General features: G+C 37.5%; 1 protein-coding gene across 1 annotated transcript; it reads right to left on the reverse strand.

Moving 5' to 3' along the window:
- Positions 1-6,743: 6,743 nt before the first annotated feature.
- Positions 6,744-78,069, reverse strand: EXOC3L4 (exocyst complex component 3 like 4). The gene is made up of 14 exons (XM_051973690.1): positions 77,863-78,069; positions 52,707-53,074; positions 48,166-48,552; positions 45,497-46,120; positions 45,321-45,379; positions 41,766-41,921; positions 33,014-33,136; positions 29,921-30,021; positions 27,248-27,343; positions 20,246-20,360; positions 14,341-14,460; positions 14,072-14,224; positions 13,620-13,741; positions 6,744-8,046 (listed from the first exon to the last, which is right to left on the reverse strand). The coding sequence occupies exons 2-14, from the start codon at positions 53,038-53,040 to the stop codon at positions 7,869-7,871; spliced, it is 2,568 nt and encodes an 855-aa protein (XP_051829650.1). The 5' UTR covers positions 53,041-53,074; positions 77,863-78,069; the 3' UTR covers positions 6,744-7,868.
- Between the last annotated feature and the right edge of the window lie 50,386 nt (positions 78,070-128,455).

The following is a 128,455-nucleotide window of genomic DNA, read 5'->3' on the forward strand; positions in this document are numbered from 1 at the left end:
GCAGAATTATCTTAATGATGATTATACCTTTAATCCTATATATTTTCAGTGTTTTTCTGTAATGAGAATATTTTTCTCCCATATTTTCCTATATCCTATTAGCAAAATAAGTTGCTATGACAAAACATAATCTTTAAGAGATCGACTAGTTTAATTCCTATATTGTACAGATGAGAAAATGAGGCCTGGAAAGAAATGATTTGTCCCAGACTTATACACAGCAGAAGACACAGTGGGTGAAGTGCCAGTGAATGCACTTATCCATCTTCAGCCCTTCCCTCTTCTTGCTAAGTCCCTATCTCTGTGTCTCTGTTTTCTCAGCCCTTACCTCTCCACTTTTTTCCAGGAGGTCCTCAGTGACTCTTGAAGTTTAATGTGATTAATGGCTCTGATGACCCATTGGGATTGGGGGTGGGGATAGAGAGAATCTGGGCCTTCCTTCACTAAAAAAGTTCCAGGAGGGACATCTGCATCCAGAGAGAGGACTTTGGGAACTGAATGTGAATCACAACATAGTATTTTCTCCCTTTTTTGTTGTGTTATTGTTTGCTTGCTTGTTTTTTTTTTTTCCTCATTTTTTTCCCCTTTTGATCTGATTTTTCTTGTGCAGCATGATAAATGTGGAAATACGTTCAGAAGAATTGCACATGTTGAATCTATTTTGAATTACTTGCTGTCTAGGGGGAAGGGGAGAAAGAGATAGAGAAAGAAAAGTTGGGAACACAGGGTTTGCAGGAATGAATGTTGAAAAATATCTTTATACGTATTTTGAGAAATAAAAAGCTATTAGAAAAAAGAAGTAAGAGAAGGATCCATAATCTAGGCATAAAGAGCGAGATTATAAATAAATTAGAGGAACATAGGATAGTTTATCTCTCAGACTTGTGGAGGAGAAAGAAATTTGTGACCAAAGATGAACTAGAGACCATTACTGATCACAAAATAGAAAATTTTGATTACATCAAATTAAAAAGCCTTTGTACAAATAAAACTAATGCAAACAAGATTAGAAGGGAAGCAACAAACTGGGAAAACATCTTCACAGTTAAAGGTTCTGATAAAGGCCTCATTTCCAAAATATATAGAGAACTGACTCAAATTTATAAGAAATCAAGCCATTCTCCAATTGATAAATGGTCAAAGGATATGAACAGACAATTTTCAGAGGATGAAATTGAAACTATTACCACTCATATGAAAGAGTGTTCTAAATCATTATTGATCAGAGAAATGCAAATTAAGACAACTCTGAGATACCATTATACACGTGTCAGATTGGCTAAGATGACAGGAAAAAATAATGATGAATGTTGGAGGGGATGCGGGAAAACTGGGACACTAATGCATTGTTGGTGGAGTTGTGAACGAATCCAACCATTCTGGAGAGCAATCTGGAATTATGCCCAAAAAGTTATCAAACTGTGCATACCCTTTGATCCAGCAGTGTTTCTATTGGACTTATATCCCAAAGAAATACTAAAGGAGGGAAAGGGACCTGTATGTGCCAAAATGTTTGTGGCAGCCCTGTTTGTAGTGGCTAGAAACTGGAAATTGAATGGATGCCCATCAATTGGAGAGTGGTTGGGTAAATTGTGGTATATGAATGTTATGGAATATTATTGTTCTGTAAGGAATGACCAGCAGGATGAATACAGAGAGGACTGGCGAGACTTACATGAACTGATGCTGAGTGAAATGAGCAGAACCAGGAGATCATTATACACTTCGACAACGATATTGTATGAGGACATATTTTGATGGAAGTGGATTTCTTTGACAAAGAGACCTAACTGAGTTTCAATTGATAAATGACGGACAAAAGCAGCTACACCCAAAGAAAGAACACTGGGAAATGAATGTGAACTATCTGCATTTTTGTTTTTCTTCCCAGGTTATTTATACCTTCTGAATCCAATTCTCCCTGTGCAACAGGAGAACTATTCGGTTCTGCAAACATATATTGTATCTAGGATATACTGCAACATATCTAACATATATAGGACTGCTTGCCATCTAGGGGAGGGAGTGGAGGGAGGGAGGGAAAAAATCGGAACAGAAGTGAGTGCAAGGGATAATGTTGTAAAAAAATTACCCTGGCATGGATTCTGTCAATATAAAGTAATTATTAAATAAAAATTAAAAAAAAAAAAAAAAGAAGAAGCTCCGGGAATTTGGTTTCCCTTCCCCTTGACCCCAATTTCCCGACCAAGTCTCCAGGTAAATCACATCATAGCTGGAAGAAACTCTGAGACTTTGAATTCAGAGAGCTTGGGGGGCAGATGGGGAATGGGTGTTTGAATGAGAGGAGGAAGGGGACTGGTGATTCCTGAACTACGTGATATTATCAAAGGATTCCTCACTTCCCCCACCCGCTGGCCCCCAAATATCTCTGACAGAAGGGGCTGGGCCAGATACACAAGGCTGGGGTGGTGCCCTGCCCCTTCCTGCGATTCTCAAATACAGAGGGCACAGGGGCCCCTTGGTTTAATAGCAGGATGTAGCTCAGCTCTAGTTCCCGAAAACCCCTCTCCCCTTTTCCCAGATTTGGGACCTTGGTCATGGGGAAGTCAGCTGTGAGGAAGGGCCCAGCTTCCCCACCGGAGTGAAGGTGTGTGGGTTTCTTTGTATGCCAGCCGGAAGTGCTTTCCTTTGCCCATGCAAATGGAGCTTATTTCCCTATAACAGAGCCCAGGGCTGTAGGGAGTGGCTGGTGGGGAAGCCCACAAAACCAAGCCCTGCTTTGCAATGCTGTTTCCTCAAGAGCCGGGAAGATTGGAGGGACAAGAGAGAAAAGGCCAGGGAGTAATAATAGCTGGAGCTTATATAACTTAATGGTTTGCTGAACATTTTATATACATAATCTTGTTTAGTATTTAAGAGTAAGGAGCCAGGTGCTCTCTCTTCTCTCAGCCACTCATCCTTAGGAGAAAGTCTTACTAGATTCCCCTTTTGCTGTAGCTTTTAGGGACTGTGATCTAACCCTCTTGGGGATGGAGAGAACAGCAGCTCTCCAGCCCTGGGACAACAGACCCTGGCACTTTTCCCAGTTTGCCTACCTCCAGACTCAGTTCCAGGTTAAACAGTCTGGGACCTTGCAGCATTTTTTCTTTTTTTTGAAAGATTCTCTATTCTTTCCCAATCAGGTTTTCTCCCCGCCTCCAAATCAGGGAAATAATAGTAGTTACTGGAATATGGAGTACAAGTATATAATTAACTGGGAAAAGCAGGCTGAAGGCAGATTGTGAAGAGCTATAGTTAAATGCCAAACATGATTTTTATTTTATCCTAGGGACAGTAGGGAGTCATTGAAGTTTCTTGAGATGAGGAAGAATAGAAGCAAATCTGTGCTTTAGAAAGATCAGTTTGGGGGTAATGAGGTGGCACAGTGGATAGAGCATTGTTTCCTATATATTAAGAGAATGAATGAAGCATTTAATTAAGTACTTACTATGTACTTAGTACTATGTAAGTACTATGTACTAAATGCTGAGGATCCAAATAGATAAGCAAGGCTGTCCCTGCTGTGATTGTATTTATATATATTCTAATACATTCAATGTCCTATCACCCAGCATGTTTGCAAAAACTTTGCAAAAATGTGCTTAGAATTTATCTATTTTTACCTTTGCTGTGTAGAAGGCTTAGTTTCTTTCAAAATTCAATTTAAGTGGGAGTAGCATATTGGAAGCCTCTCAAGATTCCCCTAATTGCCAATGTCGATCACCCTAAAACAACTTTGTATGCATTTTGTATATACCATATATTTTTTTAGCCACATATATGTTCTTCACTTCTTCTCCTACTCTACCCCATCAAAAGGAAACTCATTGTGGTTTTTGTCACTATATCCCCAGTATTAGCAGTATAATATCATTACTAAGTGCTTATTGAACTGACTAATCTAAGTGAGAGGAGATAAGTCTTGGACTAAGGTGGCAGCTGTGTGAATGGAGAGGAAGGGACTGATTTGAGATTTGTGAAGGTAGAAATGTGGAGCTGACAATCAACAAGAGAGAGTTATGATGGAGAGTGAAGCATGAATGATGACTCCAAGGTTGCAGATCTGATGACTAGAAGGATGAAGGTGCTTATGACAGAAAGGAGAAAGTTTGGAAGAAGTATATAAATTTAGGGGAAAATAATTAATTCACTTTGGGATATGGGTCATCCATTTGGGGATGCCTAACTGACAGTTGGAAGTACAGAATTTGAGTACAGGAGAGAACTGAAAGTTAGAAATATAAATTTAGCAGTTATTTGAATAAAGATGATAACTGAACCTCTAAGTTGATGTGAAAGAGAAACAAGGAGGTCCCTCACAGGTCTTAGCTACAATTAAGGGACAGAATATGAAGGAGCCTCCTTTGTACTCTATATTCCAGTAACTACTCTCAGATGGATTGATCAGAAAGATAGAGGAAGACTAGAAGACAGTGATGTCCCAGAACCTGGGGATGAAAGAGGCTCTAGGAAAGATGGTCAACAGTGTGAAAAGATGAAAGGTCTAGAAGAATTATAAAGAACAGTTGCGGGCTTGTTCAGTGACTATAAAGAGAAAAGTTTCATTTAAATGTGAGGTTAGCTGGAAAATCCTCCATGAACTCAAGCAAAGTGAAATGTATTATGTTCTGGGATGATCAGCTATGAATAACTTTTCTATTTTCAGCATTGCAATGATCCACAATTATTCTGAAGGATTTATGATGAAAAATCATATCCATACCCAGAGAAATAACTGATTGTATCTGAATACAGATTGAAGGATATTCTTTTTTTTAACTTTATTTTTCTTGAGGGTTTTTTGGGAGGTGGGAAGGAGATCTATGTTTTCTTTTTACAACATCACTTATATGAAAATGTTTTGCATAACTTCACGTGTGCTTTCTTATTGGCAGCAGGGTAGGGATAAGTGAGAGAATCTGGAACTCAAAAGATTTTTTTTTAATGGCATTTTATTTTTCCAAATACATGCAAACATAGTTTTGAATATTCATTTTCACAAAACTTTGTGTTCCAGATTTTTTTTCTTCTCCTCAACCTCCTCTCCCTTCCCAAGACAGCAAGCAATTTGATATAGGTTAAATGTGTGCAATTCTTCTAAACGTATTTCCAGATTTATCATGCTGAGCAAAACAAAAATAAAAACACACACAAAAAAACAGATCAAAAGAAAAAAAAACCATAAGAAAGGGAAAAAAGACCCCAAACAAGCAAACAACAACAACAACAACAACAAAAAGGTGAAAAATACTATACTTTGATCTACATTCAGTCTTAATAGTTCTCTTTCTGAATGTGGATGACACTTCCCAACCCAAGTCTACTGGAATTGCCTTGAATCATCTCACTGTTGAAAAAAGTTGAGTCCATCACAGTTGATCATCACATCTTGTTACTGTGTACCATGTTCTTTTGGTTCTGCTCACTTCATTTAGCATCAGTTCCTGTAAGTTTTTCTAGCTTTTCTGAAATCAGCTTATTCATCATTTCTTATAGAAGAAGAATATTCCATTACATTCATATACTAATTTATTCAACCATCTTCCAAGTGAGGGACAATTTCCATGGAACTCAAAGTTTAAAAAAAAAATGTAAGAAATTGTTTTACATGTAAGCAGAGGAAAATAAAATAAAATAAAATAAATAAATGTGAAGTTAGAAGCCCAATTACAAAGGGAGAAGTGAGAAAGTGAAGCAGAGCATTGATGGTTTTTTCCAGGTGTTTGTCTGTGAATAGGGTGGGAGGAAAAGGAGGAGGAAATGTAAAGTGATACTTGGAAAGTAAGACAGGCTCAAATGCAGGTGTTTAAAGGATGAAAGCAATGTGAGGATGGGGTAGGCAGCAGAGAAGGAGATTTAAAATTAAAGAGAAATGGTGGTCAGGGACAAACTCCTGGAAGAGATTGAGAGGTGGAGATAGGGGTAAAGCGATGGCCACAAGTAGGACAGCTGCTCTTGGCCAAGAAAAAGTTAATGTCTTTCTCAGAGATGTAAACAAAACTGACGAAAAAAGGGATTTGAAGTATAGAATTAAGTAGAACTAGGAGTTTGAGGTAGATTACCTCTATTTCCTCTTTAGAATATGAGAGTTGGAGCAAAGAGGTGAAGGTATCTTAAAGAAAGAGTTTGAAACAGATTCCGTGGAGCAGACAAAAGTAGAGGTTAGAGCCCTGTCAAGATTGATCAACTAGTGTTAATTTGTAGTGGACTTAGAAATATAATGTGACTTTCCCCACCTGTTTATGAACAGGTGCAGAGAAGGCAAGATGGTGGGGATAACCCAGAGTGGGCTTTGGAAAGGCACAGGCAAAGATGGGAAAAGGGAGCAGGGAATTAAGGATAGACATTCCTAGTGTGTTACTGAACTTGTTGATTATTGCAGGGTCAAGATTTTGAAGGAAGGACTATGATCCAGAATAGGAGTAATACACTTGAAAAGTGGGTAAGATGAGAGATATGAATAGACAATAGGATTAAGAAGAATAACAGGTTTTAAGAAAAGTGAGATAGAGATTAAGAAAGATTTTAGTCTAAGAGAGGAATATTAAAATTCTGAACCATGGAGATTTAACATTCATGGATGTTAGAGAAATTGAGGGCATTACAACAGTCTCTGTGTGCCTGAGTGGGAAGGAAGCTTGAGAGAGTAGTGTTGGAAGAAGAACTTGAACTTAGGTCTTTCCTAATTCCAAAGCAGGCTCTTATCATCCTGCTGCCTTTCTAGTCACCATTTTTTCAAAGAATTCTTATATAATACAATTTTATTTTAAAAATAAATATAGAACATTGAGCATGTGAAGTTGTTCTCCCTGTCATAACTGGGAAGAATTCTCTGCTTCCGAGAGGGAATGGATGATTCAGGCATTCATATCATATCCTACCCCACCTCCCAATTCAAGAGTCCCAAGATGACTGGGCGGACCCACAGGCATCCTAGGACTGGGGCCTTCTTTCCAGTCCTTCCTGTCAGGGCTCTGCTTACATGCAAAGGAAGGAATCCCTTGGTCTCAACCCTAATTTCACCAGTCAGGATTAAACTTCCCATAATGGATCACACATAACACATAATGATACTATTTAGGAAATATTGGATGTTATAGCTTCTGATGGCATCTTACTCCCCTACTAGACTATGAACTTCATGAAGTCAAGGACATTTTAGCTAAAAAAGTTTAGTCTTTTCTATCTCCCTCAGTGCTCTAATGAGCACTCTAATGAGTACACAGTATGGTTTAATAAATGTTGAATTAATTATGTATATAATTATCTATGTTTATATCTAATTCAGAACTAGACTGAGAGGATCCCCAAAGATGGGGTCATGATCTTATTTAAACTTTCAATCTCCTGGGGTCTCCATTCTTCTTCCATATAGTCGGCACTTGAAAAATGTTTATTCTATTGTATTTTGTCTTCTTAGAATTCCGCTATTTGTATTTCCTATATCTGGGTTGAGTATTGACCTCCCCTGGCTCCTATTTAAAGGAAAGAATTCCTTTTTTGGAGAAGAGGCATAAACAGAATTTCCCACTCGAGAGAGAATATGTTTATCTCCTATTTCTTAGAAATGAGCGGAATCAGCTGCTTAGGAGCAGGAGAGGAAAATCTGGGAACCAGTTGGACATCCATCTAGAGGAAGCAGAGGGGGATGTTGCAGTGGAGAGAAGGAAAGTCAAGAAAGGTTGCCGAACTAACACCTTCCTTTTATTCTTGGGGGGAGTGACACCTGTACTTTCTGGAATCCCTCTGTGCCTTTCCCCAGTATTTGGGATCCTTAGCTCCATGAAGAACCCACTCCAAGGGAGTCCTTCATCCTTTCACCCTTAAGAATTCATGGGCCCTGCTTTTCCTCTTCTCCAAGCTAATTTCTAAATGCAGGTGAGAAGCACTTCCACGGATGCAGGTACATCTATCGCCTCAAAGAGTCCCTGGTCTGAGAACGGATTGGGGGGCTTCTTCAGCAGGGTCTGAGCATGACGAAGAAAGAGCTGGTTTTGTCTTCTACCCAGGTTCCGAAGGGCTAAAATGGCAGCCACATGCTCCTGCCTGCAGAGAAGGGAACATTAGATGTGAGTCAGAAGATCATGGAAGGAACTTTTAAAATTTCCTAGTCTTTCATTTTACTGATCTCCCTTAATGCTAATGCTTTTCATCTAAAATTAGATTCCCTCTATCTCTAGCTTCCTTTTGTCTTCTCCCATTTGATTATAAGCTTCTTGAAAACAAGGACTTTACTTCTTTTTCTTATTTGTACCTCCCCCCCCCCCCAGTGCTTAGTACAGTGCCTGACACATAGTAGGAGCTTAATAACTATTGAATTGAATTATCTCTAATTCATGCTGTCTATAGCTTGCTTCTACAAAGTTGTTTGCTATGTAAGCAATAGTAAAATTTACTAATATCAAGTTTGCAAATGATACAGAGCTAGGAGGAAAAAAGGATCTATTAAATGCCTACTATGTGCCTGACAGACAAGTAAATGGTGCAGTGGATAAAGCGTTGGACTTGAAGTTAGGAAGACATCTTCCTGAGTTTAAATCTGACCTAAGATACTTAACTGTATCTGGACAACTTACTTAATCCTTTTTGCCTCAGTTTCCTTATCAGTCAAATGAGCTGGAGAAGGAAATTGCAAATTATTTTTCTTTGCTAAGAAAAAGCCAAATGGGTTCATGAAGAGTCAGATGTGACTGAAAATCACCTAAAATGTGCTTGACATTTTACAAATACTATGACACTTGATCTGCCAAGAACCATGGAAAGTAGATACTATTGTCAATCCTATTTTCCTGTGGAAACTGAGGCAGACAGAGGTTTAAGTGAGCTGTCAGGGTCAGAGCATCTGAAGCTACATTTGAACTCAGGTCTTCATGATTCTAGCTTCAATGTTCTATATACTGTGTCATTTAGCTGCTTCCCATTTAAATTGAAATCCTGGGAGGTATAGTTAGTGCAAGCAAAAAGCCTTGTATTAATGCTTATTGTTGGCATGTCCAATGCTTTGGGACCTCATGAACCATAATATCCATGGTGTTTTCTTGGTAAACACACAAGGATGCTTTGACATTTCCTTCCCCAAAGGATTAGTACAAAATTTAAAACAAATTTTAAAATTCAACTCCAGATGCAAAAATGCCTTCGCAATTTAGAAGGAGAAGCAAATCTAATAAGATGTGGCCTCCCTAAAATCATGCAAGCTCTCTACTGGGTTTTGGAGTATCTGTTGCACAAATATAGGAGGGGGAAGATGTGGTCATAAGAAAAGCATTTGTGGTTTGAATGGTCTGCATGCTAAATATGAATCAGCCGTAAGGCATGGTGTTCCGAAGAGCTACACTTTCAGATTGCATTAGCAGAAATGTCTTTTATAGTAGGGCTTCTTAAAACTTTTCCCTTCTGATCCTTTTTTGCCCGAGGAACTTTTAGATGCCCCAATGTATATAAATATTTAAAACAAGTATACAAATAAAACATTTACTGATAATAAATCAAATTTCATGACCCCACATTCCAGTTCTGAAACTCCATATATATGTTCACAAACCATAATTTAAGAAGTTGGGCTTTAGAGAAGAAACTGTGGCTTTTTGGGTAAAGAGCCAGGCTCCCAGTTAGAATATGTGGGTTCAGGTTCTGCTCTTAACACATTCTGACTCTATGAGGATGCACAGCTTACTAAACATGTCAGGACCCCAGTTGATGTCAACTATAAATTGCAGACTTGTAAAGATAGAGGAAGTTTCCTGAGGGACCATTCCCTCAGGAGAAAGATTTGGAGGGAGAGAATACACAAGCATATACATACATACATACATACATATATACATATATGTATGTGTATATATATATGTGTGTGTTACATATATATGTGTATGTGTGTGTGTATTATAATATATATGTAATATATATTGTAAGTGTTTATGAAGTACTTGACTTAGAAATAGTGTGTCATTTGACACAATGATGAAATCCGTTATCTGGACCAATAAGAATAAGGGATATGAGAGTCCTACTAAACTCTGCTCTGGTCAAAACCCATCTGGAGTCTCATATGAAGTTTTGTACATCACATTTTAGAAAGTATATTGTGGCAAGCTAGATTGAATCTAAAGGAAGACAACCAAGATAATCTGGAGAGTAATTGAAGTGGTTTAGCTTGGAGAAGAGAAGGTTTAAGAGTAATATGGTCATTTTCTTTAAGTATCAGTCAGCTAAGGACAGAATGCTTGGGCCTAAAGTCAAGAACACTCATCTTCCTGAATTCAACTCTGGCCTTAGATACCTACCAGCCGTGTGACCCTGGACAAGTCACTTACCCCATCTATCTCATCTGTAAAATTAGTTGGAGCAGGCAATGCAAACCACACAGTACCTTTGCCTAGAAAACCCAAATGAGGACACAAAGAGCTGAATTTAAACCGAATTCTTTAGACTACAGAGTTAGCTGGGCAACTCAGTGGACAGAGCACTAGGTCTGGTCAGGAAGATTTTGTATCTGTCTGATTCTGGGCAAGCTACTTAATCTCTCAGCCTCAGTTTCCTTATCTATAAATTGGGGTTAATAATAACCTACATTATAGAATTGTTGGGAGGAGCAAATAAAATCATATTTGTAAACTGCTTAGTCCTGTGCCTGGTACATTATAGGTGCTTAATAAATGCTTCCTTCCTTTCTAATACTTTGCAAACTATTTTATTCACTGAAATTCTGGGAGGTATAGTTAGTGCAAACAAAAGGCCTTGTATTAATGCTTGTTGTTGTCATGTCATGTCCAATGCTTTGGGACCTCATGGACCATATTGTCCATGGTGTTTTCTTGGCAAAGACATAGGGATGTTTTGCCATTTCCTTCCCCAATGGATTCGTAGAAGCTATTATTAAATAAAGAGAAAACTATTATGTGGAAACAGAAATACATTTGTTCATATGGGCTCCAGAGGGGAAAACTAGAAACAAGGACGGGAAGGAGGAATTACAAGGCAGGTTTTGCTCAATACAGGGGAAAATGTTCTAATTAATCAGAGCTGGGGAACAGTGACTAATCTATCACAGTAGATAGTGAGCTCCCTATTATTGGAGCTATTGATATGGAGGTTGATGACTTCCCAATAGGAAGGCTATAAAAGGGATTTCTGTGGAGGTGAGGCTGAACTGGTTGTATTTACTCAGAAGTCCCTCCCTGGGTTCTTTTTAAGAGCTCTGGGTTCTATTAAGCATAAAGATGTTTATTCCCATGGGCACTTCAGGCTGGAATTATACCTCTAGAGTAGCAGAGGGAGGAGATTTGAGAAAGCTCAAAATGACTTCCTCTCACAAACCAGGAACAGGCCAAATGCCCAGGAGCACCCTGAATATCCTGTGGAAATCTTATAATCATAGAATTGAAAAAGATCTTCAAAATCTATCTAGTAAACACCTCCATCTTCATTCTTCAGAAACTGAGGCTGAGAGAGAAAACATGATTAGCCTAAGGTAACAAAGTGAGGGAATGGCAGAATCAGGAGTCCTAGCTCCCAGGCCAGGACCTCCTATTGACTTTGTCCCTCTGGATGGAGCAGTATCCAACCTATAAGCAAAGGAATGAGGGACATAGAAGAGGAAGAATGATATAGAGATGAGACTCCTGGCTATATAATCAGAAGACCCAAATTCCAGGTCTTGATGTGCTAACAATAATTACTGTTACCATATATATAGTACTTTTTGCAGTTTGTACAATGCTTTTTTCCCAAGATATTTTTATAATAACCTTATATTTTTCAAAATATATGCAAAGATGCTTTTCAATATTCACCCTTGAAAAACCTTGTGTCCCATATGTCTCCCTCCTTCTCCCCTCCCCTAGACAGCAAGTAATCCAATATAGATTAAACATGTGCAATTCTTCTAAATGTAATTCCACATTTATCATGCTGAACAAGATAAAAAAAAGAGAGAAAATAAAAACCAAGTAAGTAAATAACAAAAAGTAAGAATACTATCGTGATCTACATTCAGTCCCCATAGTCCTCTCTCTGAATGTCTGTACAATGCTTATTATTATAATTATCTCATTGGGGCAACTAGATAGCGCAGTAGAATCAGGAGGACCTGAATTCAAATCCAGTCTCAGACATTTAACACTAGTTGTGTGACCCTGAGCGAGTCACTTAACCCCAATTGCCTCACCCCCCCTTCCCCCAAATGAACAAAATAACAAATATTATCTCATTTTATTCTTGGGAATTAGGTCCTATTATCAATCTATTTTAGAAATGGGGAAACTGAATCAGACAATGATTAAGTGGTGAGTTAAGAGTTCAGAGTAATGTAGCTACAAGACCATGGGCATGTCTCCTGTGCTTCGTCTCCCTGTCTATAAAATGAGAGAGAAGGCCTAGAGAGGATTGCTGAGATTTCTTACAAGCTTAACCTTCTGTGCTTGAGTATAGTTGATTAAGAAGCATCCTTGGTTCTAAGGGCAGAGACTCTCCCTTTGATCAGAGACTGATTCCCCCCCCAGACTGGCCACTCCCTCAAGGAATGAAAGCTTCTTCATTCCTCTTCTCCAACAACTCCCAAGAACGACCAGGAGCTACCTAAAGCTAGATCACTTCACTGCCTTCAGATTAGGGGGCTGTCAGGGGACAGAAGATCTATGGGAAGGAGGGCAAGAAGGACTTCCTGAAAGCAATAATGTGCCTGCTTTTTTGGGACTGTTAAACTGAAATATGACTTTTTTTTTCTTTTTCTGAGATGAGGAGAGGTTCCACCCTATCTCTGGACCAGAAGTTGCCTCCCTTCTTCGAACAAAGAGGTGCCAATCTGGGAGATGTATGTCTCTCCAGGGAAAGTCCCATGGCCATGCTGGGACTGGATCACTCCCTGATAATGAACTGTCCAAAGTTCAAGGGGAAGCACACTAGATTTCAGCTCCCATCATCCTGTTCTGATTTTGTTTACCCACTATGCTTCAAGCTCTCTCTGTATGTGAGGCTGCAAAGGAGGGAGTATGGGGTGGAAGTCAAGAGCTCTGATTTAGACAACAACATCATTCTAGGACTTGGAATTGGAAAGAACTATAAAGATTGGTTTTTTTTAATTTACAGATGAGGAGACTGAGATTTGGAGAGGGAAAGGAACTTTTCCAAAGTTACAAAGCCAGAATGCAGAATTCAAACCTAGACCTTCATTGCACATGTTTAACTTATATTGGATTATTTTCTGTCTAGGGGAAGGGAAAGCAGGGCAGGGAGGGAGAAAAACTTGGAGCATAGGGTTTTGCAAAGGTGAATATTGAAAACTACCTTTGCATGTGTTTTGAAAAATAAAAAGCTACTATTATTAAAAAAAGAACTCTAGATTTTCTAGGGGTCTTTCCCTTACTTAATGTTGCATTTAGATCTGCTACTAAGTTCCATTTTCTGGACTTCACTTCCCTTGGCTGGAAAAATGAAGATAAATGCATCTGCCTTGCTCTGGCAGGACTGGTGTGAGGACCAAGGATGGTAAAGAGGGCTGGGATGGAGGTGATCAGCATGCGGGGGTGAAAGAAGCTTGTGTCCAAAGACAGGCCAGTTCAGGGGTCTCACTAGCTGTGATGACCCTGAGGAACATCCAGATGCAGGATAGTACTGACCTGATGTCCGGGTAACCCCTGATGAGGGCTTCAATATGTTTTTTAATGTCCTCTTTGTGGGTCTCTTTCAGGATGTCTGAGATGCAGGGGATTGCCAAATCCAGCCAAGAAGCTTCCGAGCCCTGGGAAGACAAGGAAACAGGTATAAGAAAAAGGGGTGATGCCTTTTTGCTTGAAGTCAGAAAAATTCATCTTTCTGAATTCAAATCTGGTCTCAGATGCTTATTAGCTGTGTGACCCTGGGCAAATCCCTTAACTCTGTTTGCCTCAGTTTCCTCATCTGTCAAATGAACTAAAGAAAGAAATGGCAAATCACACCAGGATTTCTGTCAAGAAAACTCCAAATGGGGTCATGGTTGGACATGACTGAAAACGAGTGAAATACAGCAAATTCTGACCACAGTGCCAAGTACACCGCATTAGCAGCCGAAGGAGATAGCTTTGGGTAGTACCAGAAATTGAAAGGTGCAGCCAATGGCATCCGATTCCTGGCTCATCTTGGAGGCACTGGCCACTCGGTCTGCTCCTCGAAGCCGCTCTCGTGGCTTCAGCACATGGGCCACGTATTCCCGAATCACATAGCAGTGCATTTCCTGCAGACACTCCTGGGGGAGGAGTAGAAGAGTGGAGGTCAGCCTCAAGGCTCCTTCCGAGCTTTTTCCTTCTGAGTCCCCTCCCCCATGCCCTCTATGTCCCTCCCCAGGACCATCCCCAGGACCACCTGACTGTGGGGTTGAGCCAGGTACTTCAGGTGCTTGGCAAAGTGGACCACCTTCTCCATGATCGGCTGTAGCTTGTCGGTAGTCAACCAAGCCTTGTTGCCCACATCCTTGAATAGGACCTGTGAGGGCAGAGAGCGAACCCATTTATACTCTTGTTCTCCAGCCTACAGGATCATTTGATCTGACTCTTCCAATACACTATGACACCTTTCTTCCCTCCCTTCCCACCCCTACATTCTAGGGCCTGAAGAGGCTCTCCCCACACCTCTCCTAATCCAAATCCTCCATAGCTTTCAGGACCTAAGGCACCTCATTCCTTCCAGGAAGCTCTCTTAGATCCTGCATCCTACTCCTGCTCTCCAAACCTTCTTTGTCATACAATATATGCCCTTTGTATATTCCCCAAAACCAAACCTTCGTTTCCTGAACAGACTCTATCTAGCTCATGTTCTCATAGCTGAGCTCCACCTTCCCCATGTTGGATCTACCTCTTTCTTCTTCACCTTCCCTACAGGTGGGGCCAGAGCCACAATCAAGATTTTTATAAAGGATTTTTGACTGGAAGAAGGCTGAACTTTCTGATGCTATTCACAATATCAAGGCCAAGTTACAAACTTTGATTTTTTTTTGGCCAGAAAGGAATTGGAAGTTGAACAGATGTCATCTGGCTCCAATGATTCAGAAGGAGTCTACGCCACATCTTGTTTTGAGACTTCAGTTAGTGCCAAAGAAGAGAAAGAAGTTTACACCATTTTTAAAGAATAAGCATAGAGAAAGAAGGCAAAGTTTGCTGTGCTCAAGTGCCATAAGGTTGGTGAGAACTACAAGACTTGCCGTCATCTGTAAAATAAGCTGAAGAAGGGAAGGGCTCCCACTCCACTATCTTTGTCAAGAAAATACAACCCAAGCAAAATAGCTATAATTCCACCTTTCTCATCCTGAATAATCCTGCCTGATTAAATTTTAGGGACTTCACATTCTTTTGCTACTAGTTCATGTTCCTTGGCCCTGATGTGAAAGCTTCCTTGACAGACCTTTTGCCTGAAAACCCTAAGTAAACCTAGGCTTTGTGCAGCTCTGAACCTTCCACTGTAGGATAGATCTCAATTTTCATATGGGCTCCCAGCCAAAGAACACTGCCCAATAAGTAGGCGTGGCAGGCTTTATGTTATTTTATCCCTGACTATTCATCTGTTCATACCCACTTAAAGCTTTTACATGTCTATCAACAAACCATTCTAAACCATGCTAGTGTAGCCCCATGCCAATCATTAGAATTCAACTTCCTTCTTAATTTGCATGATAAGTAACAGTGCCTGCTATAGGAAGTTAGGAGGGAATTTGGTAGAGAAGATAATAATCTCAATTTTGTATAGATTGAATTTGAGGTACCAACAGGAAGTCCAGATATGCAGCAGTTAGAGATGTAGAACTAGAATTCATGAGAAAGTTTATTGCTGAATATATAGATCTAGGATTTATCTGCATAGAGATTATTATTGAACCTATGGAAGCTAATGAAGGTGAGAAAAAGAGAATGAGAGGAAAAAGAGAGAGAGATAAAGAGAAGATGAAGAGAAAAGAGAAAGGTAGATAAGAGGGAAGACAGAGGGAGGAGGAAGGAAGGCAGGGAGGAAGAGAGAGGGAGAGAGAGAAAAAGAAAGAGGGAGAGGGAGAGCAAGAGAGAGAGTGAGAGAAAGAGAGAGAGAAAGAGAGAGAAAGGGGAAGAGGTAAATGGGGGGAGAGAGAGAGAAAATGATTATAGAGGGAGGGGAAAAAGGAAAGAGTACCTAGGTCCTAAGCCCTAGGGAATACCAATATTTAGAAGACAAGAGATGGATAAATAATCAGCAGAGGAGACTTGAGAAGGTGCAGTTAGGATAGCCAAAAGAAGAATTTAAGTTAAAGAGGTTGGGGTGGGGTGGAGAGAAGGCCTGGATGAACTGATCACTAGAAATCTCATGATGCTCTTTAACTCAACCTGGAATCCCAGTTTCCTTAGCCCCCTCTCTCTTTTGATTGGAGGACAGAAGAATATTAAACTCTTCTCAAAGCTTTCCTTTATAGAGGGCAAAAACCTAAACTTTGTAACTTACTCTGCTTTCCCTGTACAGTTCTGCTTGGTATGAACTCCTTGGAACATAATGCTTTGACTGCAGGAATCCCTGGGCTTCCCTTTCCCCTCAAGTTTTCTAACTTCCTTTTGTGCTTTGTCTTCCTCTATTCAGCTGTGCTCTTTGATTGGTAGGGACTGTCTTTATTTATATCCCCAGTGCTTAGATCAGTGCTCATAGTAGGAGCTTAATAATAGTTTCAAAAGCTACAGAGAATTCAATGAGGAAAAGAATTGAGAAAAAGTTCTTAAATTTAGCAATTAAGATACCTCTGGTCACTTTGGAGAGAATAGATAGCAAAACCATGTTGTATGGAATTGTTGAATGGATGATGTCAAAATAGCAAGTATAAGCAACTCTAGGAACTTGGCAGTCAAAAGGAAGGAGAAATGTGAGACAGAGGCTTGTGAGGATGGTAGGGTCAAGCAAAGGGTTTTTAAGGATAGGTGAGACTTAAATATTTTTGTAGATAGCAGGGAAGCAACCTTTCATGAAGAGAAAGAAAGAGAAAATGATGAATGCAGGGAGCTCCCAAAGGAGGGGATAAGATAAAAGGCATGTGAGAAGTGACTATTTCTTTCTGGTATTAATAATTATTCAATCAGAATCAAGGTTTTTTTTTTTTTTTTTTTTTTTTTTTCCCCTTTTCTACTTCCTCATGCAGAAACCAGCCAGCATGGGAGATCTCTCTCTTAAAGATTTACCTAAATTATCTAATCAGACAGTAAAATAAAGTCTAAGTTTGGACTAATAAAATACATTCTTGCTCATTGTGTTTGCTCAGACAAGTCTGGGAAAATGTGGATCCTCCCTTTTGTCAGACAGGTAATATGAAAATTGATGAATCTCTCTAACCAAGACTCAGGTGGTGCAAGTCATGTACCCTAAAACCCTCATTGGAATATAACTCAGCCTCTAGTAATATTTACTTTCTCATTGTTAACCAATCAGAATTTGTCACCTTCAGAGCACATACTCTTTGAAGGGCATATAAACTGTGATCTCACCTCCATGAAGAGTCTTTGGACTAAGAAATATGGTCAAATGACCATCCTTTTATTACTAAATATGTTTATTATTGTTATAATAATAAACATTATTAATAAAATAATTACATTATCTGGAAACTGTCTCTCTCGGAATTTTTTAAATAATCATAGACACCAAGAAGGGAGTTAGTTTTGGCAAGAAGAGAAATTTGCCTCATTCTCAGAGACTTTGGGCAAGTGGAAGAGGATAAATGGAGGTAAAGACACATTTTGGAGCATGGAGAATGGAAGAAAACAGTGCTCACAATGGATTACCTCAACCTTGTCTGCCAAGTAGGAAACAAAATCATATATTGAGGGTAGAGGTCCTAGGAGTATATTTGGAAACTTGAAGAGAGAGAACTTTTGGGAACAGATTTTGTAGCTATGTGATAAAGGATTGCCACTCAGCAGTGAGGGCCCACTTCACATAATAGACAAGTGTATACTGTCTCACATAATGCATCCATCCTCTGACACACTGTTTCCTCTTATACTATCTCTTCTCCCATGTACACTCCTTTGGATACCACTTCTTGTCACATGGCCTGGGCAACTTCTCCTTTTGCCTCTTACAAAAGGGCTTTTTGTAAATAGAAATGAGAGGAAAATGAAAAACTTTCCCATATTCTCCTCCATCTTTCTCAGAAAGTCCCTGCCACTTGTCATGGTCCTCCACCCCTGCCTTTATTGAAGATTAGTATGGACTCTGGCAGGTCAGCAATTGCATGCATTCCTGGTCATTCCATAGCTGAGTCTACCTGTGTGTCCTAAAAATGATTGTCTGCCTCTGATTATATTCCTTGACTTCCTTCAAGAGACCAAACTGGAATATGTTTGTGGAAGGTGTCTGTGTATATGGACAGAGGATAGGATAGTTATAAACACAAACACACACACACACACACAGACACACACCAAAATTAGGACAAAATTGGGACTAGGTGGTACAGTGGATGAATGCATCGGCTCTGGAGTCCAGAAGACCAGATTTGAATCTGGTCTCAGACCCTTATTAGCTGTAACCTTGAGCAAGTCAGCCCAAATTGCTTCCAAAAACAAAACAACAACAATGAAAATTGGGGGGAGAAACACCCTGGACAACAAGAAAACTGATTTCAGTCACACATTTGACTCTTCAATAGGTACTTTCAAAAATTAGTTATTTGAATTTAGCATATTCTATTGCACCCAGCAACAAGAAGATTATGTGATGATCAACTGGGATGGCCTTGGCCCTTTTCAATAATGAGGTGATTCAAGGCAATTCCAATGGACTTGTGATGGAGAGAGCCATTCACATACACACAGAGAGAACTATGGAACTGAATGCAGATAAAAGCATAGTATTTTCAAATCTTTTTTGTTTTTATTGTGTTTTTTTCTTGGGTTTTTTCCCCCTTTTGATTTGATTTTTCTTACACATTTGAAATATGGAAATACATTTAGAAGAGTTGCACATTTTTAGCCTATATTAAATTACTTGCTGTCTTTGGGATGTGGGAGAGAAGAAGGTAGAAATATTTGGAACACGAGGTTTGCAAGGGTGAATATTAAAAACTATCTTTGCATGTATTTGGAAAAATAAAAAGCTATTATTGTTATTTAAAAATAAATATCAATGAATCAAAAAACAAAAAAAAAGAACTTAGCATGTTCTTTTTCTCTCCAACAACAACTATTTCTATGATACGTTAAGGTTTTTGTTGTTGCTCAGTCATTTCAGTTCTCTCCAAATCTTTGTGATCCCATTTAGGGTTTGGCAAAGATACTGGAATAGTTTGCCAATTCCTTCTCCAGCTCATTTTTAAAATGAGGAAACTGAGACAAATAATTAGGTGATTTGCCCAATATGACCATACAGCCAGTATGAGGGCAGATCTCCTACACCTTTGGAGGAGCCTGTGCATGGATGTAGAATAGCAGAAAGCCCCAATCATTCTATCCTGTGGTCAGAACAGTGTCTGAGGGAAAAAAAATTTACTCAAGACTTTTCTGATTGTGTTCTATTCTTTAAAGCTCAACTCTGGGGCAGCTAGATGGCACAGTGGATAGAACACCACCCCTGAAACCAGGAGGACCTGAGTTCAAATCTAAGCCTTAAGAGTTATTAGCTGTGTGACTCTGGGCAAGTCACTTAATCCCAATTATTTTGCCAAAACCAAACAGACAAACCACCACCACCACCACCAAAAAATAAAACTCAACTCAATCCCCTTCTCCTCCAGGACTCTCCCCAGTGACCTTCTTCTCCTCTCCATTTTTTCACTTTGCTTTGCTGTAGCTCCTACTGAACCCATGAAACATTGGAGAGTCAGTTCCCTTTTCTTGAGTAGGAGATTTGGCCCTTCCAAGTTGAGAGCTTCCTGATGGCAGAGCCTAGGTCACCCCTTCCTTTCTTTCCCAACTTTAGACTCCCTGAGAGCAAGGTCTAGTTATCCTTTTTCTCTTTCTCAGATTTTGGGTTCCCTGAAGACAGAATCTGAATTTGTTCCCTTTCTGTCTTCCTTAAACAAAGCATATTCTAGATATCAAACACTTAACCTTTGGAACCCACAACAGTCTACCAAATTAAAGTACAATTGGGAAATATTTAACAAAATAAATAAAAAATAATATAATAGGACATAAATAAAGGTAATATGTGGTTTTCTAAGTCAATATGTAGCCTAAAATCATGTTTATATATTGTTTTAGTAACCTATTTCCATATGATACCACTGGAGCAGATGAGTCTAGAAATTTAAAACCAAAGGCCTTACCTGTGTTTCTCGATACAAATGGACCAACATTTGCTTTTTGAAGCTGTTAATCACCTCAGACAGAGTTGTTGCCACAGTCTTAAAGCTGCTCGTGAATTTGATAGGTAGATTGGTCCTGGAGAGAAAAAGCCAGGAGCAGGTAAGCTTCCTAGAACTGGTCAGGGCTCAGGACTCTGGAAAGGGGAGAGGGCCTCTATGTCCATTCAGTGAGAGACTCCTCTGTATTTTGTGGTCTGTGATTGCCACCCCTTTTATCCTCTGGAAACAATGGTCTAAGAGTACAGCAAGCCTCACTGAATATTAGACTTTGAGACTACTGGGTTCTAGATTTAGGGCTGAAAGGGATTTCAGAAGATGGTTAGTCAAATTTCTCCATTTTACATGAATTTCTTCTCATCTTCTCATAACTGCTCAGAAAACTGATTTCAAATCAAATCAAATGGTCACAAGACCATTGTTAAGTAGCAGAATTTAGATGTAAACCCAGTTCTCTTATTTCAAATGTAACAACACTCTTTTTACTTCCCCATGTTGCTTCTTTTAATTATTCAAATCCTATGGAGGCAAAAGAATGCAGTGAAATGCACATTAATTTTCTAATCATAGTTCTTCTATATATTAGCTTCTTTGATATTGGGCAAGTTGAGCCCCCTGCTTTGAGACTCCACTTTATCTAAGACAACTTTTGCTGCTTCTCTCATAGGGTTGTTGAGGGAAATGCTATGTTTGGGGAAACTGAGGCCCACAGAAGAGAACTGACTTGCTAACAGTTATAAAGAGAATGATAACAGCTGGAATTAGAATCCAAATTTGCTGCTTTGAAGGCCTAGGCTCTCAGTCTTACCTGGGCTGCCTCCAAGTAATCTTGTTAATTGTCATTGTTACAAGTCTAGGAATGGAGCCCTGAAGGGATGGGAGGTGAATCTTGTGGTCAGTTTTGATGGGGAGAGGAAGAAAAGACCTGCATTTAGAGAAGCTATCTGGGCAAGGGCTATAGTGGGTACCATTTGAACTCTGAAATGGTGTACCACAGACAGGGAACTTCCTCCCCACCTCCCCTCAAATATAGGGTCCTGGATCTCCCAGCAAGAAATTGGCTCCAAGGCTCCCTAATCTTCCCCTGCTCTGAGAAGGGCAATGCTAGTTTCATGTCCATCTGTTGCCTGCCGACAAGGGAGGGCCCCGGGCTGGAAAATCCCAGAATTGTAGGGTTGGCTCAGCTTTTAGTTGTTTTGGGATGTGCCTGGGAAGCATTTGAGAGAAAGACCAAAAGGGCAGCTGCTAGCTGGAGGAGGAGGAGGAGAGTCTGGCATGGCCCACTCTGGGGATGATTTGGGCACCACACCATAGAGTGTAGAATGTCAGAGCTGGAAGGAGATGGGAAGCTATCTTATCCAACTTCCTCATTTTGCCAAGGAGGAAAACAAGATTCACAGGGAGAGAGAACTAGGCCAACATAACGCAGAGAGTCACTGGCCAATAAAGTAAATATGAACAAGATTAGATGGGGCAAAATGAAATGAGAAGCAGAGAGGCTCATTCCTTCGATCAATCAGTCAAGTAAGAAGCATTTATTAAGCATCTGCTGTGCTCCAGCTGCTGTACGAGGTATTAACAATGAAATGACAAAACAAAATAGTCCCTTCCTTCAAGAAACATGAGATACGTCCAGGTCTAGGTGTGTATAAAAAACAAACTTAAGATAACCCAGGCATCTACAGCTAGGAAGAGCAGAGGAATGCCTTCCACAGAAGGAAGATGGAGCTGAATCTTAAGGAGTCTAAGGGTTCTGAGAGGTGGAGATGAAGACAGATAATATTCCAAGCTTGGGTGACAGGCAAGGGCACAGAGATGGGAGATGGAGCAGGCTAGAGTAGGTACTAGAGTAAGTAAACGGGTAGGGTGTGTACATCTGGAAAGGAAAGAAAGGGCTATATTGGGAAGAACTTTAAAAGCCTAGCAGGATTCCTTATTTTGTTCTAAAGTAATATAGGGGGTGATGTAGTCAGACCCAAGTTTTAAGAAAATCATTTTGGCAGTAGAGTGAAAAATGGATTGAAAGGAGAAGAGATTTGAATCAGGAAGATTTGAGTTGAAATTTGGTTTCAGATCCTAACTGTGGGCAAGTCACTTAATCTAAGAAAGAAAGAAAAAGCAAGGAAGGAAGGAAGGAAAAAAGGAAGGAAGGAAGGAAGGAAGGAAGGAAGGAAGGAAGGAAGGAAGGAAGGAAGGAAGGAAGGAAAGAAAAAGGGAAGAAAGGAAGGAAGGAAGGAAGGAAAGAAGAAAGAAAGAAAGAAAGGAAGGAAGGAAGGAAGGAAGGAAGGAAGGAAGGAAGGAAGGAAGGAAAGAAGGAATTTGAAGCAGAAAACCAATTAGGAGGCCAATCCTTTAGTCTGCTTGAGAGGTGATGAGGGCCTGTACTAGAATGGTAGCTGTATGATTAGACAAGTTGTATCAATAAAAATAAAACTGGACAACTGAATGGATATCCTTTGTAATGTAGTATAAAGAGCAAAGAATGGTGATGACGCAAGTAATAGTGATATTTCAGAAGCGTGTACATCCTAGATGAAAGAAAGGTCTCTTTTGGATCTGTTTAAGATGTGTAGGAGATATCCACTTTACAAACTCCAATAGGTAACTCATTATGTTGGACTAGAATTCAAGAGAGAGAAATTGAGAGTGGGATCATTTTAAAAACATAATAATTAAACCTATGGAAAAGAATGAGAGATTGAGACAGAAAAAATAGAAAGAAAGAAGAGGATACAGGAAAAATACCTGGAGCATATCCCAAAGTTAGTGGATGTGGCGTGAGTATTAGAAACAGAAACTTGAGAAAGCATTTCTTGGGGACTTCCTGTGTTCAAGAATCATGGGACCAAAAAATTACAGAATTAGTATTAGATGATGACACCTAATCCAAATCCTTCATTATAACCGAGGAAACAGGTTCAAGATCACAGAAGTACTGAATAGAAGAGACAATAATTGAACTCAGACCCCAATGTCCAGTCTGAACAGAGCTCCTAAGGACTCTGTCCTCTTGCCAGTGTCCTTCTGTATCTAGGTAACCACTACCTAGTTTTGCTACTTGGGCAGCCACCATGCCCTATGCCCCTTGATCTTATATAATATGGTATGAGATATGTAACCCTAGACAAGTCACTTAATTTTGTTTGCCTCAATGCCTCATCTATAAAATGAGTTGGAAAAGGGAATGGCAAACCATTCCAGTATCTTTGCCAAAAAAACCCCAAATGGGTCCATGAAGGTTTGGAAATGACTGAAATGACTGACAACAACAACAAAATGTAATTTCTAAATCCTATGCTTTTGAATGCCTTAATCTAAAATGATCAGCCTGCTTTGCTTATCCTCTTGACCACTACAGAATTTCTGTACTTTGTGCATCGCTACACTGTTGAGCACTGGTTTGGTTACCTCCAATTCCCAAATTTATTCCCATCTTTATATACACATCACCACCCCCTCATTCGGTTTCTTTTTACCTAATTTTGTCAAAGCTTTCTAGATAGCCTCTCCTACCCCTCTGCTACTTCTCCTTCCTCCTTCCAAAGACTGCTGAAATAAAATCCATAATGCCTAGCTCTGAGTTAGATCATCTTTCTGCTTTGCATCTACTTTGCATAGGTAACCAAGCCCGGATCATTTCCTCATCGGTGGAGTTTTATGCAATTGGTTCTGGTCTGAATCCCAGGTTACATCCATTTTATGTGTATATATTGTATATGGATGTGTTTTATGTTTACATGTTGTCTCTCCGTTAGAATGGAAGCTCCTTGAAGGCAGGGAATGGTTCACTTTTTCTCTGTGACTCAGTGACTGACACTTATCAGGTGCATAATTAATGCTTGTTGTCTAATGTTGCTTCCTGATCCCAACCTTTAGCGGCTCCCCATTTCCACTCTTATTCCATATAATACAAACCTCTTAGCCTGGTATTTAAGGCTTCTCTAGCCTGACTTCTGCTTCTTTTCCAAGTTTATCTCATCCTATTCAATACATCTCTATGTCTCATTAAGCACTGTTTCTTCATTCTCATACCTTTTGCTCATTTCCATCTTTTTGTTTTTAAGCTACTCCTCTTACCTAGAATGTCATTCTTCCCTTAGATAAGGGGACAGTAGTCCCTTTAAGGTTAAGTTCCTGTAACCTCCTTCAGGAAACCAGCCCCGATTATGCCAGTAAATAATGACTCTTCTTGAATCTCTCTGTCCCCTATAATACCCCACACTGGCCTGGATTGATTGTGCCCTATCCCATACCCTTCTCCTCTAACTAGACTCTATGCTTTCCAAATCCAGGACTGAGTCTGTTTTTCTTGTCTACTCCGGATTGTGATCTTTCTGAGGGAAGGATCCAGAATGGTGTCCTTCTATAATCCCCCACTGTCTAAGACTAGGAACATGGGGATTTAAAGACCTCCTGTTTGGAGATTAATTCTTAGTATTTGGGCTAGGCCAGTGATTCTCAGTGGCCTTCTGCCATCTTGAGGTCTGGACTTGTATTGCAAGTAGGGGAAAGTGATTCCCAGAAGTCAAGAAATTGAGACTAAAGGAGGACTTTTGGAAGCTGCTTTTTTTTTTTTTTTTTTTGGGGGGGGGAGGAATAAGGAGGAAAGGAGGACAGAAGTGGGACATATGAAATATTTATGAAATCCCTAAGCAACAGCCCTGATGGTATCTCTATAGGAGGTGGGGATGTAAAGGAATTCTTATTTAAGTTCTAAAGTGGAAAAAAGATATTCTTAGAACATCCACTTCATTTTAGAAATCAGGAAACTGAATTCCAGTGAAGTAGTACCTGTAAGTAGTAATTGTAGAGCTGGCAATGAAACCCAGGTCTTCTGACTTCGAATCCCCTAGAGGGATGGATAAAATCTAGTCCCTTAAACTCACAAGCTAGTAGGCAAGTGAGAATTGGGAATAGAATTCAAAACTTTACCAAAAGAGGGGGTCAGCAAGGAGAAATTGGAAAAAGTATCAGATGGAGAGTGAAGAAGTCTGGGTTTAAGTTCTAACTTTGCTCCTGACTCATTTTATGACCCTGAACCTATTACTTCCTCTTTCCAGGTCTCAGTTTCCTGATCTGTTAAAAGGGAATTAAAAATCTTTACATGTGAAGATACAATACTCCTTATAAGGAGTATTGTGGAGAGAATATTTAAAAACTGTTAAGTGCCATAGAAATGGGATCTGTTGGCAGAGTAATTACCAAAAGGGTTAAAGAATCCCAAGAAAAATCAAAAGGCATCTTTCTTTCCCTTGCCACAAAGTTGGAGACATGGGGATTTGGACAATTTACTTTTTTTTTGTGAGCTGCTTTTTCTGGACCTCAGTTTCCTCGTACCTAAGTTGAGATCACTGACTTAGATTTTCAAGTTCTTTCTATCTCTAAATTCTATGGTTCTTGTTCCTTCCCAAGCACTGATGTGGTACAGGTTCAGAACATGAGCCAGACAGGATTTGAGAGATCATCTGAGCTAATGCGCTCTCATTCTACAGATCTGAAAATGGAGGCAGGAAGATAGGAAGGGAGTTAGCCATCATCACAAAGCTAGCAAATAGCAGTCAGGATTTAAACCTACATCTATTGACGTCAAATCAAGTGCTTTTCTAAGACAATACATCCTCTTTCATGGGATGAATTCCTCAAACAGGGATAAAGATAGAACATGAGTGAGCTTTCTGGTAGAGCTTGGAGGCCAATCTTTAATGATTTCAAGATGGTGAATGATTCTAGCTTCTAAGAGCTAACTACTTTCTAGGGGACTTCGTGGTAAATATGAGTGGGAAGAACTATCTACCTTCTCTGTCATTTCATTCATGTCATTGGGTGGCTGAGCTGTCAATTAAGTATTACCCACATCTGGTATTGCGGTTAGAACTGACTGGGTCTTTCTTATCTCCCTTATGTGGAGCACCTGCCTATGAGCTTCCATATAGAAGGGCCCTGCTCTTCCTCTGCCTCTGCCTTTAAATTTAATATCTTTCATGCACAGTTGTGTGAAAAAGACATGACACTTCCATTTCTTTGCTCAACATACTGCAAGGTACGTGCTACAAGTAGCATTAACTTCATATTATAGATGATGTTTAAATAGATAAAGATCCTTGTCCAAAGTCACCGAGTGAATAATTGTCAGGGCTGAGGAAAATAGAATCAAAGATTCTTTTCCACTGAATTACACTGATGAGGGAATAAATAAAAAGCAAGGAAGGAGAGAGGGTAGAAGAGGGAGAGACGAGCATAAAGCTGAATCTTCATCCTCTATTCTCTCTATTTTTACATCCATTCTTCATACTTGTGTCAAAATAAATTTCCTATTACATAGAGCAAGTCATATTTCTGCTAAAAAAAATCTTTGCTGGCTCTCTACTGAATGTCAATATAGACTCTTCCTCCAGATATTGGAGGCACCATCTGGTGTAAGCCTGCTTTTCCAACTTTATCTCCTATTACTTCCCTCTACCTATTGCACCCCAAACAAAAGCATCATTTCTGTTCCCCAGACGTGATCAGCCCTCTTCTGCCTCCAAGCTTCTGGTTACACTCTCCCCCGAGTGTGGAATGCCCTATCATTTCTCTCTGTGTCTGTCGAGTTCCTAATTTGCAATTTCTTTCCTACTTTAAAACCCCATTCAAACATTACCTCCTCCAGGAAGCCTTCCCCATAGCATTTATCTCCAGTCCTTCCAGAGACTGCCTTCTCTCCAATATATTTAACAGGAAGTTCAGATAACTATGTCCTTATCTTTCTATCAGATTATAAACTTGATGAAGGCAGGGACCATGCTATGCCTAAACCCCCATTGTTGAGGATAATGCTCTAAACAAAAGAGTTGCTGGATAAACTTTTGTTGAGTGGAAGATGACTTAGGAAGGATTTGGGCCTTATCCAGAGACTGACCTAACTGACTACTTGTATCCCTTCCTCCCCAACCACTAGAGTGTCTTCCCCTACAAATTGAAGCCTACTTTAGCTCCTGGAAGGCATTGATGTAGGCACACAGGTAGGGCAGGTGCAGGGTCTGATCTTTGACAGAGTCCGAGTCCAGGAACTTCTTTTCAAACCTGCACAGGGAGAGAGGCAAGGAGGGGAAAAAATCCTGACGGCTTAGTCCAAATTAGGAAACAATTTAGATTTAGAACCCAAGTGAGAGACCATGTAACCCAACTACCTCATGTTATAGAGGAGGAAACTGAGACAGAGAGGAGGGGCCCTACAGATAATGTCAGAGCCAGTATTCACCTGTGGGTCTCAACTCCAAACCCAAACTCCCTAATATGATATGTTATGATATGGCACAATATAATATAAACGTCTAGGGGCATTGGTAAAATAAAATATATGTATAATAGCTTCATAAAATAATCAAAATTATCCAGAACTCACTGGGACACTAAAAGTGTTAGGATGATTTGAACAGTGGTAGTAATCACTGCTCCAGGGCTTTGGAGAACAGTTCCAGGTGGTAGAGAGTTCTCATGGGATCTTCAAAGTTTTTAAATAGGGGGCCAGTTCACTGTCCCTCAGACTGTTAGAGGGCCGGACTATAATAAAAATAAAAATTTTGTTTTGTGGGCCTTTAAATAAAGAAACTTCATAGCCCTGAGTGAGGGGGATAATCGTCCTCAGCTACTGCATCTGGCCGCAGGCCCGTAGATTAAGGACCTCTGCTATGTGATGCTTGAGAAGTAGGAACTAAGACTTAAAGGGGCAGTATTGTTGTCTCCACCCTCACTATGGAAGAGAGATGGCGATGGAAGGGAGAGCAAAGGCTGCCCCAGCTATAACCCACATCCTCACCTTCCAGCGTGGGGGTAGGGACATAAATTGTGCAGAGAGTCACCCAGGGCTGAGATGAGACAGTTGTCTGTGGGTGCCCAAAACAAAGCTGGAAGTTCTTTTCCTCTCCCCTTCCCAGGTTGATTGAGTTACCTATTCTAAGACTCAGTTCTATTCTTTCAGATATGTTTACATAACTTTGTAATTAGAACTAACTGATCAGCTTGGAGCAGTGTCTGATTCATCGGCTTTGTTATTACAAAGTAGATCAAAGAGAAACAGGGGCAATGAGGCAGGATGTGCAGATAAAGGAGTCTGCAAGATCTGAATTTTATACATTATACAGAAATTATTCTTTTAATAAAGCATAATCAAAATATCTGGACAGCTAGGAGGCACAGTAGAAAGAGTGCTGGACCTGGAGTCAAAAAGATTTAATCTTGATGAGTTCAAATCAGGTCTCACACCTACTAGCAAGTCACTTAACTCTGTTTGCCTCAGTTTTCTCATCTGTTAAATAAGCTGGAATAGAAAATGGAAAATGACATCAATATCTTTGCCAAGAAAGCCCCAAAATGGGGTTACAAAGAGTCAGACACAACTGAAAAATGACTGAACAACAATTAAAATCATATCTAAAATAAATAAATACATACATATAAATAAATGAAAATAGAAGGGGGAAATGGCATTCTGTTAGACTTGTCCATCTAGGGGAGCTAGAGCTAAATGAGGGAGAACCTTAAGGATTTTTATATTTTATACACTTCTTAAAACAGAATTTAAAAAAGAAAACCAAAAAGCATGAAAATGATTTCTTTTTTTCTCTTATGTGGAAATAGGAGTTAAAAGCAGTTATTGCTTGATTGGTAGAAGAGAGGAAAGTGTTGGGCTCTCTGCCATTTGTCTGCCATTTGTCTGCCATGCGCCTATTCAAGGACTTCCACTCTGCTGGGGAGAACTGGGGCTGGTAAGTAGAGGTGATAACCAGGTGGAAGCAGGAGGGGACAGACTAGGACAGATGGACAATTTCTACATTCTAGAGGTGGGAGTTGGACAAGAGAAGAGGGACAGGCATGTGCCTTGCCCTTCCACAGGTAAATTTTTCCATGTTAATGTTTGCCACACAGAAAAAAAAAAAAATAGGCTCTGGCTCTGTGTGACCCTGAATGAGCTTTGTCCCTTTTCTAGGTCTCAGTTTCCTTCTCTTCAAACTGGGGAAATCATAATTCCTTTCCTCTTAGCATTGGTAATTCTCACACCAACCCTGAAAGGAAAGGGATTTATTTAGAAATAACAGGGAACTTCAAGCCAAAATAGTCCAATGCCTTCATTTAATAGGGAGAGAAAAGAGAAGCCTTTTGTCCTAAATCAACAAGTGGGGAGTAACAGAGGTGAGATTCCGACCCAGATTCTTTGATATTTAAAATCCAGGTTGATTTCCAAGGATCTGAAGAAAATATAAGTATGATGGGTTATAATAATTATTTTAATCTTTAATAGGTGAAGAAGAAGAAGAAGAAATTGACCCAACCTTCCCCCAGCCAATCCCACTGTGGGTCTCCCTTAGACCCTTCCTTAAATTCCAGGAAAAAGGAGGACTCTATGGGATGTGGGGATGGGGTGGAGAGTAATTCTCACTGTGAAATTTGGTTTCAAGCACTCATGTCTAACCAAGCTTGAAGCAATTCCTTGGGTTACAGATAGCAAAATTGAGCTTTGAGTTCCCAAACTTCTGTGGTTTCCCACCTACTCCCTCTGACTCCCCTCCCAGGGAAAAGTAGGAGTCCTGGCTTTAGATAGTCTTAGGCCAAATCCTCTGGGGAGTAAAGGGCCCAATCTTTGGGGGATGTAAGACTGACCTGGGGATGAATTCATTCAATGACTTCTCCAAGATCTGTAACGTGGTAGCCTTCAGCCCCAAGGAGATGTTCTCTGCTGTCTTCACATGCTCCTCAACCAGCTGGGAAGGAGGCCAAGGGAGTAATGCAACAGCTGTACGTGATGAAGGCCCCAGTTGATGACCTTCATATTTCCTCCCCCTTCAATCTATCTTTTATGATCCGCTACATTAATTCTCCTTATATATGGGTCTGGTGACATCACACGCCTCTCCAAAGTCTTTTCTGGTTCCCTATCACTTACAGAATAAAATTCAATTTCTTAGTTTTCCCGTGTCACTACAATCTGGAGTCTTTCTACCTTTCCTGACTTATCTTCCTCCTACACATTCTAGATCTAACGCAACTGACCTTCTTTGTCTTTTACAACATGGCCTATACTCTCACTCCTCAGTGCCTCCATCTTTTTCACTTGTTTAATCTTTTACATGAACTCATTCATCACTTAAAGTTAAATTCTAATGCTATCTCTTCCAAGAAGAGCATCCTTGATTCCCTTCTCTACCCAACTCCCTTCTCTACTTACCTTTCCATTTTAAACTCTAATCCCATTCCTCCAAGAACAATCTTGTGCTCAGATTTCACTTTGAATTCTACTTTATATTTTGCTAATTATACAATTTGGGGCAGTTAGATAGATGGTTCAGTGGCTAGTGATCTGGGAGTTAGGAGGACTCATTTTCCTGAGTTCAAGTCTGCCCTTAGATACTTAATAACTGTGTGACCCTGGACAAATCAGTTAACTCTGTTTACCTCAGTTTCTTCATTTATAAAATGAGCTGGGGAAGGAAATGGCAAACCATTCTAGTATTCTTGCCAAGAAAACTCCAAATGGAGTCACAAAGAGTCAGACATTACTGTAAAATGACTCAGCATCTCAACAAAATGTATTTACTACATAATACTGTGTATTATAGTTAAATCTATATTTAAATCTTATTCTTCTTCTAGACTGTAATGATGGGAGAGACTGGGTTATTGAAACTTTGAATCTTCCTCCACAGCAAGAATTTTGCTCTGCATACAGATGAGGGACTTAATAAAGGTTGATGATGGTAAATAAATTGAATTCCTGATTACTTAACAAGCACCCCCTCCCCAGTAGAGACAAATTGGTTGCCAAAGCTATGTCCTTTTCTCAAATTCCTGCTGTCTCTGATGACCCTCAATCATATCTCAGAGACTAGTCTAATTCTTATTTCCCCCAAAGACTCTGGGATTGTGTGACTTAATGTAGGTAACTAAGATTTCCTGCCTCTGGAGGCAAGAACATGGTGCTCCTCATCCTGAAACCATCCTGAAAGAGAAATTTTGATTTCTCTTAGATTCTCACTGTGCCAGTATAGACTACTAATAATAGCTGGTATCTATGGAACACAATTTAATGTTTGTAAAGCCCTATATAGATATTATCATATTTGTTCCCCTTGACAACCATGCAGAATTGTTATTATTTTGCCCCCCTTTTACAAATGAGAAAATTGAGGATGAGAGAGAATAAATGACTTGTCCAGGGTCATACAGTCAATATTTGAAGCAGTATTTGAACTCAGGGCTTCCTGATTCCAAACTCTGTGCTCTCTCCATTAGCCATCCAGGCACAACAAGATGATATAAAAAGACCTTGCCATTGGAAGGGACACAGAAAACCATATATGTAAAAACTGAACTTAAGTTTGAAGATATTCAGCCAGAATAATTCTTCATTTCTCTATTATTTCTACCTATAATATGGGCATGTGGAATGACAGACATTTACAAATATAGAATAATCTCTGTTATTGAAGTGACCTGGCTCAAGTTTGGTGTGTTCTTTTAGCCAGCACATGTTCTACTGGCCTCTGACATTCAGTTTCATGTATAATTGATAGGCTGCAATTTTTTGATGGAAAAAAATAAGAATAAATAAATTATAAGAGTTTAAAATACCACTTATTTGCCAGGAAAATTGGTGTTTCTGTGAGCTGACAATAAATGAGAGAGAGTGAGAGAGAGAGAGAGAGAGAGAGAGAAAGAGAGAGAGAGAGAGAGAGGAAGGGAGGGAGGGAAGGAGGAATGGAGGGAGGAATAGAGGGAAGAGAGAGAAGAAGAAGAAGGAGGAGGAGGAGGAGGAGGAGGAGGAGGAGGAGGAGAAGGAGAAGAAGAAGGGGTTGGGAAGAAGGAACAAAGAAAGGAAGAAAGAGAAAAAGAAAGGAAGGAAGGAAGGAGGGAGGGAAACAGGGAGGGAAGAAAGAAGGGAAAGAAAGGAGAGAGAAGGGGGAAAAAAACGGACAGACTTGACTTAAGAGTCAGAAGACCTATGTTCAAGTTCTTATTCAGTCCCTCACTGAGACCTTTTTTAATTTCACAGCATGCAAGGGCGCATGTATACACACACACACACACACACACACACACACACACACACACACACACCATTTGCTCCCTCCTCCTCCCAGTCAGTAGAAATGCCAAATCTATTTTCTTTACCTTATCTGTTCCCATGCAACTATAACAATAGCTAGCACTTATATAGCATTTCAAGGTTTGCAAAATGTTGTACATATATTATCTCATTTTATCCTCACAACAATTGGGAGACAGTATGAGAATATAGACATCATTGTCTCATTTTACAGATCAGGAAATGGAGGCACAAAGAGGTTATCACAGAATATTATAATCCTGTGAGTTAAAAGCGGCTCCTAGATCAGTTCAGTTAAACTTTCTTTGGTTTGTCCTGCTCCAGATCCACTCCAAGTTTTCAATGTTTTCCCTAAAAGTGGTTTCCAGAACTAAACTCCAGATGGAGCCTGACCAGGGAGGAGGACATGAAGAATCATCGAACTTCTCATTCTCAACACTCCTTGATCTGGCTCCACTACCTTCCCAAATTATTTCTCATTTACTGGGGTGACTTTAAGCAAATCATTTAACTTTTCTGAGTTCCTCATTTGTAAAATGAACATAATAATATTTGCATTCTCACTTTGTATTGTTGTGAGGAATGAGGCTTGGAAACCTTAAAGTGCTACAGAAATAAAAACTGTTATCAATTCTATTATTATTATCCACCGTGTGAATGTCGATGGAGATGGAGGAGTGATAGAGATCCAGAAGCAGACTGGGGCTCTTCCTTTCTGACCACTGGTCCAGTTCCAGCTTTAGAATGCCATCAAAGCAGCTGTTGATCCTGGTCTAAAAAGGAAAAGAGAAAGAGAAAGAAATTCTCTCATTCTTTTTCTTTATTTGTAGTCTTTCTGTTGCTTGATTTCCCTCCCTTCTCTTTCTGGCTCTTTCTCGACTTTCTTTCTGTGTATCTCTCCCCTCCTCTCCTCTATCTGTCTGTTTGTCTGTCTGTCTGTCTCTCTCTGTGTCTGCCTCTCTATGAGTCTCTTCCCTCCTTCTCTTCTCCCTTCCTTCCCTATTTCCCTTCCTATTTCCCCCTTTTTCTACCCCATAGTGCTTTGTATCTCTAAATTCTTTGACCCAGTTGACTTTTCCTTCCCTGAATTTATCTGTTTCCCCCAAGAATAGAATTTAATTTTGTGAGTGCAGAGAGATTTATGAGAGTCTGTTTCAGCTACAGGTCATGTTTAGACAGTACCAGTTCTCCTGAGTGAGAGAACAGACCCACATGCCTGGACATAGCTATGTCAGATTGAAGGTTTTCTGTGTACACAACTCTTTGTCCTTCCCCACATGGTTCCAAAATTAAAGGAACCAGCCCTTCCTTGTACCTTTCTCGTGACTAATCCAAACTCTTACTGGAGAGGAATCTCTTGTATAACATTCCTTAGAGGGGGTTATACAGCCTCTGGGACTCTAGGAGGTGAACCTAGAGTCAGGAAGACTTCTCTTCATGAGTTCAAATCCTGCTTCAGACATTTTACTAGCTATGTATATATATATATATATATATATATATATATATATATATATATATATATATATATATATATTTAACATGGCCAATACAGGAATCTATATTCCTACTTATGTGCCTATTTATGCACATTCATTCAAGGATTTGCATTGAATAAAACTATTCTCCAGATCAGGATAAATTGGAGGGACTTTAAGAAGGCCTGGTGTGGGTGGAAGCTCAGCCTGCCTCAGTATCTGGGATGGTCAGTGGGAGGGTTTCAGTCATGGTGAGATCAGCTGCCAAGACCCCTGGTCCTGGCTCAGTGGTGGAGCAGATTAGTGCGGCAAACTCAGGTCCCAGCATAGAGGGCAGGGCCCCAGTCCTGGAGACTGGGCAACAGTGTCAGGGACTGGGTAGGAATTCCCCATCCTGTGAGCAAGACATCAAACACAGGGAACCCTGTGCTCAAAGCTAGGGCTCAGAGCTGCACAAGAAACTGAGCTTCCTATGCCCAAGAGCAGAGCTCGACTTAAAAGTCACATAATAGGAGAAAAGAAGGAAAGAAGGAAAGATAATGAGTAGGAAGCAGAGAAGAATCTTAACCAACTCAAAGGAGGATGGGATGTCCACACAGGAAGCCTCAAAGGATGATATGAGTTGGTCTTGGGTCAAAGGAGCCTTCTTGGAACCACTCATAAAGGATAAAGGGTCAAATAGGAGAGGTGGAAGAAGGGAGATGAGGGGTGTTCATGAGAGAGCCAACAGCTTGGAAAAGGAAGAACAAAGATTGATTAAATAAAACAACTCCTTAAAAATATAATTGATCAATGCAAAAAAAAAATCCACTGAAGAAAACAACACCTTGAAATGGAGAGTCAATCAAATGAAAGGGGAGATGGATGGGCCAGCTAAAGAAAATCATACATTAAACAATGAATCATGCAAATAGAAGCTAATAACTTCATGAGATGTCAAGAATCAGTCAAACTAAAAAGAATGAAAAAATCGAAGAAAATGTGGAATACCTCATTGGAAAAACAACTGATCTGTAGAATAGATCCAGGAGAGACAATTTAAAAATTATTGCTGTGTCTGAAGGCCACTACTAAGAAAGGAGCCTGGATAGCATTCTTCAGGAGATCATCAAGGAAAACTGCCCTGATATACTAGAATCAGAGGGCAAAGTAGACATTGAGAGAATCCATGGATCACCTCTAGAGGGAAATGTCCACAAAGAAAACCTCAAGAGGCACTGTTGCAGGACTCCAGAACTATAATCTCAGGGGAAAAGTGCTGGAGGCTGCCAGAAAAGAACAGTTCTAATGTTGAGGAGCCACAGTCAGGATTTGGCAATTTTTACAATGAAGGTTTGGAAGGGGAGCACTGGAATACCATATTCCTGAAGGCAAGGGACTGGGACTGCAATCAGGGATACTCAGGGAGACTGCATCTCATCTTTCAGGGAAGGAGATGAATCTTCAATGAAGGGGTGAACTTCAAATCATTTCTATTGTGGTGCTGGTGCCTAAACCAGGAGGAGCCAAGGAAGAGATAGACCAGTCTTCCTAATGAATACTGATGCAAAAATTTTAAATAAAATATTATCAGGGAGATTGCAACAATTTATCAGCAGGGTGGTGCATTATATGACCAAAGTGGCTATGTACCAGGAGTGCAGGGCTGATTGATTAACTGTGGGGAATTGAGAGAATCCATGGATCACCTCTAGAGGGAGATGTCCACAAAGAAAACCTCAAGAGGCATGATTGTCCATGTCAATAGGAAAACTAACAGAAATTATATGATAATCTCAATAGATGCAGATAAAGCTTTTGATAAAATATAGCACCCATTCCTATTAAAAACACTGGAAAACATAGGAATAAATGGAGTTTGCCTTAAAATGATAAGCAGCATCTATCTAAAACCATCAGCAAGCATTATTTGTAATGGAAAGAAGCTAAAAGCATTCCCAATAAGACCAAGGTGAAACAAGGATGCCCATTATCACCACTATTATTCAATTTTGTACTAGAAATGTTGGCTTTAGTAATAAAAAGAAATTAAAGGAATTAGAGTGGGCAATGAAAAGATATAAACTATCACCCTTTGCATATGACGTGATGATATACTTAGAGAGTCCTAGAGAATCAACCAAAAATCTACTTAAAACAATTAACAACATTAGCAAAGTTGAAGGATATGAAATAAATGCACACAAATCACCAACATTTCTATATGGTGCTAATAAAGACGTAGCAAGAGATAGAGAATTTAAATTAACTGAATTTAAATTAACACATTTAAATTAACTGTAGAGAAAATAAAATATTTGGATGTCTACCTGCCAAGACAAACCCAGGAACTATATGAACACAATTACAAAACACAAATAAAGTCAGATCTAAACAAGTAGAAACTATCAATTGCTCATGGGTAGGCCAAACTAATATAATAAAAATGGTTATTCTACCTAAATTGGTCTACTTGTTCAGAGCCATACCAATGAAACTACCAAATAATTGTTTCATAAAGCTATATAATAGCTTTGTTATTATTAAAAATAATTTAAAAATTAATATGGAAAAAGAAAAGGCCAAGAATATCAAAGGAATTAATGAAAAAATATAATTGTTCTATTAAAAATAATGAACAGACTGATTTTAGAAAGGCCTGGAAAGATTTACTTGAACTGATGTTGAGTGAATCAAGCAGAACCAGGAAAATAATTATACACAGAAACATCAAGTTTGTGCAATGATCAACTATAACAGATTTAGTTCTTCTCAATGGCTCAGTGATCCAGGCAATTCCAATAAACTTTGGATGGAAAATTCTATCCATATTTAGAAGGAGAACTATGGAGACTGAATATAAATCAACACATGCTATATTCATTTTTTAAAATTCTGAGTTGTGTGTGTGTTTTTTTTTTTTTTCTTTTTGTTCTGATTCTCTTTCCCAGCATGATTTATATGAAAATATATTTAAAAAAATAAACGTACATGTATAACAAAAAAATGTTGTTTTACATATAACTAGGGACAATTTTTAAGAATTATTATGAGATGGGGAGAGGGAAAGAAGGAGAGAGGTACAGTTTGGTAGATGCAATGGTACTTTTCAGATACCTGAAAAGTAAAAAGTTGAACCTGATGAGGTATTTGTAACTTGAGATCCATGAACTTGTTTTTTAAAAAAATATTTTGGTGAGGAATTTAGAGTGCAGATTGAGACATATACTTTGGACATAAGAATTTAGTTGTTCTTAATTATTCCCATTTGCAAAAGGGGTTTTATTTTTCTTGTTTCTCTATGAAAGAAGGGAGAGGAGGTAGTAGGAAGAAAAGGAGAATATTTGTTTGAAAATAAATTTTAATTAAAATATTTTGTTAATTATATTTCCCAAAAAAAAAAAAAAAAGAAAGAAGTTTGGAGAATCACTTCTAGCTGCTAAGATGGTGGTGTAAGCAATGAATCACTGTAATCTTCCCATGTTCATCTGCAGCCAAACATAAAATAGCTCCCCAAGGCAGGTGCAGCAAAAATCAGCAGGAATAGATGAAACAAAGCTCAGGAAGCTTGAAATATCTGCAGGAGGGGTCCCTCTTTCACACAGGTTAAGAACAGGAAAGAGAGAGGGTTATAATCCAAGATAGGAAGCTCCCCCATTAGCCAGTATTAAGCAGAAGATCCTGAACCCCAGGGTGGTAGAACAGATGAAGGCCAACATCAGAAACCCCCATGTATTGGCAAAACCAAGGGAGCTTGCAAGGGAGCTCTAGCAGCAGGGAATTACCACATACTCCTTCACAGCTTCAGATAATTAGACACTTTCCATAGGACAGACCTCTACTATGGCTCAACACAGGCAGGACTAGAGAGCATTTTCCAAGAAATTACCAAGGAAAACTGTCCTGATATTATGGAACCAAATGGAAAAATAAGCATTGAAAGAATCTACTACCAATAAACTCAAGAAAGATATCGCAAAATAAAAACTTCAAAGAGCAGCCAAATTCCAGAGCTATCATGTCACAGAAAAAATATTCCAAGTGGCCAAAACAACATCTTACTAAAAAGTAAACTTTCTATGGTCAAATTCATTTTTGTTGATTTTTTTTGCTCATCTCTTTTTATCTATGTCTCTCTTTTCATAGACAATGAAGCAATATCAATACTAAAGAAATATGCACTAAGTGGTATAGATCCGAATTCTGAAAAGAGAAGTTTTACAGAAGGAAATAGTCAACAAAACTATATTAATGGGGGACTTCAACTTCCCCCTCTCAGAACTTAATAAATCCAACCAAAATCTGAACATGAAAGAAACTAAGTAGGTAAATAGAATATTAAAACTCAAGCTTTTGGGATAAGAACTCACTATTTGACAAAAACTTCTGGGAAAACTGGAAAACAATAAAAGACAAACTAGGTATGGACCAACATACCAACACACCATATATCAAGATAAATTTTAAATGGGTGCATAGGCACTATAAGCAAATTAGAAGAGCAAGGAATAGTCTACCTGTCAGATCTATGTGAGGGGGGAAAAGTTCACAACCAAACAAGAGATAAAGAATATTATAAAATGCAAAATAGACCATTAAATCAAAAAGCTTTTGTACAAACAAAAACAATGCAACCAAAAATGAGAAGGAAAACAGAAAGCTGGTAAACAATCTTTCTGATAAAGGCCTCATTTCTCAAATATATAGAGAATTCAGTCAAATTTATAAGAAAATAATCCTTTCCCAAATGATAAGTGCTCAAAGAATATGAACAGGCATTTTTTCAAATGAAGAAATCAAAGGCATTTTTTCAAATGAAGAAATCAAAGTTATATATAAGTATCTATGAATAAGTGCTCTAAATCACTTTTGATTAGAGAAATGCAAATTAAAACAACTCTAAAATACCACCTCATACCAAATTGGCCGATATTACAAAAAAGGAAAGCAATAAATGTTGAAGAGGATGTGGGAAAATTAAGACACTAATGCACTGTGGTGGAGTTGTCAACTGATCCAACCATTCTGCAGAGCAATTTGAAACTACTATGCCTAAAGGCGATTGCCCCTTGTATATCATTTGATCCAGCAATATCACTACCAGATCTGTATTCCAAAGAGATAACAAAAAAAAGCAAAAAAGACCTACATTTACAAAACTATTTATAGAAGTCCTTTTTGTGGTAGCAAAATATTAGAAATTGAGGGAATGCCTATCAATTGGAGAATCACTGAATAAGCTGTGGCATATGAATGAAAGAGAATACTATTTTGTAATAAATTATAAACAGGCAGATTTTAGGAGTATCTGGAAAGACTTGTATGAACTAATAAAGAGTGAAATGAGCAGAATCAGGAGAATGGTGTACACAGTATCAGCAACATTGTGTGATGATCAACTATAATTGATCCACACCTTCTCAGCAGTACAATAATCCAAGATATGTACAAATGACTCAAGAAGGAAAATGCTATCCAGAATCAGATAAAGAACTAATGAGCTTGGAATGCAGATTGTAGCATATTTTTTTCACTTTAATCTTTCTTTTTTTTTCTTTTGATCTGTTTCTTCTACAACTATGACTAATAAGGAAATATGTTCAACATGAAAGTACATGTATAAATTATGTAAAACTGCTTATTATCTTCAGAAAAGGGGAGGGGATGAAGGGAGGAAAAAATTTTGGAACTTAAAATTTTGTAAAAATGAATGCTAAAATTCTTCTTGACATGTAATTGGGGGAAAATAAGATACTACCATTGAAAAGACATAAACTAAATAGTATGAGTGGGGGGAAATATTTGCATCAAACATATTTGATAAAAGTTTGACAGTCAAAATTATAGGGTATTGATTAAGAGCCAAGTAGTCAAACATGGTCTTCAAAAGCAGATAAGTAAACTATCAGCAACTATGTGAAACACTTTTCAAAATAACTAATAAATAAATTGACCTAACAAATTGACCAGAATGTGAAAAAATGGAAAAATTCAATGTGATGAAGGTTATGGATAGGTAGGAATATTAATTAGTTTCTGATAGAACTATAAATCAATCAGATCAACCTGAAAAACAATTTGGAATTATATTTTTAAAATTACTGAATTGTTTTTCTCCTTTCATGTGGTAGACACATTACTAGGTTTATACTGCAGAGGTCAATATATAAAAAAGAAGAAAATCCAGGTTAAAAACATCAGAAATTTATTATTCTAAATTTTTGAAGGCAATATGCACATTCTTTTCTATTAACAGATAGTAAACTACATAAATGTAACATGGCATATCATTAGCCACAATCATTTTAGTAGGTGATTTTACATAACTTTTTTTTTAAATGAGAAGATACTATGGGGAGAAGCTTGTCATTTTTGGTGAAATAACTGATCTCAAACAAATATATCAATTTCTGAAAGAAAAAAAAGAAGATAAATGTGAGAAAATTCAGATAGCATAATAGATAGAGCATCAGCCCTGAAGTCAGGAGTACCTGAGTTCAAATCTGGTTTCTGACACTTAACACTTCCTGGCTGTGTGACCCTGGGAAAGTCACTGAATCCCAATTGCCTCAGCAAAAATAAATAAATATATATATGTAATTCTACTGGAAACTTTATACCTCAGAACACAACATACCACAAACAACAGCAAAAAGGATATAGAAGCCCTCTGTTGGGGTAGTTGCCAATTATGGATAGAAGGCCAGGGCAAACAAGGGAGGATCTTCTATGGGTGATTCTTGGGATACAGAAAGTTATGGAATCACAGTATCACAGATTTAGAAATAGAGGAAATACAACATCCAATCTCTTCATTTTTTTATATAAGGAAACAATCCCAGAGAAGTTGTATGATTTGCTCCATCTTGGCCCTCCTAAGGGTAGAACTAGCCATAGCTGTGAAATGTTGTACACATTGCATTTATAGTGACAATTGTCCTGTTGGTTAAGTTTTACTCCCATATTTGTCAATTAAAACAGAAAATTCTATGCAGCATGGTGCCATATTGAGGAATGATTATAATTTAAGAAAAAAATAGAGATGAAAGTTAATTAGAGGAAAAAAAGAGCCTGGTGAAAAAGATTACTGCTGGTATAATTAATCTCAATATAGCCCATTCCTGTGATTGTTTACTGTCAAGAGATTCTTCATCATATCTCATCTAAATTTCTTTGTAGGATGATGGCTTTTGGAGCTGGAAGGGAATTTTAAGGTTATCTAATCCAGGTCCACATGTTTTGGAAAAGAAAACTGATAAAATCAACTACATGGCTCAGTGCACCAGCCCTAAAATCAGGAGAACCTGAATTCAAATCCATCCTCAGACACTTACTAGCTGTGTCACTTAACCCTGATTACCTCATCAAAAACAAACAAACAAAAAACCCATAAAATAAAATCCCAAAAGCTGAGGCCCCGAGATTGGCGATGGTGAAGCTGGGACTTGAACTGATATACTCTGCCTCCAAGTACACTTCTCTTTCTTCTACACCACTCAGTTTAAGTTTGTCCTGACAGCTCTGAAATGGCACCATCATCATCTGACCAAGGAGCTCCATATCAAAATTCATACAGAAACAAATATTTTTAACTGATCACAATGATATAATTTTCATACAGTACCTTCATGTGCCTTGTGCTATCCCTCAAGTGCTCACATTTGCAAACTCTGACTTCAACACACTGCCCAAGATCACAGCGAACACCCTCTAAAAAGTGGTACCATTTGGGAACTTCCTATTCTCACTAATTATTTTCTTCCTATCTAAATGTTAAACTCATTTGTTTCTACCTAAGGAGATAAATGCTGTCAGTGCACTCTCAGTCTCATCAACCTGGGCAGAGTCCTGCTGACCCACCCATCACACAGTTCACAGCCACATAGGAGCTGGCTGTCCATACCTTCCCCCACCAGCCACGGGTGGTCCAGGCTTTGAATCTTACCTCCAGTAACTTGGTGTAGTCATTTTCTAGTTTTTCCCACACCTCAGGAGACAGCGGATTTGGCATTGTTGTCATATCTTCGTCCAGGTCCAGGAAGTCCAGGAAGTCCTTGCTAAGACACACAGAGATGGTCATAACCTTGATCTTGCCCATCACCTACAAATGCACACTTCAGTGTTTATGAACTCTGAAATTCCCTTATTTGATCACAATCTGTTGTCAGTCCACTTCCTCCCATCCTGCCTTACAACCCCAAACTCCACTTTCTTCATTCTCACCATTGCCTCCAATTCCTCCATCCTTAAGTTCTTTTCTAGATCATTAGCCTTGCATTGCCTATACTCTGCTCCCTTCTTCCCCATCTTGACCCTTTATGCTGACACTCTATGCTTTTTTCTTCTCTTGAATTCCTTGCCCCCTTATCTTATGGAAGGTCTTCCTATCTTAAACCTTAGCCTACTTGATTACATCCAACAATTCTGCCTTTGCTTTGATATGCTACTTAATAAAACCATGTTGACTGGATTCCTTACAAATTTATGTTACACAATTTCAACTGAGCATTCACTACATCAAAATAACTTTTTATATCTCCTTAATTGACTCACTATCTCACCCAACACTGGCTTTTGCAACAATCTCTTCATTGTCAAATCTAATGACCTTTCTTCATCTTTTTTAACCTCTATAGTCTTTACATTGGATAGAACACTGAGCTTGGAATCAGGGTGATCTTAATTCACAGATGATCCTTACTAGTTGGACAAGTCATTTAACCTCTGTTTACCTCAGTTTTCTTATCTGTAAAATGGGTAGAATAATCACAGCTACCTCCAAGAGTTGTCATAAGGATCAAATGAGATAATTTTAAAGCAGCTGGCATAATGTCTGGCACATAGAAAGTGCTACATAAATGTTAGCTTTGTTATTCTCTTCTATCTTAACTCTCCTCCTACCCATCTGATCATTTCTTCTCAGTCTCTTTTGCTGGATCTTCATCCAGGTCACAGTGGCTAATGGTGGATATCCTCTAGGATTCCAGTCTGGGTCTTTTTTCCTCATTCCTATATACCATTTTGCTTAGTGATCTTGTAATCTCTTATGGATTCAATATCATCTCTGTGCTAATGTTTCTTAGATTTACTTATCAGCCCTAAATTCTTCCCAAAATTCTAGACTGGCATCTCTAGTTTCCTATTTGATTTCTCAAACTGGATGCCTTGTAGACATCTTAAACTCAACGTGTCTTGAACTCAGCTCATTATCTTTCCCCTGCAACCTTTCCCTTTTATATTTCTTCTTCTTCTTTTTCTTCTTCTTCTTCTTCTTCTTCTTCTTCTTCTTCTTCTTCTTCTTCTTCTTCTTCTTCTTCTTCTTCTTCTTCTTCTTCTTCTTCTTCTTCCTTTCAATACTTCCCCACTTTTAATCTATTGCTAAATCCTGTCAATTTTACTTTCTTAACATCTATTATGTACGCCCAATTCTCTCCCCTGACATTGCCCATCACTCTGGTGTCATCATCTCATCTCTGGATTATTTCAATAGCCTAGTTGCTCTCCTTGCCTTGATTCTCTCCACACTCCAATCCATCCTCCACTCAGCTACAAAATTGTTTCCTAAAGCTCAGGTCCAATCATGTAACTCCTTGTTCTGTGAATCCCAATAGTTCCCTATCACCTCCAGAATAAAAAATAAAATTTTTGTTTGGCATTCAAAGTCCTTGATAATGTGGACTTCTCCTACCATTCCAGTCTTCATTCACCTTATTCACCTTTACATACATTGCAGTTCAGTTACACAGGCTTCCTTGCTTTTCCTCAAATAAAATACTCCAGATTCAGGTTACATGCATTTTCATTGGCTGTCTCTTCTGCCTGGAATTTCTCCCTTCTCATCTCTCTACCTGTCTTCAAGTTCCAGATAAAATCCCCCATTTTATAAGAAATCTTTCCTAATTTCTCAATTGCTATAACTTTCCCTCTGAAAATATTTCTAATTTGTCTTGTATCTATCTTGCTTGTTCCTAGGACTCAGATGGCTCTGGAGGAGAAAATGACTTTGCACAGTTTTCCCTCATCTAAATCCAACTCACTTGCATGTCATGGTTTCACTTCCTTATCAAGAATTAAGGACACACAACAATAACAAATATTGGCCTCTGACACTAGCTGTGTGATGCTGGGCAGTCACTTCACCCTGTTTGCCTCTATTTCCTCATCTGTAAAATGAGGTAGTGAAGGAAATGGAAAACTACTCCAGTGTATTTGCCAAGGAAACAGAGAGCACTATGGGAGAAAACCCACAATCCCATTCTCTCAGAAGAGTCATATATAAACCAATGAAGAGGGATTCAAAAGAATATATATTCCACTTGGCTGGCTGGTGGTGGAAGAGAGTTCAGCTGGATTGGAGAGGAGCACTCTGGTGGAGAGCCAGAAGCCCTCTCTCGGAGGCAAGGCAGATTCAACTTGGAGCTGGATTGAAGGCTGAAGAAAGCAGAGGCAGAAGCAAAGGACAAAACTGCAAGAGCTCTTGGAACCAAGCAGAGAGATAGACCTCTAAGCTAACCGGGCTATATTAGAGACAATAAAAGATCTGAACTTTTATCACCTGGCTTCATTTGGGGTAATTATTGATCTAAACTGATACTAAAACTGCCTCCAAGAAAACCTCCCCCGAGAAACCTCCCCTCTCACCCAGAGAGAACTTATTCTACTTATTTTAAAAGAAGAAGATCACCACACCAAACTATCCTAAACTCCTAAATATTCTAAAGAACCTCTGATGATATTTGGGCTTATTTTGGAGACCCAACCTGTTTGCACCCTCACATGGGAAAGAAATATGGATTCATTTTGGTCATATCCATCTCTTCCTGATGCCATTTAGGGTTTTCTTAGCAAAGATACTGGAGGCCATTTCCTTCTCCAGCTCATTTGACAGATGAGGAAACTGAGGCAAACAGGGTTAGGTGACTTGCCCAGGGTCAGAGAGCTAGTAAGTACTTGAAGCTGGATGTAATATGAATCTTCCTGACTCCAGACCCAACACTCCAGCCACTGCACCATCTAGTTGCCCCAAGGTGGCAAGGAGGAGCATATTATTGGCTGACGGACAAAGGATCACGTGGACTGGTGTGGTTGATGGGGCTGAGTTAGTGAATGTTATTTACTTAACTCATTTCTAACATTCTGATTGAAATTCTTACATGATATTCTTTGGTGAATCAACCAGCCTCTGATCAATTTTCCTACTAGGATGGGGCTCCAAGATCTAACTAGATAGTCTACACAAATAAGTCATATTAATACAATGAGTTATACCTTTTGAATAGCTCCAATTTGTTCTGTCTACAGCTGTTTGAATGTTGTCTTCCCCATTATACCGTGAGTTCCTTGAAAGCAGATGCTGTATTTTTTGTCTTTCTTTGCCTAGCACACAGTAGGATCTTAAGTGTTTGCTGATTGCCTTGCCTTGACTCCCTTAGGATACAGGAGGCAACATGGTACAATGGAAAGAATCCTGGAAGAACCTGACTTTGAATCTCCCACACACCTCTTGGACACATACTATTTCTATGACTTTGGGCATGTCGTGGGTCTCAATTTCCTTACCTATGAAATAAGGAGGTTGGACTCAATGACCTCGGAAGTGAATCCTATATCCCTCCCAGCCCACCTGCTCCATGATTCCTCCTCCATCTCATCCCGAGCCCAGAGGGACTCACCCGCAGTAGACATTGGCTACCCAGTCCATGATCACATAAAGCTGCTCAAAGCTGTGAGCCTCCTGCAGGAGCTCCTGAAGCCAGCCAGACACGACTTCGTGGAAGGCATCCTTGTAGGTCTTCCACACTGGGAAGTCTTTGGGGTAGCAGTGATGCACGTCCCTCCAGATCTTCTTCAGATCCTGCTTGACCACCCTGCCCACGTCCGCAAGGAGGCTGGCCTGGCTCGATTCCCCAGTGCCCTGACCCACCTTCCCCACTCGGTCCCGGGCACTCTTCTTCACTGTCTCCTCCCACCGGTGTCTCCACTTCCGAGGATCTCTCAGGAAGTCAGTGTGGGGCAGGTCTGGGTGAAGCTCCTCCTCCTTCTCAACCAGCTGCCCCACACACTTCAGAGCCTCCGAGTCCACCCCCGGCTGGCTCAGAGTCTCCTCCACAATGTTCCCGATCTCGGCCACCATCAAGTCATAATGAAGACAGATGTCCATGGCCTGGCGAACATAGGCAGTGGGATCGTCCTTGAACCTCCCCAAGCAATGGTCCTCTACAAGGCTGGCCTCCTGCTGACTCAGCTGGGAAAAGGCTTTCAGCAGCTGCCGTTCAGCAATGAGCTCAGAGACGGACTTTTCTGTCCAAAGACAAGAGTGAATGGTAAGTATCTGGGGGTAAGGAACTCGGCCCTGGCCTAGAATCTGTAAGACAGGTGACTCTTCCTGAGAACGTGGCTTTCCCTTTGAGAGCCTCAGTTTCCTCCTCTATAAAATGGGTATAATCATGAATTTGTTGTAAGGATCAAAGCAATTAAAAAAAACCACATTTTTTAAAAGTCGTGTCTGTAATTTACCATTTCTTTCTTTCAGCTCATTTTACAGATGAGGAAACTGAGGCAAGTGGGAAGTGACTTGCCCAGAGTCACACAGCTAGTAAGTATCTGAGAATGGATTCAAATCCATTGAAGATGAATCTTCCTGATTCCAGACCTGGCACTTGATGTTCTATGTTACCACCTAGCAACCCAAACAAAACCAAAGAAGGTAATAGACTAGAAATCATATTATAAACTGTAAGGCCCTTAGTAAATTATAAAGTGTTTTGTAAACATTAAAATATATTTTAATCTATACAGTTCAATTGAAAAGTGCTTTGTAAGCCTCAAGGTGTTGTTAAAAAAAAAAGTTAATTCATTAGACTGTAAGCTCCTTGAGAATAAGGGCTGTCTTTCTTTTCTTACCTATATTCCCAATACTTAGCACAGCATCTAAGCACTTAATATATACTAATTTAATTGAATTGAAGCTTTATTATATAGTAAATATACCTACTATATGCAGGTATGAAAGTAGCCCAGGGGAATACAAAGATACATGACAAGTTGCTACTCTCAAGAGAAGTTACCTGGGAAGGGTATGACATTTATATAGGTATGTGTAATATAAGATGGACATTGACAGGAACAGCAAGTGTTCTGGGAAAATCTGAGGAGACAGAGCAGTTTGAGCTAGAAGGAATCAGGAAGGCCTGCACAGAAGTTGTGTCAATTGAGGTACATGCAGGAATGATGGATGACCTGCCTGAAGCCAGGGAAATTTTTTAAAATAACATATTGAGTTTGGGGAAAACAAAACAAAACAAAACACTAGTAGTTTGGTTTGGGGGAGCTGAGAGTATGTGAAAGAAATCTGAGACAGAAACAAGGCTGGAACTCAATTAGAATGAGCCAGATTGTGATGAGCCTTGAATGCCAGGCTAAGGAATTTATCCTTATTTATCCCTATTTATACTCTATTTATAGGGATCATCTAAAGGTTTCTGTGAAGAGACATAGCCTGCTTCATGAAACCTATACATTAGGAATATGAATTAAAGAGGGGAGAAACCAGAGGCAGAGAGACAAGTAGGGGTATTCAAGGAATAGTCTAACAAAGAGGCAATGAGGGTCTACATAAAGTGGGAGCCTTGAGGCAGAGGCAATGAAAACATTTGCTCAGTTGTAAAAGCATAAATAAATCTTTCAAGAATTCATAAACTGTTAAGTTTGATGAAATGCAGCTTCTGGAGGAGACTGCAATAATTTTAAGATCTCCAGACCTTAGGGTGCTTCTGTTCTAACAATCTGTCAGTGATTCTAAATCTTCTGGCTTTGGAATCTGTGATCCTGAGGCCCTCTGATCTAAGAATGTTATTGTTTTGTCAATGATTGTAAAAGTCTTCTGGTCTAAAAATATAATATTTCTTCCCTAAAGTTTAGGGAAGATACATTAGTGATCCTGAGACTAATCTTAGAATGCTATTTCTTAGACAATGTTGTCTGTCAAAGATTCTTAAAGTCTTCTGGCTTTAGGATAATCCTAGATCTGCTGGTCAGTAATAATCAAATTCCTGAGATCACTCCTCAGTTCTATCTCTAGACCATAAAATTAGCATATAAATGACATGAACTGGATAAATTTGTCTCCTTGCTCCAGGCTCTTTGCTAAAATCTGCTTCAATTGGTGTTACAATTACAAAAAACCTTCATCCCTTGACTTGGATATGAGTCCAAGCCTGTAAATTATTTTGAAACATCTTGCCAATACGGGTCTATGACCCCAACCTTTTGGAGTCCCTTCCCAATCTCACCAAGACTATAGATGAGGGATTGCTCTTCTGATAAGTGGTTGCTATTCCCCTTACCTTCTTCTATTTCCATTGTGATCTCTGAGGGTTCTTCTTCAGGGGACCCAAGGGATCTCTTTGGTATCCTTGGAGCTCGGCTGGTCCCTTCCTCCTCATTTTTCCTGAAAGACTTGAGAAAGCGTGAGCTCTTTCGCAGAAAGCCACTTTCCTCAGCTGCCTGGCCCTCAGCGCTACTTTCCCTCTTGCTCTTCCTTAAAATAGTCCTCTTGAAGTTGGACAGCCCAAGACCAACATCCTCCTCCTTCCCAGTACAGGAGTTAATGGAGTCGACACTAAGCTTCCTTCCAGTCTGGCTCTGGGTGGGAGAGCAAGGCTTGCTAGAGTTTCTTTGTTTCTCTTGCTGGGGGTCCTTTGTTTTTTCTGACTTGGTCTTGCTGGAGGAATCTGAGGACAGAGAGAAAAGCGCCCCAATGAGAGTCCACAAGGCAGCAGGATTCTGGATCCCCAAGTTATGGTACATAGGCTTTTGAGCTTGAAACGACTTGAAACGATCATAAGAACTAGAAAGAATCTTAGAGGCCTTGAGTCTAACCTTCTCATTTTATAGATGAAGGAGGTTAAATAAATCATAAAATATTTTGCAAACTGGATGCAAAATGTTTTATAAATGGTAAAATACTTCGTAGTATGTAAAGCAGATTTATCTTTGAAATACTATTTAAATTATAAAATGCTATAAACAAGTTAACATGCCATAGTTATGACTTGTCAGCTCTAAAAGCCTTGCTCAGGCCAGACCTAACTGCTGGCCTCCCTTACCTGTTTCAGACTCCTCCTCCAGAGGCAGTTCCAGAGACACCTGCTGTGCCGTTATCTGCGGTTCACAAGGATGGTTTCTGAGATAGCCTGGTCGAGGGTCACTGTTTGAGTCCTGATTGATTCCCATGGAATGTGAATAGCAGTCATTTCTGCCTTGGCCAGAAACCCAGATTCATTCACTCATTTATTTAGATTTTTTTTGGATTAGGTGAAAGAGGAGAGTCTTTGTCTCAGTGGCTACCTAGCCTAATCACTGAATCGATGAGCCTGAGTCAAACTGAGACTTGTTGAAGCATAATATTTGAGCTTAGCTGAAAAAGGCCAAGGTCTCCCATTACATCCAGGGCCATCTCCAGTCATCTCTATCTATATCTGGCCACGGAACCCAGATGGCTTTGGAGGGTAAATTGAGGCAGATGACCTTGCCCAGCCTTCCCTCACTCAAATCCAATTCACTTGCATGTCATGGTATCGCCTCCCTGATGTTATGGTCCTCTTCTAGCACAAAAGACAAACAATAACCTCTGTGAGGGTCACACAGCTAATGATATCTGAAGCAGGATTTTAATCTAGGGCTTTCTAATTAAGTCTAGCCTTCACTCCACAAAACAGGGAAGGAAACTGGCATTTATAAAGCACTTACTATTTTCCAGAACTGTGTTAAGTGCTTTAGAGTATCTCATTTAACTCTTTAATAACCCTGCACAGTAAACAGTATTATTATCCCCATTTCACAGTTGAAGAAACTGAGGCAGACAAATTAAATGACTTGCTCAGGGTCACAGCTAGGAAGTGCTTGAAGTCAAATTTAAACTTGAGTCTTTCTGACTCCAGGTCCAGCTATCTAGCAGCTATATCACCTGCCTGCCTCTCTATCAGTCCCATAACTAGTCCAAAACCATGTTGATTCTCACCATCTTTCCATAGCTAGTTCCCAAATAAAACTTAGTACAATGAAAGAAAAACTCACTTATCCAACATTGAGAAAGAAATGATTATTAATATCCAATTATGAGGAGATCCAGGCTTTTTCCCTGACCTATTTTCTTGTTCAAAATCCCTTTTGAAAGACATTTGCTCACCTGTGCCAAAAATTTGCTGCACCTAGACCATGGCATCTAGGTGAATTGATTACTACCTGCCCATTGTGTTTTACTCAGGCAAGCCTGAGAAAATGTGGATTCTTCCTTTTGTCAGAAAGATGATACAGATATAGGTAATCTTCTTTGACTAAAAGTGTGAGATCAAAGTCATGTGCTCCAGACCCTCATTAGAAGAGATCTACCCTTGTGGCAGCCCTCTTTGTAATTTCAAGAAACTGGAAACTGAATGGATGCCCATCAATTGGAGAATGGTTGAATAACTTGTGGTATATGAATAATATGGAATATTATTGTTCTGTAAAAAATGACCAACAGGATGATTTCAGAAAGGCCTGGAAAGATTTATATGAATTGATGCTGAGTGAAATGAGCAGGACCAGGAGATCATTATATATGGCAACAAGATCAATTCTGATGGATGTGGCTCTTATCAACACTGAGATGATTCAAACCAGTTCCACTTATTCAGTGATGAAGAGAACCAGCTACACCCAGAGAGATAACCATGGGAACAGTGTGGAACACAACATAGCATTTTCACTCTCTCTGTTATTATTTGCTTGCATTTTGTTTTCTTTCTCAGTTTTTCTTTTTCTTCCTTCTTGATCTGATTTTTCTTGTGCAGCAAGATAACCAATATATGGAAAAAAAGAAGTCCATTTTTATTCTCTCACTAATTGTTAATCAATCAGAATTGATTTCTACCCTTAGGAATACCCATTTTTCCAAGAGCATATAAGCATTGAGTATGTTCCATGAGGAGTCATTGGTCTAAGAGAGAGCACCAAATGACCAACCTTTTATTAATAATATGCTAGCATTATTAATAAAATGATTATTACCCAGAATTCTCAAACTTGTATACATCACATATATTAAGGTTTACAAAACCCCTTTCTCATAGCAACCCTATGAAGTGAATTATGGTAGTCCTCTGGACCTTTTCTGTGATGGGTTATCTCTGTTCAAGAAACTTCTTTCCACCTTGTCTCACACTGCCCTGCCCCTTCTTCTCCACTGCACCACCATATTTGAAAACTCCCTTGCCAGAAATCCCCAGTTTATTAAGTAGCTGATACCTACCTGTCCATGACATTAGTGATGGGGAGTCAGGGAGACCTTGGCCCTCTTCCACATCATCTCAGGAATGACTGAACCTAGACATGGTCACCTCAAATTGGAGGTTTCACATCTCTTGAATCCAACCCCTTCTCCACTCATATTGCTACCATCCCTAGTCCTATCCCTGATTATCTCTTAATAACCTTCTCATTAATCTCCCTACTTCCAGGGTTTCCTTTCTCTAATCCATCCTTCAAACAGCTGTCAAAATTATCTTCTTGAAAAATGCCACGGTCATCCAGAGAGAGAAAGAACTATGGAGACTGAATATGGATTGAAGGATAGTATTTTCACCTTTTTTGTTTCTTTCTTTCTCATGGTTTTTTCCCTCTAGGTCTGATTTTTCTTGCACAACATGACAAATATGGAACTATGTTTAAAAGAATTACACTTATTTAATTTGTAATAGATGAGTTGCTATCTACCTCATTCCTAAGAATAGCATTTATATTGAATAATTTTGAGTTGAAGGAGGGGGAACCAATCCAACTATGGGTTTAGGACTATTCTCCCTGCCCCAAGCACATTGTAATGGCCTCAGTCTGTTCCAGAATAATATGATTTGTTCAGAAAATCAGTGTGAGGAACTCTCCATCTGTCCCTGTCTTTAATACACTATCTGTAATCATCTAATGAAAACCTTAGCTACCGATACCAATGGCACCTAAGGCTTAGTAATCTTTTTCTTTTTCTGTTCTTTACTTCCTAATGGATATCTTTGAAAAGTCCTGACTTTGGACAAGTCATATAATTTCTAAGGGCTCAAGGCAATGTAGTCTCTAAGATAAACAGAAAAGATGCTGACCTGTACTGACAGAAGGAATTTCCTAGTCTAAGAATTCCCTAGATTAGTGAAATCAGAAGTCCTGTTATATTCCTATACTGTCTCACTTAAGCTAATTAGAACAAAGTGGCTTTTTTTTTTTCCTCCAAAAGCCCTTAATGGGGAAAATTTCAAGGGCAATGACATGCCCTCACTAAGAGGAGAGTATTAAGGGAATCCAATGACATAATAGATCAGAAAACATTTTACAACCTATAAAATGCTTTATACATTGTAAATAATTTATAAATTCCAAATCCCATTGTAAACATTTAAGAACAAAATATAAATGATATCTTTTAAAATGGAAAATGATCCATAAATTGTGAAATATCTCAAACTGCAAACAGTAAAGTGTTTTATAAAGCTGTGAAACCCAGTAAATTGTACAAAGCAGGGTAACTGGTAAAAGTTGTGCAAACTATAAAGTATTTACAAACAATGAATTGCTTGGTAAACTATAAAACACTTTATAAGTGGCAAAGCGTGTTCAAAACCATAAGTATTTAATAAGCTAAAAATCTTTTGTAAAAACATTCATAAATTATAAAATGATTTCTATGTAAAATTCTATAAAAGATAAAGCACTTTATAGTATATAAAGATTTATTTTTGAAGTGCCTTATAAACTGTAAAATGTTATGCAGATATGTAATGTGCGTATAATTTCATGATTTGAACTTGTCAGCTCTCAAAGCCCTGTTCATGTCAGACTTAATTGCTGCCCTCACCTGCTTCAGACTCCTCCTCCAGAGGCTCCCTTTCAGGGGATACCTGTTGAGATGATGTCTTAGATTTGTCTGCTTCTTTCTCCTCCACCTTTTGGAAGGAGTTAAGGAATGAATTTAAGCTCCCACGGATGGGCTTCTTCTCCACCACGTGGTCACCAGATACCACTTTGTTCTTCCATGAGAAGGTTTTCTTGAAGCTTCCAATTCTCAGAGAGCCATTTTTTTCCTTTTTGGGACTCAAGCTGGAAGAGTCATCAATCTCTGGCCCGTCGCTTTGGGTCAGAGAGTCTTTGTGGGGGGAACTCGTCTGCTGCTGCTGCTTCTGGTCCTTCATGCTTGATAGAGATGTTCTGGAGCCTCAAAGGAGTCTGAGAACAAAGAGAAGAGCCCAAAAGATACCCATTCATTATTTCCCAATTAATCTAGCCATGGCTAATAACTCAACCTCTTCTCAATTATTTGGATGTCATAGAATACTAGCATTTAGGGAGCTAATCTCCGGATACTCTTATCCTGAGGATTTCTTTTCTAAAAAGTATTGCCTCCAGAGTAGTAGATTGTAAGCTTCTTAAAATAAGAGACATTTGGTTTTCTTCTTCATATCCCCATCATCTAGGACAGACCCTTAATAAATATTTGTCATTAAATTTCTCATGCCACATTTTAGGAAGGTTGTTGACAAACAGAGAATATGCAGAAAAAGGGGGAAATGGTTTTAAAAATGTGTTAAAATGTAAAAATAAACAAACCAATATTAAGAATCATCTCCTATAAGAATAGTTTAAAGAACCCAGATCCAGAGATACCTATAAAATTACAAAGCAAGTTATTGGTAGGAAGAGTCAGGATTGGCAGGCAGATATCCTGGCTCCCAGAGACACATTTTTTTAAAATTATGCTATAATACTTACTCTTGACACCCTCACACAGGAACCCAAAGGAAGGAGAAAGCCTCTTCCTCCTCCCATGTGGTTTTTCCATTCCCAAAGTCATCTTCTCCCTTTATGCTCCCAATAAACAGCTTCCTCTGGGAGGCTGGACATACAAGTAGGTTTTCTGCCTCAGATACTATGATTGCTCCTGCCCAATCCCTAATAGGCCAGTTTCTTGTGCAACCCTGAGACAAGGACAAAATTTCAGGGAGAAAAGCATTGGAGAAGACGGAGGAAAATTATGGGCTTCTTAGGAAGAAATTTTGGTAACTCCCCTCTATATCTTCCTGCCACAAATTTCAGGGAAGGTGGGCAGAGTCATTTCTCCCAATGAGAAACTGGATTTTAAGGTTCTACAGAGGGCTATACCCTGAGATGAAGGGTGAGTTCAGGTGCCAGGTTGGCATGAGTGGGTGCTCTGGGCAAGGGGCAGGGAATAAGGCCCTAGCTTACCGGGAAGAGGCAGAGAAGTCCCAGACTTAGGAGGGAGATCATCAACCAGTCTATAAGTAGAATACCAGAAAGATTTCCTGTATAAAGTAACCCAGCACAAGGCATGGCTTATCTGAGTTGGGCATGAGGGGAAGGAAAAAGGAAAGGAGGGAAGAACAGAGTTGTGTGCTAGCTATGTCTATATTTAACATGAATGTAGATGGCCCCAGCTTAAATATTTGGGGATAGGAAAGCCATGGGCAAAGGGAAATATATTCTTTCTCTTTGTTCCCAGGGTGTGGGTAGCCCCCAAAATGAGGAGTTACAACTCTGGCTCAGTGAGTAGGACCCCAATATAACAGGTAAGAGATGGTCTGTCTATATTCTATCCTTTGTCAAACCTCCATTCCCCTATCCATATGACATTGAAAAAATCGCTTCACTTCTTTTGATCCTAGTTTCTCCACCTGTAAAATGAGGAGACTGAATTAGGTCTGGGGTTCTTAATCTATTTTGTGTCATGGACCTCTTTGGCAAGATTGCCTTTGGTGAAGCCTTTGGACCCCTTCTAAAAATATTATTTTTAAACTCACAAAATAAAATACATAAGATTACAAAGAAAACCAATTATATTGGAATACATTTGTTAAAAATATATTTTAAAACATGTTTTTTAAAAAGGGAGGCCATTAGAGTTAAGTGACTTGGTCTAGAGGGGACAAAGAAGGAACAAACTCAATCTTAAGGATAATTTGGGAAAGATTGAAGAGACAGCCTGAGCTTTCCCAAAAAGAAACTTAGAGCCTGACCAAGACAAGGATTGTTAAAGGTTAGAATTTCCAGGGACTGCTTAGGTTTAGGTATCCTACTTCCTGACCATAACCTGTGGGAGGGAAGATGGATCTAAGTATTCTCTTTCTAGGAGATAAGGTAATCCTGAAGTCTCCTTTCTGACTAGAGAGGAGGGGAAAGAGGGAAAAATGCAGGCAAGAATTCCAGAGTCTCTTTCTTATTCTCCCCGTGGTTTCCTGCCCTTCTCACGACTGATATCAGTTCCATGGTTTAGTAATATTATGCATAGTCATGGCTTGGGACCAAAGATTACACCAAAAGCTTCAGGGAACTGATCAAGTTACTCAGACTCCTCCTGCCTTCTCCTGCCTCAAACTAGCAACAATCCTCAAAACTTGCGGATAAGAAACTAGATTGAAGTTAGAGCTACTTACTCTTTTTATTAATTATTTTTAATTTAATTTAATTTAAAATTAATTATTTATTGGCAAATTATTGTGTCTTTCTGGGCCTTAGCTTTCTTATCTATAAAATGAGGGGTTTGAACTATATGATATAATAATAAATTGCTAATTTTATAAAATACCTGCTCTGTGCCAGACACTGTGATAAGTGCTTTACAATTATTATCTTATTTGATCCTTCCAACAATGTTGGAAGATAGGTGCTCCTACATTACTTTGGATCTCCACTTTGCAGATGCGGAAACTGAGGCAAACAGTTTAACTGCTTTGTCCAGACAATTAGTGTCAGAAGCTGTATTTGAACTCAGATCTTCCTGATTCCAGATATGGTGTTCTGTCTCCTGCGCCACAAAATGTAACACTTTTTCCAGTACTAAGTGGGTCTAAGAATTAGAAAGGGCCTATAGATTGTCTAGTGCAGGGATACTTAGCATTCTTTTGCATCATGCACCCCTTTGGTAGTCCGGTCAAGTTAGTGGACGCCTTCTCAAGGAACCACTATGGTCCTTTTTTTTTTTTTTTTTGCTTTTTTTTTGGAGAGGCAATTGGAGTTAAGTGACTTGTCCAGGGTCACCACACAACTAAAAAATATTTAATGTCTGAGTCTAGTTTTGAATTCAGATCCTCCTGACTCCAGGGCTGATGCTCTATCCACTGCCCATCTAGCTGCCCTTGGTCTTTTTAAATAAATGAAGGTACTTGTAAATTTCAAATAGAGATTAGTTTTTTAAAATGGAATTTTTTTCCCTATCTGGCTATCCTCGGACCAAACAGGCATCCATGAGTCCCAAGTTAAGAATTCTTGATGTAGTGAAACCCCTTCATTTTGTATATGGGAAACCAGCTGCCCAGAGAAAGAGGTTATTTGCCCAAGTCCAGCTTGACAACCACTCCATTTTAGATCTCACTGCATCTTCTCTATCCTTCCCAACATCTCCCCCTACTCTCCCAGGTAAGCTTGGAAAGGGAAGAATCCTGGCTCTCCTCACACATGTCCTTCTTCCTCCTCTTCCCTTCTCTGGTCCTCTGTTAATATTCCAAGGACAAAAACCCACAGGTTTGTAGCAGCAAGCATCAGTGTCAGGGCCCCATATGGGGAGGAGTCCCAGCCAAAAAGCTTTTTCCCTGACCTCATGTGCTCTTCTTCTCCATGTTTTCCCCTACATATTTCCTAGCCAGACACATTACCCACATGTTTTCTCTCCCAATCTAGTGACATGGAAGTCTAGAGCTTCCCCTGTACCCCTGTGGGTATGGGAGAATTTTCCCTTGTCATTTATTTTGTAATACTATTTAATTTTTGCTTTTAACTAGTGTGTCCTCTGGACTAGGAAGGTCTAGCAAGGAAGCATGGGGAGGGGAGCTCATAAACCATATTTCTAAGTAGAGGCCGAGCCTTCCAAAGCCTAGTTTGTGCTGGGGATAGCTCTCAAGAGGCTCACAATTTGAGGAAGTCAGAATAAAGACAGCAGGCTATGTTTACGCAGTATTTTAAAGTTTAAAGTGGTTTTTTTTCACCAACCCCATGAGATAAGAAGTACAAACATTCCTATCAGTTTGCAAGTAAGAAATCTGAGGATTTTTCAGAGAGAAGGACTGATTTGCCCAAGGTCACAGAGTATCAGCTACTAGGCCCAGACCCATATATTCTGCCTCCTAATCCTTAAATAGGAATTTTCCTCCTTGCCCTATGCTTGTTATATGAAGTCCCAGAATTTCAAAGCCTGAAGGAACCTAACTGGGCATCTAGTCTTTACAATACCCCTTTACAATAGCCTCCACAAATCATAACCCAGCTCCTGTTTGAAGACCTCTAGTTTTGGGAAACTCATTTACCTTTCAGGCCAGTCCATTATCCTTTTGGACATTTGTAATTATTTCCTCACATTAAGCTAAAATTTACATCGTTTTTTGATTCTCCCCACCTCACCCCCTACTTTTGACCCCCAACTATTATTTCTAGTTATTTCTGGAAGCCAATTTGAATAAATTGCATCCTTCTTCCATATAGCAGCCCTTCATTATATGCAAAGGACATAAATTTAGAGTGGGGAGGGATATTAGGAAGCCATTGAGTCATCTCTTTATTTTACAAATGAAGAAATTGAGGTCCACAAAGATACAACGACTCTTCTAAGGTCATACAGTGAGTAAGCATTTGATGTCCCCTTAAATCTTGTCTTCTGCAGACTAAACATTCCTGGATCCAGTCCTCACATCTAGCCTAATCTCCAGGGCTTGCCCTGTTCTCGTTAGCCTCCACCAAACATACTCATATTTATCAAAGTCCTTCCTAAATGACCGCACATAGAATTCAATACAATATTCCAGATGTGATCTGACCATGTCAGAGTACAGGGGATATCAGTATCCTCCATCTGGGCACTCTGCTTTCTTAATGCAATCTAGGATCATGTTAGCTTTCTTGGCTGTCTTGCCTGGATTGCTCCTGTTATTGTTCAGTCATGTCTGACTCTTCTTGACCCCATTTGGGGTTTTCTTGGCAAAGATCCTGGAGTAGTTTGCCATTTCCTTTCCAGAGATTAAGGGACTTACTCAGGATCACACAGCTAGTAAGTATCTGAAGGCTGATTTTGAAATCAGGTCTTCCTGACTCCGGGCCCAACATTCTATTCACTACATCATCTAGTTGCCCTTCAGTTACTATTATCTCATGGAAAATGAATGCAACATATCAGTGACATGAAACACCTAATCTCTTTACCTTTTTCCTATAAATTTATCTTCTTACTCCTGGTTCTTTGCTGAATTCTTTTGGAACTTAGCCCACTTCAATTGATGTTATAATTATAATGGACTTTGCCCGAGCCTGCAAGTTCTTTTGAGATACCTCGTGACACCGGTCTGGAATCCCAACCTTCTGGGGATCTCCTTTGAACCTCAACACTAGGACTGAGTACTATTTGACTTTCTTTGTATCGCCAGTCCTTTAGCACAAGGTAGGCACCTAATAAATGTTTATTGCCTGATTAAAAAAAAAAAAGAAAGAAAATGAGTGCAACAGAGTGACTAAGACAACAGCAGCAGCAACAACACACATCTCTCAGTTAGGGACCTCCATCCTTTACATATGGGATCTTACAACCAGAAGTGGAAAACTCAGAGGCTGGTAGGATTTAGAGTTAGAGTTTTAAAGAACTTTTAGCCCAAATACCTCATTTTACAGAAGAGGAAAGTGAGACTCAGAGAGGGGAAAGAAGTCTGTATCCAAAGTTACAAAGACAGCTAGGTGTGATCCTTAGTGTGACTCAGCAAGTCACTTAATCCTGTTTGCCTCAGTTTCCCCATCTGTAAAATGAAATGGAGACGAAATAGCAAACCATTGCAGTATCTTTGCCAAGAAAACCCTAAACGGGATCACAAAGAGTCTGACACAAGCAAAAAAAAAAAAAAAAAATCTACGATCATGCAGAAAATAAGCCACAGATCCAGGAATCAAATCCTAGTCTTTTCACTCCAAATCCATTGATCTTTCCCCCTATACCTGACAGCCTCTCTGAACCACCATTCCTTTGTCTCTACAAAAATGGGAGAATCTGGCCAAATTTAAGGACAGCCCATTTACTACCAGAGAGTGCTTGAGGCCCAGTTCAATTGATACCATCTCCAAGCAACTGACCAGATCCATCCCCAATTGGAAGTGATCTCCGTGATGTCTACATTTCTCTTACCATGTTCTAGTTGAGTTTTTTTTTTTTATGATACAACAAATATTTATTAATCTTCTAGTCTATTCACAATCCTGTCTGGTGCCGGTTAAGATAAGCTATCATTCTTGTTCTCATGGAGTTCAAAGTCTAGTAGAATGGGAAGGGGATAGGAAACCAGAGAGGCAACTGCGCAGCTAGCTATGCTATGCAATGGTGGAGTGAACAGAGCACTGTTTTGGAGTTAGGAAGGTCTGGGTTCAAATCCTGCTTCTAACAAAAGCTATATCACAGCAGGCAAGTCCCTCAGTCTCCTTGATCCTCAGTTTCATCATCTAAAAATAAGAATAAAAATACTTATAATATCTACCTTGTAAGAGATGTGGGGCTTAAAAAATAAAAATAATACATAATCAACATGATATAGTGCTTACTATATGCCAGGGCATGTGATAAGTCCGTTACATTTATTATCTCATTTGATCTTCACAACAAACTATGAGGTAGGAGCTACTATTATCTTCATTTAACAGATCCTGGGAAATTGAGACAGAGATGAACTGACTAGACCAGAATCACACAGATAGTAATTTGAACTCAATTCTTCCTGATTCCAGGTCCACCTAACTGTTAAGAGATTATGCTTAAGCAAACTTTATAAGGACTTCATAAATGTCACATATTATTGCCTAATCATTTGATAAATGCAGTTTCAAAACAAAGTGCTTTGTGAGATCCATGTATATATCTTATTTACTCTCCTAGACTGAACTCTCTAAAGACAGAAACCAGATGTCATTTACCCAACTCCTAGAAGAGCAATTCCTTTTCCATAATTGGTAGAATTTATTTTACACTTTTTTTCTTACATCCAATATATGTATATTTCTTTTTTTAAAAATAGCTTTTAAAAAAATTTATACTTTTTAAAAATAAAAAAAAACCCAGTATGAAATGGAGACTCAAATGTTCAATGTACAATTATTTTTTGTGCTCTTCTCTATGCTTGAAAATGATATCATTTTAAATATTTAAGTTAGAAAAATTAAAATAAGTTAATAAAAATTAAAGATAATAAACCAGTCAAAAGCTTATTAGGAAAAATGAAATAAAGGATAGTCATTTATTCTTCCTGGGACTCTGTAATATAAGAGAGTTGGAACAGATCAGAGGTTCTTAATCTTTTTTGTGGCATTGGACCGCTTTGCAGTTTGGTAAAGTATATAGACCTTTTCTTAAGATAGTGCTTTTAAATGTATATAGTAAAATACATAGAAGACCAATTATATTAAAACAAAAATATCAAAATATTTGACTTTTTTAAGAAAGCAAATCCATAGACCACAGTTTAAGATACCTCAATCACCCTAGATTGGAAGGATAAGATCCTTCCACCTGGAGATTCTCTCTTCTACCTTTCTCCTCTTCCCACCCAAATGCACATACAGAAACAGCTTTGATATTTTATGTCCAATATTCTCTCCTAAATTCCTTCCAACTCTAGTGTCCCTCCCATTCTCAGCACCCCCTGTTCAAGACAAAGGCTAGGGCTACACAGATACTCTTTGCAATCACCCTACCTTGAGTGACAAAGTAGCTGCTCCTGCAAGGGCTCCTCCCTGGCTCAGGACATAGCTGAGACTGAACTTATTTCATTCTGGACAAGAGAGGAAAGGTCAGACTGGCCCAAGAGGAGGTGTTATCACCTTTGGACTCAGCAGGGGCCAGAGGCCACAAGTACTTTTTGGGATAAGAGGGCAGAATCTTAGATCTGAACTGGAAGGATCATAATATCATTGCAATTAGAGCTGAAAGTGATCTTAGCTCACAGACTGGAAGAACTAGATAGCAACTGAGAGACTATTTAGTTAGGGTTACCAACTTGGAGTATATCTGAGGGATAGGTGTTGGAGAATACAAAAAACTTGATAGGGTAATACGGGAAATTTTTAATAAATAAACATATGATTCTATATATACATGTGTATGTATGTATATACAGATATATGCTCTATATTTGACATTTTAATCAACATTCCAAAAGTAGTAGTGAAAAAATTTGGAATGGAGAGAAAACAGTGAGGGGGAAGGGTCACCATGTTTTCCCTTTTCGGGAGGAAAAGGATATCCGAAAACGGATGAAGGAAAATTCTTACTGAACAAGACCAAATGAATGAGGTTTGGATACAAAAATCCTTTGCATAATGAGCTAGAAAAAAATCAGTAACAACAACAGCATTTAATCTCTGCAATATCTTGAAACTCCAAACTGATTTCCCATCATTAAAATTACGAAATTTTTGATGTATCCTTAGAGAATCATGCCCCACATCTTATGAAATGTGCTCAAGGCTTTAATTTCATTGAAAATAACTTAATTCTGTGAATCTGGATTCTCAGTCTTGTTCTCATTCAAAGAGAAGGCAGGAAACAAAATGGACGCTGAACATAATTTGCTGGTATCTCTTTCAAAAGTCACACACAACTAACATTTATACAATGTTTAAAGTTTTGGTTGAGTTTTCTAGAGATGAGGAAACAGATTGCAGGAATTTAAGTGACTTTGCTCAAGGTCATATAGTAAGAATATCTGAGGCAAAATTTAAATTCAGGTCTTCTTAATTTCAAGTCAAGCATCTAACCACTGAACCATGTAGATAATTGAGAATAATATAGAATCTCATTTCACTTATTTTTTAAAAAACTATTCTATTTACAAAGAAATGTAAAAACATTTTTACAATGTTATGATACCTAAAAAAGTTATGTGCCAAAGTTTTCTTTATGAAAAATTAATCTATTTAGCTTCTAATATGCCTATGTATAAGTTCTAGAATTTATTTTATATTGAATAGAAAATGTGTGAAAATTTATTGAAAGCCAAGGAGTATGGGACCAAAAAAGGTTAGGATCATTTTTTTCCAGAGGAAGGTAACTGAGATATAGAGAAGGAACACAGCTGGTTTAGTGTCTGAGTCCCACTATGTGTCCAGACCTGCACTAGCTCAAATGTGGAGAGATAGGAAAATGGAAACCTGGACTCTTTTTTTCTTGATCTAAGCATAGTGTAAGAGACAAGGGATACAAAGGAAACAGTAATAGAAAGAATCAGATATTTAAAAAATGTTAACTAAAAGGCTTGCTGGTTTATTCATTGTGGGTGGGACTAAGGGAGAGAGCCTAAAATACAAAAATTTCATAAAGAAATGTAAAAAAAATTTGTTTCAAATGTAACTGGGTTAAAATATTAGATAAGTAAAATTTAAAAATACTTGTGAGAGAACAGAAGGAAGTTCAGGAAGAGAAGAACATGGCAGTTTTATTGTATTGTGATAAGTTTAAAATATACTTTAAAAACTCTATGTAATAGAATCCTAATAGATAATTCATAGATAATTCTTTTCTGTTCTCTATATATTGAAATATTCATGCCTGTAAAGTTCATGATTTTGAAAAAATATATATGTTTTTAAAAGAAGTAGCGCTGGATTTGGAGTCAGAAGACATGGTTTGAATTGTGGCTGTATTTCTCGCTGCTACCTATGTGACTTCAAGTAAGTTACTTAATATTTGGGGGCAGTTTCTTCATCCATAAAATAAACTATGTGGTAGGAATAATATCTAAACATTCTTCCTTCTTACCCATTCCATCCTCACTCCCTTATTGTCTATGCAAGTTAGGTTAATTTTTCTTTAAAAGATATTGAGAGCATCTTCAAGGATTAATTAGCTCAGAATATTTGAAGACTTGGGCCATTGGTATCACTATACTTATCACCTGAGTGCAATACAGTCACAAGAAACTGCAGTCAATCTCTCTGATGCTTGGCTGGCAGACCATCACGGGCAACTCAAAACAAAGGGGAGTTAATTCAGCTGAATCCACTTATGTTATCCTCGTTGAATAACTGTCCCTTGCTATAGCTAAATAGCTTTCTTTTCATTTACTATTGAATGACTTGCAGGTGTTTTATTTAATTCCATCATCAAACCTAAATAAACAGGAGACTAAGCTGAGTTGGGTTTAGCTCAAAAGAGATTAGATAATCTTGGATCTCCTCCAGCTCCAAATCTATGATCCTATTAGATGATCTCTGAAGTCTTTAATTCTAATAAGAGAAAAAGACAGCTCTTGGGCAATTAAGTTTTTAGCTGTGGGGTTTCAATAATCACAACTACAAAAGTTCTGAGACAAGAGAGATCCCTGGGAGGTTGAAACAGTCAGAGACAGCTTCCTGAAAAAAAAAGGGGATGCAATAAGGTTCTAACAGGGAATTAAGAATTGGGAAGAGAGTAAGAAAAAGTATTCCCTGTTAAGGAAATGGCTTGAAAGAGCCTAAGAAACCTCGCCAGTATCTTTGCTAAGAAAATCCCAAAATGAGATCACAAAGAATCGAGCATTGTTGAAATGACTGAACAACAATAACTTTATGTAGCTGTTGTATCAAATGAGATAACATATAAAAAGTGCTTTGCAAACACTGAAATGCTATATGATGGTATTATTATTATTACTACACAACAGGCTTTCAAACACTTTAAGACATCTATTATATTCCTCTAATTCTTTCTCTCCCCTAAGCTAAATATTCCTTATTTCCTTCAACTAATTTTTTAAAATTTTATTTTCTTTTATTTTCTGTCTACATTCTTTGCCTCCCACTTCTTTCTCCATTGAGAAAGGAAGAAAAATAAAACCCCTGTTACAAATACATATAATCAAGCAAAACAAATTCCTGCATTAACTCTGGTCTAAAGATCCATGCCCTTGGTATGATCTTCAAGCTCTTTGCCTTTCTGCCCTCCCTCTTTTGGACATTCTGATGTCTTCCTTTAAGTGTGAAGTATACAACTGAATATAAAACTGCCAAGAGATAGAAGATAAGAGAATGTGCACATCATGTGTCTCTTGATGCTGCCAGTCCAAAGATAGGTCAATTTTTTTTTTTTGCTGTTCTTTCAAGTCATTAATTCATGTTAAATTGACTAAGACTCCTAGCCTTTTTTTTTAAAATAAATTTTATTGACATCTCATTTTTTATATCACTATCATTTAAAGGTATACTACTCCTACTTGCCAGCCTCCCTCAACCTGCAATAATAAACTTTGTTCCCTTCTAACAACAACAACAAAAAATTAAATAGAAAGAAGTAGTGATTGAATCTGAAAGAGCATACACAATTCTGACCTAGTTATCTCTTTGGCTTCCCTACTGTTAAGAATGAGATATCTGTTTCATTCATTATCTGTTCTCCATGATGATTTTTCCCACCTAACTCAAAGTTCCTTTGAGTGCTATTTTTACTTACATGTTGTAGTTGTATTATTAATATTTTAAAATAGTGAGCAGGTTGTTTTCAGAAAAACCTGGAGGGACTTACATGAACCGATACAGAGTGAAATAAGCAGATATATTTCTTTTGAATCTGTTTATTTCACTCTTAATCAGTAATCCCTTGCTTTTTCAAACAAATTGTTCCCTCACCACACCTCCTCTATCTCATTGATCCATCAGCTGATTTTCTGGAAATCCGTGTAGGTATTTGCATTTGTTCTTGTCAGATTTAATTTCTTTAGTTAAATACATTATTCTTACCTGTTGAGATTCCTTTTGAATCCTGAAGCTAAGGAGGCATGGTGGATAGAACACTGGTCCTGAAGTCAGTAGGATCTGAGTTCATAATCTAGCCTTGGACATTTACTAACTATATAGCTCTGAGTAAGTCACTTAAACTCAGTTTTCTCAACTGTAAAATGAGAGTAACAAAAACACCTACTTCCCAGGATTCTTGTGAGGGTTAAATAAGACATTTAGTATAGTGTCTGACACATAGTAGGTACTTTAAAATGTTCTTTTTCTCTCCCTCTCAGTTTTATATCTTTTGTTAATCTGTTAAATGTAACCCATGATATCTGTGCCTACAGCCAAGTTATTGGTAAAAAGTGATAAACAACTTGACAGATCTAGAACCCTCTAATGGAAGCCCCTTTTGACATTGACATAACTATACTCTTAGGGTCCATTTCTCTGGCCATCCCTTAATCTAGCTAAAGCAAAGGCTAGGAGGCCAAAAGGAGTTTTGACTTCCAAATTCTGTCCCTTCCTGCCTCCTTTCTCCCCTTTCCTGAGACGGTAAGCAGTTTGATATAGATTATACATGTACAATCATGTAAAACATTAAAACATTTCTATCTTAGTCATTTTGTGAAAGAAAATTCAAGAAAAAGAGAGAGAGAGGAGGAGAGAGAGACACAAAGACAGACAGAGACAGAGGCAAAGAGAAGAGAGAGGCAGAGAGATAGACAGAGAGAGACACAGGGACAGAGAGAGACAGAGACAGACAGAGATACACACAGAGACAGAGACACAGAAAAAGACACAGAGACAGAGACACATAGACAGAGACAGGGACAGAGACAGAGATAGAAAAGAGAGACAGAGACAGAGATAAAATCAAAGAGATACAGAAACACAGAGACAGAGAAACAGAGAAAAGAAAATGAAAATAGTATGCTGGAGCTGTAGTCAGACTTTATCAATTCTTTTTTTTTTTTTTTTTTGGAGGTGGATAGCATATTTCATCGTGAATGCTTTGAGACTGTCCTTTTGTATTGCTGAGAATAGCTAAGTCATTCTCAGTTGATCATTACATAATATTGCTGTTACAATGTACAATGTGCTCATGGTTTTGCTTACTTCAATCTATATCAATTCATATAAATCTCTCCAGTTTTTTCCAAAACCATCCTGCACCATTTTTTAAAATATCACAATATTATTCCTTTCCAATCAAATACCACAACTTGTTCAACCATTCCCCAATTGATGAGCAATCTCTCAATTTTTTAATTCTCTGCTGCCACAAAAAATGCTGCCATATATATATATATATATATATATATATGTCAATTTTTCCTTTTTCTTTGATTTCATTGATTACAGACCCAGTAGAGGTATTGCTAGATATGCAAAGGGTATGCACAGTTTTATGGCCCTTTGAACACAGTTCTAAATTGCTCTTCAGAATGGTTGGATAAGCTCACAAATCTAGCAACAGTGCATTTGCGTCCCAGTTTTCCCACTTCTCTTGACGCTTATCAGTTTTCTTTTCTGTCAAATTAGCAATCTGATAAGTACCTACATTTTCAAAGAAACCTTTTAGCTCTAAATCCTATGATAAATATCTACATTTTCAAAGAAATGTTTTAGTTCTAAATCCTATGATCCCATAAATCCCATACTCTCTGTATTCATCTGTGACCTCCCTTTCTCCCAAATGCCATCCTCCTGCACTGAGACTTTTACTGTTGGCAGGAGAGTGAAGGGCAGACTATGTCCCATGTCTTGTGTCTCAAAGCAGGAAAAGAACTTGTAGCTGGAACTCATTTTTAAAAAACCTTTGAGGGTAAGGAGTTATTGATCCTGCCCCTCCCCTATACCTGTGTAGCTGGGGGTTTCTAAAAGTCCAGTATAGTCAGTCCAGATCTAGCCCTGGCGGCAGCTCTGATTAATAATGATAAATGCTTTCTATTAATATGCACCACCTTAAGGGGCAGGGCTGTTGTTGAAAGGGGAGAGAATGCCATCAGCCCAACCCTGCAACTGTTAGTATCCTGAACTTTGTTCCAAACCCACAAAATTGTTGACTTAGGAATAATGGAAAGTCCCGAGCACTTCAGAGCAGGCCTCAGCCCTTTTAAGCAAGAATATTACAGCAGACTGGTCTCTCTCTGTCTCTAGTCTTTCCCTTCTCCAATTAATTTAACCCAATACTTTCTAATAAGCTTTTATTAAATGCCTATTATGTGTGGGGCATTATACTAAGCCCTGAAGATCCAGGGACAAGACAAATAGTGCCTGTTGTTAAGGAACTTACATTCTATTGGGGGGGTGGAATGTGTAAAATATATATAAATATGAATGAGGAGGCGAGAAGGAGAGGAATTGAGGAGAAAGAAAACACTAATGAGAAAAGGGATCAGAAAGGTTTCCCAAAGTAGGGGGAAGAGGAGCTGAATCTTGAAGGAGCATAGAGATTCTCAGAGGTGGAAGCAAATAGAAAATGGAGGTGGCCAATGGAAGGCTGAATTCCAGGAAAAAAGTCATTTTGACTCAAGTCATGGAGGATCTCATGGGGAGTAATATGAAATAGATCTACAAAGGGAGGCTGGAGGTATAAAGTAAAGAGTTTGAGAAGAGGATTAGTGACAATATGTGATTATTCAATCATGTCTTTATGATCCCATTTGTGGTTCAAACACAAATCAAGACATCACTTATGATATCATTGGTCCTCTTCAAAAATGCAGGATGAATTATCATTCACAAGATTATCACAAGAAGTGATAAGATCAGATCTATACTTTAGTAAGCTTATTTTGGTTACTCTGTGAAAGAGCAGAAGAGTTTATTAGAGGAAAGCCTAAAAGTTGAGAATCCAGTTAGCTATCTGTGTCAATACTCAAACTGAGAAATAATGAGTGCCTGAGCTGAGGTGGGGACCTATATAAGTATTTAGGAAATACATGTTAGAGATGTTTTGGAGGCAGTATTAACAAGAGTAGGCAACTCTTGTTTGGTAGTTTGGTAGTAAAGGGACAGGATAGAAACTGGAAGGAAGGTATTAACCTTAAAGAAATAGGGAAGTACTGTATAATGAGAAGAGGGTATGGAAGGGAATGAATTTCATTTTGGACATTTTAAATTTGATGGGCTTCTAGGATATTCAAGTTGGAGATGTCCAATAGGCAATTGATGTAGGGCTGGAGCTCAGGAGAAAGACCACATGAAAGACTATATAGGTAAAGTCACCAAGAGTAGGAATATAGGGAAAGAGCAGAAAAGAGCCCATAATAGCTCCTTGAGGCACAGGGATTAGGAGAGCAGACATGAAGTAGATTTGGCAAAGGAAAATAAATCAGCTGCCTGTACTATCTTTATGAAGCCTAACATATCAATCTTCATTAGCTTCTTGTTGCTTTTAAGCTAAAATCCAAAGCTAGCTTCACCTTAGCTGTCACTGCCTCCCCATCAAACATCACCTCACCCTTCTAGTCACCCAGCTCATGCTTCTTTCTCTGGTTTCTTTGATTCTTTAGCCAGACTGACCAAAGTACTGATCCTAAGCAGTCTGGCCTGATTAGCAATCAACAATCTAGAATTGAGTGCTAATTGAAAAGTGACATTTACCTAGCTGTGGGATTGTGGAGAAAAATCATCTTGATTTGAGATGGAGTTTCCTTGACTATAAAATGATGATAATAATTACACATCCTACCTATAAGAGCTAAACTTCAAACCTAAGAAGAAAATGTCTTATTAACCTTAGATTAATATGGAAATGGCATTTATTGCTATTATTTGTCGTAATTAGCCCCTTCTTCCTGGGATCCTTTCCTATACCCCTCCTTTTCCACTATCTGAATTCTAGTTGTCTTTTAGTCCTAGCTCAGAGGTTATCTCTTCCTAGAAACCATAGTTTATCCTCTTAGCCAGAAAGTAGATCCTCCTTCTAAGATCTTCTAAGACAGAAGAAACTTGCCCTCAGAAATTCAGACTTTGGAGCCCTCATACCTCTCACTAGGAAAAGAACTTCCTAGGCTCCTATCTCACTCTATCCCATACTGGGTATTACTCCTTGGCTCCATCTGGACTCTCCTTAAATCTTCTTTGTTAGGCTTGTTTCACTTCCTTACTATAGAAATAACCTACTGCTCTCCCTCTTCCCCTCTCCCTACCTGGCCCCTCTCCCAACTTGGGAGTTTCTGAACTCATCAGTTTCTGAAGTACAATTATAATTTCTCCAAAGATGCCTTACATCTAAATATCTAGCTCTATTCTACTTCCAAAGCCTTAGGCCCTCATGATTTAGAACTAGATTTAGTTCTGTAGGCATCTCAAATTCAACATATCCAAAATTTCTATTTTAATTCCCTAAATCCACCCTTCTTTCTAATTTCTCTCCTTCTCTTGAGGACTTCCTTATCCTTTTATTTGCCCAAGTTCACAACTTCAGAATAATCCTCATCTTCTCACTCTCATCACTCATTTTGTTCAGTCACTAGCCATATCATGTCATTAGTATTTCCAGAACATCTCTCACTTCCATCTCCTTTTCTCCACTCAAACAATCACCTCCTTAAGCTTAGGTTTTCATCACCTCTTCTCTGGACTTTTGCAATAACATCTTTTTTTCTGTCCAATCCATCCTCCAAACAGTTGCCAAATTAATATGTAAAGTACTTCACAAGCCTTGAAGTATTATAAAATGTTATATTTTATATATAATATACATAATTATATATATACATATATATATAATATTATTAATTTTGTCTCCAAAACTTGGGTCTGGCCATGTCAATTTCCTGCTTAAGAAATACTAGTGGTATTTAATAGTCTCTAGGATTCAGTTCAAGCCACTTTGCTTGACATTTAGATATTTTCCCAATCTTTGGGAAGGCAAGACTGCTTTTCCAGTCTTGTTATATATTTATTCACCTTCACACATTCTTCAGTTCTGCCAGACTTAGCTTGAATTTCCTCACACTTGACATTCTATCTTCCATTTCTGTGTATGCATTACACACACACACACACACACACACACACACACACACACAAACATGAGTGGACATTTTATTTCCCCAAAGAAGTATGATCTCCTCTAAAGAAGATATTTTCTTTTTCTCTTGCAGCCTTGTTGTTTAGTATAGTGCATGGAATATGAGAGGTGCTTAATTGTTGATTGGTTAACATCTCTGAGCTTTGGGACTATGGTTTCATCTTCCCTGTTTCTCTTATAATGTGACATAATATAGGACCATACATACAGTAGGTGCTCAGGAGATACATCTGCTTTCCTGCTAGACATCATGATTTACTGACGACCAATGGACCAATTCACAGAATGAAAAGAGTTTGATGGTTTCCTCTATCTTGGCCATAGCATAGCTTACCCTAGCACAGGTGCACTGTAGGTGCTCAAGGAAGATTTATGCTTGTCAGATGGACATAATGATACGGTGACAGACTGACAGATTGATAGACTGACTATTAGAGTGATAGGCTGATGGATTGAAAATTAATAGATTGATAGATTGATGCTGACAGACTGATGAATTGATCATACCAAAAGCAGGAAGCTCATGGCAGCTCTTAAAGCAGAGATAGGCAAATGGCCTTGGATCAAGTCTCATCATTAGTGAAGCAGGGGGATCTCTCTTTTCCCCATTACTTCCCAGAGGCCTCTCTAGTAATTGTTCTTCTATTTTCTTCCTTCCCCCCTTTTCCAGGCTGTCTTAGGCCTGCCAGTGACCCTTCCTAGTTTTTCCAGAGTCTCTAGGGAGGTTAGATTAAGTCTGAAGGGGAGGGTCTGAGCTTATAGTTTCTGAGGAAACTTGTTTGTGGTAGGAGTGGATGGGGAGTGTGGAATTTATGAGAGGAGTCTGGGAGAGAGGCCATGGTCCTGGGGAGAGAAGGGTTGATATATGGTAAGATCTAAGACAAAGCTGAGTTGGAGCGTTGTGTGTGTGTGTGTGTGTGTGTGTGTGTGTGTGTGTGTGTGTGTGTGTGTAGTTTAACACCAAAAGGGGACTGGGTGGAAATTCCCAATGCTATGTGAACTGTTGTGGGCTGGCAGCCAGGCCCATGCTGTTGGACATGAGATCATAAACCAGTGGCAAGACTTGGCCCCGAGACAGCATTCACCTGGATCTCTTCTTTCTGCTTTATCTTTGGCTTTGGGGATGAGGTGAGGCTTTGAGGCCTTGAAAGATCCCAGCCCTATTTCTCCTTCCTCCTCTCCCCCATCTCATTCTTCTTTTACTTCCATTTGAGTGGAAAATGGTACCAGAGGAAAAGAATCAGGAGATTGAGATTCTCTGTCTTCTTTCTCCTCCTTCTCCTCTTGCTCCTTCTCTTCCACTTCCTCCTCTTTTTCATTCTCCTTCTCTTTCACCTCTTCCTCTTCTTCATCCTCCTTCCTTTCCTTCTTCTCCTCCTCCTTCTTCTTCCTCTCCTCCTTCTTTTCCTCCTCTTCCTCCTTCCCCTTCTTCCTCTTCTTTCTTCTTTTTAAACAAGGAGCTTATGTTATCAGAGTTATAGCAATCACTTAAACTACCAATTAAAAATAGCATTTATTGCATTTTTATGATAAAACTATCTGAGTTTTCAAAGAATTTTTTGTTTTTGTTTCTTTTTTCATATATTCCCATATGAATCATAGTGGGAGCAAAAAATCAAAACAAAAGGGACAAACTCCAATAAAGAAGAAAAAAGAAGGGAAAAAAAGGTAAAAATTGTGTGCTTTGATCCTCATTCAGCCTTTATAGTGCTCTCTTTGGATGCAGATGTAATTTCCCATCCAAAGTTTTTTGGAATTGCCTTAGATCACTGAATTGCTGAGAAGAGCTAAGTCTATCATACTTGATCATAGTCTTGCTGTTGCTGTGCACAATGTTCTTTTGGTTCTTCTCATTTCATACAGCTTCAGTTCATTTAAGTCTTTCCAGGCTTTTCTGAAATCATCCTGCTCATTGTTTCTTATAAAACAATAATATTCCATTATTTTCATAATACTTATTCAGCCATTCCCCAATTGATGGACAACTACTCATTTTCCAGTTCTTTGACTTGGCTGTTTCTTAGCTTTATGATCCTGAACCAAATGTTTAATCTCTCCTGGCTTGTTTCCTCTAATATAAAATGAGGATAATATCTTCATAACTTGCCTCACACACTGTTGTATATAAACTGGTTTTTAAAACTCAAAATAATAAATTTAGGAGCTGCTATGTTCTTAGAAAATCTAAGACCCATCTGGATTTCCTCTTAGGGACAGCCAGATAGTACAGTGAATAAAGCACCTGGAGCACCTGACCTCTGAAAGACGAGTTCAAATCCCACTTCAAATATATATTAGCTGTGTGATCCTGGGCAAGTCACTTTGCCTTAGTTTCCTCATCTATAAAATGGGAATCCTAATAGTTCTTAACTCTCAGAATTGTAAGAATCAAATCTTCAAAATCAAAAAATCAAATTTGGATAATAATTATAAAGTGATTAACACTATGCCTGCCCAGAACGTAGTGAGCTAACATATTAAATATTAACTATTGTTATTTTACTATTAGTATGGAGTTTGGGTTTTTTTTTTCCTTTGGATCTCCAGTAGTTTGTACATTGTCTGGCAAATTAAATAAATACTTAATAAATGCTTGCTAATTGACTGACAAGTTAAAAAAGAGTAAAAAGACTTGAGCTAGAAATAGGATTTCTTCATTAACTTGCTGAGTATAAGGTTTGTAGGATAGGTCTTTTTAAATCTAAGAGAGAACTGTGATAACTGAATACCTCTTTTCTTCTTGTTTTATCTCTTTTATGCAAAATGCAGCAAAAAGGAGCACTGAGAATAGGGTTCTATTCAGTCTTAAAGATTTTAAGGAAAGTATTCTCTGAGAAGAATCCATCCCACATCCTCACATTCTCTCTGATCATGTCAGAGGTATTGTTCTGGAACCAGTGCATACCTATTATTAATTTTTCTTGACGTGAACACACACCTCAGAAACCAGCAAATGTTACAAATTAGGACTTGATTTATTGTTTCTAAACTTAAGAAAGTTATGAAGAAAATGTTAATAACTAAAAGCAGAAAGAGTTCCTGAGAAAGTCTCATGGTAGCCAAATAGCCAGAGAATAGGATCCTTGGGAGCCTTGGAGAATGACTGGAGGCAACAACACAATAACCAGTAATTAGCAAATGACAATAGCACTTGGATCCAGACAACTTCTGGCCTAAAGGCTTTACGGCTTCCTAACACCAGTTGAGAACCTCAGAGCTTCAAATAGTAGAACAAAAATCCAGGTGACCCAGAGAGAGAGAGACCACACAGTGCCAACCACTTCACCTACAAGTGCAGAAGGAGACAGAGAGCCTGGCCCTGAAATAAAACTTCAATTTATGAATCAAAGTGGAAGATACAGGTAAATCAAAGAAAACACTGAAAAGTATCAAAATTATTGCAGATTCAAATCCATTAGTGTAAACTATAATAGCTATAAGCAGAGAGTCAAATTAAAAATGGGTTGTCCACAGGAATGATATAAATATCTCAAAAAAATAAAAAGATAAAAAATGAAATGAAAATTCTGAAGAAAAGAACCAAAAAGAAACTGAATCACTTAGAAGAGAAAGTGATAAGAATTCCCCCAAATTAGAATAAACCAATCATAAATCAATAGTTCCATAAATAGTAAAAAAAATTCAAACAAAATAAAAAGATTGAAAAAGTAGAAGATGGTGAGATATCTGATATATAAAAAAAAAATTGACCTGGAAAATAGATATTTAACAATCAATAGATTTTCACAAACAAATTAATACAGTCAAAATTAGAAGGAAAACAGGAAATGGGAAATATTTTACAAGTTTCTTTACTAAAGGTCTTATTTTCTAATATATAAATTGAGCTAAATTTATAAAAAATATATGTTATTTGTCAATTGATAAGGAGTCAAAAGATATGAATAAGGTAGTGTTCAGAAGAAAAAAATCAAAGCTATAAAATAGTCATGTAAAAAAATGTTCTAACATTACTGCTCAGAGAAATACAAATGAAAATAACTCTGCAGTACCATCTCACACTACCAGATGGATAACATGACAGAAAAGAAAAACAATAAATGCTAGAGTGGATGCAGAAAAATTGGGACAATGATTCATTGTTGGTGAAGCTATAGACTAGTCTCTGTATTCTGAAAAACAATTTGAAATTATGTCCAAAGGGGTATAAAACTGCATAACTTTTAACTCAGCAATACCACTATTAGGTCTATATCCTGAATAGATCAAAGATAGAAGAAAAAGACATATGTGCATAAAAATATTTATGGCAGGTCTTACAGAATTGGAAATGAGGGGATGTCCATCAATTGGGGAATGGCTGAACAAGTTGTGGTATATGTTTGTAATGGAACTCTATTATGCTATAAAGATAATGAGCAGATTGATTTCAGAAAAATCTGGAATGACTAATATGAATTGATGCAAAGTGAAGCGAGCAGAACCAGGAGATTACTGTATACAAAAATAGCAATATTGTAACAATGATCTACTGTGAAAGACTTAACTACTCTGATCAAGACAACTATCAAAAACAATTCCAAATTTCCTATAGTGAAAAATGCTCTGTCTAGAGAGAGGATTGGTGAACTATGAGTGCAGACTGAAATATACTTTAAGAAAAAAACACTTTCTATTGGTTTTGTGCATGTGTTTTCTTTTGCAATATGGATAGTGTGTAAATATGTTTTGTATGACTTCACATGTAATCACATAATAATTTACACATAAGTGATCTCATATTTACACATAATCAATGCTTTTATTGCTTATCTTCTCAAGGAATGGTAAAGAGAAGGAAGAGAACTTGGAACTCAAAAAATTTTTTAAATGAATACAATTCTTTTATGTGTAAATGAGAAATAATGAAAAAATAAAAATATGATTTAAAAAGTAATTGGATTCCTTTAAAACTATGTCTATTTCCCAAAATTCTTGGATACTATATTTCAAGAAATGAATGCTATCCAGAACTATTAGAACTAAAAGATAAAAAGGAGAGAGAAAATACCTGTCACCTCCTGAAAGAACTTCCAAAAGGAACAGTCCCAGGAATGATATTAGGTAAAATTTAGAACTCTCACGTCAAAGAAAAAGTACTACAAGAATCCAGAAAGAAGTAATCCAAGTACCAAGGCCTTACAATCAATATCACATAAGACCTATCAGTTTCTGCCATAAAGGAGCAAAGAGATTAGACTACAATACTCTGAAAGACAAAAAGACAGAGGCTTATAATCAAGGAAAAAACTTTCTTTATAAAACTAAGTATAATCCAATGAGAGAAAGGAGGGAAATGGATCTTTAACATAATAGAGGAGTTTCAAGCATTTCTGATAACCAAAGTTAAGCAGGAATCATGAGAAATTAGAAAAGCCTAGAAAGATAAATTTGTATGAAAAATTAAAAGGAGTTGTATGATGTTGTAGTGCTGATATTTTAATAAGGAAAGAAGAAATAAGTTTCTCTTTGGAATTTTAATGTCTTCAAAGTGTATTAAAGTAATTGAATAAGAAAAAGAGAGGACTTATGGGTGGATTTGGTTATGTTAGGAGGCATTGAAGAGGGAAAATAGAAAGGAATGCATAAAGAAGAATATGCCATGTAGAAAGGGAAAAAAGAAGGGACTGTCACTTAGGATTTCTTATAATTGGGCTGAAGGAGAAGAAACATATATAACCATGGTAGAAGGGGTAAAGGAAGTTGGCATCAGATGAATTTTGCTTTTATCTCAATAGACAATGGAGCATTCAATGCAACTATATACACACATGCTAAGAATTTAATGTAGAAATAGGTTAGACTCACTAGGGGGAAAAAAAAGGGATAAAGTGAAGAGAGAAAATGACAACCAAGAGGAACAATCATGAGCAAAATGCACTTTCTAATGTTAAAGGGGAGAGTAAAAGGAGAGAAGAGAAAAGAATTAGAATCTGAAGAGGTATTTTAGAGTTATTCTTGGCCATACGAGGAATAGCTGAGCAAATCTAAGGAATGGTTGAATGAATTGTATACAATAAATTCTCAAAGAGAAAACTTCAGAGAATATTGGGTAGTGTGATTCACACAAAGAAGCAAACAAAATCAGGAGAACAATTTGGATAAGGACAGTAATGTTATTTTAAAAGATAATTTTGAAAAATTTAAGAACTTTATCAAAATAGTGACCAACAATGTCTTAAGAGGATCTATGATAAAGTATGTTATCCATGTACTAAGATAGTGATGATGGAAACCAGATGCAGAGACATGAATTTTTGGACATAGATTCTATATGAATTCATTTTTCTTTGATTGTGCTTACTTGTTAAAAAGTTTTTGTTTTTCTTTCATTTAATGTAAGGAAGAGAGGCTAAATTTAAGATAAAAAATTAGTAATAATGTAATTTTCTACCACCACCACCAAAAAAGAGATCCATTAAAAATCTTCTTAAAAATTCACAGAACAGAAGGCAATTTGGAAGAAAGCATAGATAAGTAAGACAATTTTGAAAGCAGCTTATTTTATATATGTGTGTGTGTATATATATATATATATATATTTTTTTTTTAAAAGCAAGCTGTGTGAAATAGATTCACTATTATACTGAGAGTTCTCATTTTTCTATGTGAATGGAAATGTTTTTTCATGTTTACATTCAGAATAATTTTATATTAATATTAATAGCTAAGTAGAGGCTGTATGGTTTAGTAAATGGCATAGTAGACCAGGAGTCAAGAAGACCCCAAGTTTAAACCCCACAAGTTAACACTTATTAATGTAGAATCCTGAGCAAATCATTTTACTTGTCTATTCTCAATTACCTCATCTTTAAAATAAAAATTGGACTCACTAGTCTCTAAAATCCTTTTCAGCTTAAAAAAATACTTTTCTTACAACAACCTTGCGAAGCAGGTAATACAAAAATTATTATTATTTTATAGATGAAGAAATGGAGCCTAGGGAATAGAAAGGGAAAGTTTCTCATCATAGAAAATTAGTGAGTGTTTTTAACTTCCAAATCAGACTTTTTCCCTTCCAGAATATTGTCCTACCTCTCCATGAAGATCATATCCTCCAGGAAGATTCCTTGTCCATTCCTATACTCAGTGACCACCGATGTCTCCTAAACTCCTATAGAGCTGATTTAGGCATTTCATAAGCTCATATATTTAGAACTGGAACATAACCACTTAGACATCATCAGGTTTCATTTTATAGATAAAGAAATGGAGGCACAGAAAGGGTAAGTTACATAAGTATTAAGTATCTAAAATTGGATTTGAACTTAGTCTTCTTGATTATTGACTGAGAAACTGGGTGCCACAGTGGATAGAGTACTGAGTCTAAGACTCATTTTCTTAAATTCAAATCTGGACAATTACCAGCTGTGTAACCTCGGGCAAATCACTTAAATCCTATTTGCCTCAGTTTCCTCATCGGTAAAATGAGCTGAAGAAAGAAAAAGCAAGCCACTCCAGTATCTTTGCCAAGAAAACCCCAAATGGGATCACAAATCAGATACAACTGGTTTGAACTTCTGGATTCCAAGTCCCTTGTTTTATACACTACTCCACATTGAATACCTCAGTGCACTATATCTAATATGACTTGTAAGTAAGTCTCCCCACCAAGATCAACAAAAGACATTAACTGAGCTCCTGCTTTGTTCAGGTCCCTGTAGTCACTGTTTGGGATACAGAGACAGAAACTACATAGATATTACTCTCAGAAAGCAGATAATCAAATTGGGTAAATACCACATTTACATAGTTAAATAAAATGCAACATGTAATGTGACTAGGGCAAAGGAAAGGTCCAGATAAAATTGTCTAGAAAGAAGAGAGGAAAGAAAAGAGGGAGGAATCAGGTAATATTTCCTGGAAGAGGGGGCACCTAAACCAAATTTCTTGTCTGCTTCCTTTAGAAACAGATTCCTGAATCTGTCATTCAAGGTTCCCACTAACTTTCAGGGATGATTTACAAAAACATAGATTCCCAAGCCTAGGAGGAACTTTAGAAATAATCTAGTCCAAATCTTTCCAGACATATAAAATAAATCATCCGACATTTATTAAGCACCTTAACCCTCCTTGTCCTACCTCCTACACCCATTCACATGAATGTGATTGCCAGCGCCTGGTGATAGCAGTTCAGGCTGGCTACCAGCTCTGTGATGGAAACAAGGAAAATAACTGACAAATCTCTAGATGCCAAAGAGATGCCTTCTCCACTTTCATTCCCTCACACACTCACACCTACCTAGAAGAATTATAATGTACCTATGAGCTCTAGAAAGTCGGACTGGAACAGCTGTTCATCTTCTTGGCCCTATGTGGTTTGGCAGCCAGCCCTGAGATGAGAAGTCTTCAATGACCAGTAACTGGAATTGTTCTCCTTCTTTCCTGCCCTTCCTTTCTGTGTCTGCTTCCTCCTCCTCCTCTCTCTAGCTCTTTTTGTTTGTTTCTACCTCTTTCAGTCTATTTCTGTTTCTCCAGATGCTTTCACTTTCCAAAGTGAAAGTAAACAGAGGAAATGCTGCAATTTCTTTGCCCTTTGTCTTAGCTTATTCCAAGGGGGGATTTTTAATTCCTAAAAGTAAGAATCAAATTATCCTTGGAAAAATTTGGAGTTACAAGATCTTAGATTTAAAGTTATAAAGACCAAGTATTCCTCTCCCACAATTTTACAGATGAGGAAACTGAGACTCTAGGACTCATTTAAGTGACTTGCAAAGATCAGAATGAACAAGTGAATGAAAAAGCATTTGTTTGTTCGGTTGCATTTGACTCTTCATGACCTTTTTTGGGGTTTTATTGAAAAATATGTTGGAGTTGTTTGCCAATTCCTTTTCTAGCTCATTTTACAGATGAGGAAACTAAAGCAAAAAGTTAAGTGATTTGTCCAGGATCACATAGCTAGTAGGTGTCCAAGTTTGGATTTGAAATCAGAAAGATGGGTTTATCCTCTATTACGGCCCCACGGGCCAGATGCAGCAACTGAGGACAATTATTCCCCTCACCCAGGGTTAGGAAGTTTCTTTATTTAAAAGCCCACAAAACAAAGTTTTTGTTTTTCCTATAGTCCGGCCCTCCAACAGTCTGAGGGACAGTGAACTGGCCCCCTATTTAAAAAGTTTGAGGACCCCTGCACTATGCTATCTAGCTGTGCAGAAAATAGTTTAGGAATCATCTATTATAAAGCATTCATATAGCAAGCATTTAAAGAGTTAAAAAAATATCAAAATGTTGGAGTTTGGAGTATTCTCAGAAGCTGAGATCTAGGGTTTTTTTGTTGTTGTTGTTTGTTTTTGTTGTTGTTGTTGTTTTTTTACTTCCCTTGCTCACTACTAGAATCCCCTAACAGGATGGATTATTTCCTTTTTTTTTTTTTTTTTTTTTTTTTTTTTAAGATTTTACAGTTTCATGTAAAAACAATTTTTAACATTCATTTCTTTAAAATTTTGAGTTCCAAACTGGAAAATAGTAGGCAGAAACTAGGCATTGATCAACATTTAACACTCCATACCAACATAAATGTTTGTGGCATCCCTTTTTGTAGTGGCAAAGGAATTGGAAATTGAGTGGATGCCTACCTGTTGGGGAATGGCTCTCAATAAGTGGCTGAATGGGGAATGGATGAAACAGCAAATCATAGACACAATCATTTCATCCAAGAGAATAACAATAATGAGGCAACAAAGCAAAATTTGTGGAATACAGCCAAAGTGGTTGTAAGGGAAAATTTAATATCTCTATATGCTTATTATATAAAATAGAGAGAGAGAAGATTAATGAATTGGGCTTGCAACTAAAAAACTAGAAAAAGAACAAATTAAAAACTCTCAATTAAATACCAGATTTGAAATTCTGAAAATAAAAGGGGAGATTAATAAAACTGAAAAATCAGAATATTATTGAATTAATACATAAAACTAAGAGTTGGTTTTATGAAAAAACCAACAAAATAGTTAAACCTTTAGTTAATTTGATTAGAAAAAGGAAAGAAGAAAATCAAATTGTGTGTCTCAAAAATGAAATAATAGAACTTTCCACCAATGAAGAGGAAATTAGGGCAATAATTAAGAGTTATTTTGCCCAACTATATGCCAATAAATTGGATAATCTAAATGAAATGTAGGAATATCTACAAAAATATAAATTGCTAAAACCTACTAGAAACAATTCACAAGTTTAACAAAGTTGCAGGATACAAAATAAATCCACATAAATCATCAGTATTTTTATATATTACCAACAAAGTCCAGCAACAAGAGATTCAAAGAGAAATTCCATTTAAAATAACTGTTGATAGTATAAAATATTTTGGAATCTATCCGCCAAGGGAAAGTCAGGAACCATAGGAAAACAACTACAAAACACTTTCCAGACAAATAAAGTCAGATCTAATCAGTTGGAAAAATATAAAGTGCTCATGGTAGGCTGAGCGAATATAATAAAAATGGCAATACTACCTAAATTAATATTTAGTGTCATACCAATCGAACTCCCAAGAAATTATTTTACAGAACTAGAAAAAATAGTAACAAAATTCATCTGGAAGAACAAAAGATCAAGAATTTCAAGAGAATTAATTTAAAAATGCTAATGAAGATGGCCTAGCTATGCCAGAGCTAAAATTATATTACTTTTATACTTTAGTAGCAGTCATCAAAAGCATTTGGTACTGGCTAAGAAATACTACTGCCAATCAATGGAATAGGTTAGGATCACATGGGAAAGTAAGCAATAACTATAGCAATCTAGTGTTTGACATACCCAAAGACCCCAGTGTGAAGACCAAGTTAGCACCCTGGATATCTTAGAATCAGCTGGAGTCAAGATAAGCAAAAGTCAGTTTTTAGGGGTAGAAGTGAATCGGATGGACACAGGATCTCCATGACCTCTCCTCTTCGTCTCCCACCCAAAAGTGACTCTGGCTAGTCTTACTCTACCCCTAGTCCCTCCTACAATTTGCTGTACACATCAATTATCAAGCCAACCCAGGATAGTGGGAAGGACCATTTTCCAAGCATATGCTAATAGAGTATTGTCCAATCGGTAATTAGCCTTAAGTGCTCGGTTGTCCTACCTCAGTGCATCAACTCAAGAATTTCAGCCCTTTACATCTCCCGCTTTCTTTTGTTTTAGAACACAGGTGGTCATGCCATCCCTGACCTCTCAGGAAAGAAGGTGAAAACACCAAAAAGGAGGTGATCATGCCCCCTATGACATCTCATGAAGGGAGATGAAAAGTACCAAAGGGAAGTGGGAGTTGTTAGTGGGTTTCTGGGCTGAAGGGTCTTATTAGAAACAGGTATGCACAAACCCATCAGCATGGGAGGTAAATAGCACATAGAAATAACGCAGAGGCTATTAGTGATGACTCTCCCCACAGCCAGTGCAGGCTCAATGTGGTGTAATAGACATGAATTATACATGCAAGCAGTGATATAACAAACAATATGAATCAACGTGGTGTTGTAAAAGATTTCCAGAAGTCCTAGAAGGAGGGTATGTAAACAACAGTCAAACACATGCCTCTTTCAGCAGCCAAGAGATAGTCCAAAACCAATCTATTGTCCATTGCTTCATGTGTCAGGGAACCCAATGATCCCTGGAAGTTTTTGAAGTCCTACAACAGTCTTTTTATGTGTTAAGTAATCCAATGATTCCTGCAGATTTTGAAGTCCTGCAACTGTCTTATCATTTCTCAGAAAATCCAATGATTCCTGAGGGTTTTCAAGTCCTACAGCAGTCTTATCATGTCTCAGAGAATCCAATGATTCTTGAGGGTTTTGAAGTCCTACAACAATCTTTTCATGTTTCAGGGATTCCAATGATTCCTATGGGTTTTGAAGTCCAACAATTTTTGATGTCCATGTGAATAAGAAATGCCTTCTTATTACTAAGTTCATTTCAAACCATTTCAAGTATGTGACTCCCTCCATGGGAACCTAGCTTTTCTTTAACCCTATGAGACAGGAAATATGCCATATGTGTTTGGCTCCACTTCCACAATCCCAGGAACTAGCCACTCCGTGGGACACAATGGATGTCTGTGAGGGTTGGCCCCCTCCCTGACATCTACATTAATCAAGTCATATCTTGGAAGCCCATCTAGCATTTCCTTCTCCTATACATAGCTTTCTATATGTAAGCAAGTTGGCTCTGTGCCTACTTTGTTTTCAAGCACTATAAATTCAGGCCAGTTTTAATTGTAGTTGGAACCTCACCCACCTGGGATCTCTCCCCATTCAGAAATCAACAGCTGTTCACTCAAGGTTTCCCCAGCCTGCTGCAACTTAAGAATTAGAACTTAGAGACGGTGCTCCTTTGGACGGGTAATGATATTTGCTTGGGTTTCTATTTTAATCATATTTCTCCTTTTTCTTTGTCTTTTATGTATTATTTACTGTGTTGGTTGTTATTGTAGGCAATCTATTCCGTGTATTGTATAATTAAATTTTACTTTCACTTAAACTGAGTCAGAAAGCGTCATTTATAGGAGTGAATCCGAACCTTTCCTAAATTCACCTAACATCATGAGTCAAACACCATAACTGCCATGCTCTTTCAGTGGTAGGCACAGTCAGCAATGGAACCACCCGATGTTTCTTCGGTCTTCTCCTTCGTTTCAAGGGTCTGCTCCATCTCTCTCCAATGGACAAGGTGAATAAAGCTCATTGGCACCCATCTGATTCCTTCTCCATCTGTGGAGATACAAGCAAACCCTCTCCCCCAAGCAGTTAACCTATCTGGTCCCTTCCATTACCACTTTCTGGATCTCTCTGCATCACCTGGCGATTATCTAAGGATAGTGGAACTGCTCGCATTGGACACTGCCCTTCCGGTGGTTTATAAAACCTGTCTGCTGGAGCCAGTGCATCTTTGTCAAAAATCAAGAAGTTAATAGTATAAAGAACTAGATTTAGAAGTTCTCTAGGGTTACCAGTGGCTCCCCCTTTCTTTTGTTTTTGGAGGAGCATCTTAATGTCTCTGTTCCTCCTCTCTACTATTGCCTGTCCTTAAGGATGAAAAGGTATTAAAAGAATTAAAAGGTGTATAAAATCTTATATTGTGCACAAAAGTGTACAAAATATTTAGAAGTATATGCAGGTCCATTATCTATTTTTTTTTTGCTTGTGGCACACCCATAATTGCAAATGCTTATATAAGGAATTCAGTGACCACTCAGGCTATCTCTTTTGCTGCTGGTATTGCAAAAGTGAATCCTGAAAAGGTGTCTACCACAACATGGATAAAAGACAGATGACCAAAAGATTTATAATGGGTCACATCTATTTGCCAAATTTCATTGGGTCTCAATCTACAAGGGTTTTTCCCTGGAGATAGTGTAGGAGTGTGGAAAGCAAGAGAAGCCGTCCAGGCTTTTACTATGCTCCTAGCTTCTTCTCTCGTTATTCTAAATTGTAAATGTAAAGCTCGAGCAGCTGATATTTAGAATGAGATTCTTGGGCTTCCTAAAATAAAGGATTATTGGCCAATATGGTTAGAAGGCTATATGCCTTTGAATTACCATCAAAAATAGGACCTGGAAGTCCACTATGAGAGTGGACATGCAAGATATAAATCTTACCTGGATGCTTTCTCACTTGCTCTTGAAGTTCCTTAACGAGCTGATATATATTAGAAGTTACAAATTTTATTTGGGCTGTGGCAATTCTTTGTACCACACCTCCTGAATAGGCCGAATCAGATATTATATTTATATCTCCTGGAAAATAAGTAAGAGCTAGAACGATTGCATACAATTCATTCTGATGAGTGGACTGAAAAGGAGTTCTGATTACTCTCTTTATAGTTAAGTCACGAGAGTATACAGCACAAATATTATGTTTGGATGTATCTGTAAAGATAGTTGGTCCTTTAAGAGGAACTTTAGAAACCTTTTCTTCAAGAATCCATGGCCAATTATGTAAAAGTTTGGTTATCTTTAATGGAGACCCATGTGTAAGATTTAGAGCCATGGCTAATAAAATTTGCTACTCTGGGATGATTTCACAGCATACATTAATTTGTGTATTAGTATAAAAGGTGTATATCTTGTCAGGTCTTATCCCAGATATTTGTACTGCTCGCTTAATGGCCTTTAATAAAATTCTAGCCACAAGCACTGGGTAAGGAGTAAGGCTTTGTTCTGGTTGTGCTGGGAGGTTCACCCACTCTATCACATTGTCTCCTTTATGAAGGACTGCTGTGTGTGCCTCTCGAGTAGCAAAAACTAATATTTCCAAGGGTTTTTGAGTGACTCTTTCAACCACATTGGATAAAGTCAATTCAACTTCTCTCAAAGTCTCTTGAGCTTCTTTTGTAAGCTGGCGTGGTGAGTTTAAAGCACTGTCTCCCTTTAAAATGTCATAGAATGGTTGTAATTGATAGATAGTCAAGCCTAACACTGGACACATTCATTGAATATCTCCTATCAATTTCTGAAAGTCATTTAAGGTGTTTAGCTTCTTTGTTCTGTAAGCACCTTAGAGTATACTTCATATCCTAAATACTGAAAAGGAGCATGTCTTTGAATTTTTTCTGGAGCTACGTGCAATTTGTAGTTCCTTAGTGTTTCCATGATCTTTTGTAGACATGCTTCTAACATTTATTCCTCAGGTGCACATCCCAATATATCATCCATGTAATGTAATAACATTACTTTTGGAAATGCTTTTCTTACTGGAGTAAGAGCAGCAGCAACATACATTTGACACATAGTAGGGCTGTTTTTCATTCCCTGTGGCAAAACTGTCCATTCATATCTTTTATAAGGCTCAGCTAAGTTAACGCTGGGCACTGAAAAGGCAAATCTTTTCATAGCCTCCTTACTTAGAGGGATAGAATAGAAACAATCCTTAATGTCTATAACCCAAAGAGACCATTCTCTAGGCAATTGAGTAGGAGATGGAAGTCCAGGCTGAAGAGTTCTCATAGTTTCCATCTGTTCATTTACCTTTCTTAAATCAGTCAACATCCTCCATTTTCCAGATTTCTATCTTACAACAAATACTGGGGAATTCCAAGGACTTAGAGAAGGTTGTAAGTGTCCTTGGTCAAGTGGCTCCTGTACTATATCTAATAAGGCCTGAATTTTATCGCTACCTAAGGACCACTTTTCTATCCACACTGGTGTATCAGTTTTCCATTGGATAGGAACAGGTAAAAATGTTGGCAGGCCTTCAACAGCAGTCCTGCCTAAAAAACTCCTTTTTTATCCTACTCCTTTTTAATCCTAATTGTTGTAAAATGTCTCTTCTTCACAGATTGATGGGGATTTTTTCAACTATAAAAGCAGTAAAAACTCCTGTTTCACCTTCAAATATCCATCTCAAAGGGGTAGTCCTAACTTCAGCTGCTATTGATCCTCCTACGCCAGACATGTGGGTGTCTGCCTTAACCTCCAGCCAGTGACTGGGCCAGTTGGCTCCTCTAAGGATTATACGATCTGCATCTGTGTCTACCAATCCTTCTAATGGTATGCCATTTATATAGATAGTGAGTATAGGTTGTTCAGCTGTCACAGCTGTTATCTAGAATATTTCTGGATTCTGTTGCTTGGAGTCAGAATCTGGGCGACTATCACCAAATTGCCTCTTAGGACTCCTCTTAGGAGTTTGTATCAGTAAACCTGATGCTACTACTTCTCCTGGGTGATAAGTCATACATTGTCTACCTCTATTAGTGGGATATTATCTACACATTCCCCAGTTTCCCACATCAGTGTGTAGATGGACACTGTTTTGTAAGTACTCTCAGGAGGTAAAATGGTCAAGCCTACTGTGCCTGGAGGCAAGGGATCCATAGGCTGGAGAGGAACAGATTTCACCTCTCCATAGGGTGTCTCAGTTGTCCCAGTGGCATACAACTCTATTCTCCCCAATTGCAATCCCTTTCTCCCATCAGGTTGCTTCCTGGCTGATTGGTCATGTCTGGGTATTGAACTTCTAGGCACTCTCTGGGTGTAGCATCGGCTGCCATCATGCCCCAAGTATTTTTGTCTTGGGCCCTGAGGCTGGGACCCTCATCCTGTTTCCCTGAATCAATCTACATTCTGATGCCCAATGGAAGCCTTTGTTGCATTTTGGACATGGGGTTTGGGATCTTGTTCTCCCATTCTGTTTTCTCACTCTATCTCTACGCCAACATTGAGCTTTCAGATGCCCTACTTTACCACATTGAAAGCATTGACAAGTCTCTCTGGAAGTCCCTTGCCAAAAGGGAAATGTCTTCCCATGTTTGGATCTTGGGAAGTCTGCATCATAGCCTGGCTATAAAAGGTATTTGTGACCACTGTGGCACAGCATCTTGTGAATTCCTCTAAAGGAGCATCCTTGTGTAGTCCTAGTATAATTCTTCTATAAACCTCATTAGCATTTTCTTTAGCAAGTTATCTTATCATAGTGTCTATTACTGCATTTTCACCATTAGTTTGTATGACAGCTTGTGATGACCGCATTAGCACCCTGGATACCTTAGAATCAGCCGGAGTCAGGATATGCAAAAGTCCTTGGTCTTTATTCTTGGTCTTTAAAGGTAGAAGTGAATTGGATGGACACAGAATCTCCACGACCTCCTTCTTCCTCATCTACCAACAAAGTGACCCTGGCTTGTCTTACTCCATCCCCTACTCCCTCCTACAATTCTCTGTATACACCAATTATCGAGCCAGCACAGGATAGTAGTAAGGGCCATTTTCCAAGCATATGCTTATAGAGTATTGTCCAATTGGTAATTAGCCTTAAGTGCACAGTTGTCCAACCTCAGTGCATAGACTCAAGAGTTTCAGCTCTTTACAATAGCTGTCTGCAAACATCCCACAAAATCAGCAAAGGGTTCATTTGGCCCTTGTGCAATTTTTATGAAGGCTTCATCCTTGTCATTTTTACTAGGGAGAAAACCCCATGCTTTGATAGCAGCAGCAGCAATTTGCTCATATGCTGCTATGGGGTAATTAATCTGTACTGAAATTTCTGCATGAGAACTTATACCTGTTAGTTGGTCATAAGTGATTGGAGGATTAACTCCATTATGACTATTTTGTTGGGCTTGTATCCTACAGAGTTCACTATATTCAGAAAGCCACAACAAGTTTTGTCCAGGTTCTAAACTTGTCCTTGCTATTTATTTCCAGTCCCTATGGGTTAAAATTTCATAAGCCAAATTCTGTAATAACATCTTAACATAAGCTGATGTAGCCCCATAAAGAGATCTTAAAGAAAGGAAAAGGGCCCACATGTGCAAAAATGTTTGTGGCAGCCCTTTTTGTAGTGGCAAGAAACTGGAAACTGAGTGGATGCCCATCAATCGGAGAATGGCTGAGTAAGTTATGGTATATGAATGTAATGGAACACTATTGTTCTGTAAGAAGTGACCAGCAGGATGATTTCAGAGAGGCTTGGAGAGACTTACATGAACTGATGCAAAGTGAAATAAGCAGAACCAGGAGATCATTGTACAAACAATATCAATATTATATGACGATCAAGTCTGAGGAATGTGACTCTTCCAGCAATGACATGATTGATTCTAGTTCCAATGATTTTGTGATGAAGAGAGCCATCTACACTCAGAGAGAGGGCAGTGGGAACTGAATGTGGATCACAACATAACATGTTGTTCACTTGCATTTTGTTTTCTTATTTATTTCCATTCTTTTTTGTTAAGGACCATGTCTAAGTGAAGGGGCGGGTCAGTTCTCCGAAAGCCTCCATAGCTATGGATCATAACACTTGAAGGAGTTGCAAATAGCACTTATAGCAGGTGTTGAAGCTTGTGAGATATCATGGAGGCAAACTTTCAAATGCAGAAGAGCACAATAGTCAGAATAGACATTTAAGTCTCTCATCAGTCTCCTGGCTCAGCCCTTTGGAATTAGCAAAGGGTTCATTTGGACCTTGCACTATTTTTGTGAAGGCTTCCCTTCTATTTTGTCTTCCTGGGAAGGTGCCCCATGCTTTTATAGCAGCAGAAGCAATTTGTTCATATGCTGTCAAGGTTAATTAATCTGCACTAAAGTGTCTGTATAAGGACCTATACCTGCTAGTTGATCAAAGCTGACTGGTATATTAACTCCAGTTTGCCTATTTCATTGGGCTTGTATTCTACAGAGTTCACTATACTCCGAAAACCACAACAAGTTTTGTCCAGGTTCTAAACATGTCCTTGCTATAGATTTCCAATCACTAGGGGTTAAAATATCATAATCCAAATTCTCTAATACCATCTTAACATAAGATGATGTAGACCCATAAAGAGTGCAAGTGTTTTGCAGATCTTTGATAATTTCCAGATTAAAAGGAGTGTATCGTCTTCTTTCTTGACCTGAAGAGTCAAATTTTTTAATCACAGGGTATGCTACTATTCTCAAATCAGATATATTTTGTCCTTCCTCTTTAACTTTAACTAATGCCTTTTGTAATCATGTCATAGGGGGTGGACAAAGCTGCTTCATAGATGGTGCTGATGGTGTCACTGACCCTCCTCCTTCTTCTCCTCCTCCTCCTCCTCTGCGCATAAAGGTGAAATTGAGAGAGGATGGTGAGGAGATGGAGAATGCCCTAAGAGCATCTCCTCAGGTGTAGGCTGAAGTGAAAATGAGCTGTGAAAGTGAGAAGCACCATACTCTTTAAGCTTATCAGCATTGTCCTTAAGATATTTCTTTTCCCCTTCTCCTGCCTTTCAGCTGCTTTGTCAGTATCATCCCCCTCCTGCTCTTTCTCCTCATACTTTCTTGTCTGGCTATTCTCATTAAATTTTTTTCTTTTTTTAAGAACTTATGGGATTCTTTAAAGCCAATTGTATTATATTGTACATAAGGAATATTTCTTCAGGAATTAAGTCAGGACCCATAACTTTGTAATATTCAATTAGTAACTCCTTCAAATATTATGATCCACATAACAGCCTGTGGAGGCTTTTGGAGAATTCACCTGACACACTTTTTGATCTGATTTTTCTTATGCAACACAAGAATTATATAAATATGTTTACACATATTGGATTGAACATGTATTTTAACATGTATAAAATATATATATTGGATTGCTTGCCATTTAAGGGAGGGGATGGGGGGAAGGAGGGAAAAATCTGAAACCACAAGGGTCAATGTTGAAAAATTATCCATGCATATATTTTGAAAATAAAAAACTTTAAATAAAAAATAAAGAGAAAGAGAATAATAAAATCCTAATTTAGAGTAAAACAATATTACACACAAATAGAAGAAAATATGGACTTAATTCTCATAACTTTAAAAATGAATGGATTAAACAGTTCAATAAAATGGAAGAGAGTCATAAATTGGATAAGAAAACAAAACTCTACAATCTGTTCACAAGAAATTCACTTACAGAATACAGATATACATACACAGAATAAAAATGGAAAGTTGGAAAAAAATTGCTATGCATCAATTAATCCAAAAAAGCAGGTGTTCCAATAATGTCATTAGGCAAAGTAGAAACAAAAATTCACAACAAAAAGAGATAAACAAGGAAACTACATTATCTTGAAAGGAACCATGGAAAATGAGCCAATATCAATATTAAATATATTCTCCAAGTGCCTTAATATATAAATTCATAAAGGAAAAATAAACTGAATTTCAAGAAGACATAGGAATCTTTCAAGAAGTAGGAGATTTTAATATTTCATTTTCAGTTTTGGACAAATCTAAAGAAAGATAAAGGGGAAAATGAAGAATTAAAGATATTGCTGGTGAAGCTACAGCTCAAAGAATTATGACATCATCTAAATGCTACTGCTACGGAATATATATATATTTCATAGTATAATGTGAAACTTTTATTAAAAAAATAACTAATGTCCTAGGACACAATGATTTTTCAAATAAATATTAAAAGGCAGAAATATTAAACCTATCTTTTACAGATCACAATGCAATAAAAATAATAATCAGTGCAGGAAACACAAATAAAAGACACAAATTAGAATGGAGATTTAATGCTGAATTCATGAATAATGAGTGGGTCAAAGAACACATCATAGAAACATTTCATAATGATATAAATAAAATTCTAATAATGAAATATACCAAAATTCCTGTGATGTGGCTAAAGGAATCTTTGGAGAAAATAACGTCCTCAAAAATATACATTATATACATTAACAAAGTAGAAAAGCTGAATATACATCTAAAAAATTAGAAATAGAGCAAATAAACAAACCCAGAGTAACCAGAAGGGAGGTGAAATTGCAAATCAGAGAAATAAATTGAACACAAAAAAGACTACAAATTAGATAAACACAACTAAAAACTGCTTCTTTGAAAAGATTAACAATGCTAAACTTTTAGCCAACTCAAAAAGGGCAAGAAATTCAATCAAGAAAATATCAAATGAATAATCTATAATCACATCAATATCAAGAATTATCAGACAAATCTAATTCATGTAGTTATATGCTAAGACAACTGAAAACTTAAAAGAGAACAATTTCTTTAAAAATATAAAATGCCCAAACTAACAGAAGATCAAATAGAGTTCTTAAAAAAAATCCAGTTTCTGAATAGGAAATAGAATTAACTATAAAGAAACTACCAAATAGAGAAGAAACATTTCTGGCCTTAACGAATTCATAGGAAAATGCTATCAAATTTTTAAAGAATAGGGATAAAATATTACATAATTTTTTCTCAAAAATTGAGAAAGAAAGAACTTTTCAGATGCTTTATGAGAAAAATAGTTCAAATAATCACACCAGGGAAAGATTAAAAAAAATAGAAGAATTATAAATCAATGTCATCAATGAATGCCAATTTAAAAATTTTAAGTAACATAATAAAACAAAAGAAATCAGTTCATCTACAATATCATTCATCAAGCTGCATTATACCATGAATGCAGAGATGACATAACAAATCATATTAAAAATAAATATATATATAATATAAAAAATAAAAACATCTAAAATTATATAATTATTTTAAAAGATACGAAAAACATCTTTGACAAAATACAACACACAGTTATACTAAAAGTCTAAAAGTATAGTCATGAAAGTGCCTTTTTAAATATTATTAAAATATTTATCCAAAACTAAAAGAAAGTATCATATGCAGATTTTCCAATAAATACAGGAGTAAGGCAAGAATGCCCTCTCATCCTGTTGTGTTTATCCAATCATTGATAATAATAAAATCCCAATATACCTCAAAATATTTATATTAGTACTTTTTGTAGGGACAAAGAATTGAAAACCAAGTGGATGACCATTGAATGAGGACTGACTAAAAAAAAGTTGATACATGTATGTAATTGAATTTTACTATATTGTAAGAAATTAAGAATGTGTTAAATACAGAAAAATATGGAAAGATTTGTATGATGTGATGAGAAAGGAAGGAAGATCAAGAAGATATAAGAAAATAATACAGATAAGAACATAATTATTACAACAATGTAAATGCAAAGAACAGCTACCACAAAATAAAAAATATATTTTGCAAAATTATAAAGAATAAGCATGTCTCCAAAGAAGAGCTTTGACAATATGATCCAACCTCATTTTTTTTGCATAATTATATATATTTCCCATCTTTCTGATGTATTATTGGTTTTCTTGGTATTTTTCCAATTCTTTCTCTTTTTCTCTTCTCTTTAAAAATATTCTTTGGTATGTGGGATAACTTTCTGGGAAAGGAAAAATGAGAAATACTGGAAGAAGTTCCAAAGATGCAAAAAAAATAATAAAATTTATGTAAGAAAAAAAGAAAAAAGAAAGTGAACACTACAGAATTACAATGTGCAAGCATGGCCCCTAAGGAGAGATATGAAAAAACTCTGCATCCCACTCCTTTGCAGAGATGAGAGGTCTCTAAGTATAAACTATTGCATATAGCTTCAAATTTATTTGATGTCTTGGTAACCTTTGCTGGGTTTTTCTCTTCTTTTCTTTTTTCCTCTATTTTTAATAGTATTTTCCTCAATACATGTCAAGAACTTCTTTTAGCATTCATTTTGACAAAATCTTGAATTCCAAATTTTCTTTCCTCTTCCTCATTCTTCCAAAGATACAGGCAGTTGCAGCACCATATTTCCATATTAGTCACAGTTGTGAAAGAATAAATAGATCAAAATGGTTTTAAACACAAGAAAGAATAAAGTAAAAGAGAAAAATGCTTCAATGTGCAGAGTCCATCAATTCTTTATGTGAATATAAATAGCATTTTCTTTTGTGAGTCCTTTATACTTGTTTTAGATCACTGTGTTGCTAGAAGAACAGCCATTCATAGTTGATCATCACACAATGTTGCTGACACTATGTACAATGTTTTCCTGGTTCTGTTCATTTCACATTGCATCAGTTCATACAATCTTTCTTGCATATTCTGAAATCTTCCTGTTCCTCATTTCTTATGCACAATATTATTCCATTACAATCATATTTTCCATATATCCCAGACATCTGTTCAGTCATTCCAATGGATAAGAATTTCCTTAATTTCCAATATTTTGCCACCAGAAAAAAAGATTGCTATAAGTATTTTTGCACATTTAGGTCCTTTTCCTTTTTTTTTTTTTCTTTTAAGTCTTTTTGAGATACAGGCCTAATTTTTGTTTTTCTTCCCGGGTTATTTATACCTTCTGAATCCAATTCTCCCTGTGCAACAAGAGAACTGTTCGGTTCTGCACACATTTATTGCTGGATATACTGTAACCTATTTAACATGTATAGGACTGCTTGCTATCTGGGGGAGGGGGTGGAGGGAAGGAGGGGAAAAACCAGAACAGAAGTGAGTGCAAGGGATAATGTTGTAAAAAATTACCCTGGCATGAGTTCTGTCAATAAAAAGTTATTTAAAAAAATAAAATAAATAAATAAGAGATACAGGCCTAGTAGTGATGTTGCTGGAACAAAGAGTATGCAGAATTTGATTGATCTTTGAGCATAGTTCTATACTGTTCTCCAGAAGAGTTAGATCAGTTCACAACTCCACCAACAATTTATCAGTATTCTTTTTTATTCTCTTTAAAACTATTCTTTAGAATCTCTCTGGAAGGGAGCAAAGGGGAAGTTTATTGAGAGAAATTTAGGTAACACTAAAACAAAATGTATCAATAAAACTTCACTTTTTTTTTTTTTTTTTGGCTGAGGCAATGGAGTTAAGTGACTTGTCCAAGGTCACACAGTTAGGAAGTGTTAAGTGTCTGAGGCCAGATTTGAACGCAGGTGCTCCTGACTTCAGGGCTGGTGTGCTAGCCACTGCACCACCTAACTGCCCCAAAACTTCTCTCTCTCTCTTTTTTTTTTAAAGACGAAGGTGGGAAGAAAGGTAGTGGAAGTGTCAAAGTAATAATCAGTGTAGAAGAGGGAAAATGGTGGGAATAATCTTGCCAAAGCACATTGTTCAAAATAAAAGTCATTTTATCAAACAGATATCTGATAAAAGAACAAGAAAAATCTCTCCCCTCCAATAGTTACATAAAGTTCACTCTTCCATAACCACACCATCTTGCATAGGAGGGCACATGACCAGGGAACACATTTGACCTGGGAAGACATAGAGAGGGCACACATATAAGGAAATCATGAGACCAGGGTACACTGTGAAAGGCATATATTTAGGGGGCATGTATGGCCCAGTACATTATATCTCCTATTTCTGACAGTGCAGAGATGCTTATGTTTTCTGGTGATATTAACAAAATATTTTCCACTATTCTGTGATAATCTCTATGGTGTCTGCTGAGCACATCATCCCTGCTCGGCAACATATCTCTATGATAAACATCCCATCTCCATACAGTTTTCTGCATATTGCTGTATTATCCCTAAGAGGCATGGCTGCCAAGGTGTTTTCTCTGTTACCATCCACTAAACTTCAGGTTTTTGGGGTCTGCAGCTGGCTGCCATTTATTGATCAATCAAAAACTCAATCAACAAGCATTTATTAGCTGCTCCTGGGTATCAAAAGTTCTAGGTGTTAGGGATAGAAAGGAAAAAATGAAACAATCCTGCTCTCAGAGAATTTACAATCTGGCTAAGGCAGACATAATGTATGTGTGTGTGTGTGTGTGTGTGTGTGTGTGTGTGTGTGTGTGTATGTAGTATAGGAATTAGGGATGATAATGATACCCCATATGTATCCTAGATAGGGCTATGGTATACTAGTATATTAGTTGACCATTACACCAAATCCTTACTCCTCAGCCTGCTACTTGACATATTACCTTATTGTCATCATGAGCAATTAAAATATACTCTGATATTTCCTCATAAATTAATAGAAATGTATAATATTTCATCAATCAGCTAATTAATTCTGAGCCTCTAATCAAATTTATAAAATAAATTGGAAAAACTTTTTTCTACAAATTTTCTTTCTTGTCTTCCAAATCCTCTATTCTCATAGCTTTAATAAATATCAATTCACAAACTATACAATTCATTAACAAAAAGAAAGACATTTCAATATGTTCACTATTATTAACAATTAGAAAGCTCCTAGGCTATTTGACATCTAACCTTCAACTAGAACTGTTGACTTTTCAATTCTAGAAATAATCCTATGATTCAGTTCTCTCAGGATGTCACAAAAAACATTAGAAACTAGTGATTCTTAGAAATGGTGGTGGAAAGGACAGTGAATTCTACATACAGGGAACAGTTAATGGAAAAGTTGTATTAGAAAGAGCACAGAGCTCATTATACATGAAAAATAGGGACAAATTCTGAGCATCAGAATATATAGCTGCAGGTGTTCAGGGAAAGCAGATATCTATGCAGATTGGTGTAGTTAGACTTACTGGTTGGGGTGCTCTGAAAACTGGGTGGAAGCTGGACCTTGAAGGATAGAAAATATTAGGAAAGGGAAGAGTACAGATTAGATAAGGAGAATGACTTAGAAGTTCTGAATTTGAAATGAACCTCACCCATAAATGAGAGAGAAGGGAATATTGGGCCTTTTGTTATCCAGATTTCTCATAAAGGTCAGACCTTGCTGTGTCCTAGGATTCCTGCCAGGGTGAGCCAAGCAGGAAAACCAGGGAAAAACCAAAAAAGATTTTTTTAAAAAGTACCAAATATGAATACCTCACTATATACTCTTTTGATTCTATACTCCTCTGTCTCCTCCATCACTTTGTTTTTACTGTCTCCTGAACGTTTCTACTTCTTCTTTGAAATGCCTATGATCCATTAAGACCTAAGTTAGGCACCAGTTCTTCCAGATGCCTCTTCTGATATGCAGTTATCTTTTCCACGTTGTGGGAGCTAAGTGCATGGGACACCCACAATTTTTTACACAAAATTTTTGGCCCTATCTTCATACCACAGAAGCCATTAAAGTTATTATGGTATTAAAAGATAAAACAATACTATACATATGCATTCTTAAGTTTCTAGCTTTTTCTGTGTCATTTACTGGCCTTCACATGTTATCTCCAACTTTCAAAAAACTCCCCCAAAATTCCCATTTAATTTCTTACGTTGATCTGCAATATATCAAAACTGTGATAAGAAAAATCTCAATGTAGAAGGGATAACTGTAAAAAGAAATTATCCCTTCTTTTCCAAACTTCCTCTATACTATTTGGATGGTTTTATGTTGTCAATACCCTCACAAAGCAGCCATCTCCACATTCCACACCAGCCATGTGGACCCTCCCTGCTCTCCAGTCTTACCAAGACAAGGACCTGTTTGCTCCTGAACCTCTCATCAACCCAAGGCAGCAGCCAACATCCCTGGGTTATTCTGGAGCTTAGAGAAGTATTTGGAGCCACACCTAGATGGAGGAGAAACCTTAGAAAGCATATAGTCTAACACCCTCAGTTTATATATCGATGCCTAGAAAAATGAAATACTTATCAGTGGAAAAGCCAGGATGAAAGTATGTTATCTGACACCATATTCAATGATCTTTCCCCAACACAAGTTGCCATTTCCCTCAAATCTATCTTGGTTAACATTAGAAGTGCTTTAGAAACAAAAAAATTTTTTTTAATAAACAGTTCTTTAGTATCTTTCTCAACGCCAGTTTGCTCATTTGTGAAATGTAGATGATAATACTGCCTGTTTTATAAGTCAAATGAATAATATATAAAGTACTTTGTAAATCTTAGTGTGCCATATAAATGCTACCTATTATTAATAAGTATTGGTAGCTAAGTGATATAGTGGGTAAAATGGAGTCAAGAAGAATCATCTTTTTGAGTTCAAATCTGGCCTTAGACAGTTACTGATTGTGTGATCCTGGGCAAGTCACTTTACCCTGTTTGCCTCAGTTTCCTCATTTGTAAAATAAATTGCAAAAGAAATGGCAAACTGCCCTAGTATCTTTGCCAAGAAAGTCCCAAATGGTGTCACAAAGAATTGGACACAAGTAAAAAGATTGAAGAACATTATTACTAAGTAGCAACTGGGTACATCAGGAGCTGTGTTAAGCACTTGTGATACAAGAGCAAAAGAGAAACGGTCCCTGTTCTCAAATACCTTATATTCTGCCAAGAGCGACATCATATACATAAACAACTATATATAAAATATTCTAAAAAGAAATTAGGTAACTATGTCCTCCATATGTCAGATAGTCATGGGTCATGTATCTTTAGGGAAGAATGGGAATCTCAATTTTTTTACACTATGTTTTTTAATACATTATGCTATTTGCTTCCATTTTATGGGAGAGTTCATCCCATTCACATTACCAGTTATGATTACCATCTCTGCATTTCCTTTCATCCTATTTTCTCCCTTGTATATACTTTTGTTCTTTCTTTCTACTTGTCCTTAGTTGCATTTTTAACCTAATTTACCTCCTACCTTATCCTTCTTACCCCTCCCCTTTTAGTAATGTTTTTTAACCCAGTCCACCCATACTTTATCTTCTATCAACCCTTTCCCCCCTCCTCTTACCTTTTTCCTAGTGTATCTGCCCTCCCTTCTATCCTGTTAGTCCCTTTTCTTTTCTTTTCGCCTCCTAATTCTCATCCAAATTTCTATAACCAATTGAATGATTAAATTAGTCCCTCTTAAAGCCAAAACTGATGAGATCAAGCTTCAGATAATGCTCATTGTCTAAAGAGTTCTTTTGTACCTCTTCATGTAAACTGATTGTCTCATTATACCTCCCTTTTTCTCTTTTTTCAATACAGACCTTTTTCCACCCCTTAATGTCTTCTTCTTTGATATCATCACATCAGAGACCAGAATGGGAATCTCATAATACTAAGAGGTTAACCATCTTATAATAAAAATTACCTTTTAATCAGAGGAGGAAAAGGAAAGAATTAGGGATGACATCAAGGGGGTTTGAGATAAAAAGAAGGAAAAAAGATGGAAATCATCTAAATTTTCTCAGGAAAATAAAAGATGAAATTCTTAGCTGAGAGGGTGGGGAAAGAACAGATGCAGAAGGCTTGAAGATGTTTGAAATAACTTCTAAGGGAATTGAGATAGGCAATCAATAACAAAGGAGTTAAAGGGGTTGGCTTGATTCAGGGAAGGCCCAACTAAAGTTGAATACCATGGATTTATAACTTAGAATAGATATGTGACTTCTTTCAGATCCATTCGGTAGTATTTTGTATAGAAGTAAAGAAGGACAAATCTGAAATTTGTTAAGAAATAAGAATTGGTAGGATAAGGGGGTGAGAGGTTTGAGAATAGAGGATAGTGTAAAGTTGAATTTTCTAACTGTAGTATTAATATTGGAAGGGGAAGAAAGTGAAATTAGAACAGGATAATTGCCTGAGAAAATACTGAGAGCTAAAAGGACTGCAAGTTAGAATGAGGAGGAAGAATTGACTTAGGAGGTATATTGGGGATGGAATAATAGGACATTATACTCAAATAGAACCATATCAGATTTCTTTATTAAGAACACCACTAATAGATAATGGTGAAATCCAGGGTATAATTACTTCTGTGTGAAGCTGAAAAAGAAAGAAATGAGCCATTTTTATTAAGACTGTGGAAATGTTAAGTTAGGGAGTTTAAAGGAGCTGGCCTATGACTATTGAAGTCCCTTAGAAAAAGAGAATAAGTAGGGGAATCTTGAGAAAAGAGGGAGAATGTCCTGGGGTTTAGTATACAAAAATCATGATGATCCAGATTGTGTGGAAAACTTGAATAAGAACTTCATATAAGAACAGGTTGCTGAATGATGGAAGTAAATAAAGAATTTCAAGATGGCAGTGAACAGCCAAGAAATATTCCAACCTTTCCTCCAAGAACAGCATATTGGGAATGTGAATGAAGATATGGCCAGTGCTTTTGAGAATGGCCACAGACACCATTGTTTGTAGGAAATAGAAAGAAGATGAAGCTGGTGTGTTTTCTATATTGGAAATATCAAATATGCATATTGAGGGCATATGTAGTCCACAACCCTCCTGAATCAGATTGAAAATGAGAAATATTTAACAAAATAAATAAAAAATACAATAAAACATATTGTTACATTTTAAAACCAAGCCAATATGCAGCCTGTAGGTACTGAATAATTTCTATTTGAGTTTGACACCCCTGTTCTAGATTTGTTTGGAGAAGTTATTGAGAAGGGGGAGAAAACTCACTATATTAACTTCTGCTACTTCTCCATCTTGGCTTTTTTCCTTCTGGACCGCTTTCCTTCCCACTGTTTGTTAAATAAAAGAATCTAAAGGGCACAATGGAAGATGTGGGCAGGGTTAAAGTGATGGTTGGGGCATAGGTGGGTAGGGTCCAGAAGGATGGGGTTGAGAGAATAATAGAATAGCAGTTCTTTTCACTAGGCTCTCCAACTTTTGAAGCCAGGCTCCAAAATATATTGGACTCCTTCAGACCCTTGAGATTACCATTTCTCTGTCAAGAAATAGGTAGCATGTTTCAGCATAGAATCTCTGGAGGTATTGATAAGAGTTTGCAAATTATATTCTACAATGGACCATAACTTTACTATCAATTGTCTGAAAAGTACAAAGAATACCATGTTCACATAGACTATTTGTACCCGACATGTGGTAGAACACTCTGAGCTTGTATTGGGCTGATCAACCACAGTGGGACACACTGTAACTTGCTCTAACAGTCTAAGAGTTCTCTGCAAGAACCAAAGACAACTATCAACTAACCAACAAAGAATACTTGCTTTTAGGGTTGGTTTGTTGACTATTAAAAGTGCTTTACTTTTCCCTAACAATTTGTTCTTAGTCTTTTCTAACAAGTTATTTCTCATGCATTGTTTAACCTAACAAAAGATTCTTTGAAAAAGATAACAACAGAAATGACTTGGCTGGGCAATCGTCTGATTATTATGATTATCAAACATATGCTGTCCAAGAGTTTTTTCCACTAACAAGAAAGTCAAGTAAAAGGAAGATTTCCTATAAATGATGATGTCCTACAAGTGATTCTATTTGTGGATGTCATGATGCTAATTACATGAAACTCCAGACCACTTTAGGGCCTCCTAAATGGGATCTATCATCACTCAAAAAAGAGTTCAGCCTAACTATCCACAAAGGAAAAACAAAGTTGATGAAGAGTATGTATTGGATAGATAGTTCTTAGATTTAGTCCATCAGTACAAATACCTCAGGCAAACATGGCTTATGCACAGTGAATCTGGTCCTTGAATTGGAAAATCAATTTTCCTAATACCAGTTTTCTTCTGGTTATACACACACATACACACACACACACACAAACACACACACACACACACACACACACACACACACACACATATATATATATACCAAAAATCTTTGAGGAAACAAAATTGAAAGGGTAATGGAAAAAATCTTCATGGGCAAAAATAGATTACCATATATTGCCATAAATAAATTATATACAATATAGCAGAAAAGAAGTCTTTAAAGCAACATATAATTAAAAAAGGAAATGGCCAGTCCACAAGAGTGAGAGGGTTATGATAGATAAGTCTGACAAGTAAGGAGGACATGCATAATGTGCCCAATACATTGTTGTTTATATAATGTGAGAAGGCCCACAGAAAATCACATGGGCCCTATGGAAGATTCAATGGGAATATAGTTTAGATTTTTTAGTATGAAAAAATGTGAATGGGTTGTAAGCAGTCCATTGGAGGGAAACATCCACATCAGAGAGCTTACTGATTATTGAAAGCATTAAAGAAATCCTCTCTTCATTTATTATTTGAATTAAATAAATTCAATTTTTAAAATTAGTTATTAGGTACCTATGGCATATAATTTTGTTAGAATAAAGGGTAAATGTTCTGAATCCAATTCTTCCTCTGCAACAAGAGAACTGTTCGGTTCTACACACATATATTGTATCTAGGATATACTGTGACATATTTAACATGTATAGAACTGCTTGCCATCTGGGGGAGGAGGTGGAGGGATGAGGGAAAAGTCAGAACAGAAGTGAGTGCAAGGGATAATGTTGTAAAAAATTACCCAGGAATGGGTTCTGTCAATAAAAAGTTATAATTATTTTTTTTAAATGGAATAAAGGGTAAATGGAGTAAGAATAGTATAACATTATAAAAAGTCACGTGGCAGCAAACTGTAAAGAAAAACGGAGTTCAGAGTTTATTTAGGTGGAGGAACTACTAGTTTTTTTAAAGGGCTAAAAATGATTGTACATTTACTGACTTGGAGAGGGGGGAAGTAAAGGAAGGAGAGAGAAAAAATTGGGACTTAAAATCTTACAAAAATGAATGTTGAAAATTATCTTTACATGTAAGTGAAAAAATAAGAAATGGTAACAGAATTGGAGATAGGTCTTCCGACTCCAGGCCCAATGCCCTATCTATCTACTGCATCACTTCTAGACAAACCTTTGTATATAGGCACTTCTTCTGACATATAACCCTATATCTCCAATTCTGTTACTATGTTCATCCACATGTCCCAGGGCGTGTCCAAACCCAATCCATGTCCAAAACTCTTTATTTTCCTCTCTAAACCCATCCTTCTTCTAAACATTTTTATTTCTGTTGAGGGCACCACATCCTCTCAATCACTTGGATTTAAAATCTCAGTCATTTTTTTACTCTTCCTTGCTCCCTTATATAATCAATCAGTTTCCTGTTCCTATCAATACCATTCAACAACTGTTTTTCTCTAGTGCAGAGATCTAGATGTGTTTATAGAAGACTCTCAGGATTATGTAAAAATCAATGGTTCCATGGTATATTCCAGACAGCCTTTAAATGACTAACTTGCCTTCTCTCCCTTGTCTTCACTTAGTTTGCAAGAATGCTGCCTTAGGTATATTTGGAATCATGGATTTGGAATCAAATAACTAGGCTTTAAAACACTGCAGTCAAAGCCTGGCTCTGTTTCTGTGACTGTGGACAAATAATATATTGTTTCTGGGTCAGTTTCTTTATAAAATGAAGAGGCTAGACTAGAAGATGATTTCTAAATCTATGACCTTTTGCTCTGTGACACTACGGACACTAAGGGCCTTATCAAATGTCATCATCTGCTATCCTAACTAAGATGGCCTTGTACAAAGCATTTGCAAATTTGACAGAGACAAGGTAGAAAAGGCTAGTCTTAGAGGATTCTAATTCCTGGTAAATAAAACACCTGAAGCAAGAAAGACAAAACTACCTTATCTTGGTAGAGAGAGGAGGGATTGAGGGGAATTTCAGAATGAATGATATGAGCTTACCATACAAACAGAACTGATTTCTAGGCTATAACTATTATCCCACAGAACTGATCAATATCTTCCTTTTTATCTACTTCCACTACCACCACTCTAGTATAAGCTGTCAGATCCTCATTACTCAGACTCTTCTTCTTATTTGGTTGTATCTAACTAATTGAAACCCCATTTGAGGTTTTCTTGGCAAAGACACAGAAATGGTTTGTCATTTTCTTTTCCAGCTCATTCTACAGATAAGGAAACTGAGGCAAACATGTTTAAGTGACTTGTCCAGGGTCACACAGCCAGAACGTGTCTGCAGCCAGATTTGAAGTCAAGAAAACTAGTCTTGTGGTGCTCCATCACTGAGCCACCTGGCTGGCCTTGTATTCTACTAGGTTTCAAAATTGGTCTCTCTGCTTCTAGTCATTTTCTTCTCTTCAATTCATCTTTCAATGCAGATGCCAAAATAATCTTCCTAAGGTACATCTCTGGCAATGTCATTCTTTTGCTCAAAAACTTTCAATGACTTCTTATTTCTTTTAGGATAAAATGCAACCTTTAGGATAAAGCCCTCCACAATCTGACTCCAGCCAAATGTTCCAGCCTTATTTCATTTTATTCCTCTTCATTATCTCCATTATTCAGCAAAATTATATTACTATAGCTATTCTCTGGGCTCAATAATCCATTTTCTCACTTCTGTATATTTGCACATGCAAATGTCTAATGTCTGAAAGACTTTTTACTTCCACTTTTGCCTTTCATATTCTTTATCTTCTTTCAAAGCTCAACATGACACTTTGTCTATGACTTCCCTGACCTTTCCAACTTAGCATGTTCTGTCCCTCTTCAAATTTTGCTTTGTTTTCTCCTTTGTACCTATCACTGTCTATTTCATATTACACTCATCTTTATAGATGGCAGTCACACTCTTAATGAAATGGAAGTTCCTTGAAGGTAAGGATCTTTTTTTTTTGTTCATCACCTTAGAAAGATGGCAACATGGTGGAAGGCATAGGAAGTCAGCTTCAAAACCAGGAAAATTTAGGTTCAATATCCACTTCTGAACATAGTAATTGTGTGACCTTTGGGGAGTCAATTAATTTGTCTATGCTCTAGGCATATCTCTAAGTTTCAGAGTAAGTGCTGACTTCATGTTTAATAAGCACAGAATAAACACCGAATTGAACTGAAAGATGAACTGGAGAGTAGAAACACCAAAGGTAGATGAACAGCCCTGAAACGGGTTCAGCAAGCCCTGACATCAGAGATGCTAGTCCTCCCTGAACAGCCCATACACCTCTCAGAAGGAAGGCACTAGCATTAAGGGAAGACCAGGTAAAAGCTTCTTGTTAAAGGTATGTTTTAACTTGAGACTTGAGGGAATCCAAGGAAGCTAACAGGCAGAGATGAAGAGAGAGAATATTCTAAAAATGAGGGGTAATCAGTAAAAATGCCCAGAATCCAGAGACAATCTCTCGTGCAAGGAACACAGTGTCATCGGATTGTAGAGTCCATAGAATGGGGTAAAGTGTAAGGGTAGATTTTATATTTGCTCCCAGAAGTCACAGAGTCATTGCCATTTTAAAATAAGATTGGGCATGACTTGGTGAGATTTTGATTTTAGGAAGATCGCTTGGCAGCTGTGTTGGTGGATGGACTGGATCAGGGAGAGATCTGAGGGAGTCACACCAACCTGTAGACAAGAAGTGATGAGGCCCTGCACCAGGATGGTGATAGTGTCAAAGGAGTGGAAGAGAAAGGTTTGGGGCATGTTAAGGGTAAAACTTGGACTTGACAACTAATTGAGTGAGAGTGAAGGGTCAAGGAAAAGATTTCAGTTGTGAACAATGGGATTAGGAGGGTGACAATGGCTATAATAGTGTTAGAAAAGTTCCACCATGAAAATCTGCAGATACCTCATTGACTCAATTCAACCAGAATTATTAGGTGCCTTCCATAGGTCAAATATGGACTACTTCCTAGAGATACAAAGACAATAGTAAAAATAGCTTTCCTTTGAAAGCTTACACAAATTCTACTAAAGAGAAACACTATCTACAGAGGCAGTCCATACTCTGACTGGACAACTCTGATTTTCCCCACTGTGTAATTTGTTTCTTTTGCTGGACCAAAATCAATGTCTCTATAACTTCGTTTATGTATTTTAATTTATGGATAAAACAAGCATGTCCTTAGTATAGTATAATTTTAAAAAGATATTTGTAAACAATACTATATGATGATCAATTCTGATGGACGTGGCCCTCTTCAACAATGACATGAAGCAAATCAGTTCCAATAGAGCAGTAATGAACTGAACTAGCTACACCTAGCGAAAGAACTCTGGGAGATGACTATGAACCACTACATAGAATTCCCAATCCCTCTATTTTTGTCCGCCTACATTTTTGATTTCCTTCACAGGCTAATTGTACACTATTTCAAAGTTCAATTCTTTTTGTACAGCAAAATAACAGTTTAGACATGTATATATATATATATATATATTGTATTTAATTTATGCTGTAACATATTTAACATGTATTGGTCAATCTGCCATCTGGGGGAAGGGGGAGGGGAAGGAGAGGAAAAGTTAAAACAAAAGGATTTGCAACTGTCAGCGCTGAAAAATTACCCATGCATATATCTTGTAAATAAAAAGCTATAATAAAAAATATATTGTACCTCTATAATTTCTAACCATGGAAGTAGCTCTTCCCCAACTCAAGGGACTATGATGAATATCATATATATATATATATATATATATATATATATGTATATATATATATATATATATATATATATAAACTCTTTCCCATGATATCCTTTAAAATACATAGCTAGTTATCAGGTTTCCCCTAAATCTTTTCTTCTCCAGGCTAAACATATTCCTAGTCCTTTAATTAACGCTTTTATGCCAGTCTCTAATCCTTTCCCTATCAAAGTCACCCTTTTAAAATCATAGCTGACTTTTAACAGTACTTTAAGGCTTATAAAAATCTTTTGTCCTAACCACCTCCTGAGGTAAGGAATTCAATTGTGGTAGATGGCGGAGAGGAGGCACACTGCTGCATAAGCTCCGCGCTTTCTCTCACTATCCATTTCATTACAAGCCTCTGAATCAATGCTTGACTGAAAAAAAAAAAACACAAATAGTTACCAAGAGAAGCCATCCTTGAGATTCGCCAAGAAAGGTCTGTCTTTACTGGAGGGCTGGGGCAGTTTTAGATCGGGCACAGGCGGCGGGCAGCGGCAGTGAGAGCACGGGAGAAGACGGGAGAGGAGGTGGGGAGTGATTGCAGCCGTCTCTGCGGGGAGAGCTTCGCTACAGGTTTGGATACTTTACTCCAGCAGCAAGTCAGCAGCCCAGCAGAGAAGCTAAAAACACCGGGGCTGAAGAACACAACCCCAAACAGCTGGAGTCTCTCAGGACCTGGCCGTCCCCCCCTTCCCCCCGACAGTGACTCAGCACGCTCTGGGATCTCAGAGCGCAGGCACAACACAGTCCTGCTAGTGCCTCTCTGCTGCCCCTGCAGTCTGGAGAGGAAGCTCGATAACATACCCAGCCCTTCCCCCAAAGAAAGACTCCAGTTTTTTCTGTTTTTCTTTGGTAGTTTGTCTCTGATTATTAGACAGAATGAGCAAGAAGCTGAAGAGGACTTTAACCCTTGACAGCTTCTATACAGATAGAGAGCAGACTCTAAATCCTGAGGAGACTAAAAACAGGCAGTCCCCAGGTGAATCCCCAAAGGAGGAGATCATCTGTTCCTCAGCACAGATGAACCTCATAGAAGTGATTAAAAAGGCTCTCACAAGGGAGCTAGAAGAAAAATGGGAAAAGCAGAGTGAGGCTTGGCAAAAGGAGAGGGAGGCTTGGCAAAAGAGCTGGAGAAGTCAGTTAAAGAGAGAGTGGATAAAGAAGTAAAATCCTTGAAAAATAGGATTGGTGAACTGGAAACAGAAAACAGCTCTCTAAAAAACAAAATTGGCGAAATGGAAAAAAATTCCACAGAACAAAAGAACTCAATTGGACAATTAGAAAAAGATTTTAAAAAAGTGAGTGAAGAAAATACTTCACTGAAAATCAGAATTGAACAAGTGGAATTGAATGACTCGAGGAGACAAGAAGAATCAGTCAAGCAAATCCAAAAAAATCAAACAATGGAAAAGAATGTGAAATACCTTCTGGGGAAGACAACAGACCTAGAAAACAGATCCAGGAGAGACAATCTGAGAATCATTGGACTTCCAGAAAAACATGATGAAAAAAAGAGCCTGGACACTATTTTCCAGGAAATTATCAAAGAGAACTGCCCAGAAGTCATAGGAACAGAGGAAAAAATAAATATTGAAAGGATTCATTGATCACCCACTGAAAGGGATCCTAAAATCAAAACACCAAGGAATATAGTGGCCAAATGCCAGAACCCTCAGACGAAGGAAAAAATATTGCAAGGGGCTAGAAAAACCCAATTCAAGTATCAAGGAGCCACAGTAAGGATCACCCAGGATCTGGCAGCATCCACATTAAAAGATCGAAGGGCCTGGAATATGATATTCCGAAAGGCTAAGGAACTTGGTATGCAACCAAAAATAACTTACCAGCGAGAATGAGCATCTTTTTCCAGGGAAGAAGATGGACATTCAACGAAGTAAGCGAATTTCATCTATTTCTGATGAAAAAACCAGAACTTAACAAAAAGTTTGATCTACAAATATAGAACTCAAGAGAAATCTAAAAAGGTAAAGATTAATCTTGGGAACTATATTTTGACTTTATAGATGTATAAAGAATACATGTATACCTTGTTCTAGAAACTGATGTGGAAAGGACATTGTACCAGAAAAAGGGGAAAGTGGGGGTACTACATCTCATGAAGAGGCATAGGAAACCTATTATATCTGAGAGAAAGAATGGAGGGGGATGAATATAGTGGGTATCTTACTGCCTTCAGAATTGGCTTTAAGTGAAAAATCTTAAGACATATTCAATCTATGGTGAAACTTCTCCCACCTCATTGAAAAGTGAGAAGGGAAAAGTGAAAAGGGAAGGAATAAGCTAAGCGGAAGGGAATACGGGAACTGGGAGGGAAAGGGGTAAGATAGGGGGAGGAACTCTAAGGCGGGGGGAGGGATACTAAAAAGGGAGGGCTGTGAGAAGCAAGTGGTGCTCACAAGCTTAATACTGGGAAGGGGGGGAAAGGGGAAAGAAGGGAGAAAAGCATAAACCAGGAATTCAATTGTGATTATCCTCACATTGGGAGCCGATCCTAGAGAGGAATAGTTACTACTTAAGATCACATAGCAAGTGAGAGCTAGGACCAGAACACAAATCTAAGCATCCTAATTCCAAATCCCACATGTTTGCCATCATACTCTACTTCTTCTTCTAGACCTTCTCTAGCCTTTCAGTGTGAACCCAGTGACGCTGCTCTGAGCAGATGCCTCTTCTTGGGAATCAAATAACAATTCTCTCTTTTTTTTTTTTCTCTTTCTCTCTGTTTTTTTCTCTTTGTCTCTGTCTCTGAATCTATTTCAGTCTCGCTCTCTGTCTCTGTCCCTGTTCTAGATTCTCTCCCTTATCCCCATCCACAATTAAGAAACCACATGTGAAGTTATGCAAAACATTTCCATAAAAGTCTAGTTGTGAGAGAAAACATAATTTTCTCCCCTAAGGAAAATAACCTCCCCCTCAAATTAAGTTAAGAAGAAAGAGAGAAATAAAGAATGTGTCCATCTCTATTCAGACACAATCAATTCCTTTTCTAGGTATAGATAGGATTTTTCATTATAAGTCCTTCAGAGTAGTTGTGATTGATTATACTATTGAAAATAACAATGTCATTTACAACTGTTCATCCCAGAACATTGATATTACTTTGTAACCAGTATATTTCACTTGGTTCATGGAGGACTTTCCAGGTTTGTTTGTTTTTTTTCCTGAGAGCATCCTGCTCATCATTTCCCAGAGAACAATAATATTTCATTACAAACACATATCACAGTTAATTGAATCATTCCCAATTGATGAGCATCCCCTCAATTTCTAATTTTTTTTGTCTTGAGAAGATTGCTGCTATGAATATTTTTTGCACATATAGGTTATTTTCCTTTTTTCCCTATTTTTTCCAAATCTCTTTTGGTATTCATGCCTAGTAGTGATGTTGTTAAATCAAAGGATATGCATGAATTTGCAACCTTTTGGCACAGATCATATCTTTTGATCATTTATCAATTGGGACATGGCTCTCTTTTTCATAAATTTGACTTAGTTCGGGACACTGATGCATTGTTGGTGGAGTTGTGAATGACTCCAACCATTCTGGAGAGCAATCTGGAACTACACCCAAAAAGTTATCAAACTATGCATACCCTTTGATCCAGCAGTATTACTACTGGGCTTATATCCCAAAGAGATACTAAAGAAGGGAAAGGAACCTGTATGTGCCAAAATGTTTGTGGCAGCCCTTTTCGTAGTGGCTAGAAACTGGAAAATGAATGAATGTCCATCAATTGGAGAGTGGTTGGGTAAACTGTGGTATATGAATGTTATGAAACATTATAAAATGACCAGAAGGATGAATACAGAGAGGCATGAACTGATGCTAAGTGAATGAGCAGAACCAGGAGATCATTATACTCTTCAACAACAATACTGTATGAGAATGTATTCTGATAGAAGTAGATTTCTTTGACAAAGAGAAGATCTAACTCAGTTTCAATTGATCAATGATGGACAGAAGCAGCTACACCCAAAGAAAGAACACTAGGAAATGAATGTAAACTGTTTGCTTTTTTGTTTTTCTTCCCGGGTTATTTTTACCTTCTGAATCCAATTCTTCCTGTGCAACAAGAGTACTGTTCGGTTCTGCACACATATATTGTATCTAGCTTATACTGTGACATATTTAACATGTATAGGACTGCTTGCCATCTGGGGGAGGGGGTGGAGGGTGGGAGGGAAAAAGTAGGAAAAGAAGTGGATGCAAGGGATAATGTGTAAAAAATTACCCTGGCATAGGTTCTGTCAATAAAAAGTTATAATTATTATTTTTTAAAATTTGACTCAGTTCCCTCTATGTTTGAGAAATGAGGCTTTATTAGAGAAACTTGCTTTGAATTTTTTTTACAACTATTATTGCTAATTGAATTTCCCCACCACTTATTCTCCTTCCTTTCACTCTGTCCCTCTTCAAAAGTGTTTTGCTACTAAGCACTCTCTCCCCCAATATGCCCTCTCTTTTATAGCCCTTCCCCCTTCCCATATCCCATTCCCCTCCTATTTTTCTGCAGGTTTAAGATATATTTCTATATCCCTTTTGAATATATATGTTATTTCCTAATAGAGCCAATTCTGATGAGAGTAAAGTTTACTCACTCCCTCTCTTCTCTCCCTCTTCCCCTTCACTGTAAAAACTTTTTCTTGCCTCTTTTTTTTTTTTTGGCAAATAATTTCCATCATTCCATTTCTCCCTTTCCCTTTCTCCCAGTACATTCCTCTCTCACCCCTTAATTTCATCATTAAAAAAAAAGATATTATCACTTAATATTCAACTCAACAACCATGCCCTTTGTCTATATATACTCCTTCTAACTGCCATATTAATGAGAATGTTCTAATAAGTTACAAATATCATCCTCCTATGTAGGAATGTAAACATATAAATCTTATTAAATCACTTATATCACTTTCCTGATTACCTCCTTATGGTTCTCTGGAGTCCTATATTTGAAAATCAAATTTTTCATTTAACTTTGGTATTTTCATCACAAATGCTTGAAAATTCTCTATTTCATTAAATGACCACTTTTTTCTCTGAAGGATTATAATCAGTTTTGATGGGTAGGTGACTTTTGGCTGCAATCCTAGCTCCATTGCTCTCTGGAATATTATATTCCAAGCCCTCTAGTCCTTTAATGTAGAAGCTACTAAATCTTGTATTATCCTGACTTTGACTTCACTGTACTTAAATTGTTTCCTTCTGGATGCTTGCTGTATTTTCTCCTTGACCTAGGAGTCATGGAATTTGGCTATAATATTCCTGGGAATTTTCATTTTAGGATCTCTTTTAGGAGGTGATTGGTGGATTCTTTCAATTTCTATTTTACCCTCTGGTTCTAGAATATCAGGATGGATAATTTCTTGGAAGATGATTTCCAGACTTATTTTGATCATGACTTTCAAGTAGACCAATAATTTAAAAATTATCTCTCTTGAGTCTATTTTCTTTTTTATTATTATTATTATTATAGCTTTTTTAATTTACAAGATATATGCATAGGTAATTTTTCAGCATTGACACTGGGTCTATTTTCTAGATCAGTTGTTTTTTCAATGAGATTTTTTTTCAATTTTTTCATTTTTTTTTTGTTTTTTTATTCATCTCTTTTTAATTTTTTTTTTTTTTTTTGGTTTTTGGTTTTGCTTTATTGTATCTTGGTTTTTCATGAAATCATTACCTTCCATTTTTTCAATTCTATTTTTAAGGAATTTTTTTTTCAGTGAGCTTTTGTACCTCCTTTCCCAATTGGCCAATTTTGCTTCTTAAAGCATTCTTCTTTTCATTAGTTTTTTGCATTTCCTTTTGCACTTCTCTCAATTCTTTCCTTAATTATTCTTCTATCTCTCTTACTTGATTTTCAGTCCCTTTTGAACACATCCATGACCTGAGCCAAGTTCTTATTTTTCTTAGAGGCTTTGGATGTAGAAGCTTTGACTTTATTATCATTTTCTGAATGTGCATTTTGATCTTCCTTGTCACCATAATAACTTTCAATGGTCAGAAACATGTTTTGTTTTCTGTTCATTTTCTTAGACTATTACCCTGCTTTTAACTCTTTATTAAGTAGAGCTCTGTTACAGTAGGGCTTATTGTCCCAAGCTTCAGGGATTTTGTGCAGCTGTTTTCAGAAATCCTTCTAGAAATCTGATCACAAGCACTCTTTTCTGTCCTCAAGCTGCTAATTATGTCCCTGCCCCGCTATAGCTGTAAGATCTGGTATAGGAGGCTGGGACTCCACTGACCAGGGCTGTGCTGGGACTGCACACAAACTCCTGCCCAGTTGCCACAGACCTTCTCCACTGACTTTCCTAGTCCTCCCTAGTGTCCCCGGGCTAAGAGGTCCAGAAGCTTCCAGCACTGCTACTGATCAGAGGTCCCACCTCACTGACATTGAGGTCCCAGCCGGGGCTGGAGCTGGAGCCAGGCCTGCACTGGGCTCCCACTCTGGTTCCCAGACCTTTTCTGCTGACCGTCAAGGTCCTCTTTGCCCAGTACTGCTGCTGCTGATTCAGAGGTCAGCCCTGGCGGAAGATCGGGGGGGAAGGAGGTCCAAGACTGAATCATGTTTTCTGTCCCCCAAGACTGCAAGCTGGACTCTCACCCTGGAGTTACAGACCTTTTCTAATGAGCTTCTAAGTTGCCTTCAGCTGGAAAATGTTTTACTTCATCTTTTGGGATGTTTTGATTCTCTAAAATTTGTTTAGAGACATTATTTAAAGGAATTTGAAGCAGTTTAAGGGAGAGGTTGGGCAAGATCCTGCCTTTACTCCACCATTACTCCTCCTCTCAGAAAATATTAAGCTCCAATTATGTATATGGCTCCCATACTGGGTGTTAGGAATAAAGAGATAGAAACAAGTAAGTTCTGCCCTTCAAAGCTTTATAATTATAGAGGAAAAAGACAAATTCACAAGAAATTAGAACAAAAGGGAAGAGATGGCACAAAGAGAACGTTCAAGCCAAGTACTGTGAGAAATCTGAAGAAGAAGCCACTTTCAGCTGGGAAAGCAGGGAAGGTATCATCCAGTTCTAAATCCTATGATCCTCTAAGACTTTGCAGAAGAAGTAGCACCTGAGCTTGACTTTAAATGAGCACAGAGGGTAGAAAGGGGAGTTTATTCTAACATGAGGAATGGTAGGAACAAGTTTTGTTAAGGGGAAACCAAGAACCGGGGTCAACAAAGTGAAAACTGAAAGAAACCTTAACTATCATCCAGTCTAATTCCTTCATTATCTAGATGAGGAAATGGAGGCCTGTGGTCACATAGATAGTGTTTGCACCTTGAAACAGTATAAGCCAACAAGAGAAAAGGAGAAGGGGACTACAAAAGGAAGTAGTTGTATATAATTGCTTTGGAGTATTTAGGGGTGACAGAAAGGAACCTCAAGATTGATGTTGGTCTAGTTGGAGGCTGAGAAACTGAACTTGGAAGAGTGATAGAATCAGAAAGAGTGCATGGAAGAAAATCTAATGGTCTTGAAGGTAGGCAATGTTGATTTTTGGACAAGGCACTTGATAGGTGTCCTGGTTCAAACCTTGCCTCAGATACCTAATAGATGTATTTTGTTTAGGCTTTTGGCAAGTAAGTCATTTAACTTCTCTGTGTCTCAGTTTCTTTATCTAGTAAATAAGAAAGTTGGATTTAATGTCTTTTAAGCTTCCTCTAACCTCTAAAGTCTGATCCTTCTGTAGGAACTAAGCATGGATCACAACATAGTATTTTCACTCTTTTTGTTGTTTGCTTGCATTTTGGTTTTTTTTTCTCATTTTTTTCCTTTTTGGTCTGATTTTTCTTGTGCAGCACGATATTTGTGGAAATATGTACAGAAGAATTGTACATGTTTAATGTATATTGAATAGTAATGTCAATTAATTAATTAATATCAATTGAATAGTAATAGCAAGTATGCCATCTAGGGGAAGGAGTAGGGGGAAGGGAGGGAAAAAATTTAGAACACCAGATTTTGTAAGGGTAAATGTTGAAAATTATCTATGTATATGTTTTGAAAATAAAAAGCTTTAATTTAGAAAAAAATAAAGTCTGATCCTAGTTATATGTCAGAAGAAGACTGGTGAGTAAGAAAAGTGTGTTTGGGGAATTAATTGACAGTGAAAGTGTTTGAGTGGTTATATGCAAGAACATCAGAGGGTAAATGAGTATCTTAGAAGCCTCTGATGAGCTCCAAGACCTAGTTCAAGTGAGAAAGATTATTGAGGCATAGAGTTATGATCTGATTGCTACTATTTTGTCCCAAGCCCAGAAATAGTGACCAGAATGAGTTATAGTGAAAAACTATAAGATAAGCTTCTGTCCAACACAGTTTATCAAAATCATGGACTTGGGTGTGTCTCCTGTTTTTTTTTTTTCTTTCTTTTTCTTAAGAAGATTACTTCACAGGAGAATTGTAGTTGGTGACTTTGAGCCCAGGGCATCATGAACAGGGCTCCCATAGGAATGGTTTCTTTTTCACTTCATCACTTGAGTAGGGAATGGGGGAAGGCCTTGGATATTGAAGAACTTCAGAGAATTAATTCTTGGGAGCTCTAAGCATTAACAAAATTGCCCCATGCCAGTGATCTTTTAGTATTCCTATCCCCTACCTATATTCCAGGGGAAGGCAAGAACAGGAAACATTGGAAGTGTATTATTGACTAGGCAATGTCTTTGATAGAAGTATTATAACCCATTGTTTAAAAACTTCTGTCACTTATTAAGCACTTGCTAAATTCTTAGGATAAAAAGATTTTTTTAAAAAAAGAGCCCTTCTCTCCCAGAGCTAATATTATACTGTTATTTATAAATATAACAGTATAATATATATATATATATGTATACATATACATATATATATATTAGCAGAAGTGCTAATAAGTGTGAGGATTGGGAGAAATTTTTCTAGGTGACATCTGACCTGAGCCTGGAAAGAATTGAAGGATTCCAAGGGAAAGAAGAAGAAATACACTCCAAAGAACTTAACAACTAAAAGATGTGACTGAAGACCAATTCCTTGTGATGTTTGAAAGATCTTGGTGAATTGTAAAAGTGTCACAGAACTAGGAAGGTAAATAAATACTCTGATTTTTCAAAAGGAGTAAAAAGTAGAATTTATACTTATTATATTTAGTTTACTGCAGTAGTCTTTGAAAAATTTGAGAATCATTGAATTGATTTGAAATTGAATTGAAAATCATTATTTGGAAAAGGAATTATTGTTTGTCTTTTTCCTTGGAAGAGGACCAGGGATATTATAGGACTTTAACTAAGGCAGAATTGCACACTCATCAGCCTCTCTTTTCTAGTCATCAGAGTCCAGTAAATCAAGATGACTTACAATGGCCCAGGATGCAGTGGGATAACCTTGGTGACTGCTTCATAGTGGTTGGAACAAATTGTTCTCATTTGCACATTCTGGGGAAAATCTTTACATGCTTGGGGTTGGTATTCCCCTAACTTACCAATGGGTATCAGACCAGATTTTGTGTCTTAAGTTTCCCTGCCATCATTTTTATATTCAGGTTCATCATTTTTATGCTCAGCTTGGACTACACAAGGGGTTGCTCTTCAGTCACATCTTTTAGTTGTTAAATTACTTGGAGTATATTTCATCCATGACCCAAGGACTTAAATTCATTAAAGTCAGATAAATGCTCTTTTGCAGTCTCTCCATTTATCCTTTTATTTCAGTTCTCTGTTCTTTCTGGTTCAAAGATCATTCTTCTTAAAAGAAAATACAGAAGCAAAATAGCAGTTAAATAGTTCTGCTTTCTCACCTTCTTCTGTCATCATTTCATCTATACTAAGCAGGTGGTGCAATAAATATAGCACTGGATTTAGAGTCAGGAAGACCTGAATTCAAATTCAACATCAAACAATTACTAGTTGTGTTAAGTCACTTAACCTCTCAGGATCATTTTCCTCACCTATAAAATGGGCATAATAATAGGAATTCTCTTCCAGTGCTATTGTGAATATCCAATTTTTTTTTCCAAAATACTTAGTGCCTACCATACAAGTCTTCAAAAATTTTGAATCCACCAAAGAATTTCTTGTATATAGTTCCACAGACAATTTTCCATTTTCCTCTTCATAGGAATCATTTCTGCTTGTATCTATACAATAAGTTTAATTATCTGTCTGGTCTATACAACCAACCTTAGTGTCTTCAGTCCCATCTCGTCAATTATCTATTGACTGATTTCAAATTGAATGTCCCAGAAAATTTTTGAACTTACTATGTCCAAAACTGAACTCATTATCTTTGTCACTGTCTTCAACTCTCTCTTCTTCCAAATTTCTCTATTGCTGTCAAAGGCAACACCATCCTTCAATCTCTGATTCATAAGCTCACTGTTATCCTTGATTCTTCAGTCTCCTTCATCTCACTTATCAAATCATCAAATCTCACTATTTCTATCTTCACAACATCTCTCACATCTTGTCCTTTGTCTTGACTCACCCAGCCACCAACTTTAATTCAATCACCTCCTACATAAGTTATTTCATCAGCCTCCTAACTAGTCCCCTATTTTAAGTCCTTCTGCATTTCAGACCCTCCTACACACTTGCTAAAGACACATTTTTCTTTTTTTCTTTATTATTTTGATAGTATTTTATTTTTCCAAATATATGTAAAGATAATTTTCAATATTACCTTTGCAAAACTTTGTGTTCCATACTCTTCTTTTTCTCTCTCTCCACTCTCCTCCCCAAGACAGCAAAAAATCTAATATAGGTTAAATATGTGTAGTTCTTCTAAATATATTTCCATATTCATAAAGACAGTTTTCTTAAGTCCAGATTTAATCCTGCTCATTCATCTCCAAAGTCTCCCTCTCTTCACAACTGAAACTCATCTTTTTTTTAGTCCTTTACAACCAAGTCCCCACTGAACATCATTAAAGGATATAATTTCTCCCTTTCACAACCTATGATCCAGCCAAATTGGCGTTCTCTCTGTTCCTTACACATATTGCTCCATCTTCTTTCTCCCTAGCTTTGCATTGGTGGTTTCCCATATCTCAGAATACACTTCCTTCTCAACCCTGCCTCATAGAATCCCTCTTTTCCTTTAAGAAATGGATCAAGCACACAACTTCATAAAGTCTTTTTTAATTCCCCTTACTGTCAATACTCTCCCTCCCAAACAACCTTGTATTAAACTACTGTTAAACCGGGGTTAAACTAATTTATCTTTACATTTATTCCCTACATACATACATAAGAGGTTGTGTACTGTGTTTTGCCCATGTAGGTTATGTGTCTGTCTGGATTTAATTCCCAGGGGAACATAAATACATATTCCTTCATTCACTCTTCTCCAAGACTGGTTCCTGCCAGAAGGAGAGCAGGAGATGGGAACTAGGACTGACCACTCTGTTCCCTTAGAGAAAGGGTAATGGGCTAGAATTATATCTTTCCACACTCTCCCTTTAAATATTGTTAGTCTAAAAGAAATTATGTTAAAGCTGAGTTCCTCATTACTATCCCTTAACAGAGAAAGAATTCTCCAAGATATATATATTCAAGACCTGACTCCTTTCCAAGTGGATTCCAGTTTCACAGTGGACACACATGGCAAATAGTAAATAATCTCATTCATACCAGACAATATATACCAGACCTCACATACATACCAGACAATATGCAGAATGAAGTAACTCTTTCATTGCAAGATAATTCGACTCACCCAAGAGAGTTCCAGATCACAGCCAAGGGGAAATTCTCCCAAAATCTGTAGTGTAGCAAGTTGAAGACAGAGATGCTAACTCCTTCACATATCAGTTTTCCAGTCTTTTTTTTCCCTTCAGGGTGCTGAAGAGAATTTTAACCTGATAGTTTTCTCTCTGAAATCTGGAAGTCAGAAGATTAGTTATCTAAGGGACTAATTTTGTCTCTCAAACAGGTCCCTCACACAGGAACACTAAATAATCAATCTCCACCAATGGGGTTAGTCTTATGCAAATGAAATTAGAAACTTTTGTTATAATTCTGTGTATGTTTAATTGTTTCCCCCATTAGAAGTAAGCTATTTACAAGCAGGGATCTTTCTATATGTATTTGTTATTCTTCTTGGTATCTGCCTTGTTAGGTCTATATAGACTGGTTTTTCCTTCCCTTTCTCCTTTTAAACTAAAATTATGATGATCTATTCTAAAACACAAGATAGAAAGTGTTTTCACTACACTCTATTTCTGGCTAAGAATTTAATCATTCCTATACTTGAGCAATATCATAACTCCATTTAAATTGTCAATCATCATCTTTGTCAATTAACACAAAGTATTTTTATTTTGTATCCTCTACTTTCAGAATGGTAATAATGACAAAACAAAGCCTGTGCCTCAGGTTTTTGGCCAATTCAAACAGAGTTCTTAGTAAATGTTCTTAGGTCCCTTCTATTAGTATAATTTATTCCCATGTGAATAACCAGGATTGATGAGTCTTGGGAGGATCTCTGTCTTATTCTAGATATATACCCCTTGGAAGCTGGCAGACCTCCCTATTATTATTGTCAGATTGACAAATAACTACTGCAATACCCCTCATCAAGGAGTCACCAATTATCATTTGTCACTTCTTTTCGATATAATTGGATAACTTCTCACCCAATGGCACATCCAAATTGTCAGTTCTTAGAACATAAGAGATTGATTCCCTCTCATATGTTTCAGTTTTCCTCCTTTACAGGGAAAATTTCACACCTAATAACTCCAAGAATTTATTTATCCTTTTTTCTGCTATGTCACATTTTCCTTGCCTTCTAAGTGAATTGAAAATTCCACTCTGTCTCTTTCACATACTTTTTCTTCTATCCTTTATAAAGTACTTCATTTCTTCTTTAAGGGATACTACATTTTTCCTAATGACCTTGAGTATTTGTATGTATCTCTCCAAACATCTATTTGCTGCTCCCAACACCCATTTTCTTGTTCCCAGGAGACAAGGGATATTCCTGAAAATGACAGAAATTTTAGTAAGAGGTAATGAAACTAGGAGGTAATTGCACTTCTGTATTTATTTGTAATTTTATTGATAGTAATGATAATTTTCACTTTTTTGTATTTGCATCCTTTTATCACAATACCTTGAAAATATATAGTAAACAATAAATTCTTGATGATTGATAAGTACATGTATGAAGTATTTGTATATGTATCCATAAGCCTGTAAAATTCTTTTCTGATCTTCAGGGTTCCCACATGATTTGTGATACTTTGGGCATCTGCATCCACTTAAAGTCGTATCTCACAAGTCCTACTGATGTGTCTTCTCTTACTACACAAATCAGAAGGCATAGTTCAAAGCAAAGGTGATTTAATCAAGCAGCTTAGCAATTAGTGACAAGAAAGATTCTGCCCCTTCCTCCCATATCCATTATATTCTTCCATAGTTTACCATATGCCATCAGTGCAGAAAGGACATATACACAGGAATTGTCCTTGGTTCAGACAACTCAAGTATACTGCCGAGCTGCCTGTGTCTTCTGATGCTATTACCACACTGCTGTCTAATGAGTGTCTACACTCATGGGGATTTTGCTGGCCAAACTCTGCTCTCTTCATTGAGCAACAACAGCAGTTCCTAGAGTTCAGCTCTGAAAAGTTCAGAGGAGCCTGCTATATTTTTGAGAATCAAACTATAGCCAATATAGCACCCAGCATTATAGTTAGAAAAAGCCTAAAGCATTTGTCTTTTGAACTCCTTCTCTCCTCCTGCTGTAACTCAGAATAAAACACACACACACACTCTCATATATAAAAATGACCTCAGCTCCTTTCCTCTCCTATGATACCAATTATGGTCTATGCAAATCACAAAATCCAAGTGGAGAAGATTAAAAGTCTGGTAAATGGTAAATATACATCCAATAAGCAATTTATTAATCACTTTAGTATTTTTTCATAATTATATATATATGTTTTTAATTTTTAAATAACTTTTTATTGACAGAACTCATGCAGGGTAATTTTTTACACCATTATCCTTTGCACTCACTTCTGTTCTGATTTTTTCCCTCCCTCCCTCCACCTCCTCCCCAAGATGGCAAGCAGTCCTATACATGTTAAATAGGTTACAGTATATCCTAGATACAATATATGTGAATCACTTTAGTATTATGCACTATACTAAATTCTGGGAGTACAAAGACAATAAGAAAATAATCCCTACTTTTAAAAACTTTGATATGAAAAGGTCAAGAAAGGGCAGGAGAAATAGTATGTATAGAGAGGAAATAAAAATTATATATTTGCACTAAAAAGGGGGGGGATTGGAATAGGTTTACTGAAGGAGTTGACACTTGAGCTGAACGTTGAAAGAAGCTAAATTTCTATGAGACAGAGGTAAATGAAGATGTGCATTCTAGGCATGGACAGCAACCTGTGAAAAAGCACAAAAAACATAATAGAATGTCACAGATTGAAAATGTCATTGCTGAACTGTTTGACTAGAATAAAAAATGAATTAAAGAGATTAACTTATAAAAAAGCATGGAAAGAGTGGACTTAAGTTAGATTGTGAAGGATTTAATGCAAGTGGGACTCATTGGAGCTTCTTGAGCAGGGGAATAACATTATCAGATCTATACTGTAGGAATATCACTATGTAGAATAAGAATTGAAGAAAAGTAACAATGGAGACTGGGAGACAAATTAGGGGGATATTAGAGAAATCCATATGAAAGCCATGTAAGCAAGAAAAAGAGATAAGACACTTTGCAAAGATCAATTTTAATTAATTAATTAATTTTAATACACATTGCTTTATGAATCATGTTGGCAGAGAAAAATCAGAACAAAAGGGAAAATATATGGGAGAGAAAAACAAAACAGAAAAAAGAAGTGAATATAGTATGTGTTGATTTACATTCAATCTCCATAGTTCTTTTTCTGGATGTAAATGACTTCTATCCAAAGTCTATTGGGATTGCCTTGAATCACTGAACCATGTGAAGAACCAAATCTTTCATAGTTGATCATCGCACATTCTTGCTATTATTGTGTACAATGTATATTCCTGGTTCTATTTGTTTTCCTCAACATTAATTCGTGTAAATCTTTCCATGCCTTTCTAAAGTTCATCATCTTTTATAGAACAATAATATTCCATTATCTTCATATACCATAACTTGTTCAGCAATTCCTCAATTGATTTTTCATTCATTAGTCATTTTCCAGTTCATGACTACCACCAAAAAAGTTACTATGAACATTTTTGCATATATGGATCTTTTCCCATTCTTTATGATTTCCTTTGGATAAATATTTAATAATGGCACTGTTAGGTCAAAGAGTATGCTTTTTTTTTTTTTAATAGCCCTTTGGGCATAGTTCCAGATTGCTCTTCAGAATGGTTGGCTCATTTCACAACTCTACCAACAAAGCATTAGTGTCCCACTTTTCCTAAAACCCTCCCAACATTTATCATTATCTTTTCCTGTCATCTTAGCAAATCTGAGAGGTGTGATATGGTACCTCAGAGTTGTTTTAATTTGCATTTCTCCAATAGTGATTTAGAGCATTTTTTCATATAACTATAGATAGCTTTAATTTCGTCATCTGAAAATTGTCTGTTTATATCCTTTGACCATTTATCAATTGGGGAATGACTTGTATTCTTGTAAATTTGAAACAGTTCTTTATATATTTTAGAAAGGAGACCTTTGTCAGAAACACTGGCTGTAGAACCAGGAAATCATTATATACCTCAGCAACGATACTGTATGAGGATGTATTCTGATGGAAGTGGATCTCTTCGATAAAGAGAGCTAATTCAATTTCAATTGATCAAGGATGGACAGAAGCAGCTACACCCAAAGAAAGAACACTGGGAAATGAATATAAACTGTTTGCATTTTTGTTTTTCTTCCTAGCTTATTTATACCTTCTGAATCCAATTCTCCCCGTGCAACAAGAGAACTGTTCGGTTCTGCACACATATATTGTATCTAGGATATACTGTAACCTATTTAACATGTAAAGGACTGCTTGCCATCTGGGGGAGGGGGTGGAAGGAGGGAGGGGAAAAATCGGAACAGAAGTGAGTGCAAGGGATAATATTGTAAAAAATTACCCTGGCATGGGTTCTGTCAATAAAAAGTTATTTAAAAAAAAAAAAAAGAAAAGAAACACTGGTTGTAAAGATTTTCCCAGCTTTGCACTACTCTTTTAATCTTGTTTCTGTTGCTTTTGTTTGTGTAAAAAATTTTTAATTTAATGTAATCAAAGGTGTTCATTTTGCCTTTCATAATGTTCTTTAGTTCATCTTTGGTTATAAATTCCTTCCTTCTCCAAAGATCTGCTAGGTAAATTATCCTTGGTTCTTCTAATTTGTTTATGGTATCATCCTTTATGCCCAAATCATCTACCCATTTTGATTTTATTTTGATATGGGATGTGAGATGTAGGTCTATGCTGAGTTTCTGACATATATTTCCCATTTTTCCCAGCAACTTTTTGTCAAATAGTAAGTTCTTATTCCAGAAGCTGGCATTTGAGGATTTAACAAAATCTTGATTACTATAGGCCTTCATTATTGTGTTTTGTGTATCTAATCTATTTCACTGATCCAACACTCTGTTTCTTAGTCAATACCAAATGGTTTTGATGGCTGCTGCTTTATAATATAGTTTTAAATTTGGTACTGCTAAACTACCATCCTTTGTATTTTTTTTCATTAATTCCCTTGATATTCTTGACCTTTTGTTCTTCTAGATGAATTTTGCTATTATTTTTTCTAGTTCTATAAAATATTTTTGGCAGTTTGGTATGGCACTGAACAAGTAGACCAATTTAGGCACATTGTCATTTTTATTATATTAGTTTGGCCCACTCATGAGCAATTGATATTTTTCCAATTGTTTAGATCTACTTTATTTATAGGAAAAGTGTTTTGTAATTGTGTTCATATAGTTCATGGATTTGCCTTGACAAGTAGACCACCAAGTATTTCATTTTGTCTACAGTAATTTTAAATGGAATTTCTCTTTCTATGTCTTGCTAATAATTATCAGTAATATATAGAAATACTGAAAGTGTGTATGGATTTATTTTATATCCTGCAACTTTGGTAAAGCTATTAAGGTATTAATTGGTTGATTACCTAGGATTCTCTAAATATGTCATTATATCATCTGCAAAGAGTGATAGTTTTATTCCTCATTGCCTATTCTAATTTCTTTAATTTCTTTTTCTTTTCTGATTGCTAAAGTCAACATTTCTAGTACAATGTTGAATAATTGTGGTAATAAGGCATCCTTGTTTCTGATATTATTGGGAATGTACCCAACTTCTCTCCATTACAAAAAAATGCTTACTGATGGTTTTAAATATAAACTGCTTATTATTTTAAGAAAAGCTTCCTTTATCCCTATGCTCTCTAGTGTTTTTAATAGGAATGGATGCTGTATTTTGTCAAAAACTTTTTCTGCATCTATTGAGATTATCATATGATTGATCATCTCAATAGATGCAGAAAAAGCATTTGATAAAATCCAACATTCATTCCTAATAAAAACACTTGAGAGCATAGGAATAAAAGGACTTTTCCTTAAAATAGTCAGGAGCATATATTTAAAACCTTCAGTAAGCATTATATGCAATGGGGAAAAACTGGAACCTTTCCCAGTAAGATCTGGAGTGAATCAAGGTTGCCCACTATCACCATTATTATTCAATATTGTATTAGAAACACTAGCCTCTGCAATAAGAGTCGAGAAAGAGATTAAAGGAATTCGAGTAGGCAATGAGGAAACCAAACTATCACTCTTTGCAGATGATATGATGGTATACCTAGAGAACCCCAGAGATTCTACTAAAAAGCTATTAGAAATAATTCATAATTTTAGCAAAGTAGCAGGATACAAAATAAATCCTCATAAATCCTCAGCATTTTTATACACCACCAACAAAATCCAAGAGCAAGAGATACAAAGAGAAATTCCATTCAGAATAACTGTTGATAGCATAAAATATTTGGGAATCTACCTACCAAAGGAAAGTCAGGAATTATTTGAGCAAAATTACAAAAAAGTTTCCACACAAATAAAGTCAGACTTAAATAATTGGAAAAATATTAAGTGCTCTTGGATAGGCCGAGCAAATATAATAAAGATGACAATACTCCCTAAACTAATCTATTTATTTAGTGCTATACCAATCAGACTTCCAAGAAAATATTTTAATGATTTAGAAAAAATAACAACAAAATTCATATGGAACAATAAAAAGTCGAGAATCTCAAGGGAATTAATGAAAAAAAAAATCAAATGAAGGTGGCCTAGCTGTACCTGATCTAAAATTATATTATAAAGCAGCAGTCACCAAAACCATTTGGTATTGGCTAAGAAATAGATTAGTTGATCAGTGGAAAAGGTTAGGTTCACAAGACAGAATAGTCAACTATAGCAATCTAGTGTTTGATAAACCCAAAGATTCTAACTTTTGGGATAAGATTTCATTATTTGATAAAAACTGCTGGGATAACTGGAAATTAGTATGGCAGAAATTAGGCAAGGACCCACACTTAACACCATATACCAAGATAAGCTCAAAATGGGTCCATGATCTAGGCATAAAGAACGAGATTATAAATAAATTAGAGGAACATAGGATAGTTTATCTCTCAGACTTGTGGAGGAGAAAGAAATTTGTGACCAAAGATGGACTAGACACCATTACTGATCACAAAATAGAAAATTTTGATTATATCAAATTAAAAAGCCTTTGTACAAACAGAACGAATGCAAACAAGATTAGTAGGGAAGCAACAAACTGGGAAAATATCTTTACAATTAAAGGTTCTGATAAAGGCTTCATTTCCAAAATATATAGAGAACTGACTCAAATTTATAAAAAATCAAACCATTCTCCAATTGATAAATGGTCAAAGGATATGAACAGACAATTTTCAGATGATGAAATTGAAACTATTACCATTCACATGAAGGAGTGTTCCAGGTCACTATTGATCAAAGAAATGCAAATTAAGACAACTCTGAGATATCACTACACACCTGTCAGATTGGCTAAGATGACAGGAAAAAATAATGATGAATGTTGGAGGGGATGCGGGAAAACGGGGACACTGATGCATTGTTGGTGGAGTTGTGAACGAATTCAGCCATTCTGGAGAGCAATCTGGAATTATGCCCAAAAGGTTATCAAACTGTGCATACCCTTTGATCCAGCAGTGTTTCTATTGGGCTTATACCCCAAAGAGATACTAAAAAAAGGAAAGAGACCTGTATGTGCCAAAATGTTTGTAGCAGCCCTGTTTGTGGTGGCTAGAAACTGGAAAATGAATGGATGCCCATCAATTAGAGAATGGCTGGGTAAATTGTGGTATATGAATGTTATGGAATATTATTGTTCTGTAAGAAATGACCAACAGGATGAATACAGAGAGGCTTGGAGAGACCTACATGGACTGATGCTAAGTGAGATGAACAGAACCAGGAGATCATTATACACTTCGACAACAATATTGTATGAGGATGTATTCTGATGGAAGTGGATTTCTATGACAAAGAGACCTAACTGAGTTTCAATGGATAAATGATGGACAGAAACAGCTACACCCAAAGAAGGAACACTGGGAAACGAATGTGAACTATTTGCATTTTTGATTTTCTTCCCGAGTTATTTTTACCTTCTGAATCCAATTCTCCCTGTGCAACAGGAGAACTGTTTGGTTCTGCAAATATGTATTATATCTAGGATATACTGCAACATATTTAACATATATAGGACTGCTTGCCATCTTGGGGGGGGGTGGAGGGAGGGAGGGGAAAAAACGAAACATAAGCGAGTGCAAGGGATAATGTTGTAAAAAATTACCCTGGCATGGATTCTGTCAATACAAAGTTATTATTAAATAAAATAAAATTTTAAAAAATACAAAATAACAATAAAAAAGAGATTATCATATGATTTTTGTTGGTTTTGTTATTGATATGGTTGATTATGGTAATAGTTTTCCTGATACTGAACCAGCCCTGCATTCCTAGTATAAATCCCATTTGGTGATAGTGTATTATCTTGCTGATAAATTGCTGTAATCTCTTTGCTAATATTTTATTTAATATTTTTGCATCAATATTCACTAGGCAGATTGGTTTGTAATTTCCTTTCTCTGTTTTCGCTCTTCCTAATTGAGAGATTAGTACCATATTTGTGTCACAGAAGGAATTTGGAAGGATTCCTTCTTTACCTATTTTTCCAAATTGTTTACATAGTACTGGAATTAATTGTTCTTTAAATGTTTGCTAGAATTCACTTGTAAATCCATCTGACTCTGGAGATTTTTTCTTAGGGAGTTCATTGATGTCCTTTTCTTTTACTAAAATTTCAATTTCTTTTACTAAAATGAGACTATTTAAGTAATTTATTTCCTCTTCTGCTAATCTGGCCAATTTATATTTTTGTAAAAATTGATCCACTTCAGTTAGATTTTCAGATTTGCCACCATATAGTTGGGCAAAATAGCTCCTGATTATTGATTTAATTTCTTTTTCATTGTAATAAGTTCCCCCTTTTCATTTTTTATGCTGGTGCTTTGGATTTTTCCTTTCCTTTTTCAAATCAAATTAACCAAAGGTTTATCTATTTTGTTGGGGTACCCTTCCCTTTTGTCCTGCTTCCTTGTTGTCCCCAATAGAAACTCCATTCTGTGGTTCATATGTGTGCGTATGTCTGTGTGTGTGCATGCATGTGCACATATTCCCATCCACTCTACCTTATACATTCTGCCTATATCCATTTTCATATTTCCAGACAAAGGATTCCCCTAGTACTCAAAATGCTGAGGACAGTGACCAAGGTTACACACCCTACATATGCTGTTGGTCAGTCATTTTCAGTCCTGTCCAACTCTTCATGAATTCTTTTTGGGGAGTTTTCTTGGCAAAGAAGTTGGAATTGTTTGCCATTTCCTTCTCCAACTCACTTTACAGATGAGGAAAGTGGGGCAAACAAGATTGTATGACTTGACCAGCTAAGTCTGTATGAGGTCAGATTTGAAATCAGGTCTTTGTGACTCCAAGCCCAGCACTTTATCCAATGCGACACCTACCTGTACAATTTAGGGTTATAATGATGTGGTGCAGCCTTTAGGAAGGATGTAGCAATAAGCCAGGTGGCCTTGGGAGTGGTGTAGTTAGAAATATATAATTTCTTCTCTGCCCCAGTTTACTTTGTATGACCAGGATTCTGAGCCCACAAATATTGCTGGTTGTTTACAGCCTGTTGGTCAGTGATAATGGGGTTTCTAGAACTAATGAGCAACAATAATGAGGGACTTAAGAGTTACTGCAGGTAAAACAAAATTGAGCACTTGCAACCTAGTGATGTTTCTTTCAGGCCTAAAAACACACCTCCGGAAGTTTTCCCTTTGAACTCTCACCAAAGAACTATAGGTACCTGAGCACAAAGTCAGAACCAAATCATTCCTCAATCTCACATCTAAGCCATAAAATTGACATATCAATGACATGAAGTACCTGGTCCCTCTCACTTTTCCCTACAAATTTACCTTCTTGTTCCTGGTTCTTTGATAATTTCTTTTGGAATTTAGCCTACTTTAATTGGCCTTACAATTATAATAAACTTTGCCCCTTGACTTGAAGAAGGATCTAAGCCTGCAAATTTTTTTTTTTGAGACATCTCATGATGATGGAGTCTGGAACGCCAACATTTTGGGGGTCTCCTTTGAATCCTAACAGATATTAAACTACTCTAGCATCCCAACTGAAAGATGAGGAATTGAGACCCAGAAAGGCTAACTGAATAAACAATATAGCTAATACGGGATAGAGCCAAGATATGAATCCACATTCTCTGACTCCAACCCCAAGGCACCATTTAATCATAACCACCCATCTTAGGCCCAGGCACCTTAGAACCTGGAGGATCCTACCCCATCCTTGCAAAGCCCCCTCCTCCCCTCCTGTACTCTGGCAGTATGAGAAGGGAAGAAAAAGTGGAAAGGGTGATGATTTCCCAGGACAGAGCAGGATCTTAGCAAAGATCTCCGGCCCCATCAGTACCCATTTTAGTCCCATAGATCTACCCACCAACTGGATTAAAAATAAACCACAGAAAGTGTAATGTGGAAGTTTTAATGAATATTTGTTGCTATTGTGTTGCCATAACAACTATAATCTCTGGATTCCTGGGCTTGCAAAATGAGGTACCAGGTTATGTGCAGGGATGTAGACATGTCTTTCATCCAAGCTCAAGACTCTTAATAACACAAAGAAACCGGGAGGGGTGTTGGGGAGAGGGAAGTGGGATGCAAAGAAAGAGAGAGAGAGAGAGAGAGAGAGAGAGACAGAAAGAGAGAGAGAGAGAGAGAGAGAGAGAGACAGAAAGAGAGAGAGAGAGAGAGAGAGAGAGAGAGAGAGAGAGAGAGAGAGAGAGAGAGAGAGAGAGAGAGAGAGAGAGAGAGAGAAGGAGGAGGGGGGAGAAGGAGGAGGAAGGGGGAGAGGATGGAGAAGAGTCTAAAAGACAAGAGATGTGGGGTGGGGGGAGAAACAAAGAAACAGAAGAAGAGGAAGGAAGGAGGTGGGGGAGATTGAAGGAGAGGGAGGAAGAGAGAGACAAGGGGGCGGGGGGGAGAGGAGTGAGGGGGAGGGAGAGAAGGAAAAGAACATTCTCAGGTAAGGGTTACGAGACCAAGATGGAGGGCTAGATTAGAGCAGACGTTATTCTCTAGTCCTCAGAAACTCTCAAAATTCCCCCAGATAAGAATTATATTTAAAAGGAAAAGGAATTGAAGTTACCTTCAAAGAACAAAACACAGAGAATTTTAACAAGGTAACAATTTGATTACTTAAAAACCGAGAAATCTAATCCGTCCCAAACCCCGCGCCACCGCCCCTCCCCCAAAAGTACCGGCTAGGGTCCAGTCTCTGACTCGAGCTCTAAAATTTCCCAAAACAAACAAAAAAAAAGTTAACGATTCTGCTACGGGATGTTAAAAGTCAGGTAAAATTGGGAAAGACTATTTTTCTCTGTGTCTTTCTTTCTGTTTCTCTGTCTCTGTCTTTATCTCTTCAACGGTCTCTTCTCCCTTCCCCCTCCTGTCCCTTTTCCTCTCTTTCTCTTCTCCCTCTTTCTTTCCCCCTTCCCCCCTTCCCTCTTCCTTTCTCCCTTTCTTCCTTTGGTTTCTCCTCCCTTCCCCTTTCCCTCCTCTCTTTCCTCTCCCGTGCCCTTCCTTCCTTGGCTATCTTCTTCTCTCTTTCCCCTATTTCCCTTTACTCTCCTCACCCCTCATATCCTCTCCCCTCTCCCTTCTGCTCCGCCTTCCTTCTCTTCCTTACTCTGCTCTCCTTTCCTCTTTCTCTTCCCTCTCCCCTCCCCTCCTCCTCATTATTCTCTTTCCTTCCTTTTTCTGTCTCTCTCCTTCCCTTTTTCTCTCCCCCTCTTGTCTCTGTTTTCCCTCATTCTTCTGTTTCTTTCTCTCTTAGTGTCTCTTTTTCTGTAGCTTTTTCTTTTTCTTGCTCTGCTCCTAATTGATCCTACTGATTTTTGATGTTTTTGTTTGAGGAAAGATTTAAGGGAGCATAAGCATGACTGCAAATCAAAGGCTAGGGAAGGAAAAACTTCAGGCCCCAAGTAAGCCCTCATATGGCTTACTACATTGTGCCAAATCCAAGAGATTGGGATCTCTATTCCCAATAATGCAATCATTTTTTACTTACTCACTTTCACTAGGGATCAATCCGAAGTTGCTATGCTATACCAAAAAACAGCCATAGTTCTCATCACACACCTGATGCATATTCCTATTTTCAGGTTCCATATCTGTCTCAAGCTGTGGGACTTCTACTCATCTTCTTCCTGATTTATCAGTTCAGTATTTATCAAAAACAACAACAAAATGAGCATTCATCGGAAGCAGCTCAGTGGTATCGTGGAAAGGGCGTTGGATCTGGAGTCAGGAATACAGTGAGTTCAAATATCTCAAATACTTACTAGCTATGTGATTCTGGAGAATTGTCTGCCTCAGTTTACTTCTCTGTAAAATGAAGATAATAATAGCACTTATCTCCCATAATTGGTATAAGGATCAAGTGAGATAACATTTATAGTTTATTTATAATTTATTTTATAATTTTTTATTTATAATAAGTGCTATCTAAATGTTAGATATTATTGTTAATCTGGTATGACCTATTCTTGACAAAATCAAGTTAGAACACTGGGTTTTTCTTGAGATGTTAATTGACCATGATTTAATCCTAGAATTGCTTAAAACTGATGTCAGACTTACAGTTTAGTTGTCATGCTTAATGGTTTGCAGACTTAATACATAGCTGCATAGTCCAGCAAAACAAATTTCCACATTAGCCATTTCTAAAAATGGATGCCTCTATAAGTTCATTATCTTTCTTAGGAGGTAAGTGATGTGTTTCATCTTCATTCTTTTGAAGTTATTTATCATTGCTTTGTTCAGTTTCAA

Source organism: Antechinus flavipes, chromosome 2 (assembly GCF_016432865.1).
Source record: "Antechinus flavipes isolate AdamAnt ecotype Samford, QLD, Australia chromosome 2, AdamAnt_v2, whole genome shotgun sequence".
NCBI lineage: Eukaryota > Metazoa > Chordata > Mammalia > Dasyuromorphia > Dasyuridae > Antechinus > Antechinus flavipes.

Bases quoted from the DNA above. Each gene is read 5' to 3' on its own strand.
- EXOC3L4 (XM_051973690.1), bottom strand. From the start codon at position 53,040: ATGAAGGACCAGAAGCAGCAGCAGCAGACGAGTTCCCCCCACAAAGAC. The intron at 14,461-20,245 runs GTAAGGCCTTTG...CTGCCCTCACAG, and splicing joins ATTTGTATCGAGAAACACAG to GTCCTATTCAAGGATGTGGG. The intron at 14,225-14,340 runs GTGGTCCTGGGG...CTCCTCCCCCAG, and splicing joins TGGCTCAACCCCACAGTCAG to GAGTGTCTGCAGGAAATGCA.